Source organism: Myotis myotis, unplaced genomic scaffold, assembly GCF_014108235.1.
Source record: "Myotis myotis isolate mMyoMyo1 unplaced genomic scaffold, mMyoMyo1.p scaffold_m19_p_59, whole genome shotgun sequence".
NCBI lineage: Eukaryota > Metazoa > Chordata > Mammalia > Chiroptera > Vespertilionidae > Myotis > Myotis myotis.
Window position 1 is genome coordinate 112,832 of NW_023416367.1, and position 132,833 is coordinate 245,664.

The following is a 132,833-nucleotide window of genomic DNA, read 5'->3' on the forward strand; positions in this document are numbered from 1 at the left end:
AAGATGGGTAGTGAGTGGAAGGCACACTCCCCACTGGGAATGACCTGAAGTGTCCTGGGGGTCAGGAGCTGCTGTGAGCCCAGACAGCTGGGGCTTTGAGTCACTGTGTGTGACCTGACCGCCCTTGTCCACAGGACTTACGCTGTCCCTGGGCAGTGTCACTGATGTGAGAACATGATGCACACAGTAGGTGCCTGGGCCCCTGGTGACCTCTCCACTCTTACCACATGGTTCAGCTGGGCCCCGGGCAGATGAAGAGGGCCAGGGCTGTCACTCATTCCTCTATCCCACATCCATTTTCAGAGTGGATGGAGGAGCTGAAGAGGCTGGACCTGGCAGAGCTGTACCAGGGGGAGCCTGTGGGCCCCCAGGGAGCAGGGAGGATGAGGGTGGTGGTCCAGTGCAGGTCTGGCAGCAAGGTCCTGCCAAGATTGTCAAGGAGCCGAGATCTGTTTCATGCTGGGCTTCCCTACTGAACTGGACCTTGGAACCCCTCTGATCCCCTTAGGGCCATCCACACTGTGCCCTCTGAGCCCTTCCTCCAAGCCACCTAGCACAGGCTCGGGGCACCTACATCTCACACACGTGCACAGGTCCAGCCCAGTGTCCCCACTGGGTGCCCCTCACCCCCTACGGGGCCAGGGAAGTTCGCTGGGAGCCTGGAGGTCTGCCTCCTCCCCTCCTCCTGGGTCACATGGCCACTTATGCACCAGCCACAAGGATGGGTACATCATGGGCCGCAAGTCATCACCTCCACCAAGAGGGAGATTCGGGTGCCCAGGGAGGAGGGGACAGCCCACTGGGCGGAGGTGGGGGCATGGGCCTCACAGATTCCTGTCCCAGGTCCCTGAGCCCAGTCACCTGACACTCCCAGCCTCTGGGCATTTTCTTGTCCTTGTCAGGCAGCGTCCTCTGCTGGCCCAGCTTCCCAGCGACAGCGGTGTGCTCTGCTGTGGGGTGATTTGTGGAGCACAGCCCTGTTCCACCACTGCCGCTCCTCAAGAAGCACCTGTCTGCTGGGTTGGATCCTTCTGTGAGCGACAGGCAGCTCTGATCAGTCTGGGTCAGGCAGTCAAGGGGCCTGAGGTGATGGGTACTGGGAAAAGGAGGCAGGAAACCATCCCTGGTAGCTTTCTGACCAGCCACCAAGGGATCCAGGGCACAGGCAGTTCTCCCAGCCGAGTCTCATTGTTCCCATCTTCAAGGTGCAGAGTCTGAGGTCAGGGCCTGGGCATGAAGCCCGATCCCCGGGGCTCCCGCCTGCTTTCCTTGCTTCTCTCAGCTGCCCACACGGCTGAGGAAGGTGTGTCTGAGTCTCTCCTGTGCTTCCTGCACTGGGCTCAGTGCTTTATTCTGCTTGGTGCTCAGCATGACCCTGCAAAGTGGTCCCCTGGCCCTCGCTTACCACTGGCACAGAGGACCTACGGCACTCACTGTCACCTGCTGGAGACTAGTGCCAGGAGTGGGCCCCGTGCTCTGTGCCCCATCACACTGCCACATGCTGGGGACGGAGCGGTCACTGAGCAGCTTCGTCTGTCTCTGGGCTTTCAGATGAGCAGGGCTGGAGAATTCCCGAGGGCAAAGCCCAGGGTCGGCATAGTTATCTGTTCTGCCAGACACTGCTGCTGCAGTAAAGACCAGGCAGGTGAAGAAAGGCACCGATGCCTGGCCGGTGTGGCTCAGTGGTTGAGCATCGACCTATGAACCAGGAGGTCATGCACAGTTTGATTCCCAGCCAGGGCACAAGCCTGGGTGCAGGAGACAGCCAATCAATGATTCTCTCTCATCATTGATGTCTCTATCTCTCTCTCCCTCTCCCTTTCTCCCTGAAATCAATAAAAATATTTTAGAAAAAAGAAAGGCACCCGAGGGAGTGGGTGAAACATGTAAAGAAACTGGCTCTATGACACTCTGCCTCCGTCTGCCTCCTTCCCTGCACCACCCCCGCCCCGCCGGCTCCGTCTGCCGCCTGCTGGGCTGGGAGCTGCAGCTGTGGGAAGGGCTGGAGTGCAACCTCAGAAGGCCTGACTGATGGACCTTCTCCGTCTTCATCTGTCCCTGCAGATGTCCCACGAGGTGGTCACAGAGCAAGAACTGGCCCATGTGGACCCCACCTCCTGCCTCCTTTCCTGCCCCCAGAGGGTGAGTGGCTGGGAGCAGCAGGTGGCTTCTTGCAGAGCAGAGCTGGGAGTAGCCACCTGGCTGTGGCTGAGCTCCACCACTTGTGGCTACAGCAGGCTAGAATGAGCCCTCCCAGGGGAGGACTGTCAGCCCTAGGGGGAATTTTGGAGAATTGTGGGACCTTTTTGTCTTCAAGTGGAGTCATTCCTAGGTAGGTATTTACATAGAAACATATTATTTTATTATAAACTAGAGGCCCGGTGCACGAAATTCGTGCACGGGGGGAGGGGGGTTGTCCCTCAGCCCAGCCTGCACCCTCTCCAATCTGGGACCCCTCGGGGTATGTCTGACTGCCAGTTTAGGGTTCTGGCCTAAACCGGCAGTTGGATATCCCTTTCAAATCCGGGACTGCTGGCTCCCAACCGCTCACCTGCCTGACTGCCTGATCACCCCTAACCACTCCCCTGCCAGCCTGATCACCCCTAACCACTCCCCTGCCAGCCTGATTGGCGCCTAACTGCTTCCCTGCAAGCCCGATTGCCCCCAACTGCCCTGCTTGCCCCTAACTGCCTCCCCTACAAGCTTGGTCCCCCCCCCCCAACTTCCCTCCCCTACAGGCTTGGTCCCCCCCCCCACTGTCCTCCTCTGCAGGCCTGCCCCCCCCCAACTGCCCTCCTCTGCAGGCTTGGACCACCCCAACTGCCCTCCTCTGCAGACCTGGCCCCCCCAACTGCCCTCCTCTGCAGGTCTGGTCCCCCCCAACTGCTCTCCTCTGCAGGCCTGGTCCCCGCCAACTGCCCTCCTCTGCAGGCCTGGTCCCCCCAACTGCCCTCCCTTGTTGGGCCATCTTGTGTGAGGGCCTGATGGTCAATTTGCATATTACCTCTTTACTATATAGGATTGCTTTTCTTTTTATTTCTTCTATGTTATAGTGAGGCTATTATATTTATTTTTTAAATTATAGAGACAATAATTATATTATCTATGACTTTCAATTTAGGATAGAAATTCATAGATTCATGCATCCACCTCCTCCACAATTTCAATGTAGGAAATTAAAATACTCTTAATTGGGCATTGGGCCTGATAGGGCCAAGAACCAAGGCTCTAATCCCAGAGCAGAACCCAGTTCTGCTCAGCTGGGCCCCGCTGACTGTTGGTGCCTCGCCCCCCTCCAGCCTCCTTTTGGCTGATCGTCTGACAAACCCACCCCACTCTGGGAGAGGTGGCAGAACCATGAGAGAGGGGCTCCTGCTTTCACCCCCTCGTCCCTTGTGCTGCCTGAGCCCCTAAGCTGAGATCCCCGCTGTCATGACTGCAGGCTGGCTCAGTGGCTACCCTGGCATTCCTGGGGCTGCTTAAAGGGTCCCCCTCATAGGTTCCCTTTAGCTGGTGGTTCCAGGTGGTTTGTGGAGCTACTTCCCCATCCCAACCAGCAGAGGGCCGCACACACTACAAGTGGCAGCTGTGGCTTCTCTGGGGATGTGTGGCTTGGCCTCTCCGCCCCTCATCTCCATCCCAGCCCAGAGAAGGGCACTGGGCACCTTTCCTAGCCCTGGCTGGAGCCACTGGGTGAGCTTGGGAGGAAAGGTTCCAGGACCACTTTTCTTGGCTCCTGAGGACCAGCAGAGCTGCACCAAGGCTGCCCGAGTGCTGGACCTGGGCCGGCACCAGGGGCTGTCCTCCACTTGAGGTATTTTTCAGGTAACAGGACAAGTGTGGACGGGAGAAGCACCGTGTTGACCTCTCCTAAATGGGACGGATTTGCAGCCAAGAACACTTCTTTCTGGGAGGAAGCACTGCTTATCCGAGGCGTCCCCCCGGCCTCTTAGCCAGGGAAATGTGTGTAACAAGTTCCCTGAGCTGCACATGCAATTTTATTTCTGCACATTTCTTTCTTTCTTTTTTTAAATGGAGAAATTTTATTGGACGAGGGGATTTGTGGGAGGCATAGGCGCTGGGCCAAGGTGGCACCCTGTTGGGTGTGGTGACCACCAGTGAAGCCACTGGCATGGACATAGATGCAGCCAGGAACAGCACTGACCTGGCCTTGGGCCTCGCCCGGAAGACCTCAGCATGGCTCTGGCAGGGGTCTTCTGGACGGAGACCAGACGTGGACCGGACGGAGCTCCTTGGGCACACTGTACCCGCCACTGTCCAGCCTGGTCACTGTAGATAACAAAGGCGATGGTCACCAGGGGTGACAGCCCAGATTCCAGGTGATAGAGAGGCTCCTATCAGGGACAGCCGCCTTTTTCCAGTTCTATTGGGTCCACCTGGAATCTCTGGGCCAGGGCCTCTTCCACCCAGACCTGTGCTGGCCGCCAGCTGTGCTGGTAGAAGACTAGTCTCTACAGAAACTCCTCTGAACCAGATGCCCTGCCCACCTGAGCCTGGCCTCGGTGTGCTGGTTGGGCTGGTTCCAGGTGGGATTAAGCCGGGCAACCCTGGTACAACATAGTGGTCAGTGCACATCGAGGCTGTCCCTCCTCCCACTGCATCCACCTCCTCCCCAAAGTTCTCCTTCATCTTGTCATAGACGGGGCCCACCCTACTGTGTTCTTCACTAATACTCAGTATCTGGCCACAGCTTGTGCTGCTCCAGGTAGATGAGTCCGCACTGCTCAGCTGGGTCGGCCACGGCTTCCCAGGGGCTGGGGAGCTCATGGTCTCTGTGAATGACCTCTGGTGAATTGGCATCTGGGGGTCATACTCGCCAACCATGTCTACCAGGATATCACAAGAAGCCAGGTTTTTGGGTCCTGGGTTGGCACAATCTTTGCATCCTGGTATTTCGGCAGGAGATATAGCAAGGGGGTGCCAGGGCCTCATCACAGTGGAAAGGGTGCTGTGTGTTTGGGTTCCAGGGATGCCATGAGGTGCTTCGGGTCACTTGGAGGGCAGATGGACGGGTCATGGAGGGGTGGCAATGGCAACAGTAGAGGAAAGAGATCGCACAAGAAGTGGTGGCCCAATGCAGCAGGGGACAATTTCTTTTAAGAAACAGTATTTCTAAATTTAAGTCATGAAACCATAAATATCCTAGAAGAAACCATAGGCAGCAAAATCTCAGACATCTCTCGTAGCAGTATATTTAGGGATACATCTCCTAGGGCCATGGTTGGCAAGCTGAGGCTCGCGAGCCACATGCGGCTCTTTGGCCCCTTGAGTGTGGCTCTTCCACAAAATACCACGTGCAGGCGCGCACATACAGTGCAATTGAAGCTTTGTGGCCCATGCGCAGAAGTCGGTATTTTGTGGAAGAGCCGGTATTTTGTGGAAGAGCCACACTCAAGGGGCCAAAGAGCCGCCTGTGGCTCACGAGCCACGGTTTGCCAAGCTGCAGTTTGCCGACCACTGTGGACCTAGGGCAAAGGAAACTAAGGAGAAAAAAAACAAATGAGTCTATATAAAAATAAAAAGCTTCTGCACAGCAAAAGAAACCATCAACAAAACGAAAAGGGAGCCCACTGTATGGGAGAACATACTTGGCAATGATACATCTGATAAAGGGTTAATATCCAAATACATAAAGAACTCATTCAACTGAACAGAAGGAAGACAAATAATCCAATTAAAATATGGGCAAAGGACCTAAATAGACACTTCTCCAAAGTGGACATACAGATGGCCAAGAGACATGTGAAAAAATGCTCAAAGTCACTGATCATCAGAGATGCAAATTAAAATGACAATGAGGTACCACCTGGTGCAGCCATTATGGAAAACAGTATGGAATTTCCTCAAAAAATTAAATATGGAACTGCCACTTGACCCAGTGATCCCACTTCTAGGAATATATCCTAAGAAACCTGAAACACCAATCAGAAAGAATATATGCACCCCTATGTTTATAGAAGTACAATTTACAATAGCTAAGATCTGGAAACAGCCCAAGTGCCCATCAAGAGATGAGTGAATAAAAAAGCTGTGGCACATGGAATACTATGCAGCAGTAAAAAATAATCTCTTACCCTTTAAGACAGCATGGAGGGACCTGGAGAGTATCATGGTAAGTGAAATAAGTGAGGCAGAAAAAGACAAGTATCACATGATCTCACTCATATGTGGAATCTAAAGAACAAAATAAACTGATGAACGGAGTGGATGAGAGACAAGGAAGCACGGAACAGATGCACAATCTCAGAGGGAAGGCGGGGGAAGGTGAGTGGTGGGTGGTTACCAATCAAGGACCTTGTGCATATATGCATGGCCCGTGGACACAGACGAGGCCATGCATATATGAGGCAGTGAGGGCCTGGGGCCGGGGGAGAGGGGCAGGCTAGAGGGGTCAACGGGGGAGTAAAGGGGGGCATATGTAATACTTTCAACAGTAAAGAATTATTAAAAAAACAAAACAAAAAAAGAAGTATTTCTGTGCACATAATACATGATTGGCTGTAGAGGACCTCATTCCAGGTCATTAGGAAGACAGTAAATGTGATAGCCCAGATGTCCTTGAACTTGGTGCATTAATACATATGAGAAGTTATACTTGTGTTTTAAAAATGTGATCGTGCCCTAGTTGGTTTGGCTCAGTAGATAGAACATTGGCCTTTGGACTGAAGGGTCCTGGGTTTGATTCCGGTCAAGAGCACATGCCTGGGTTGGGGGCTCAATCCTCAGTAGGAGGCAACTGATCAATGATTCTCTCATCATTGATGTTGCTATCTGTCCCTCTCCCTATCTCTCTGAAATTAAAAAAAAAAGTGATTGTACTCTGGCTGGTTTCTCAGTGGTTAGAGCATCGGCCCTCGGACTGAAGGATTGCAGGTTTGCTTCCAGTCAAGGGCACATACCTCGGTTTCAGGCTCCATCCCTGGCCTGGTCTGGGCGAATGCAGGAGGCAACCAATTGATGTGTCTCTCTCACATCGATGTTTCTCTCTCTCTCTCCTCCTCTCTCCACTCTCTCTAAAAAATCAATGGGAAAAATATCCTCAGGTGAGGATTAACAACCAAAAAGAACATTAAAACACACACACAAAAACCCATGATCATTACTTTGGTAGGAACTGCTCTGTGTGGTACTCAGCCCTGGCCTGTCCTTGTTCTGATGTCACTGTCCCTTGTTGGTGGTGCCAGCTGGGATATATGGAGACTTAGAATGAGAGTCTCTGCATTTGAAACGACAGACGAACTTTTGACACAGCTCACTGGTGGCATTTTCTGTGGATATACAAGGGACACACCTGGAACATCTGAAGACAAATAAGGGGCAACAGGCCATGTGCTCCGAGCGCTCAGTCATTTTTCACATCTGCATTTCAGGTTTGGAGCCCAAGGCCTTTCCTTCATCCTGGGTTGACTTTGGGCCAGCCCAGGCAAGGACCAGGTATTCCTGGTCCTTTAAACACTAGATTCTTATCATGGGTAGAGGGTAGCATTTCATCAGGAAAGACCCTACGTCCCGCTTTTTGGAAAGGTGCTGTAATATGTTCAGTATCTGAATCTACAAAAATCAACTCTTAGAATTTCCTCCTGGGGCAGGGAATGCACAAAGGGCCCGAGGACAAAGAACCTGGAAAAATAACTCCCATTTTCAGATTTTGTGATCCCTAGGAACCCCCGTGGGCATTTGGTGGTGTCACAGGTAAAAGTGAGTCTGTCTAAAGGGAGGAAAGGGCTGGCTGTACACATTCCTGATTGTGGTTGTGGTAACAATCTACTTCTTAATCTATTCACATTGCAATTGTTATAGCTGTTTCATGAACCTTGTTATTATACATCTGACCTAGAGATGGATCTGCTTCTCTCACAATGAATAAGCCTGGTTCCTGGGTGTGGCTGATGATCAGACCCTGATCAAGGTCAGCTCTCCAGGGTAATCAATGTCCCATAGGCCTTTGGAGTAGCCTATTGGTGGTTCCCCAGACAAACCACTAATTCTCACGCCATCATCACTGTTTCTTTTGTAATAAATAAGATAAAATGAAGCAGGAATAAACAAAATTTAATGTTCTTTTTTGGTTAATACTTAAATATTAAGAAAGCTGTTGAACCGGGTTCTCTACATTATATTTACAGTGATTCAGATTTTACCTTCCCAAGAGCAGTTGCTCAGAAGGAAGAAAAGGCAACCCGTGGAGTCTCTGAGGCTCACTCCGCCTTTTCAGGTGGGGGTTCCCTGGCAGAGCAAAGAACTGAAGTGCAAAAGCAAGCATCCTTCCCCACCTGCTCCCATTTTTGCCTTTACTTAAAGCATTTTGAATAACAAATGCAAAAATTAGGTCTGGATATAAAAAACTCGACGACCATCCCAATCCAGGATTGTTTCACTAGGAGATCTGGCAGAGAAAGGACGTACCCCTTGTCACTAGGACACGGTGACAGAGGCAAAGGTCATATGTAAACCATTTATGATTGCTGAGCAAAGGCATGGTGAGTATAAATTCATCTGTAAAATGAGGGGAACTGACCAGGTGGCCTGTCATGTCCCACATGACCTGAGCTCAGACCGTCCACGCTGGGAGGACTAAGGTGGACGCAGGAAGGAAGGCCTGTCTTACTGTGGCACCAACCTTCCATGTCCTTACCATACTTGTGGGATAAATTCATGTTCAACAGTGTGAAATTTCTGGATGCTGTGAAATTGGCAAATGACAACCTTAAACAAACAAGCCAAGGTTATCCTGTGTGAGATAGACAATTTGAGAGCGAGTCTTGCAAGCTACTTTCCAAGTCCTGGTTTGCGTCCACGACAGTTTCTCCCAGGTCAGCTGGATGAGGGCATTTCTTGTCTCATGGAGGCTCAAGAAGTTATGATTCAAGGGTTTGAAACCCTAATGTTACAGGCAAAGCCTCATTTTTACGGAATACAAAACACTCTGTTTCTTCCACTTCTAACAGCTCGCTGAGAGAAGCCACCACTAAATCATGGTCCTGCAGCATCTCCGGGTAGCGGGACACGGCTCGCTCAATCCTCGCTGAGCGCCGTACGGGAGTGATCAGCTTCATGTCCTGCACTTCCGGCATCCCACTTATTCTGAGAGACAAGAGAGGTATTCACAACTTTATCGCTTCTTTTAAAATTCCACTTTGTCTTTATTTTTTTCTTATTCTATTAATAAGACACAATAGATATTTCAATGTATGTTGATAGTTCTGTCTAGAGCAGCTTTCGTCCTAACATGGCCCTTTTCTGATTGTCAGAACGAACTGGGTGGACTCCATCTGCTCTCAGATCATGAACAGAGACTGATGTTACATTAATGTTTCAAAAAATGACACTGATAACCTGACACAATTCCTTAAATTACTATGGATTCTGCCTTAAACTTACACTTGTTAAAAAGCCAACTGGTACTCTGAGCAGTCTGTAACCAGTACACACCCAGCCGCCCCCCCTGCTTTTATGGGGCTGCTCGCTGCCCCTCCGCACAGCTGCAGAGGCTGCCCCTGTTGGCACTTTGTGCCCCTCCCCCCCCCCCGAATCCGTGCCAGGCTGGCAGGAAAGGAAGGTGGGGTCTACAAGTGCAAGGCCAGTGAGGGAGAAGAGGAAGGAGAAACCCACCCCAAACCCTCCTGACTCCAGCAGCACCTCCGTCGCCGTCGCCGTAGGCCAGTTCTCTCGGTCCGTTCCAACCCTCCCCTCACCCTCAGCTCCTTCCCTCAATGCCAAGAATGAATTACACCACCTTATCTATCTCTGAGGCAGAAGATGTGCAAACACTGACAGTACTTGGATCTGTGGAGTAGAACTGGGCCTGTGAGCACGAAGCCTGCTTCAGAGAGTGCTTACCTGGGGATGGGGGCGACCTGTAATTTGATACCAGGGTGCCGATCCTGTTCTGCCACGGTTATTTGGGGTGTTGCTGGAACCTGTTCTCTCTCTTTTGGAGAAAGACAAGACTTTCGTCCAGATTCCATGTCCCTGGCCAGCTCTTCTATGGGTAGTATAGTAGTTTCAGCAACCAAAGATTCAGAGGTAATTCCTGTGTACACAAGGTCAAGAAGGAAAGCAAGATTTAGCAATTTAGTACTTAGCTAAAATCAATACAATGAAATCATTGTAACCTATATGATGACTTCCTTATGGACCCAGATACGAAAAAAGAGAAACTGCTCTGAAGTGGGACTTACAGCCAGTTTTGCTGCTAAACTCTGCAGCAGTGCCCAGCTACCTCAGGCTGTCTCTTGATCTCTCTTCTGCCCCCCATTCGAGGATGGGTAACTCTGAACAGAGCCCCACCCCAGTCTCTTATTCACTCTCCAGAGAGCTCTCCCAGGGACTAATCACTGGCCTTTTACCCTACCCTATACCACGCCTTGGGTCAATTTTCTTGACTCATTAGGGTTAACTCCCCTCCTTACTCAGGATGACCATATGGCTCTTGCCTTGGAAAGTGGGTGAAAAATGTCTGTGTTAACTCAATTTGCACGATAGCCCAACCTTAACAACCAAAATGAAAAGGAAGGAAATTAGACTGAGATAGGCAGAAATTGTGACTGGAGGCTGAGACCCTAAGAAAGGTCAATAAGGGTGAACAAGTAATAAGACATGAATTCCTGTCTCCTCTTTTCATCTCTTGGAAGAATATTGTCATATATTATAAACAAACATTTGAATTTTAGCCTCATTTCCAGTAAGAGTGCCACTGAGTATATCTACTCTGTAGCCTCATTCTCCAAAGTGATGCGTTAGTAGCTGTAATTTCACGTGACTTGTTCCCCAAAGTTAAATCTATTCTTAAGGAAAAAGATTTGTCACCTTCTAATTTCATAAAAATAATCCATTTTATCTCCTGAAGGATACTGGTTGAGAGGGCCAGACCACAGAAACCAAGGGCGAGAGGCATTTCAGAGGACTTCTTTTTCTCCTAGGTGACCCTCAATGACTTGTACTTGTAGGGCTAAAGGGAGTGAATTTAAATACAAAACACAGTACCGTCTCTGGCTCTGTTTTGGTCTTGCAAAATATTAAGAACAACTTCCCGCAACTCTTGTATTGGCTGGAAGGAAGGATGAAAAGACATGAGCAATATTAAAACATTCATGAAAAAATGATCTAAGAAACTCTGTGTAACATCAAATGAACTTCTTTTTATAATAAAAATTATTTCTTTTATCTCTTGTCTAAATATAAATAACATTTAAAAAATTTCAGACTTATAGCTTCATGGGAAAAATAAACAAAGAAAATGTCGGTTAAATGGTGGCATGCTTGACTTTAATGGAGAGATGGGTTGATGGAAAGTTGTCTATAAGAAAATTTATCTAAAACAAATTAATTTTTTTATTGACTTATATGATCCCATTGAAGATGTGTTCCCATACACAGATTCTGGCCCAAAGATATAAAGATAGCCATACAAAAAATGTGGCATATATTCTTAGAATTGTCTTAGTTAATTTTGGTTTTTATTATAAAAGTCATATACCTCATTACAAAAAAATGTTAACAATAGGTCAAACCTGAAAAAGGAAATCACCCATAGTCTCATCACCCAATTACAACCTTTAGTTATCAGCACTTTGGACAATTTTCTCTCAGCCTTTCTATTCTTTCATCTTTTACTTGGTAATATAACCTAAAAGCACTACAAAAAGGTAGTTTTTTAAAAAATTAGCTGAGAAAGCCTTCCTTTTCCAAAGTAGGCAAGCCACGCCCTAAGGCAGAACATCACAAATGAACTGCACATTCTCAAAGGAGGCTGGTCTTCTGACCTGGACTCTGTATCAAATAAATAACAGGTATGACCTGATACTGAGCATAAAAGCAAAGCTATCCATACATTTTTATAAAATCTAAAATGTTTTAGGCTTAAAAATATGTAAATAAATGTACAGATTACATTGCAAAGAGCCTGAATTACATAAAACATTCATCAGGTGTCTTCCATGTTTTTACAGGCTTCTAGGTAAAGATGATGAATTGGCAATATATTTATTTTTAAACCCCCTTGAAACTGATAAAAGGAAAGGGATTAAAAGGAGGCAATAACCATAAAAAATAGGAAAGGAGAAACAGCAACAAGATTTCGAAGCTGGAACGTAGAAGGAAGAAATGGCCAACTGGAGCAACTTGAAAGAGCCGACTTTGAAGCTGGCAGTTTGGCCAAGAAACAAACTGACCCAGCCTCAGGGCCTCGGAAAGGCACAGGAACGGGTGGGCAGGGTCAGGAAGACTATTGAACATGTCTCCCAGTCTACTTTGCACTCTGAGTTCCATGCAGCCTGGTGACTGTGCCCCACTCCTTACAGAACACAGCGAGGGCCTTCTCCAGGTCCACGGGCAACATCCTACAAGACTGAAAGTGGGGTGCCTACTGAGAGGAAGGGATAAAGGAAAGTTTCCTGCTGAAGCTTGAGAATCCCACTCTTCTCCTCACTGTTCCTGGCTCCCAGAAGGAAACTGGAAAAGTCTTCTCTAGAGAAGATGATTTGTCTAAGAGGAAGGACCCAAAACTACTGATAATGAGGGTCTTCAGCCAACTGATTCAGCTAGATCACCTATGGTAAAGCCCCAGCCCTGTGCCCATGCCTTTCAATAAGCCTTTTCAAACTCACCTCTTATATGCCAACAGCCCAGTTTCACTAGCATCTGAGTAGAGCTTTTAATGAGCAATAGAAAACAAAGCAAAATGAATGAGAAAGAGAGAGAGAGAGAGAGAGAGAGAGAGAGAGAGAGAGAGAGAGAGAGAAAGAGAGAGAGAGAGGAGAGAGGAGAGGAGAGGAGAGAAAGCACTGAGAAGAAACAGACAATGCAGGAAGAAGTAAACTTGACATGGTTTCTAGGAACGGAGGCGTAAGGACATAAAGGGAATCTGACGGTGAAGGTGAGAGGAGCTGCCACTGTAGTCCATGAGGACTGGGGTGAAGCTACCTGCCGAGACTGGGACAGATCAGAAGAGTCTGGGAGAAAGGGCTCAAAGAAAAAGAAATAAATAGTGTCTGATGTTTTGAAAGTATAAAGAAATTTAGACAATTAGAGAGAAGTGTGGGAATTAATTAAACAATAAACACTCAGAAAACCAAACAATTTTAGGAAAAGTAGAAAGTAGTGCTTGAAAGGCAAAGTAATCATAGTATATAGTACATGGCTCAATGTACTCATATAATTTTAACACGTTCATAACAATGTGAATATGGAATAGTGACCACAATTTCCATAACTCTAATGGAAGGAAGCATGAAGGATAACACAGGTATGCCAGGGTCATAGAAATATGTGTGTGTTGGGGGTCTGCGCAGGTGTATATGAAAGAGGTTAAATCCTATTCCTCTGTATTTGGAAGTCCACAATCATGTCTAAAACTAAAAAATCAGGCAATAGCAATGTAAGCATGTTATCTGATATTATACAGGTAAATATAATCAGTTTGTTCTGGGAAGTTGGAAATGGGAGGCGAGGAGAGCAGAGGCCTTATTTAAAGAACCTTATCAAACTATTTGACTGTTTAAACTATATGCATGTACAACTCTGATTTTGAACAATCATGAAAAAGGTATGTAGAATATATGATGACACAGAAAGCAACATGCAAGTGAAAAGCTATCAAACTATTTGATATTTTTATTAAAAATTATACAGAGATAGTAGTTTTACAATTAAAAGGAATTTCATATAATAGCTCTGAGTTATTGATTTATAGATATTGATGTGTTGGGATTAGTATACGTGTAGGTTCTTCATGGTAAGGTATGACTTTATACGTATTGAAAATTAATGTAATTTTATAACCTGCTATGCTACTATCCATAAGTGCATATTTATATAAGTACTACGTGAGACAAAGAAAAGTGACCATTAGTTTATACAGCATAAATATTTTAAAAAATATATTTTTATTGACTTAAGAGAGGAAGGGAGAGGAGAGATAGAAACATCAATGATGAGAATCATTGATCCCTCCTCCACCTGGGCATAGAACCATGATCATTTGGTTTATAGGTTGACACTCAAACACTGAGCCTCGCCATATTTTAATAAAATGTTCATAAAGGACATATTGAACTTCGCATTCTATGTATAACTTTATGAAGTGAATTAGAAGTTACATTACATATATAATCTATACTAAGAATAGCCTAGGTGGTCGTACACCCTCACATATCACGCCCTAACATGGTCACAAGATGGCCGTCACAAGATGGCTGTGCGCACAGCAGAGGCAGGGCCCGGTGGAGGAGGTGGGTCGCAGCAGGGGAGGGATGTTGTGGACGATCAGGTTGGCAGGGGAGGGCAGTTGGGAGTGATCAGGCCGGCAGGAAAAGGCAGTTGGGGGCGATCAGGCTGGCAGGGGAGCAGTTAGGCATCAATCAGGCAAGCAGGAGAGCCGTTAGGGGGCGATCAGGCTGGCAGGCAGGAACGATTAGGGGCAATCAGGCAGGCAGGCAGGCGAGCGGTTAGGAGCCAGCGGTCCCGTATTGCGAGAGGGATGTCTGATTGCCGGTTTAGGCCCGATCCCGGTGAGATTGGGGATTGGGCCTAAACCGGCAGTCAGACATCCCCCGAGGGGTCCCAGATTGGAGAGGGTGCAGGCTGGGCTGAGGGACACTCCCCTCCATGTATGAATTTCATGCACTGGGCCTCTAGTCTACATATTTAAAAAGCCGGCCTAACGCTGAAACAACCTGAGTGACTGGTTGCTATGATGCCCACGGTGGCCAGGGAACCAGCCCGATCAGGGAGTGGGGTCAGTTGGCTAACCTCCTACGGCCCCTCCCCTTGGCCAGCCCACCCCTGATCGGACTCTCCCACCCTGATCAAGGGCAGGGCCAGCTGCGCAAACACACCCCCTGTCCCCTGGCCAGCTTCACCCCCAGCCCGCCCCACCATGATAGTCCTGCAGCCCCTCCCCCCAGCCTGCCCCGCCCCTGATCACAACCCTCACCCCAATAGGGGGCGGGGCCAGCTGGCCAATCTCCTGCAGCCCCTCCCCGTGGCCAGCCCTGCCCCCTATGGGTCCCCACCACCCTGTTTGACCTGCAGCCCCTCTCGCTGATCGCCCTCCCTACCCCAATAGGGGGCGGGGCCAGCCGGCCAATCTCCTGCAGCCCTTCCCCTGCCCAGCCCCACTCCAGATCTGCCCCCCCCCCACCCCGATCAGGGGCAGGGCTGGTGGACCTACCACCCATGGCCTCTTCCCTAGGCTGCAGGCCCCTGATGAGCACCCCCCACCCATTTGGGGGTGGGGCCGCCTGGCCCACTGCCCACAGCCCCTCCCCATGGCTGGCCCTGCCCCCAATCAGCCCCCCAACCCCAATAGGGGGTGGGGCCCACTGGCCAATCAACCGCAGCCTCTCCCCCCAGCCAGCCTTGCCCTGATTGGGCCCGATCGGGGAGGGCTGGCTGGCCAACCTCCCGCCATCTTCTCTTCCTGGCAGGACCAGCCCTGATTGGGGTTGCGCTGGCTGGACCCCATCTGTGCACGAATTTGTGCAATATAAATTGCCATATTGCAAATGATAGAACTCATACTAGTATGAGAGAATTTTCAGGAAATCACCCACTCAAGACAGATACTCACTGTTGCCCCATTTCTAATGGCCTCTTCGTATAGTCCAATAACATCAAAGGTGCCTTTACTTGCCAAGAACTTTGCTTTGCAGATCCAGAATTTAGCAAATTTTTCAGCCTCAGGAATACTGGACAATATGGTAAATACCTCATTAGAAAGTACACCCTAGGAAAAAAAATACCCAGAGGAAATTATTACCATCTCACTGTTACTCATGTGTCCTATTATTAACATAGCAGTTATGCAGAAACCAGTCTGATCAATAATTATTTTTAACTTTAAAAACATTCAATTTTACCAAGGTACAGTTTACACGTAATGAAATACACTCATTTAAACAGTACATTTCAATGAGTTTTGACATTGATTATTAAATTTTAAGAGTTACATGAGACCAAACAGGAAAATGTTTATCATAGCTGAAGTAAGGAATATGTTCTACATTTTTATGTGGTGTAAAACCAAACCAAACCAAAACAAACCGACAATCAACATCCACAACCATGTGAACACTGAATAGTGACCATAATTTCCATATGACTCTAACGAGGCATAAAGGATGGTGGCATAGGTGTGCCAGGGTTATAGGGGTGTGTATGTGTGTGTTTTGGGGGATCTGTACAGGTGTATATGAAAGAGGGTGAAGTTCCACAAAAAGGAACTTTAAAGTGGCCTCACTGGTTTGGTGCCCCCCTGGCTTGTACCCAGAGCAGGGCACGGCAATGGACCAGGAGGAACGTGCGCCCGGTACCAGTGTACTCAGCCAGGCAGCACCTCCTACTCCTTGTGAGATAGGGGAGGGGAGGTGAGAGACACAGAGGTCAGCTCATAGTCAAGAATTACCAACACTACATGAGGAGGCATAAAATTCTGGAGAATATGTCTATTATGCAGTAATTTCAATATTGCGCAAGAGAACTTCTAGAAGAAAAAACAGAGAGAACAAAGCTGAACACACACTCAAAGCAGTTGTAGACGAAAATCTCCAAGAACTGACCAAGGAAAAAAGTGTTCAGACTGAAAGGTCCTTACTTAGAAAACTATACCTAGAAAACAAACGATAAAAAGAAACCCTAAGCACCTCTAGAGAGGAGAACCAGGATTATCTACAGAGGAGCGTGGATTAGATTGACACAAACTTTAATAAATCAACAACCCCAGATGCAAGAAACAAAATAAAACAGTAACTTCAAATTTTCCAGGGAAAACAATTTGAATTTAGGAATTTTCCCCAGCCAAACTATGATTTCAGCATGTGAGTGAAATAATGACATCTTCACAAGCATAAGGACTCAGAAAGCTCACCATTCAAAAATCATGAAGTAACTAGTGAATAAACGTGAGAATTCAAGTAGAAGACTTGAAACAAAAGAAACTATAAAAAATATGACCTGTAACTTGCACACCATGTTTGAACCTACATCTACCACTATCTTTTGTGATTTTAACTTACATGTCTTCTTTACGGAAAAAGGTAAATTAAATCAAACACAGAAATGAGGGGGGAAAAAAGAATTCATATAAATTGAATTATAAAATAAAATGACAGATGTAAATTTAAGCAGATGAGTAATTACAATAAATGTGTGTGGGCTAAATGTGCTTTTTAAAAGCAGAGAATTCCAGATTAATTAAAAAAATTCAACTGTAAGTATTCACATGAGATATACTTCTAGAAATACAGGGATGGAAAAAGATTTACCCTATAACATCTAACATAAACAAAAAGCAGGTGTGGCAAGATTAACATAAGACAGAAGGGAAATGAAAGCAAGTCATGAGTCTTTATGTACCTAACAAGAGAACTGGAAAATATGGCGAAGGGAGGAGACTAGACTTCGGGTGGCGACACAAAATGGAGTGCATAGATGTCCTGTTATAAAGTTGTACACGTGAAGTTTATATAATGTTATTAACCAATGTTATCCCAATAAATCTAATTTAAAACTTAGGCAGTAAAAGTTTAACAGAAATACGAAGAGAAATCATCAAAGTACCAGTGAGAGCCTTTGGCATATTTCTTTTGGAAAGCAACAAATGAACTAACAAATACAAATAACTGTGCTATTAATATTTTCTAAGTTTGTTCTAATGAATACCCATGTAGAATTTTCCATTCTACAGAGAATACATTTTCTTTTCAAACACTTTTGGAACACTTACCAAGACTGATCAGACATTAAGGCCAGAAAGAAAATGTCAACAAATTCTATGCAGTATATTAAAAATTAAAGTAGCCAAGAAAAAAATGGACACATCTAGAAGTTAAAGGATACTTTTGAAGATAACTCTGGAGTTAGAGACCTGTTAAAGATGGAAGCCTCAAACTTTTTAGAAATGAGCAACAAGAACACAAGGTCACTACAAGATGGTGTCTTAGCTCCAAACCCTTCCTTTCTCCTCTGCTTTGTGACCCTGGGGCTGGAATTCTGTAAATACCTTCTGCTGACAATAGCTCCTTGCTGGGCTCTGCCTATGTGGGGCATGAGGGAAACTGCAGGGCGGGAGAGGAGAGGGGACCCCTTCTTCCTCTTTTTATTTTCATTTTAATTCTTTATTGTTTAAAGTATTACATGAGTCTCCTTTTTCCCCCTATTGACCTGTCCCCCGCAGCCCCCACCCCCAAGCACAAGCCCTCACTCCTGTCTGTGTCCATTGGTTTTGCATGCATACAAGTCCTTTGGTTGATCTCTAACCCTCTCCCCGCTCCTTCTCCCCTCCCCCTCCTCCTCCCCCTCCTTCCCTCATAGGTTGTACAATCTGTTCGATGCTTCTATATCTCTGGTTGTATTTTTGTTTGCCTTCATCACACAACAATGGTCCTTTACCCTGGCAGCAGCAACTGGTTCTACCTCCCCTTTTCCTGGTATTCACAAACCCTGCCCACACCAATGGGGAAGCAGCCTTTTCTCAAGGTCTGAGCCCAGCCTTGCAGGGCCTCGTCCAGCTCGGTGGCACCAACCTCTGCTGGGCAGCTAGAGTCCCAGTCCCACCAGGGTTTGTCTCTCCTAGCTTTTAGGTCTGTACCCCCAACATGATGTTCTCCTGGGCCCAGCGATATGGCTGCAGCACCCATATCCCTCTGATGATCCCTTCACCATTTTGGTGCACACATGCTCACAAAGTGCTGTCATGCCCAACAGCCAGCACCTGCACCTCGTAGTATGTGTCAGAGTCACAAGTGCCTGGGACTTTTTGTCCCCCAGGGGCAGCCATTTTTCAGTGCAGTGCCCTGATCAGGACTGACTCTGAGATGCATGGCTCACACTGTCCCTAGAGCTTCCTGTGGGACTGTGCCAGTCACCCTCCGTGGACTTTGCTTGGCCTCCTTCCCTTTCTGGTCCCACATCCCACTCCCTTTTATTTTCCTGGGAGCCTCTTCCTAATAAATTACTTTCACACAAATTCTTAGTGTTTGCTTCTCGGGAACTCATGTAAGACACCGTGAAACCAATCCTAACACCACGCTCTATTACAATACCTGGTGTGGTTTCCGTTTTTCTGACTCGACTCTGACTGATGAAGGACATTACCTACCAAACCTGAAGGACATGACCAAAGCTAAATTCAGAGACAAATGTAGCATTAACTGGTCTGAGCTTTCAATTAAAAGACTAGAAAAAGAACAATAAACATAAAAATAGATGTAGATATTGATATGAGAAAAATAATCAATACAACTCAAAAGATGGCCTTTTAAAAAGATTAATAGAGAACGCTTTAACAAGTTTGATTTAAATAAAAGGCACGAAATTAGTAAAATTGGCCCAAGAAATACAAGCCCTAAGTAGACTAACGACCACAGACAAAACTGAAAAAAAAAACCCACACAAAACTATCCCCCACAGCAAGTAACTAAATTTCTGTTTAGACAGGTTACCTCCCCAACACTTTAAGAAAAATGTCTCTGGGTCAAAGTTTTGGGGATTACCCTCCTCACGCACCCCTTCGATGAGCTGCAGACACTCGGTCAGAGTGCTGTTAATTTTATTGGACAGTTCAAGCTGTGCGTTCCTTTCTTCCTCTTCTTTTTCCATGCTCTTCCAGAACGAAACATTCATTTCCTCTATTATTTTTCTTTTTGTTTTAAGTTCCATTGGAGGCCGCTTATACATTTTCCCCTTAGATTTCTGCCATTCTTCCAGCTGTTTCCTGTTATGCAATTAGAGGGGAGGAATGGTTTCAGGTTTTTGGGTACATGGTCAAGCTTCAAAGTATATGCTATGCATGGATTTGAGTACTATCCCTGAACACCTTCAAGTACAAAATCAGGAGACTGGAATTACAAGCAAGTTACAAATGGGTAATGGCAGCAGTGGGCAATTGCCCCTCCTCGGAAGGCGGTGGCATTACTAGGATTAGAGGTGGCTAGCATCTCAGTCTTCAAATCCCTTGATGTCAAGATTATACATGATTTTTCTCTGAAAACTTTCATTTTACTTGTGCGCTAACTGAGATTTGACTTTCATCTCTGAGCTCACTAACTCAGCACTCCATTTCTCTTACCGCAAGCTTGATATTTGCCACTGATCAGACTCAACATACCCGCACTGTGGCCTCAACAGGGTGTTGGCCACTCCAAGTGACCCACATCGCCCGGTTCCTTAGTCTGCTCCTGACCACACATGACCCCCTTTGCTCTAAAAAAGACCGATAATTTCAGGACTCTTTTTCAAAAGATGGCGACAAGTCCTAATCCTTGCTCTCCCACACTTTTCACAATCTCCACTCCTGCTTCTGAGCAGCCGATAGACTGCTGCTGGGGGAGAAGCCAAGACAGGTGGGCCATGTGTGGATGTAGACTTGCTAGCTTCTGTAAATGACAACTAGTTCACGACTCACAAATGTACATTTCAGTCCAGATCTCTCCCTACAGCACCAGCCTTTGTAAAACCCACATCCTGGCTGGTATCTTTTGTCTGATGTCTGGCAGGCATTTCAAATTTAATATTGTCCAAAACAATGCTCGATTTTCATCTCTAGATCTGTCCCTACATCTATAACAGTGTGCCTATCCACCCAGTTGGGAGGGCTGAAAACTAGGAGTTGTCTTTGAGCAGTACTTTCTTTTCCCACACCCCCACACCATCTATGGACGGTACTGCTCCCACCTCCACCAGCACCCTCCTAGACCACTTCACTGCCACTTTCCGCCTGAAATGCTGCAGCTGCCTCCTAACTCATCTCCTTCCTTGATTCGATTTTAACCCTTAACAAATTTATCCTGTGAACACATATCTAGATTGATCTTTAAAATGTAAGTCAGGCTGAGTCATCACCAGGAATAAAATTCAAAATTTTTCCTATGGCGAATGACAGTGTAACTTGAGTTCTGCCAGCCTCTCCAAGATTATGGCGCACCACTCTCCCTCCCATCCCTACCCTCTAGAACAGTGGTTCCCGACGTGGGGCACATGCCCCACAAGGGGGCAATTTGATTTTTTAAGGGGGGGGCAATTTGAGAGTGAGTTGTTAACAGTAAATTGTTTGCATTTCTTATGGTTCTAGGGGCCTCATATATAGTATATAAATATATATTGTGACATATTTATGCATTTCAGTTCTCTACTATGTTTTGAAACTTTATTTGCTATTTTTCATATCACTTCATATTATTATTTTTTTTTAACAATTTCTTAGTGATTTCTTCCTCATTACTTCAAATTCCTTTCATTCTTTTATTTTTCTCTTTCATGGATGCCATGTTCTTTGGAAGCTTGTTTAGACCAAATTAATGGCCTTTTAGGCTTCCTCCATGTGAATAAGAGCTCACTTTTTGAATAATAACAATTATATGTCACAGTGAGGGGCACCAGGTTTTAGAGATGCTTAGGTGAGGCATGGACAAAAAAAGGTTGGGAACCACTGCTCTAGAAGCTCTGGTGTCCTTTTAGTCTTTTGACCCAAGCTCATCCCTGCCTCAGGGGTCTGGCATAATCAGCCTTCAGTCCTTCCTGACTAGGAAATTATCTGTAATTATCCTGTCGTATTTAACCAACTAGAGGCCTAGTGCACAAAATTTGTGCACTTGGGGGTTCCCTCAGCCCAGCCTGCGTCCTCTTGCATTCTGGGAGCCCTCGGGGAATATCTGACTGCCGGCGTAGGTCCACTCCCCCGGCCGGCAGACGGACATCCTTAGTGCTGCTGCAGAGGTGGGAAAGGCTCCCGCCACTGCTGCTGTGCTCACCAGCTGCGAGCCCAGCTCAGTGCTTCTGGCTGAGGGGCACTCTCCCTGTGGGAGCGCACTGACCACCAGGGGGCAGCTCCTGCATCGAGCATCTGCCCCCTGGTGGTCAGTGTGCATCATAGCAACTGGTCATTCTGCTGTTCAGTCAATTTGCATATCAGCCTTTTATTATATAGGATTGTTCACTTCCTGTCTTCTCCACTAGACTGCAAGCTCTAGGAAGGCAAAAATCCTGACTGTCCTAGCACAGTACCTAAAACACACAAGTGTTCAATAACATGCAGTAAAATCCTCCTTTTTAAGAGTTCAGTTCTGTGTTTTAACAAATGCAGTCATGTAACTGTAACTATGAAAGCCTTACTGACTTTCTAAAACTTTGCCTGCTCAGACTCATAGTTTTCCATTCCTTCTTCCTTGATAGCTTTTCTGGACTTAACCCCTGGTCTGCTTGACAAAAGACTAGCATTTCCCCACCTCCTCCCGGCCCTCTTCCCTTGCTACTTAACCTAAAGGGACTTCCTGAGTGAGGCATGTATACCTGCAACCACAATTCTTTACTCAACCATCCTGCTTCAAGCACACAGAAAGTTAGAGAATATTTACTATATTTGCTTCAAATATTCTTTTTTCAGAGTTGAAGCTAAGAATAACCCAGGAGCCACTATTTATGGCCTATTTTCTGACCAAGTACTCCTGATGGTCAATTTGCCTAATCATCTTACATTGCAATTTTGGAATTAAAGCAACATACCTTTGATCCTCTGCTGTGATCTTCTTCTTAACATCCGGGTTAGTCTGGGTCCCATTTGGGACTCCTCTTCCATTTATGGCTGTGCCACCAGCTTGAGTTTTGGGAGCTGTCTTGTTTAGAAAGGGATTCTGGGGAAGAGCCCCTTTCAACTTGGAGTCCAGGGTCTGTGCTTTCTGTTGACAGCTGCTGCTGTGTTTATTCCCCTTGGCTGTACTTGCTCTTATGCTTGGGGTATTGGGAATGACTGAAGGGAAGCTGCCAACAGCCAGGGTAGGCCTTTGGCTCACAGCCTTGGATTTCTGCTGCACACATGACGTCTGAGGTCTAGAACAAGGTTGAGTGGGTTTCTGGTCTTGCTTAAGGCAGTCAGGTCCTCCTTGAAGCAGACTGGGGCATGTCCTGGGTCTGGTATGTACTGTTTTTTGTTCAGTAGCAGCATGTGACTGTAACTTGGCTGCACCTGGTCTTTCATATTTACCCCTATTAATATTTATATCCTTCAGGTCCTTGATCCCTGGTTTCTTTGCTGCTTGAGTCCTACTAAGGGTCTGAACAGAGTGAGAGGGAGCTGTCTTTGGGGTTTTTACTCCTAGTTTTGCAAGAGCTGTTCCTCTAGGGAGCTGTTGTGACTTTCCTGGTGGAATCCTGGTTTGTGCTTCTCCAACAAATTGTTTATTAGCTCTGTCTTTCAGAATAGCACAATTCAATGAACTTTTACCCAAGGCTTGTTTAGGGGCCAAAGTGCTCTTGGTTTGATTATAAGAGCTAGTCTTTGGCTCACTTTTGGTCCATAATTGAGGATGTGGTGTCTTCTCAGAGTCCAGTACAGTTTGGGACAAGTTCTCTTTGTTCACCTCTTTTAGAAAGTTGTGTGAGGACTCACCCTCACCACGGTCACTGTCCACAGAGTCTGTAAGTGCAGTATTTCCTCGATCTGTCACCTGCTGCTTTGCAGCTTTCAGTTCCTGTAGATGAAGTGACCCCACAGTTTTCCTCGACAGCTTTCCAGAGGATGATCCAGCTTCGTGCTGTTGCTGACAGTTGCTGGAAGGCTGACAGTTTGGGAGAGAAGAAACACATCCTGAAGTCAGCCTTTTGCCTAGAAGTTTTGGTGGCTCCAACTTTGGCTTCTGGGAACCTGGGATAATGGCAGGTCTGGGCTGATGTTTAATGCTGATGGGTCTTGTAGCTTTGACAGGCAAAGCAACATGGTTGGCAACATCCTTTTTGGGTCTAATAGTCTAAAAAGACAAAGAAAAATATCAAAAAAGAAAATTTATAACAATAACTAACTTTAAAAAAAATTATTTTATTTAGAATTTCACTAAGGAAGTTGAAACCTGCAAAAATAAAGGCTCACTAATAGAGGATTTTAATAACCCTACCTAATAAAGAGGGAATATGCTAATTGATCCTCACGCCATCACAAAGATGGTGACGCCCACAGCCAATTAAAATACCAACGGCATACTTCAGAGATCTAGAACGAACTCTCCAAAAATTCATCTGGAATAAAAAAAGACCCCGAATAGCTGCAGCAATCCTGAAAAAGAACAAAGCAGGTGGGATCTCAATACCAGATATCAAGTTGTATTACAAAGCCACTGTTCTCAAAACTGCCTGGTACTGGCACAAGAATAGGCATATAGATCAATGGAATAGAATAGAGAGCCCAGAAATCGGCCCGAACAAATATGCTCAATTAATATTTGACAAAGGAGGCAAGAACATACAATGGAGCCAAGATAGTCTCTTCAATAAATGGTGTTGGGAAAATTGGACAGATATATGCAAGAAAATGAAACTAGACCACCAACTTACACCATACACAAAAATAAACTCAAAATGGATAAAGGACTTAAATGTACGACAGGAAACCATAAAAATTCTAGAAGAATCCAAAGGCAACAAAATCTCAGACATATGCCGAAGCAATTTCTTCACTGATACAGCTCCTAGGGCACTTGAAACGAAAGAGAAAATGAACAAATGGGACTACATCAAAGTAAAAAGCTTCTGCACAGCAAAAGAAACCATCAACAAAACAACGAGAAAACCCACTGTGTGGGAAAACATATTTGCCAATGTCATATCTGATAAGGGCCTAATCTCCAAAATTTATAGGGAACTCATACAACTTAACAAAAGGAAGATAAACAATCCAATCAAAAAATGGGCAAAGGACCTAAATAGACACCTTTCAAAAGAGGACATTCAGAAAGCCAAGAGACATATGAAAACATGCTCAAAGTCACTAATCATCCGAGAGATGCAAATCAAAACAACAATGAGGTACCATCTCACACCTGTCAGACTGGCTATCATCAACAAATCAACAAACGACAAGTGCTGGAGAGGATGTGGAGAAAAAGGAACACTTGTGCACTGCTGGTGGGAATGCAGACTGGTGCAGCCACTATGGAAGACAGTATGGAGTTTCCTTAAAAAACTGAAAATGGAACTCCCATTTGACCCTGTGATCCCACTTCTAGGAATATATCCCAAGAAACCAGAAACAACAATCAGAAAGGATATATGCACCCCTATGTTCATAGCAGCACAATTCACCATAGCTAAGATCTGGAAACAGCCTAAGTGCCCATCAGTAGATGAATGGATTAGAAAACTGTGGTACATCTACACGATGGAATACTATGCTGCTCTAAAAAGGAAGGAACTCTTACCATTTACAACGTCATGGATGGAACTGGAGAGCATTATGCTAAGTGAAATAAGCCAGTCAATGAAGGAAAAATACCACATGGTCTCACTCATTCATGGATAATAGAGACCATTATAAACTTTTGAACAATAATAGATACAGAGGCAGAGCTGCCTCAAACAGATTGTCAAACTGCAGCGGGAAGGCCGGGGAGGGTTGAGGGGCAGGAGGTAGGGGGGTAAGAGATCAACCAAAGGACTTGTATGCATGCATATAAGCATAACCAATAGACATAAGACACTGGGGGGTAGCGGAGGCCAGGGGATTGTCAAGGGTGGGGGGGGGGGGAAGGAGACATATGTAATACTTTCTGTAATACTTTAAGCAATAAAAAAAAAAGAATATAAAAAAAAAGAAAAGAAAAAAAAAAAAAGGAGGGAATATGCTAATTGACTGACACGCCCTCAAAGATGGCGGGCACCCACAGCCAATAAGGAGGGAATATGCTAATTGACTGACACGCCCTCAAAGATGGCGGCGCCCAGTCCCCTCAGCCCTGCCGGAGTGGCAGGTGCAGCAAGGCTGGGCCGGCCCTTAGGCGGGCCCGGCTGCTCCATGTGCCTGCCTCCAGAGACCCCCAGTACCCTCAGCCCCCCAGCTGCCCAGGGCTGGGCCAGGGCACAGGCAAGCCTTGAATGGCAGCTGCCCAGATGCCCAGGGCTGCCTGAGGCTCAGGTAACCAGGACTGGCCGAGGCTTGTGCTGCTGGCAGCGGCAGCAGCAGAGGTATAATGGGGCGTTGCCTTTCCCTGATTGCAGGGTTGCCTCCCGCCCCTGAGGGCTCCCGGACTGTGAGAGGGGGCAGGCCGGGCTGAGAACCACCCCCTCCCCACCCCCCCCACCCCCGCCCTCACCTCCAGTGTATGAATTTTCATGCACGGGGCCTCTAGTGAGTTCCTATAAAAATGTATCAGCATCTTTTAGCTTGATAGAATTAAGCAGAGATGCAGTGAACATACAAAACTTGCTGTTTTAAAAAACATGCCTCAAACAAACAAGTACTTGCTCAATGCCAATTAGGTCCCAGTGAAGTGTTCATTTGAGGGACCCTGGAAAGGTATACACACAGTATACTTATGTTATGGTACCACCCAAGTTCTTCCTAGTCCTTTGTACGGCCTCACTAATATTTTAAAGACAACACTGCCTTTGTAAAGGCCACACTGTCACTCAAGAACCTTTGTCTCATCACTCCCAAGGACAGACAGTAGATGCAGGGAGGCCTGAGAAACTTTGAACAGCTCTCCATAAGCATCTAACATCACAGAAGTTAGTCATATTTGTGAACTCAGGATGGATTTTAAGGTTAGATTCTATGTTATTAATAAGTAAATGTTTTAGTCATGTGACTTAATTTTGGATAAGAAAGGCAGGACTAGATTACAGAGAACTTTGAAAAATAGGGAGGGAAGTTAGAATTGAGATGGTAAAGAACAGGAGCATCAGTTCTTAGCAATTACACAGGAAGGTTAATTTGGCAGACATTTATAAAGTACAGGTTTCCAGGGGAAAATATGCTAGAGCTACCACTCTCTCTGTTTCATTCAATAATATTGTCAAGAGTTCCTGTGTAAACTTTGTGCGTATGTAAGAAGTCTGAAACCAGAGCCACTTGGCATTAAGGGCGAGGCACTGTCCACTCATAGCATTGTATGGGTATGTGCGGTGTTGCTGAGGTGGGGGCAGAAATAGATGGTACACCCACATGTCTATAGCTGGGTTACTCCTTGAGACGCAACATTCCTAGCCACCTTTGATCTTTCCATTATCACTAACTGCTGAGGCATGGAGGTTGGTATCAAAGTGTGCTGTTCTTTTTTTGTACATTAAAAAAAACTTAGTTGTTCTTTTTGTACATTAAAAAAACCTGAGATATAATTTTCATCCCTGTAAAATTTAAAGTGTACAATTCAGTGGGTTTTAGGTATTCAGAAGGCTGTACAACCATCGCCACTAATTCCAGAACATTTTCAACACTACATAAAGAAATCCATACTTGCTAGAAGTTACTCCCTATTTCCCTCTCTCCTCAGACCCTGGCAACCACTAATCTATTTTGTTTCTATAGAGTTGCCTATACTGGACATTTCGTATAAATGGAATCACACAGTATGATGTTAAGTGGCCTTTTGTGTCTGGCTTCTTTCACTTAGCATTATGCTTTCAAGATTCACCCATGTTGTAGCATGTATCAGTATTTTATTTTTTAATTAATAAACTTTAATTTTTAGAGTAGTTTTAGATTCAAATCCAAATCGACTGAAAAGTACAGAGAGTATTATAGACTCCTTATACTCATACATGCACTACATAACTTTTTATGGTTTTATGCTGTTAAACCTGAAGTATGTTGGGGTCTTTTTCCATTATATCCACAATCTAGATGAATAGAACTGATGAGGGAGCATATTCTTGTTAAACAGCATTCCAAAGTGGTTGAAACCAATAGCTCTCAGCTCCGTCATTTAACAGCTGTCCTGTGACTCAGTTCCCTCATCTGTAAAATGGGGCTACTAAGAGTACCTATCTCATACGGCTATAAGACCTACAAGTGAGACACATAGTAGGTGTTCAAAAATGTTAGCTATGAAGAGACCAAAGTGCACTTAAAGTCTTTTTTTTGTTAACAAACTGAATTACAATATGTTGTACTTTTCAAAAAACAATTCTGTCTTGTCCCTTATACACTGTTCCCATACTTATGAGAAATATTTGTGTAAAACATTTTCTTTAGGTTGCTAACATCTTTATTATTTTTTATTACTAATCACTCAAAATGGATTTTTTTAAAAAGACTAATTTCTACTTACAGATTTAGAAGATGGAGGATTTGGGCAATTATTCTTGGCTTTAAGATAAGGCCTATAAAAGAAAAAATAAGATTAATTCTTAGTACAGAAGGATCAACAAGGCTTGGAAAATAGAGTGATTAAAAATGAAATTTTAAATCAGTAAAATGTCTGTATATGGTAAAAGAATTAAAAATTATATTCAATGAAGTCTCCTTATCCTCCCTTTCTTAATCCCATTATTCTACTCCTCAGAAAACACAATTGCTCTTACTCACTACCTGTGATCCCTTCAGAGATGTCCTTCCTACATATACACATAATATTCCAACAATTTTAAGGCACTGTGCCAGGTACTGGAGATATAATGCCTAACAAGTTTAAAAAACTTGTTTTAACTATCTCCAAATAGTGAGTTACCAGGGGAAAAAGCGATACAATTAAAGAAAGAAACAGGCACATATGAAATCTAACTAGCGAGACAGAAAATGCGAAAAAGGATAGGAAAGTAGAGGAGAATTTAGGACTTAATCTCCATGGATCAAAAGCAATTGCCAAGCTAACAGGGATTTCAATCATGACTTGATTTTGTTTCTCCCATCGTGAATATAAGCCTGGGAGGGCCGGACTGCTCTGTTTTGTTTAGTACCATGTCTTCAGAACCAAGAGAGATACATTACACAGGTATTAAATAAATATGTTGAATAAATGCAGTAAGTTTATTTAAACAAAGAAATAAAGTTGAATAAAGACCCAAAGTAAAAATAAAATAAAATGTGAAAGCTAAATTTGCAAAAATTTGTTTTGTAAAAAAAAAAAGGTTTAGCAACCCAAGTGAACAGAAAATTGATCAATGCTCAGAAGAGCTAAGATGTTGACAAAAGATAAAAGTAAATTGGTCATATCACGTCCATTTCAAGAGTAAGTGCTGCCAGCCGACGTGGCTCAGTGATTAAGCATCAACTTATGAACCAGGAGGTCATAGTTCGATTCCTGGTCAGAGCACATGCCCGGGTTGTGGGCTCGATCCCCAGTGTGGAGTGTGCAGGAGGCAGCCCATCAATGATTCTCTCTCATCATTGATGTTTCTCTCTCTCCCCCTCTCCCTTCCTCTCTGAAAGCAATAAAAATATATTAAAAACAAAAGAGTAAGTGCTAAGGCAGCGATTTTCAATCAGTGTGCCACAGCCAACACAATAGCTATCTGGTGTGAATGAATCAAAATTACACCCTTTTTTGGTCAGATCAGCAAAAATATATTTTTCTTGGTGCGGCAGAATTTTGGGAATTAGTCTCTGTATGCCATGAGATGAAAATGGTTAAAGTCGCTGAGCTAAGTAAGAGAATGACCAAAGAGCATGTGCAGCTATGGAGGACGGGACCAGGATCATTCAGCTCCTTGACCAAACACTGCCTTTGCAAGAATTACTTTCCCAGGAAAGAGCAGGGATGGAGGGAGCTCCCAGCAAGGGAGGTGATACTGTAGATCCTCCCTCCTTCCTTTGGAGACTCACAGTAATAACGCCCAAGTCTTCGCCAATGTACCGGACACTGCCCAGAGGTTTCTGTCATGCTCGCACTGAAAGGCCCTCTTTGAGCTACCGTAGGGCGCCCATGCAGTCAGAGCAGAGCACAAGTAGAAGGGCTTTGCACTGCTGCTGGCAACCAGGGAACGCGAGTCCCCTCACTGTGGGAGACACACTCACTTGCTGTTCTGGCACCGCAGTTTTCCCTTGGCTGCCAGGTACTCCTGGAGCTGTCTCTGCCGCTCTTCTGCAAAACAGGCAAGCAAACAACAGAACTTCAGTGCGGGAGTTTAACCAGTTCATTTTATATTCTTCTCCCTTTTTTTTGGTTGTTAATCCTCACCCAAGGATATTTTTTCCTTTGTTTTTCAGAGTGGAAGGGAAGGAGGGAGGGAGGGGGAAAGAGAGTGGGGGGGGGGGCGGCCAAGAAAGAGAGAAAGTGAGAAATATCCATGTGAGAGAGAGAGACATCAAATGGTTGCCTCCCCCACACCCCCCCAACCAGGAATCAAACCTGCAACCCAGGCACATGCCCTTGGCTGGGAACTGAACCGGAGACCTAAGGTGCCCTGGCAGATGCTCTAACCACAGAGTCACACGGGCCATAGACCACGCCTCCAAGTGAATACCAACGTTAACCATGTCATTTATACGTCAGGCCCTACAGTCTGAAATTTAAAGAGGGTAAACGATATGCCCAGCTGCCCAGCTCACGAGTGGCCAAGCCAGGGTCCGAGCCAGTGTCATCCACCCCAGAGCCGTGCTCACCGGCACTGTCCTAGGCTACCACACAGGCCTGGCGGGAGGACATTCCCCTACTGGCCCACTGAGCTGCGCGCCAGGCCTGCTCTTACTGTATTTTTCCCAACAGGGATGATGATTTTTGCCTACAAACCCTTCCTGGTTTCCTTTGGGACTAAGGACAAACAGGCCAGGTTAGGGGGTTCATGGCAAACATGCCTATGGTGATTTTCTGAGCAAGGCATCTGCGAGGGGTGAGAGTCAACGTTTCTGTTTTTAAATTTCCATGTAGTAGTGGAGATAAAAAAACAACAATTACAACACAAGGCAAAACCTGGGTGCCACGAGAGAGGGTTAAAAGAAAGAATCAAGGGAGCTCAGAGGCAGGGACTGAGGGAAATAGGTGGTTGGGAAAGGCTAATATTCAATAATGGCAAACAAAACAAAACAAAACAAAACAAAACACAACACGTGGCCCTCTGGCTCGGAGGCGGCCGTGCAGAGCAGGGGCGGTGGGGCCTGACAGGCCGGCGGGCCCAGGTCTGGGACGTCCAGCAGGCGAGCAAACCCGCCGCCGCTGAGCCACAACACGGGGACGGAGGCGCCCAATTCGGGCGCCGGGTCGTTTCGCAAAGCGCCCCGGACGCGTCAGGCCGGCAGCTGTCATCGCCGACACCGGCGGACACCGTGCCAACGCCGGCCCTCCCGGGAGGTGGGGCCCGGGCCCGCGCCCTCGAGGCGCTGCGGCCGCACCAGTGCAGGCTCGGGCCGGCGGGGGCCACTCTGGGTCGGGGGTGGGGGTCGGGGGCGCCTGGCTCCTCTGGGACGCGCCACCCGGCCAACCAGCCAGGGGTCGGGGACGTCCCCGCTTTGCTGCTGCAGGACCTGCTGGGATAGTACCTGCGGGGTCATCGGACTCCCCGCGCGCGGACGTCCCCCAGGTCCCCAAACGCCAGGTGGGGACATCGAGGCAGGCGAGGGGGCTGGCGGCAGGCGAGGGGGCTGGCAGCCTCCGCGGTACCGCCCGCCGCCCCGAGCACTCACCCGCAGCGGCGGAGACCCCCGATCGCACCATAATGGTCCCTCCGCGACAGTTGCTCTTCAAGGGCCGCGCCCGCAGTCGAGGACCCGCTCGGCGCCCGCGCCCGCTCTCATTGGCTCCCCAGGGTTTGAAACCCGCCAATAGGAAGCGGGGGAGGGCGGGACAAAAGGAAATAGTAGCTTTGCAAGGCGCTCGGCACAGTGCTTTTTGATTGGAGGAGCGGGTGATGATGAGAGAGCTTCTGGCCTCTGCAGCGCAAGCGAACTTCCCTGGACTTCCCTCCTCCTGTCAGACCCCGAAGAATAGGATAAACCCCAAAACAGATGCAGAAAAAGCATCTGACAAAATTCAATAGCTGTTCACGATAAAAACTCCCAACAAGCCGAGTATAGAAGGAATGTACCTCAATATAATAAGCTCTAAAATGACAAGCCTATAGCTAACATCTACTCAATGATGAAAAGTTAAAAGCTTTTCCTCTAAGGTCAGGAACAAGTCAAAGATGTCTGTTCTCATCGTTTTTATTCGACATAGTACTGGAAGTCCTCCAGAGCATTTAGGCATAAGAAAAAGGAAACCAAATAGTAAAGGGGAAAGTAAAATAGTCTCTATTTGCAGATGACATGATATATATAAGAAACTAAAGACACCAAAAACAAACAAAAATACAAAACCCAAGAAACTATTAGTTTCAGTAAATTCGCAGGATAGAAAACCAATATACGAAAATCTGTTGCATTTCTATAAACCATCAGAAAGAGAAATTAAGAAAACAACTCCATTTACAATTCCATAAAAAAAGAATAAAATAGTTCGGAATGAATTTAACCAAGGAAGTGAAACATCTGTACATAGAAACCTATAAATAAATGGAAAGATAATCTGTGTTCATAGATTGGAAGAATTAGTATTATTAAAATGTCCATACTACCCTAAGCAATCCACAGATTCAATGCAACCCCTATCAAAATTCCAATGCCATTTTTCACGGAAATAGAACAATCAATCCTAAAATTTGTATGTAATCACAAAAGACTCCAAATTTCCAAAGAACTCTTGATAAAGAGCAAAGCTGGAGTCATTATACTTCCTGATTTCAGACTATATTACAAAATGATTGCAATCAAAACACTGTGGTATTGGTATAAAAGACACATAGATCAATGAAACAAGACAGAAAATGCAGATACTAGTAAACCCATGCATATATGGCTAATTAATTTTTGACACAGGAGTCAAGACTATACAATGGAGAAAGGATAGTCTCTTCAATCAGTGGCGTTGGGAATACTGAACAGCCCCATGCAAAAGAATGAAACTGTATCCCATCTCAAACCATACATAAAAATCAACTCAAATGGATTCAAGACTTAAATTTAAGACTGGAAGCTGTAAAACTCCTCAAAGAAAACAGAGGGTAAGCTCCTTGACATTGGTCTTGGCAATGATTTTTTTTTGGATTTAACACTAAGACAGCTTCAACAAGCAAATATAAACAAGCGAGACCACATCAAACGAAAAAGTTTCTTCACAGCTAAAGAAATCATTAACAAAATAAAAAGGCAATCAGTGGAACGGGAGAAAATCTTTTCAAGCCATCTATTCGATAAAGGGTTGATAACCAAAATATATAGAGAACTCACACATTTCAATAGCAAAACAACAAACAAAAAAGAAAACAATCCAATTAAAAAAATGGGCAGAGAAGCTGAATAGACATTTTTCAAAAAAAGCCATTCATATGACCAACAGGTACATGAAAAGGTACTCAACATCACTAACCATCAGGGAAATGCAAATCAAAACTACAATGAGATATCACCTCATACCTGTTAGAATGGCCGTCAGAAAAAAGACAAGAGAAAACAAGTGTTGGTGACGATTTGGAGAAAAGGGAACCCTCCTGTACTATTAGCGGAAATGTAAATTGGTATAGCTACTATAGAACACAGTATGGAGGCTCCTAAAAAAGTTAATAATAGAACTAGTATATAGCTTAGGATTTACATTTCCAGGTATTACATCCAAAGGAAATGAAAACAGGATGTTGAAGAGATACCTGCATGGTGATGTTTATTGCAGCATTATTTACAATAGTCAAGCTATGGAAACAACTGAAGCATTCATCAGTGGATAAATGGATAAGTAAATTAAAAATATATAATAGCCCTAACCGGTTTGGATCAATGGATAGAGCATCGGCCTGTGGACCCGAGGGTCCCAGGTTCGATTCCGGCCAAGGGCATGTACCTTGGTTGAGGGCACATGCCCAGAAGGGAGTGTGCAGGAGGCAGCTGATCGATGTTTCTCTCTCATCGATGTTTCTAGCTCTCTATCACTCTCCTTTCCTCTCTGTAAAAAATCAATAAAATATATTAAAAATATATAATAAAATATGTATATACATGGAATATTATTCAGACATGAGAAAGAAAGAAATCTTGATGTTTGCTACAATATGGATGGACCTTTAGGACATTATGCTAAGTGAAATAAGTCAGACAGAGAAAGATAAATACTGCATGGTGTCACTTATATGTGAAATCTAAATAAAAGTCAAACTCATAAAAGTCTTTGTATAAATTGGTATTTTTTTTTATGCAATCATGCATTCCTTGAAAAATATATAATCAAAAACTCTTATAAATTATTCAATCACTCAGAGGCAAGATTGTTAACATTTTGATGTATACCTTTCTATAATCATTTAAATATAAATTGTAAATATTTTAAATAAAGACAGGGTTACACTGTAAAATCTTTGTAATCCATTCTTTGTACTCAACAATATAGTGTGAACAAAATAAAAATATGCTCATGAAGTTACACATGCTATAAAACTGAGGAGAGGAAAGTCAGTGATTATAAAAAAATCAGAATTCGGAACAATCTAAAAAGATCTGGGATCAAATTAACAAGATTAAGTTTAACAGAGAATACATTAAAGTTTGAACTTAGGTTGAGAATTGGTCTAGGTCTTAACTGCCTACAAATGTTATATGTCACCACACACAAAAATCACCTCAAATGGATTAAATACTTAAATTTAAGACTTTCAAAAAGATAATGTTGCTTCCTAAACAAAACCATGGTGTCTAAATAGGAAGGACAAAATCCTATTCTGGTTTCTACTGGTCTGACCAAATCTTGAATACTATATTTAATTCTAGCCTACAAATTGTATAAAAGATATTGACAACATTGGTCAAGACTCAAGAGGACAATTTTGACAAGTGATTTTAGTCATAAAATCAGCATACAATCAAGGAATAGATATAGATACACAAGCATATTTATATATACTACAATAATTATTACTATCCCAACTATTTTCATCACCCCCAAAAGTTTGAGTGTAGGTATTTTTAAATGTCTGGGGGTGACTTAGTGGGAAGAGGGCTAGGGAAATATCTTTTGGCTTTTTGTTTCTATACCTTGGACTTAAAGGTGAAGATTTGTCTTTTCTCTCATCAACTTGAAAATTGACTTATATAAACAATCCAATCAAAAAATGGGCAAAGGACCTAAATAGACACTTTTCAAAAGAGGACATTCAGAAAGCCGAGAGACATATGAAAACATGCTCAAAGTCACTAATCATCCGAGAAATGCAAATCAAAACAACAATGAGGTATCATCTCACACTTGTCAGAATGGCTATTATCAACAAACGACAAGTGCTGGCGAGGATGCGAAGAAAAGGGAACACTCTTGGACTGCTGGTGGGAATGCAGACTGGTGTAGCCACTATGGAAGACAGTATGGAGTTTCCTCAAAAAGTTAAAAATCGAACTCCCATTTGACCCCGTGATCCCACTTCTAGGAATATATCCCAAGAAACCAGAAACACCAATCAGAAAGGATATATGCATTCCTATGTTCATAGCAGCACAATTTACCATACTGAAGATCTGGAAACAGCCTAAGTGCCCATCAGCAGATGAATGGATTAGAAAACTGTGGTACATCTACACAACAGAATACTATGCTGCTGTAAAAAAAAGGAATTCTTACCATTTGCAACAGCATGGATGGAACTACAGAGCATTATGCCAAGTGAAATAAGCCAGTCAATAAAAGAAAAATACCACATGATCTCACTCATTTATGGATAATAAAGACCATTATAAACTGATGAACAAAAATAGATACAGAGGCAGAGAAGCATCGAACAAATTGTCAACTATAGCAGGAAGGCTGGGGAGGGTTGGGGGGCGGGAACGGGGGGTAAGAGATCAACTGAAGGACTTGCATGCATGCATATAAGCATAACCAATGGACATAAGACTCGGGGGTAGGGGTGGCCAGGGGAATGTCAAGGGCGGGGGGAAAGGAGACATATGTACTACTCTTTGTAATACTTTAAGCAATAAAACAAAATTGAAAAAAAGAAAATTGACTTATAAAGACCATCATAAAATAAATAGGGTCTAACAAATTTAGTGCCAAGACTGTTGAACCCCATCATGGTGACCTTCTTATTTAGGCAGGGGAGATGGCAATAGCATGAACAAACAACAGTGTTCACCATATGCTTCTCTTTTCTTCTTTCTCTGATGTCACTTTTAAGATTTTACCTACTGTACACCTTCTGTCTTCCAAATCTATATCTAGTTCTAACTTCTCCTGGGTTCCAGACATATTATCATTTGTCCATTCCACATGTACATTTGGGCATACCGCCAGTAGCTCAAATTGCATGCCTAAAATCGTACTCATCATACTGCATCCTGGTAGTGAGCAGAACTCCATATTTCTACCAAAAGTACTGATTGATACAGTCACTCACCTACTTCCCAGTAATAGGAAACTGAGAGTCATCTAGAACTACTCCTTTCCCATTATTTCCCACATCTAATTCCAACTTCCCTTGATTTTAACTTTTTTTCAACTCAATATATATTTTATATCCATGCTTTCTAAATGCATTGGTTAGTTATTAATGTGGCTCTGTATGTGTGTTTGTGTGGATAGATGAACACATGTGTTATAAATTTGTAATGTGAATTTTAAATAAACCTGAGAATATCATTCTTAATGCCAGTTATGCTGCTGGCTAGCTAATAAAGGGGGGAGAAAAAAAACAAACTCATGGTTTGGTTTGTAATGTAGCACTATAGTTATTTATGTGAACTTCTATCTTTTGTTCCTAATGACCATCTATATATATGAAATCCTAAATGACCATTATGACGGAACGACCGGAAAGACTGGAACAACCGGTCAACCAGTCACTATGATGCGCACTGACCACCAGGGGGAAGATACTCAAGGCAGGAGCTGCCCCCTGGTGGTCAGTGTGCTCCCACAGGGGAAGTGCTGCTCAGTCAGAAGCCGCGCTCACGTCTGGCGAGTGCAGCTGCGGCGGGATTCTCTCCTGGAACCAGGCAGCACTACAGAGCAGTCGGACATCCCCCAAAGGGTCCCGGATTGCGAGAGGGTGCCGGCTGGGCTGAGGGACATTCCTCCCCCCTCCAGTGCATGAATTTTATGCACCGGGCCTCTAGTGTAGTAAAATAATGAGTAAGACAATAATTACATGTCAGATTTACTTTTTTGTAATTTTTGTTCAATTGTGATTGATAATGTATCAGTCCTTGTTGTTGATAGTAATGTGACACTGTGGTTTTAGCCCAACTTTTAGAACCTAGAAGTAACATTACTTATGTTTCAGAAAGTTTAGATAACAGTTGTCCCATGGTTGCCAAAGTTAAGTTCATTCCATTTTAGCTATCAGGAATTGATAGAAGGTGAAATATAATGGCACATGAATGACAAAGCAAGTTTAAAGGTAGAGGAGTGAAAGATTTTGGCCAATTATCAGCTCAAACAAAGAAAATAATTAAAACACAAATTTATTATCATAATTGCAAGGATCCCAGAATACAGAGCCTCATGGCAATGGAAAGAGCACAACTTGGACCAAAGTGCGTTAGTGTAACTACATCAAACTCACTTAGCCTGGAGAACACTGTCTGTTGTTGAGGATACCTGGTCACCCTCACAAATCAAAAAGACTTGGCATAAATATAATAATATAATAATATGTTATAATTATCTTAAATAACATTTATAAATATTTATGTATCTATCTAATAATAGACAAACATGGTAATTGACCATACCTTCACTACACCTCCCATTAGCTAATCAGTGCAATATGCAAATTAATCACCAACAAAGATGGCGGCTAATTTGCATACTGCAGGCAGATCCTGCTGGGCTGCCCCTCCTGGTGGCAACGTGATCCTGAGCCACCAGCCTGCCCCAGCGTAGGATCCAGGCCTGCCGAGTGCGGCCTGGGGCACAGGGGGTGGGAGGCGGTGCTGGCCGGGCGGGTGGCAACACGATCCCGCCTGCCCCAGTACAGGATCCAGGCCTGCAGTGTGCAGGGTGGGGCGGGCGGCGCAACTTCTGACTCCAAGAAGTGGCCTGGGGGCTGGGAGGCAGCTCCTCTGACCACAGTGCTGGAGTCCAGCTGCTCCACCAGGAGAGGAGCAGAGAAAGGCCAGAGCCTCCCTCAAGGTGACCCGAAACCCCCACCCACACCAGGCAGGCCGCTGGGCCTGTGTGCAAAGGACAAACCTCCAAGCCCAGCCAGTGGCCCTGTGGCAGCCATGGCACTCCTGGGTGCAGGCCCCAGTGGGACACGGGATGGCAGCGGGACACCATGAGTCCTGGGCTCCTCGCCTGCCTTCCGAAGCCTCCTCCTGCTTCAGGGCCTCGCCCTCCGTGGCCTCCTCCTCCCTAGCACCCAGAGCAGTGGACCCACTGAGGGCGCTTCCCGCTGGCCGAGGGGGTGAATGGAGTGGCAGGGACTCCCGGGTGAAGGGTCGCCTTTGGGAGGAGTCCCGACACCTCCACACCCCGCTCCTGGAGCGCTGCCCAGGCCCTGAGCACAGCGTGGAGCTGCGCATGCCTGGAGGGCGTGGGCGTAGGCGGGCACACGTGTGCCTGATGCAGTGGGACTCGCTGGGGAGCCGACTGCTTTCCCAGGTGGGCCTCAGGCCCAGCGCCCAATGCGGAAGGGCCGCAGTGTGGCCACCAGGCCCTGAAAGCCACACAAAGACAACCTGCTGCTGGAGGGCAGGCATGCGGTGCTCCGGGAAGATGCCGGAGGTAGGGAAGGAAGGTCATGGAAGGGAACAATTGCAAGTGGAGATCCCGAAGGTTCTGAAAGCAGAGGACCAGCTCCTTGCAGACCTGAACTCCGTGTGGGCATCTTTCTCTGCTCTGTGGAAGCGGTGCGAGACACAGGAGGAGGTGATGGACGGGGGCTGCGCCCAAGGAAGACTCGGAGGAAGCAACGTGTGGACAGGGCCAGGCAGAGCAGGCAGGCCTGTGCGAAGCCCGCTGGAGTGCAGTCAGACCCCAAGGCGACCACCAAGCCAGGTCCCAGGTAGAAGCAAGCAGATGCCACTCCACTCGCTGGAGAAGACCATTGAGCAGAAAACTAAAGAAACCGATTTTACATCATTTCCCAGGTGGAGAACAGTTGGCATGTAAGCCCCTGACCAGTGCCCAGTCTCTCCTCTGTCTATCTCACTCTTAGGTACCATGTTCTTTGTTCTCTCTTTTTTTTTCCTCTTTTTTAAAAAAATATATTTCTTTATTGATTTCAGAGAGAAAGGGAGAAGGGGAGAGAGAGAGAGAAACATCAATGATGAGAATCATTGATTGGCTGCCTCCAGCAGGTCTCCTATTGGGGAATGAGCCCGCAACCCAGGCATGTGCCCTTGGCCAGAATTGAACCTGGGACCCTTCAGTCCACAGGCCAACACTCTATCCACTGAGCCAAACCAGCTAGGGCTCTTTGTTCTCTCTTAACTGCAACTCATTTTTAAACTAGATTACTTTTAAAAGAAGACTAAATAAAGTTTCCCTTAAGCTATTTAGGCGGTGCTGGGGTTGCTGGGGCTGCTGGGGGCCGGATTAGAGACACAAAAACGCAGGGGAGCCTGGCACCCAGCAGCCCCAAGCCCTGCTGAGGCGGTGTTGGGGATGCTGGGGGCTTGATTGGAGACACAAACCAGCAGACCCGGCACCCAGCAACCCCAAGGCCCACTACCTTGGTGCTGGGGCTGCTGGGGGCAGGATCAGAGACACGAACCCTGCGAGCCCTGCATAGGACGGGTGCTCCCCTCCAGGCGAAGTGCTTTCCTCTGACCCTGCTCTCCCTGGGGTCTGGCGCAGAGGGCGTTCTCCTTGGGAACCCGGAAATTCACCTCTGGGGCGACTGCGCAGCAGCCATGCCTGGCGAGCCAAGGAGAGGGTGACCTACCCATGCGGATGTGTACGCTGGCGGAGGCCATGCAGCTGCCATAGTTGAAGTCGTCCTTGATGTAGGAGTGGGGGTAGTGGGGATCAGAGTTGGCCAGGTTGGCAATGGAACCCCAGCTCCCCACCAAATGACTAGAGCACACGGTCCTCAGTCACTTCCTGAGCAGCAGTCAGCCCCAACTGGATATCAAACCCGAAACCTAAGTAAGTGCCCTGGCAGAATGGAACCCAAACCTTTGCTGTAGCAGAGGAGCTCTGACCCACAGCAGGGGCCAGGGCAGCTGGCGAGTGCAGCGGTGGTGGTGGGACTAAGGAGCAGCAAGCAGAGCGGTAGGAAGCAGCAAGCAGGTGGGCAGTAAGGAGGGAGGGGTCCCGTATTGGGAGAGGGCACAGGCCAGGCTAAGGCACCCCCCACCCCAGTGCACGAATTTCATGCACCAGGCCTCTAGTACATAAATAATAACTTAACATTCCATCCTTTGCTTTATTCTTAAGGCTCAGCTTCAAGAAGCATTTTACTGAAATGATCTCATTGATTGTCATAAAATACTGTTGAGGCAGAAATGACATTCCCTCCATTTTGAAGATGATCAAAATGAAGTCCCAGAAACTTTTGGTATTTGATTAAGTATCCATCAGCAACTTAATAGCAGAAGGCAAGCAGATGGAATGAAATCCTGGGTCTATGGCTTCTCATTCCAAGTGCCATTGTGGGCCTTTCTTAGTTTTCTTGTGCCTTAGTTAACCTGTATGTAATACAGGATGTTTCTTAAATAGGGTGTTCCTTAAATAACAAGCAATATCATATATTAGTGTTGGTTCACTAGACCTTATTCCCTCTCTTGCAAAGAGAGTAAACATTCATTTAGAATTACAAAGGCTTAGCACAAGTGACTAAGAGTAAAGGATTTGACTACTTCATGTACACGGTACATATGGGCTGTCAGCATTTCACAAGTAAGTAGACTTCAGAGTTAAGGGTAGTTTTCCAGTATCTGCAAGTCAATGATAGAGGGATGCCCACTTGCCATGTGCACCTGGTATTCTTGCTTTGTGGCAATAAACAGCTTTGGATGGGCAACTGACTCGAAGTAGTCCTTATTGCCCTGAGTTTCCCAGAAGAAGAGGAGGTTGGTCTCATCTGTGATGGTTTTGGGTGTCTCAGGCAACTCCTAGGATAAGGAGAACAGAGTTGTTAGAGAATAAGATGCTAGAACAAGAATCAAAGTTCACTCCCTTTGGCATGTAGCCTTAGTGAGAAACATAGCATTTTAGGATTCTGACTCTGTAATATTATGTAGGTTCTTCATTCATTTATTCATTCAGCAAGCATTTATTACATGCCTATTAGATGTATGGCCTCATCTATTCATAATAGTTGATCTCCTTAGTTAACTGGAGAGAAATCCAAATTAGTCATGAAGATTGCCAATGACACCAGTGTCTCCCTGTATCCTGGCAGGTGGGTCAAACGTCATTCTTGTCCTGCCTCCAACACAAGCATAAGACATTTTGCATCAAATATAAGCACTAGCAGTTCTAAGACCTCTAAAAATGTTGACCTCTAAGCGTGTAAATCATACTTTTGGGAAAACAATGTATAATGTAAAAATGTTTATGTCTGTATTTGAATAAACAATTGAAGGTTGAAAAAATAACACACACACACACACACACACATACACACACCACTACACAGGTATATTAGCAGCTGAATCCTTTCTATAAAATTGTTGATGATTGTGATCTCTTTAAACTGTATCTTTCTTGTGGTTATGAATAGAATTTAACAATACTTTCATGAAAAATTAAAATTCAAATTCTAACTTGAGATACTTCTGTACTCTTTTTAATCTAAAGCAGTGGTTCTCAACCTTCTTAATGCCACGACCCTTTAATACAGTTCCTCATGTTGTGGTGACCCCCCAACCATAAAATTATTTTTGTTGCTACTTCATAACTGTAATTTTGCTACTGTTATGAATCGTAATGTAAATATCTGATATGCAGGATGTATTTTCATTGTTACAAATTGAACATAATTAAAGCATAGTGATTAATCACAAAAACAATATGTAATTATATATGTGTTTTCCGATGGTCTTAGGCGACCCCTGTGAAGGGGTCGTTCGACCCCCAGAGGGGTCCCGACCCACAGGTTGAGAACTGCTGATCTAAAGGAACTAAATATTCTTTTTGAGGTTTTCTTGGGGTTTTTAATGTCAATAAAGATTTTATTTCCCAAACCTATTCCTTTCCTAATTTTTCTCATCTCAATAAGTGGAGTTTCTCCTCTTGCTCTTTTTGATTCTGTCTTCAAAATGTAATGAGATTCTGTCTACTGCTTTCCACCTGTCTCAGCACTTCCCACCCCATGACTATTGTTATTGCCTCCTATTTGGGCTGTCTGCTTCCTCTGTTGCCTTCCTTCTGATCTATTCTCCATTTTAGATAATATAAATGAATTCCCTTTAATGGCTTTTTATTGTACCTCAGATGAAATCCAAATGCAAGGCTCCACCAATACCAGCCTCTGCCTTTCTTCCCTCTTCCTCTTGGTGCCCAGCTCCTAGAGTGTCCTGATCTTTGAAGCTAGCCTTTAAGCTCTTAAAGATCTAGGGCCTGAGATCAGTCAGCCCCCTCTGTTTACAATGCCCTTCTCCCCACCTTATATGATGGCATGCTCCCGCCCTCCCATCAGCAGCCCTCATCTTACAGGGAGCTCTATTCTTGCCTCTCTATCTAAAGAGAACTCCCACTTTTCTTTATCTCAGTACCTTGTCCATTTGCTTTACAGCATCTTGCACGTTGTGCTGGTTGCTTGGTTTGTTTATTGACTGTGTCCCCCAGGAGACTAAGTTCTACAAGGTTAGGGACTTTGGTGTACCACTGTCTACACCGCTATTGGCACTATGCTTGACAGACAGAAGGCTGTCAGCAAATAATGCTTACTGAATGACTTCATGAATGAAGCTACTGACACCATTTTCCTTTAACTTGATCCAGGTAGAGAAACACATGCACCACATAAATTCGTGTGTGTGTGTGGGGCGGGGGGGGGGGGGGGGGGCGGGGGTTTGGATTATACATTTACTGAATAAGAGTCACCTACTTATCAGTGGAGAAAACTCTAAGACTAAAGTAGGCATCTGTGTATTTGTCGGGGAAGGTGGTAGTGGATGGGATGATGGATAATGTGGGCACCAATGAAGAGAGAGAGGCACTAGAGTCAGAAGGCCAGGGTTTGCCTGTTGGCTCCAGCTTTCTGCCTTGTGCCTGCTGGCACATGATTAATCCTCTCTGATCTCAGTTGACTTGTTTGAGTTTCTTGGAGGCAGGCCCATCATCTTAATATCTAAATAATGTAAGCCAGATAGTAGATGTCAGTAAGGATCAAAGGTGGCTTGAATAAATGGATGTCCTGGGATGGGAGGTGAACAGGATCAGGCAGAGAAAGAAAAAAGAAGGAAGAAGGCAATTTATCTCTTATACACTCTTGCATCTTCATTTTACTCTCCCACAGATTCTGCCTAGAATTGCCTCTGGGGATGGGTGAGAAGCAGGATGGGGTCAGATGAGCAGGTGGGGACTGTGGTAGGAAGAGAAGAGGACTGTGCACCCTGCTAGGAGTGTCTGCCTTTTGGAGTCATTGACAAATGTATGAGAAGGTAAGTAGAGACAGAGGACAACTGACCTTTAACAATACGGATTCGCCTTCATTTTGCGCACTCAGAAACAGTCGCGTGTCTGAGATTCTCAGAGTCACAGGACGTTTAAGGTCATCTGATTTATAAGCACCCATGTCAAATTTCACTGTGGAGAGAAAAACCAAAAAGAAAGTAAACCTATGGTATTTGTATAGAATCAAGTGTTTATGTAGATACTCTGTATGTGCCTGTGTGTGCCTGTGTGTGTGCATTAGGTCCCTGACTATGGTGTAAGTGCCAGAAATGGAATCTGGCACACTGTTGTGTCCTTTACAATGTCTGCCATATTTACTAGGCAGATTGATACTTGGTTAATATCCTTAGAATCTTCTAAGCTTAATGAATGCTTGGGGGCTGAGTATTTATTAAATCTCTTATAATTACATTAGTGGGATAAGACACTGTAATGTGAGGTTATGAGTTCATAGTGAACTAAGATGGAGGGGTTTAGGGAGGCTGATACCCATGTTGCTAGTGTTAATGACAAGTAGTTAAATTTTTCTTAAGAACAAAGCCTAATAAGAGTTGTAAAATTATATATGCCTAGGAACCCAGGAGTCCCACTTTTGGGATATGCTCTTTTAAAGAAATAACCTCATAGGAAAAAATGTACATAAACAAAGATATTTGCAACAGAATTACTTAGAGCAAACCCGACTCTCTCTCTCTCTCTCTCTCTCTCTCTCTCTCTCTCTCTATATATATATATATATATATATATATATATATATATATATACACACACACACACACACACACACATGGTCAATATATAGGAAAATTGGTGAAAATAGAACACAAATGATTTGTAACTGTCGTAGAGTGGGAAGCATGCTCGCTGAAGTCCAATCAGAGAGAGCCCTGCTGGTTACTGCAGAGGATCTTCTGTGGATCTTGGGAAATAATTTTGTATATGATGACATATCCTGAAGCTAACCATGTACACCATGGAAATGGTGTGATAAAACTTCTTAGACACTAAGTTTCATCCTTCAGAACATATTTGCATCTTATTGGATGTTTTGCCTCCAATTAGGTTATATGATTGAGATAATGGTTCTTTCTAATTTGGTGTTATTTGTAAGTTTGCTTGGCAGGCTTTCTAATGAGGCGTGATGGCTCCTCATTGGTTCTGGGTAAATCGGGCTGAGTCATTTAACATTGTTGAGACTCAGCTTCCTCATCTTTAAAAGGAGGATAAGACTGAGAGAACCAAAGGAGAGACTCCATCAGAAAGCTGCACACTGCCCTTAGTGCTCTCAAGGACAGCACACCTGCTTGGGAGGCTCCCAGGTTTGGTTGAGGCTCTTGTCTTTGCCAGGGGTTTTAACTGGGGTGATATGCATCCTTCTGTTCTAGAAAAATTGAGCAAAGCCAGGAGTCTAGAGAGGTGTATTCTTTGAAAGTAGAAAGCTTGAAAGAAATACAGAAATAAGAGGAGGGAGGATGACCGAGTTGTCTGTTTACCTGCTTGGTCCATATTATTTAACGCGGCAGCCATGAGGAAGCGACCCGATGTGTCTCGAATGATACTTTGATGAAGGTCGTCATTCAGGATGAAATGCCTTTTTATGACCCTCATGAAGGGGTACTTCACGTTGCCCTGGAAGCTGTACGGTACTGACTTGGGCTGGAGGATTTCTACAATCATTAGCACAAGCTGAGATTAGTGTCCGGGTGCAAACACATGACATGTCTGCTCTAATACAAGCACAGAAATGAGGAAACAGAGAAGTAGAATCACCCAGCAGTAGCAGAGTGGACTCTAGGATCATTTCTTTTTAAACTTTGATGCCTCACTATTTTTTTAAAAAGAGATTATTGCTGCAATGTCCTCATTTTTGGTTGTTTTGGAGATTTCTAAGTAACCAGGAAAATTCTAGCATCCCCATCTATATTTTCAATCGAATGCACTCTGCGTAAAGAAATACGTTAAGAATTTTGTATGTTACTGAGGGAGCAGGTCTAAATGTCTGTCCCCCTCTGAGCTGTGATGTAAATCAGAAGCTTCACAAATTTTCATGGCTCTGCATAATTCTACTTCTTGGAGTCTCTTCTAAGGGTGTAAATGGTAATAGAAATGATGGATTATTGATATGGATGTTTGTTGTTGCGTTATTTATATTGGTGAAACATTGCACTCTAAAATGTCCTTGATATATTGCTACATGAAAAAAACACCTACATATAAAATTGTGTACAGTGTGATCCTAACATGGTCATGTGTATGTAAGTATATAGAAACGACTTATCGTAATACTGGCAGTGGTAAACTCTTAGTGGTAGTATGAGTAATTTTTATTTCTTTCTTACATTTTCTTCTACTTCTTCATTTTCTAGGTGAACATGTACTAGTGTTTAGCTGTTACCTTAAACATATTTGGTTTTTGTTTTGCATAGAGGGTTGTAGAATAGAGGCATGGGAGAAAAATCATGGTTTTTATGATTAGAACCAAATTTGGTTTAAGGCTTTCCCATTTACACATTGTGTGACTTTGGGCAGATGACTATCTCACTGAGCCTAGTTTCCTCATCTGTAAAAGGAGAGTGTAGAGTTATTGCGAAGTGTAGAGATAATGCAGCCATTAATAAAGTGGTATTGTTGGTAGCATTAATAAAGGCAGTAGCATCAGTAGTAATAGTAAGAATAACAACAACATCAATAGCTGATATTTACTGGGTATTTTCTACGTGCCAGGCATTCTTCTAGTCAAGAAGCTTGCAAGTATTGATGCATTTAATCCTCACAATGAGTAGGGGCTCTGATGATCTCCATTTACAGCAGAGGAAACTGGAGCACAGAGGGGTTAAGTTATTTGGCCAAGGAGGCATAGTTAGCATGTGGAGGAACACAGCTTGTAAGCTGATACCCACTAACAGTGAATAAATGCTTTCTGCCAAAGGCTTGAAAGTCACATGACCTTTATAATATGGCCATGAAATGAGCATGTGAGCAAATATTTTAGACACAGGCCACTGCTGCTTCCTGCCTGCTGGAGAAGGATATCATTTAATCTTCCTTCCTTATAGTTTCCAGACTAGTGCCTGGTTGCCTTCATGTTACTCTGACTTTAGGTTTTATTTGCCCCCATACTCTATTGTCCCTACATTTGCTTAAAAATGGAAAACAAGGATATTATTGAACTTGATTCCCTACCTTCTTCTGGATCATTGGCAATGGTTTCTAGGTCATCATCGGTAATGAACTGATTGAAACTCAACCGTCTCTTCTTCAGAATCTTCCCATTGGCCGCCACCACCACCACACTCTCCTTGTAGGTAAGCTGGGATGTCTTAGAGGTCTCAGAGGTACTCAGAGACAGGAATTGGCCCATGCAGTTCTTGGGAAGTGGGTCATAGCTTGCATCATAGAAGGATTTCTGTGAGAAAGGGAAGTAGAACCTAAGAGGCTGCCCATGGCCATAGAATGAGAGTCCTTTCAGCAGGAGTTTTATTCCACAGACTCAACGAGAAGGAGCTGCATTTTGGCCTTGGCTAACCCATGTCTCATCAGTCTTCCCCTCTCCCTCCCGCCTCCCTTCCTCTCAGGATTTCCCTGAAAGGATGTGACCTCTTGGCCAGTTATTGTCATCCATCGCCCAACTAAAAAAATGAGATGTAATGAAACAGGTTTACAAATGTGACCTTTGTGAGTGGTGGCCCTCCATTTAGGTCTCTCTCAGGAAGTCAGACTTTTACTGGTAGGGCACAAAGAGTCTAGAAATAGTCCTCTGAGAACAGCTTTTAGAACCCGTACCTAATACACACAGACGGTCTCCAAGCAAAATCACGCAGGTGATGTGTGGCCTGCTTTCTCCACCTCAGCTTCATGGGCTGTTACATTGCAGGACTCTCACTAATTTCTGGAGCTGGAGTCAGAGAGGATGACCCCAACATATCTCTTTAGGAGACAGATCCCAAAGGAGCTATCTCAGGATGGCATAACATTCTGACGAAACCTGGCCAAGAGTTTCCAGTTCTTGGGGTTCTAGATATAGTTCTGCTCTGCTCTGGTAAATTCTAGTGCCCATGAAGAAGGCCATCAACTCTCAGTGCACAGAGGCAGATACATGTCTCTGGACCTCTTGTGAGGGTACGACAGAAGCATCTAGGATTTGAGACATTGTGGTTCTCTTCTGGTGGAGAAAACACTAGTGTCAGAATAGCAATCCCGTAAGAATCAGTCATTGGCTTACCTGATTCAGAGAGAGTTGGTCAATTTCGGAACTGTATTCTTCATTTTCACTGTCAAACAAGATGATAAGAATGTAATTGTTTGTTATATCATTACAGTCACTGGGCAACGTATGTTAATGACTACATTATCTTTGGGTAACACACACATGCGCACGCGCGCACAAACACACACACACACACACACACACACACACACACACACACACAGCCACTACTGTCATCTTAGAAAATGAAAGACTTCTATAACAGACATCCATACAGTGATTCATCCCTCACTAATTTGCAATTACTGTAGTAATCATCAGGGCAGGCTTTGAACTTTACCTGGGTTTTATCCACAAAAACAGAGCTTGACTAACAAATTGAAGAGTTGTAATTAAATTTTAGAGAAAAATATTAAGCTCCTTAAGAGAAAAGAAATACTTTGGAAGCACCTCACTTTAATTTTAGCCAAATAGGTGTTACACACTGCTTTAATGTATTCACTAAAGTGGATCTAGTCATTTATACTTGGCAACACATCCAAACAGCATCTGGATGGCCTAGTGTGTGTTAGTGCATATTAACAGGTAATGGGAGCACCATGCTAGCTGAAGGCTCTATAATTTTACCTTTTTACTCATTTATGTTTCTCCTATGTCTGGATGAGGTTGGACTGTGTGTAAGCACTCATGTGCTCAGACTGCTGTGGAGCCATTTCCCCTTCCAGATTGAGATCAAGAAGTTTTCTGAGAATGGTTTCCCTCTCTGACAGTCTATTAAAGCCTATCACTGTCAGACATGTGACCCTAGCTGAGACTGTGTCTGAGTAGATGTTGAAATTCACTAGGACTCAGCAGGCCTTAAAAATAATTTTTCTATCATAGCTGTCTCCCTGTCAATGTCATCTCAGCTTAACATGCTGGATGCTTAGTTGCCCTGGGTCTTTGCTGAAGCTGCCATGACTTTGGAGCTAGGACACATCTCTTCAGTGTCTGCCAGTCCAGCCCCATGCTAGTCACTGTAACCCCTAGCTGAATTCTAACGTGCCTTGATCCCCTCATCGAATCACAAGAGAATCTATTTCCTACCTGTAGCAGCTCTTCAGGTCTTCAAAGAGGTCAGGGACCTGAGCCATCTTGACTTCTGAAAAAGAGAACACCAGGAGCTGTCAGCCCAGCCAGCTCCTGAGCCAGATGCCTTCATAGGGAACCACCTCCGCTGTGTGCTTCTTGAGAAACATAATGCATGACTTAGCCCACACTCAGCATTTCCCCCATTCTTCTTTTGACTCCCTTAAATGATTTGCATTGCATCTGCCTCCTCTACTAGACTGTAAATTTCTTTTAGAATCTTAGTATTCCTTATGTGTCCAACTCAATGCATGTACATAGGCATTCAGTGGACTTTGGATAAGTTAAAAACACACATACACCACAAGAATGAGGCATTTATCTTACACAGATGCAAGAGAGAGACAGAGTTTGTGGGAGCAGAGTTTCCTAGAGGGAAGGCTTGCCCTTAAATGAAACCAGTTCCTCTGTCTTTCAGTTCTCCACTGGGAGACAGAATCATTTTCTAAAATCTGACTGTGATTCTAACTCACACTTCAAATCAGGAAAGGACAAGAAAGGAAGGAAAAAGCTTTAGCATCACAGAAGGCAGTTTGAGAGATGACAGTCAAGGATACAAAGAAAAAAATATTTTAAAAGCCAAAGATGTGATAAGGACAATACCTTAGCTACTCAGGCGTCAGTGCAGTGACTCCCTCTCTGGCTGGAGACTTAGTCTGAGTCCCGTGCCTTTGCCTTTGTCTTCTGTGGAGTAGGCGTGGCCATGGGTACGTCACAGGGAATTCACACGGAAGAATTTTGCCTTGTATGCTTTTATGTTCGTTCACCCTCACAATGGCAGACTATAAACTTGATAATGCTTTTTGCAGAGATTTCCAGAGTTTATGACTTGCTTTGTGTATTTATTGCTCTACTCTAAACAAGTATAAACACATAGTCTTAGAAAAAAAAGGAAGAAAACATAGGATACTTAAGAAGTTTCTAAAAATCAATGATGGGAGGGGAAAGAGAACTCCTAAAATCAGAATTATAGGTGGCTAGAGTTGGAGGGGAGCTTCGAAGCTGTGGTTTGTGTTTTGGCTTCATTTGTTTATTGCTCCCTGTGGCTGAGTATGAATGGATGGGGTAGTTGACAGCCCCTGGCAGCTGAGTGGTGGTCCTTAAGGGAAGAAGACCCACTTTTTTCTGAAGGAGTTTGGTTGAATAGGCATAAATCACTCAGAGTATGGGGTGACAATCTGTTGCTTAGGGCAGGTCAGAGGAGACAAAAGTGACATTCAACCACCAAAGTCTTCATCCTCTTACTCCTCTGAATACCATCAACCCATTTCCTACAGAAGTGACAGCTTCAGGAGACGCTGGGCTCTGGCATGTTACAGCCTCCACCAGAGCCCAAAGAGTGGTCTGGTCTTTTCCAGGACAAACCCCAGGAGTGTGAGGACAGCTGCAGACTCAGGGAGGTGTGGGCAAATCCCCAGCCAGAGCCCAGCGGCAAGATTCAAGAATAGAGGTTGGGGAAAGGAAGGGACTCATGTCTGACACTGATCAGACTTTCTCAGTATTCTGAGACTAGCCCAGTTCTGGTGGTGCAACACCATAGCCTTAGCAGATACATGTTTTAGGTTTCCTGGTTGGAATTGAAGACACATACAATTTTAAATAAAGGAAATGGATGGAAGAAGAAGGAAGAGGAAGAAAAACAAGGTAAAGAGAGAAAGGTGAGGCATGGCAACATGGTATAAAAACACACTCAAGCACAGAACTGGGAGGAAGTGGCTTGTGTGAGTTGGGGAAAGCATTCTTTCTGGTTCTGTGCATTAAGGAACTGGTTAGGTGATCATGGTCTATCCTAGGTGCAAAATGTCTGGTTCTGATTCCTTTGCCCAGTCCAGTTCCTCCTGATGATAGACTTGGTGTTTCAATAGCCATAAACAAGAGTTACAGAAATAGCTGGCATCTTGAATGTAGGCAGTATAAGTGTAGGACTAGATTGGGGCAGAGGTTGGGTGTCTCAGTATGATCATTATAAAAATGGTGTTGGTAGCCAGCTATCTATGTCTGTGGTTCCCTTTTAGGCAAATCAGAAATGTTAACCCTAGTCACCCTTTTGCCTCCCGGAGATCTTGTGAGGACTATTACTAAGAAGCGATTGCAGAGCACATTGTGACTGTGGGCTGTTATGGAGATGCAGCGAAACAAAAATAATAACAATGCTAATGATGGCTCTGTCACTGGGAATCTGTATAGTCATCATTGTAACTAACGCCTTGGTTGACCAAAGGAAAAATAGTTCTCATGAAAATATTGGTTTAAAATCTTCAACCAGGAGGACATTTTTAGATGAAGACCTCCATTGAAACCGTGAAGATATTTAGTTTCTGGGAGGTATATGCAACACCTCTTTGGTAATCCAGGAAAATACCGTTGGTTCCATCATCAGTGGCAACGCCCATCCTGGCCAATGGCATTCTCTGTTGAAGAGAATTCCTCAATGTGGTTGTTGAATTTCTCAAGGAGAGTTTGAATATTTTTTTTCTGGACAGACAACTCAGGTTGGGGTCTCATCTAACTTTTTCCTTCATGTGACCTTGGAAACCAGTTTTCAAACGACAAGCTATGCGGTGAGGTCCCTGCGTGGTTTTGGGGAGCTACTGTTCTGTGAGTGTGAACAAAGGCTGACTTGTAAGGAAGCCTCTGCACCAGGCCATCTCTTTCCAGGGGACAGAGAGAGCTCCACTGGAGCCATAGTATGTTTGGGGCTGTCCTGTGACAGGAACTTTGGGTAGCTTCATGCATCTACCTCCTGACTCTGAGGAGACCTCAAAAACCCTTCTTTAGTCATTGTCACCTAAATTTTTCAGAAAAAATTTCTATGCACTTATTCTGTGCCAGGGGTTTTGCTAAGGTCAGTATTTTTCTTTCTTGATTCACAAAATTTGATATTCAAGATGAGATGATATATTTGGTAGTTGAGTGGATATGCTTTATAAGCTTGAAGGCCGTGTGTCCAAAGAGTATGGCAATGCTTTTTCTTTGAAAACTGCTTTACCATTCACAAAGAGCTCTCAGCTGCATGCTCTCACTGGTTCCTTACTTCATCTATGAGAAGTAATGATTATTGTCCTCTTTTATAGCTGGGGACCCCTGAAGGGGTGAAGTGGCCAACCTATGGCCATAACATTGGCAGAGCTAGCAATGGAACCCAAGTTTTTAAATTCCAAGTCAAATCTTCTCTTTCCAATGAATATAGATGCTCAAGTCTCTTATCACCACCAATGCCAAGTGACAGGACTGAAATAGATAATCTCTAAAAGTATTTCCTGCCTCAAAACCCTATCGCTCAGTGATTCTAGGATACTTTGTAAAAAAAAAAAAAAAAAAAAAAAAAAAAAAAAAAAAAAAAAAGAAGAAGAAGAGAGAGAGATAAAAAAGAAATGGTTTAAAATATTCCCCCTTTCATTCCTCCTTCAAAGAAATCTCATGTTTTTCTTTAAAATAATATTTTTATTAATTTCAGAGAAGAAGGGAGAGGGAAAGAGAGATGGAAACATCAATGATGAGAGAGGGTCATTCATTGATTGGCTGCATGCTCCTCATTGAAGATCAAGCCCACAACCCAGCCATGTGTCCTTGACTGGAATTGAACTTGGGACTCTTCAGTCCACAGGCTAATGCTCTATCCATTGAGCAAAAGCAGCTAGGCCGCAGCCGTGGGCAAACTACGGCCCGCGGGTTGGATCCGGCTGGTTTGAAATGAATAAAACTATTGAAAAAAAAGACCGTACCCTTTTATGTAATGATGTTTACTTTGAATTTATATTAGTTCACACAAACACTCCATCCATGCTTTTGTTCCGGCCCTCCGGTCCAGTTTAAGAACCCATTGTGGCCCTCGAGTCAAAAAGTTTGCCCACCCCTGAGCTAGGGTCTCATGTTTCTCTGTGACATACAGGAAAGGGTGAATGTGACCAGTATAATTGAGTACATGGTCAGTGGTAGCTGAATGGGGACTTTAGTCGTGCTCTTGCCATTGTATCATGAAGACAGAAAACATCTGTAAGCATCTTTGGAACCAACTTTAAAATCATTGCATGTAGTTAAACCTCATAGGAGTGCTTAAATGAGGAGAGAAATGCAGCTCTGTGACTCTTCAGGAATGCAAAGTTTGTTTGTTTGTTTGTTTGTTTGTTTTAAGTGGTAGAAAGCCTCTGTAGAGGAATCAAGTGTGCAGGAACCAAAACATGCAGAGACAACTGAGCCTTTGTCTCAACTCATGCCCTACTTAATTATAATCCACTTTAAAATTCCATGACAGCCAGTGGGAAGACGGAAAGGACCTAATATGTACTATAGACTTCCATGTTCCCTGTAGTAGAATACATCATCTCATTTAATCCTCTAGTCAGACCTGTGAGGGAAGTATGCTTATTACATTGTACACAAGAGGAAGTCAAGGCTCAGGGACATTAAGCAATCTGCCCAAGGTTACAAGGTGACCAACTGCTGAAATGGGATTCAGACACAGAGCCCAGGCTCAATGAACCCCAGGCTCAATGAAACATGCGGCCTTCTCCCTTTCTTAGTGTGACTTCTTCCTTTCCTTAGCTTTTTAAAAGTTCTTTCTATTTTTTTGCTTTGTCTTTTTAGTCTATTGAAGGACCTAAAATGCTAAGTTGGAGAAGGAGGCACCTCAGATACTGTCTGGATTAAACTCTTACTTTATAGAGGAGGAACCAGGCTCAGAGAGAGAAGTATCAAGGTCCCAAGGTCACACTGAGAAGTCCATATAAGAGTGAGAGCAAATATGGAAACTCACTCCTTCTTGATTTCTAGTTTGAAATATCCTACTACTACCTACTGATACTAGCTCTTCATTAAAGAGGGGTAAGGTGAAGAAATCATCTCACCCATAAGTAAAAAGAGTTAAAAAGAGTGAAACTCCATTCAGTGGGCAAAACTAGCCATGATAGTTGCTGTCCTGGAAGATGACAGTGAAGACATCCCTGAATGAGCAGATAAGCACACACTGAAATCAATGGAATGAGGGCATCTAAGAGAGGAGCTCCTAGGCTGGGAGTGGGTGGTTCATTGGGGAGGGAAGAGGGAACATTTGAGGCTGAGCAAAGGCCATAGGGTCAATTTAATAAGCATAGGGTACAAGACTGGAGTCCAGAAAGGTGAGGGCTATAGGGGTGACGGAATGAGGCTGGAGAGGAAGGGTCATATGGGCAGGACCCGGTGCAGACCCACTAAGGTCTTTACCTATTTAACATTGGGTGGACTTTGGGTAAGTGCTCTGGGAACTCAAAGAGCAGAGGGATGCTATGGCTTGGAGTAGGTAGAGGACTCAAGTTGGCAGAACTCGTGCTGAGCCAGCAAATCCCTGTGTAGCTGTGATCCCCTCTCTTTGCCTTAGTTCATTTGTTCCCTAATTTTTGTGGTCTCTTCAAATTTTTTATTATTCCACATTCCCCTTCTCTCTTCTCTCTCTTTAAAAAAAAATATTTTATTGATTTTTTTACAGAGAGGAAGGGAGAGGGATAGAGAGTTAGACACATGGAACATGGATGAGAGAGAAACATTGATCAGCTGCCTCCTTTCACACCCCCTACTGGGGATGTGCCCGCAACCAAGGTACATGCCCTTGACCAGAATCGAACCCGGGACCCTTCAGTCTGCAGGCCGACGCTCTATCCACTGAGCCAAACCAGTCAGGCTCTCTTCTCTTGAGATGATGGTTAAGAAGGGTGTGCCCCTCTTTGCCTGGCCCCTTGGCTCTGTGGCCTCCATTTCATCTTTCACAGGTGCTTTGTGAAAATCATGAAGGGATTAGCTAAAGAACATATATGCATAACCCATGGACACAGACAATAGTGCGGTGAAAACCAAGGGAGCAGGAGGCAGGGGCTGGAGGAGGTGGGCAAATGGAGGGGAAAATGGGGACAATTGCAATAGTGTCAACAACTAACACTTAAATAAATAAAAAAAGAAAGAAACACACACATACAGAATATCACAGTTCACTAGGGAGCCTCCTGTGTGTCAGCAGGCATGTCTGTGCCCGTCTCTCACTTTTATTTTTGCTGGCTAGTTGTGACTGTCTAATCAGAAGTTCATGTTAAAGAAAGTCCCTTTTCCTTTTGAGTCATTTTCCTCATTGGAGTCATAGTTATCCCTGGTCTGAACTTGTTTCTCAATTAAAAAAAAAAACTTGTATTACTTTTTTGCATTCTAAAACATGTTTATTAAATACTGCTAGGGAAATATAAAAAAAAAAACATAAAGAAGAGAAGAAAACCCACAACCAATGGAATAACTATAGGTATGCCCTATTACTATTTTAGTGTTATTTCCATTCATTTTTCTTTTTTCACAGCATCTATAGATTTGTTTTTATGCAAATGGCATACTCAGAGCAATAAATATTTGCTTCCCTGAAATCTAGGGAACATACGTGGTAGATTGTACTCATGGAATATCCATCTGCTCACTTGTGGTGTTACTTAATAAATGTTGGTTTTCATTTCCTGTCTCTCTGGCCATCAATTAGGGACATGTGGTTTGTTCTGACCAGTGCACTGTGAGCAGGAAGTAGTACGTTCTGGGTTGTACTTCCAGGCTGATGCAATCAAGGCCCAGCGCGTGCCCCTGTCATCTTCAATTTCCTCTGATGCGGCAACTTTGGAAGTCACCTATTCGAGATGGTGTGGCTGCAAGTGGTTGAGGTGTGGCTCCAATTGGGTGAGACTTGAACAACCTGCCTTAGACTTGGCATCAGTGGGAAATAAAACTGTGCTAAGTCGCTGAGATTTCTGGGTTTATTTGTTTCTGCGGGATACCTTGACCTATTCTGCTACTATGAATGACTTCCCTTCTCTATCACAGATTGCAAGGTGACATGCACTTTACGTCAAATCCCTTTTTCACATAATTGATTGGATGAATTTTCCAATAAAGCAAATCAAGAACTTAATCAGTTGCTTTCATTTTGGCCAAATTCCAATTCCAGATAAAAAGATATATTAGCTATGAAGATAAACTGTCCAATAGTTAAGTTGGTACTATTGAGATAACATCCCAGATACAAATCACATGGTAATTACATTGAAAGCCTAACATATGGTACTTTGCAGTTTTCAAAGCATTTTTTATAACCGTCAATATAAGAATTCAATGTGATATGAGGCTGACTTATTATGTCAGTAGCAAAGGTCCTATGCCCAGAACACAGTTCTCCCCTTTTCCAGACTCCTGGTTGTTGGGAAGGATGAGCTTCAGTTAGAGCAATTGTGCCACAGGGCGGGGAGTGGCAGATCTGGCAGGTGTGGCATACAGTGTGGTTGGAGAGGCAAGAGGCTTGGATCTGACTCTGACCCTAACCAGTTGAGTGACCTACAACAATTCCTACATATCTTCAGGATTTCCTCATCTATAAAGGGAGGGGTTTAGACTGAATTTAGTTGTGACGACTAGGGTTCCTCCAACCCTGGATGTCCATTCCATATTTCATGACTACTTTAACATGGCCATGGTCTGCTTCATGGCACCTCTGTGCTCTTGAACTGTTATGCTTGGCTACGTAGGGCCACCCTGGACTCATTCCTTACTGTCTTTTTGTAGAATCTTTCTCTGTCACATGTATAGCTGAGTTATTTAGATACACGCTTTTTTCATTACTTCAAGGGCAAATTTGATTGTCCTGCTGAGTATAAAATAGAAATAAGTCCTTTTTCTAGTACAGACATGGAGGACAGTTGCTGATAAGTTGGAAGGAAATGGGGTCATTTACCCCTCTGTTAAGTGGTGATGACTCAGGCTTGTTTTCTAGAAAGCTTTGTTTAAACAAAGAATCATCTGGGCCCTTGATTACCCTCAGGGAAGTTTAAGTTTTTGAGTCTGAAAGGCTGGACAAGTTTTGGAGCATTTGGTTTTAAAAAACAACTTCCAAGGAAAAAGTATGATCTTTCTTTTTTCTGCATTCTGCCCTTTGGGGTCTTAGTGCGGTTCCCAGTTGGTCACTATACTCCCTGCAGGGTTTTTCAAAGGCACCGTGGCTCCCCTGGGAGAGAAAGAGCAGCCTGAGAGAGCCTGGACAGGCGAGTAGGACCGGGGGCGACTGGGGGGGGGGGGGGCGGTGGGTGGGGTGGGGGAGGAGACAGCAGAAGTTCCCACAGCGCACAGTCCCAGGAAACCTGCTTCCCAGCAAGGCGTCGTAGCAGAAGCCAGGGGGAAAGAGGTGGGAAAGAGCTGTGCTGCCCTTAATCGGCTTCTACCCTGCGGGCAGACCTGTGCAGATGCCTACCCTACTCACAGAGTGAGAGAAGTGCTGTAACAGAGGCAGAAGCACAGAGGGGAAGAGGGTGCCTGGGGCTGACAGCGAGAATTAAGGAGCCTTCATGGAGGCTGTGTTAGCTGCGTCTTGAGGAGTTAGATTTGGAGAGTGGACATGGATATTCCAGGTGAGGACAGAGGGTGGATGAAGACATAACATTCCACGTCTCTGTTTCCTACTCTGTGGGGCTGTGGGCAAGTTACTTAACTTTTAGAGCTCCGGTTGCCTCAGCTGTAAAACTGGACTAGTAATTCTTACTTCATGGGGTTTGGGGAGGATGAAATGAGACTGTGCTTGTGAACTTTTTCAGGTTAGAGTCAGTCTCCTTTCTCTTCTCCCCTGATGTCCAACATTCTCCATCTCTACCCTTTGTTGGGGCTGTTCCCCCTTTGGGACTTATTCCTCCTCCTTCATCCATGGAATTTAGACCTTTCTTTACTACCCAGGCCCCTCCTTGGTGTGGAGTGGAAAGCACAGACTTGCAGCAGATAATGCCAGGTGTGACTAGCCAGAAATCAGGTTGTAATCAAAGGAATTCTAAGTAGAATGTGAGCTTGTCTATAATGAATACGGTAGGCTGGAATATTATCAAGCGTTCTCAGTTCCTTCGTTCATTCATTCATTCATTCATTTGTTCGTTCACAGAAGATGGGGATGTTTGATCCAGAAACATGTTTGGAGCTGAGGACTGAGTGGTGATGAAGATGAACATAGTTTCCAATTGCACAGAGCATTTCAGCTCACGCATGAGCCATGTCTTGCACATGTAATCACTGTGGTGGTGTTTATTAAGAAAGGGGTGGGGTGAGATGCTGTGGAGATGCATGGGGGCGGTGAAGAGGAATCTAATCTAGCCTGAAGGTCATAGAAAATCTCTCTGACAGAGCAGCATAATGGACAGGAAGGAGAGGGTTTAGCCAGATGAAGGCGCAGACCGACATAGGGAAAGAGATTCATGCCTCAGGCCATAGGAACAGCGAGTGCCCGGCAGAGAAACTGGGAAAGGGCCAGTGTGGCAGAAGCCGAGTGAGGGGCAAAGTGGCACAAGATGAGGCTGAGGAGGTAGGCAGGGCCAGGGCTCAGGCAGCCTTGTAAATGTGTTAAGGACTCTGAATTGATCCTGGAGGCAGTTTTGAGATGTTTTAAACAGGAGAGGGGAAACATCAGATTTGTGATTTTAAAGGATCTGTATGGTTTCCTAAGGGGAGAAGGCTATTGAATCATCCAGAGCTGAGGCTGGTGGGGATGTGGTGGAAGCAGTGGAGAGGGGAGGAGAGGAGGGGTGTACCTGAGCTGTCAGAAGGTGGAATCAGCATGACATGTGACTAGTCAGACGTAGGTGTGAGGACCATAGATGGCTCAAAGCCAAGTCCCCGCTTATGGTTGATATAGTTGAGTTACACTGTTCTGGAAGGAGCAGTGAGGGATACCAAAGCTCCATTTCTGAGAAGTGGTGTAGACGTGGAGAAAATGAGGCAAGTGGTAAGAGTTGCATGCCTGGGTTTACAGCTCAGAGAGACAGTGGCCAAGCTAGAGATGCGGAGTCCTTAGCAGCAGAAGTCAGGGGTGTGTGAGCGGTGAGGCACCCCTAGTCAGAGGGGAGCACACAGACGGACAGGTCAGGGCGAGGGGGAAGCAGAGCTGGGAGGGAGGGGAACGTGGAGTGTGGTAGCCTGGGAGTGAAGGGAGCTGAGGCTCTGGCCCACCCACCTGGAGATACAGTCAATGGACCACACTCACTGCTCCTTCTACTTCCTCTCACCTTGTTCTGTACTTTCTTCTCAATCACCAGTGCCCTATTCTGCTCCAACTCTTTCCTAATTTACCCGAAACTAGTCTGATAAAGTATTTGATGCAAAATTTCTAGGGCCGAATTGGTGCAACTTTCAGGCTTTTATGTCTTTAATTTTTTTGTTAATCCTCACCGGAGGACATTTTCCCATTGATTTTTACAGAGTGTGGAAGGGATAGGGAGAGACACAGAGAGAAACATCTATGTGAGAGAGACACATAGATTGGTTGCCTCCCACACACGCCCTGACCTGGGCTGGGGATCGAGCCTGCAACAGAGGTACGTGCCCTTGACCAGAATCAAACCCATGACTTTTCAGTCTGACGGCCGATGCTCTATCCACTGGAGCCAAACTGGCTAGGGCTTTTATGTCTTTTAAAACAAGAGCTTGGGAAAAGTCAGGCCTGACCTTAGACCTGGGAACTTTGCTTTTGTAAGGGTCACTGACCCACTGAGAAAAGTCAGTACATGGGCATGAAGGTGTAAAGTAACTCAAATTTAAAAAAATTAAGATCAGGCATCATAATACTTTACTCAATACTTGAATAAATATCCCTAAACCCAGTTCAGACTAGATGTAAAGAAGGGGAGAGATGACAATATTGGGAGATAGTCAGAGTAAGGAGGAAAGATTGGAGAGGCAGGTTGGGTGGACTGATGGCGATGGGCCCTCACGTCCCTTTGGGAGCAATGAGGGGGCCCGATGTGTCCTGCAGAACCCTGATGTGGAAGGTGCTGACAGTGATGAGCTCAGTAGGTTAGCACAGGGAGTGTGTGGGGCTGGGAGGTCACTGTTCCTCCCAGTGAACCTGGTGAGGAGAGCCTGGGCTGAGGGAGGAAGTGACATGCCAGGTGGTGGTGGGACAATGCATCTGCGAGGTGCATAGGGAAGGGGAAGCTGACACTAGGGGTCCTGGCTGTGCCTGGCAGCAGAGAGAGGGCTAGAGGATGACATCAAGACTTGGAGTCCGGATACCAGAAATAGAGAAGCCTAAAGGAGGAAATTGTTTGGGGATGAAAGTGATGATTTAGGCTCTAGACAGTTTGAGTCATCACAGAGGGTAGGCTTAACTGAGTAGATAAGCATTTCCCAGGTTTCCCCACATGAGTTAGTTCCTCTATCTGCGGGCCCTGGGAATTCCTACAGAAGGGAACCAGTGGACTTGCAGGGTTTGGAAAGAGGAGTTCGTAGAAATAAAGTGAAAAGAAGGGAAGTGATGTTCATTGTCTCATAGGTTTAGGGAGGAAACAGCATCTTCTGACTGTCAACCAGATTTCCTCAGAGGTAGGCCCAAAGGTCATGGGTTGCACTTCAGACACACTTCCGATGTCTAAAACCAGATGGGGAAAGAGTGGATTAATTTATAAATTGTTGTTTGGGAACCAAGAAACCATTTGGAAAAATAAAAAATGAAAAGGTTACATTCTCTTCTTTGTACCAAATTAAATTCCAAATAAATTAAGGCTTAACATAAAAAAGTGAAATGATAAAATTATCAGAAGGCTGGCTGGCGGCTGGTGTGGCCATGGAGACTGTATCATGTCCTTTCACTTCAGGGAGAGTGCCCGGAAGTGGGGGCCCAGAGTGCTTAAGACAGAAGTGCTAATGAATGGGGAGAAGTTATTTTGTTGAGGAAAACTACAGCAAATTTCATACCTTGTATAAAAAGCTTAAGACATGTATTAAAACTCTAGAAATTCTGTCTAAACATGTTAGGAACTGGACCCAAAAGTCTTGAATAACTGCAACAAGGTTTGGCAATGTACTACAGGCAGTCATTTTAGGAAATGCAGAACTTCCCAAACTGTCTCTTGATTCCTACGTGTGCGGCAACTTACTTCTACGCCAGAGGCAGACGGATAAGAACAAATCGGAAGAGTCAAGAAAATTGTCCCGACAGACGGCACTGCTGCCCACAGCCAGGTTTCCCAAACATGGCTACGGAAGGACTTCTCTGTGCGATCTTCTACCTTTATCTACGGCTCAGGTAGAAATCCTACATCGCCTGTTTTCAAGGATGGAAGGAGACTTGACTTGGGGTGGTGAACACACAATACAATATACAGGTGATGCATTATAGCATTGTACACCTGAAACCTATATAATTTTATTAACTAATGTCACCCCAACAAATTCAATAAAATAAAACATAAAAATAAATAAAATAAAACCTGAGCCGGGGCGGTGCTGAGGTTCAGGCCAAGCGTCTGAGAAGTAGAATGCAGCAGCCAGAGAGAAGAAGGCTGTAATAGACCCTCATGAGCACCCACCGCGACAAAACAAAGTGACTCTCAGCTCCAGCCGCACTATTTGCTAATTGAAAATCTTATCTTGAATCACACTGAGACTGATCCACTCTGGTAGCTTTTTTGTTCAGGTTTTGTGACATGAGAATCTTTTCATGAGCGTTTCTTGGCCAGTGACACATTCTGAGGTGCTAGCCCCGGGAGAGTATCCCAGAAACACACTGCTTAACGTGCGGAAGGGTTAAACTGGAGATTAAATTATACTGACAATCTTAGGGCACTTTTTTTTTGGTTAATCCTCACCCAAGGATATTTTTTCCATTGATTTTTAGAGAGACAGGAAGGGAGGGGGAAGAGTGAGAGGAAGAAGAAGTGAGAGAGATATGAGAGAGACACATCGATTGGTTGCCTCCCGCACTCACCCCAACCAGGACTGGGGATTGAACCTGCAATCCAGGTACATGTCCTTGATCAAGAATCAAACCTGTGACCCTTTGGTGCAAGGGCTGATGCTCTAACCACTGATCCATACCAGCCAGCGCATAGGGCACTTTTTAAGTCATGGAATTTTAATTTGCATTACAGTGGAGTTGTGTCATAACCAGGGGTAGCTTCTAATGTCAGTACGTAAAATGAAATGGGATATTGAAGTTATCCTCGAGAGACCTTTAGAAAGGTGCCATCTGCCACAGCCAGCTTCCCCCCAGTGTTGAGAGAATGACTGTTTCTTTGGTTGAAGACCAATTAAAGTTGTTGGTGTTTGTTCAGGGCTATTTTGTATAAAAAACACACCAATAAACCTTAGCCCGTTTGACTAGAGCATCGGCCCCCGGACTGAAGGGTCTTGGGTCCTAAATAATCAAGTGTCATCAACCAAAAATAATAGATAGCAAAGCATTAGAGATATTTCTTAAATATTTTTGTTACCAGCTATTTTGAGCTAAATAGAAACAAAGAACAAGAATAAAAAGAAAATAAAGGCAAAGATTTAATAATCCTTGGAATAAAGTTCCTTAGGGATGAATTCCTAAAAATGGAATTCATGGTCCAAAGGTTTATGGTGCTTCATTGCCACGCTGCCCTCTAGGACGGCTGTGTCCCTGGCACTGCCACCAGCATTCCCACACTTTCTCCAGTGCTGGCTAGTTTTGCTTTTTAAAATGTTTATTAATTTCTTGTTAATAACTTTTACCTTTTTAAAATTGAAGGTATTCAACTTTTTACTGTTAGCTTTTAAGAGCTCTTCATAAAATAATGTAAGCCCCTAGCCAGTTTGGCTTGATGGCTAGAGCATCAGCCTGAGGACTGAAGGGTCCCAGGTTCGATTCCAGTCAAGGGCACATGTCGGGGTTGCTGACTCTATCTTCAGTGAGGGGCGTGCAGGAGGCAGCCAATCAATGATTCTCTCTCATCATTGATGTTTCTATCTCTCTCTCTCCCTCTCCTTTCCTCTCTGAAATCAATAAAAGAAATATATTTAAAAAATGTAAAATCATTGACACAGATGAAGTAATAAATGTGATTTTTCCATCTTGGTCTGCATTTCAGCACCTGATCAGCGTATGTATTATGATTCTATTTTATAAAACACAAAAACCTGGCTAGGTATACCAATATATCAACAACAGAAATAGTTTGGTAGTGGGATCACAGATGTTTTTAATTTTCCCTTCATGCTTTTTTTGATGAAAACACTTCTATAACAAGCATGTGTTACTTTTGTTATAATAAGAAAAACATTCAAAAGTATTTCAAAGCATTTCTGTTTTTGGGAATATTCTGTTCTGGGCTCCCGAGGGGGGTACTCCTCTTCAATGGACAACAGGTAGTTCACCCCTATACCAGCCCTTCCTGCCTGTCCTCTCCATGCCCAGCATTACCTAACATTCTGGGAAATTGCCCTGCCCAGCCCTCACCCCTGTAATTAAGCCAGGCCTTAGAACCCTTGGCTTTATTGCCATCTACTTGCATTGTCATAATGCAATCTCCGGTTAAGGTCTAATTTGGCATTTCCTGTCCTAGCTGTTCAGTTTCATCAAACAGAAACTTGAGAAAATTCCTAGTAGGTGCCTGTGCCTCCTACCTGGCAGCACTTTGGAGCTGTCTTCCTAGTCCAACCTCGCCTTCAGGGTAGGACGGAGTGCCACATTCTTGCAAAGATGGGAACGTCCGCTTTGTTTAATTGTTTGTTACCCCATATCCCGCGTGGTTCAGGGTTCAGGATCTGGAAGAGGAGCCGCACACAAATGAAAGAGAAGAGACAAGAGATAATTTGGAAATATTGGGGGACCAGGCGGGCAAGTCCAACTCAAGAGGAAGGACTTCCACTGGTGCTCAGGCCTCGCCAACCTTTTATTGGTTTGGGATCCACCATAGCCCGTAGGCAGGCAATTCCCAGTAATAATAGGCAGGCTAGCCCATCAGCAAGGATTTACATAATAGTAAATGGGGAAGTTGCTTCAGCTACCATTGTCTGGATTAACAGTGGGTGCACAGCCCTGACCTTTGCAAGGGCTTCAAGGATCACCAGCCTTCTGGGTTCCTTGTCCACACCTCTCTGCTAGTGAAGACATTAGGCAGCTTCCCACATACTTTGTGAAGCTGTGCAGTTCTGTTACTAACAGGTTCTCCCTTCTACTGAACCAAAATCCATGAGCTCGTCTGTGAGTCCCATCTGCTTGCACATGACGTGCCCTCGAAGGTGACAGAAGTTCTGACCCTACAGGAGAGCCCTCTGAAGGGGATGCCATCTCTCATGTGCCTCCTGAGTCTTCCCTAAGTGCTGGTCTCACAGCTTCTCTCTCAGAGCCTCCTGAGCTGGTTACTGTCTCAGTGCAGGTCCCGAGCGCCAGGCCCTCCTGAACAGGGCTGCACCCTGAGCACCCCGCGGGGAGGACAGGTGCGCTGTCCTTTCTGCTCCTTGTGGAGCTGGTCTTAGCCACTCTCCAGTGGAACAGAGGTGAACCAAATTTTTATTCTTTTAAATCCTCAGCTACTCTGTCTCCAGAGGTGAGGCCTGGACCAACCATGTGGTTAAGGATCGGTTGAGGATGACTGGGGAAGACTATGATGAAGCTGCAGCTTTGGTCAGTTTGTGAGACAGAGTTTGCATCTGTGGGGCCCCGAGTGGTTAATGCATCCGTAGGGCGCCAGTTGTGTCATTTCTCATCAGAGTAAGAAAAACCTGGGCATCGGAGTGAGAAGGATTGAAGTTTCCTTCTTAAATGGCGGCGGGGGGTGGGGGGGTGGGGGGGGGCAGCTATAGTTTCCTATAAAAAAAATCAAACAAATGTAAATTTCCTTGTAAACATAAGACTCAAAAATATTAAAGTTCCCGAGAAACCAAGATGGCGGCATAGGTTAACGCTGGAGATGGCTGCCTCAAACAACCAATTCAAGGGTACACCTAAAAGACGGAACGGACATCATCCAGAACCACAGGAAGGCTGGCTGAGTGGAAATTCTACAACTAGGAGGAAAGAGAATATCATACCCAGACTCAGAGGAGGCGCAGTGCTGAAGTGAAATACTCAGGTTCGAGTGCGCGCGGAGCGGGCTGGCGGCGAAGGGCGCGGTTGTTGTTTTCAATCGGGAGGGAGTTTCAGACTGAGCTCCAGATCCGGGCAAGTCTCTAGGGACCCAGACTCAAACGGGAGAAGCGGGACTGTCTGGCTTCGGTCGGAACTCGAAGGCAGCTTTCTCTCCAAGGTTTGCAGCGGTTGCTGGGACTCTGTGAGGCAGAGCCCCTAGGGACGGAACTGAGAGCAGCCATAACTGCTCGATCTGCCCGCCCTGTAGATCCCCGGGGACCTGCCCCGCCCAAGCCCTGTGCAGAGCCATTTGCCGGATAGCCTCAGGCAAACACTAGATTAGCACCGTCCTAGAGATCCAGCACAGAAGCTCTCCCACTGCAGACACAGCTGACTCTCATAGCCAGTTAGCCTGGAGGTCAAATCACCCCCAGTATTGCCGACAACAATCAAGGCTTAACTACAACAAGACTGCGCACAAAGACCACTAGGGGGTGCACCAAGAAAAGATAAAAAAATGCGGAGACAAAGAAACAGGACGCAAATGTCAGAAATGGAAGATATAGAGCTCAAAACCACACTTTTAAGGTCTCTCAAGAACTGTCTAGAAGCTGCCGATAAACTTAGTAAGGCCCTCGAAAAGACTGGTGAGACCGCCGATAAATGTAGTGAGATCCTCAAGAAATCTAATGAGACTCTCGATATTGTGATAAAGAACCAACTAGAAATTAAGCATACACTGACAGAAATAAAGAATATTGTACAGACATCCAACAGCAGACCAGAGGAGTGCAAGGATCAAGTCAAAGATTCGAAATGCGAAGAAGCAAAAAACACCCAACCAGAAAAGCAAAATGAAAAAAGAATCCGAAAATACGAAGATAGTGTAAGGAGCCTCTGGGACAGCTTCAAGCGTACCAACATCAGAATTATAGGGGTGCCAGAAGATGAGAGAGAGCAAGATATTGAAAACCTATTTGAAGAAATAATGACAGAAAACTTCCCCCACCTGGTGAAAGAAATAGACTTACAGGTCCAGGAAGCGCAGAGAACCCCAAACAAAAGGAATCCAAAGAGGACCACACCAAGACACATCATAATTAAAATGCCAAGAGCAAAAGACAAAGAGAAAATCCTAAAAGCAGCAAGAGAAAGAAACTCAGTTACCTACAAGGGAATACCCATACGACTGTCAGCTGATTTCTCAACAGAAACTTTGCAGGCCAGAAGGGAATGGCAAGATATATTCAAAGTGATGAATACCAAGAACCTACAACCAAGATTACTTTATCCAGCAAAGCTATCATTCAGAATTGAAGGTCAGATAAAGAGCTTCACAGATAAGGAAAAGCTAAAGGAGTTCACCACCACCAAACCAGTATCATATGAAATGCTGAAAGGTATCCTTTAAGAAGAGGAGGAAGAAGAAAAAGGTAAAGATACAAATTATGAACAACAAACATGCATCTATCAGCAAGTGAATCTAAGAATCAAGTGAACAAATAATCTGGTGATCATAATAGAATCAGGGACATAGAAAGGGAATGGACTGACTATTCTTGGGGGGAAAGGGGTGTGGGAGATTCGGGAAGAGACTGGACAAAAATCGTGCACCTATGGATGAGGACAGTGGGTGGGGAGTGAGGGCGGAGGGTGGGGCGGGAACTGGGAGGAGGGGAGTTATGGGGGGAAAAAAGAGGAACAACTGTAATAATCTGAACAATAAAGATTTAATTAAAAAAAAATTAAAGTTCCCTTTCTTTGTGTCTGATGTAGTCCTTAAAATATTTGGCATTTGCACCCCTCATAGAATTGAAACAACTGATGTATGTAATTTTGATCATCCGTAAACTTTGGCAAATTGGTTATTCCTGTGTTCCCATTTTACAGATAATTAATCCCCTGGGAAGTTAAGTGAGCTGCCCCTGGCTGAATCAGCATTTCACCAGGTGATAGGGCAGAAGCAGGACCATGTCACCCTCTCACCCATCCCTTGCCCTGCCTGCTGTGCCCCGTCTCGGTGTTGGCATATGTCCCTTCACTAGGCACAGTTTCACCCAGTGGAACTACCAGTTTGTAAGTAATTCCATTTAGCAAAAGCCTGAGCAATCAACAAGTATTTTCTCTATGCCTATGCCTGGCACCATTATGGGTGCCAACGAAAATGCCAGTGCAACTTCAGACTCTGTACCTCATTACACACCCATAAGAATGTCTAAAATGAACAAGCCTGCCCAGCCGGCCTGGCTCAGTGGTTGAGTGTTGACCTATGAACCAGGACGTTCTGGTTTGATTCCCGGTCAGAGCATATGTCCGGGGGTTGCAGGCTCCATCCCCGGTGTGGGGCATGTAGGAGGCAGCCGATCAATGGTTCTCTCTCATCATTGATGTTTCTCTCTCTCTCCCTCTCCCTTCCTCTCTGAGATCAATAAAAATATATTTTATTTTATTTTATTTATTTATTTTTTTAATGCTTGGTCATATTTTATTTCCTTTCAATATAAATAATGTGGAGTGAAAAACTGAGCCCTAGCCGGTTTGGCTCAGTGGATAGAGCGTCGGCCTGCGGACTGAAGGGTCCCGGTTTCGATTCCGGTCAAAGGCACATGCCCAGATTGCCGGCTTGATCCCCGGTGGGGGGCATGCAGTAAGCAGCTGATCAATGATTCTCATCATTGATGTTTCCCCATCTCTCCCTTTCTCTCTGAAATCAATAAAAAAATACAATTATTTAAAAAAACCCTGAAAGAATGGTAGGAAATGTTTTGGAACTTCTCTAATCTACACAAGACATAAAAAACCCCCTCAATCTACCACTTTTATTTATTTTCTTTTTTTTACTGGTCTCAAGACGCTAAGGGGGGAAAAATAGATGCTAAGGGCTTAAAAAGCAAATCGCGGTTGGTTTGCAATGTCCTATTCCCCACCTGGATCACACAGCCTCTCCCAATTATAACCACATGCAACGAGTTGTCCAAACTGCTTTGGCTGTACTGGCTTTTGGTCACATAGGCCACTATGGTATCTGGTTGCTTTAATCTTTGAAGATTGCAACCCTCTGATTCCTAAATTCACTCCCCTCAGAATCCTACTCTGCAGGTAGCGTGGAAAGAACATGATGGAGAATTCTAGAAACGGATGTCAGTCCTGTCCCTGCTGCACCACTAACCGATCCTCAGCTCCAGGAGCCTTTGTGGACGTGCGTTTCCTCACGTGTGGCTGGAGCAGTCCCGGCTCCCTTCCACCCTCCAGGCAGCCCCCTGTGGGACTGTCTGCATTAGCTTCACAACCCTGCCGGCTGCAGGCCACCGCCCTGGGGCTGGCCATTCTCCAATCAAAGTTGTTTTCCCCCGTTTACTTAATGCATTCTTAAATTAAATGTACTGGGGTGATACTGGTCCAATAGGATCACATAGGTTTCAAGTGTACATTCCTACGATACGTGATCTGCATGTTGCATGGCGTGCCCACCACCCAGAGTCAAATCATCTTCCCGTCACCTTCCATTTGGCCTACAATCAAGCTTTAATTTTTTTTTTTTTAAAAATCTCGTTTTCTACTTTGCCGATTGCACTCAACCAGTGAGAACCCAACCAACTACTCGTTGGAAAGCCAATGACCCACTCCCCCTCTTACATCACTTCCTCTTACGCCCCAGGATGGCTCTTCTGCCTGCCGCCCCACAGCTCACCCTTCCTGCTCCCCGGGCCTCCGGGTAACTGTCCTCACAGCCCAGGGGCCGCCGACCCGCATGGCTTGGCCTCGGGGCCTCTCGTCCCCTGGGCACGGCCACGCCCGGTCCCGAAGGGCCCAGGCTCCCCAGGTATTCCTGTCACCCCACGGGCCCAGTGTCTCCCGGTCCGTGTCGGAGGCCAGGATTACGGCTAAGTTTGTCTCTTGCCCGGGGAGGACATCACAGTTTCTTGCCAAAAAGAACAGCGAGACGTGAAGAAGAGAGAAAAGCGGGGAAGGGCCTAGGGTGACCGGGAGGCTAGAAGGGCCTGAAGGGGAAACGGGCGAGAGCGGGGGCTGCGGGGCAGGGAGGGACCGCTCCCACCGGGCGGGGCGGCGAGACAACAGGTCAGGCCAAAGTTCGGCCCAACTTGGAGAGAAATGGGGTCCGGAAGGAGAAAGCCTGCCAGCCGGTGGGTGGGCACCTCCGTCCCTCTGTCGCTCTCCCCGCCCGGAGCGGGGGGTGCCCCGAGGGTCCCGAGGAGGGCGCCCCCCGCCCGCCCCAGGCCCACCCCAGGGACCCGCCCGGGCTCCCGGCCCGGCCCCTCCGACCCCGGCCCGGCCCGGCCTTACGTGACGTCCTGGTTGAAGTTGGCGAAGAGCAGCTGGTCGGCGCCAGCCTCGCCGCTCTGACTGGCCCGGTTCATGGTGGGCGCGCGGCGGGCGGGTGGTCCCGGCCGGAGGCTCGCGCGCGGGACGGGGTCGCGTGCGCTCAGGGTCGGCGCCGGCCCCGCTCGCCGCCGGAGTCGCCGCCGTTCGCCGCCCCGGGATCAATCGCCGCCTCCAATAAAAATATATTTTAAAAAATAAAAATAGATAAGCCTGACCATGGGAGAACCAGAACTCATGCACTGCTGGTGGGAGTGCAAAACAGCACAAGCACTTGGGGAGACAAAAAAGTTAAACTTACATCAACCAGATGACCCGCCCTTCTGCTCCTAGGTCTTTATTTACCCAAAAGAAATAAAAGCAGGTGTTTATACAGGAACACTCTTGGCAACTTTATTTGCCATTTCAGAAAACGGAAACAACTCTATGGCAGAAACAGGTGAACGGGCGACCAAACCCTGGCCCATTGCTAAGGTGGAATGCTGCTCAGCAGTAACCTGGAGTGGACCAAGGCTACAGGCAGCAAGGTGGATGACCTTAAAGTAACTATGCTGAAAGAAGCAGGCACCACGGCGTACACACTCACGTACAATCTCATGGGTATACAACTCTAGAGAACGCAAACTAGCCTGTGGGTACAGAAAACACCAGCAGTTGTCTGGTGTTGTGGGTAGTGCTGGGAGGAGAGGCGTGCAGACGTGAGGACACTTTCAGGGGTCATGGATACATTCATTATTTTGATTGTGGTGATAGTTTCAATGGTGTACACTGGTCAAAACGATCAAATTATGCACTTTCAATGTGTGCATTTTAAAAATGTAAGCTATACCTCAATAAATCTGTTGAAACAAGACCCTCCAGGCCTCACAGCTGTGTGGGTGCAAAGGGTCTGCAGTAGCCATGTAATTCCAATTTCCTTGCTTCCTGTGCCCTCCTGAACAGGAGTTCAAGCTCACCTGCTTATCTCAGAGTCCTCGGAGGCTCGCTCACACGTCAGTCAGCTTGACAGGGGGCTCGTGAGGGCACAGCACGGGCCATGCGGCCGGGAGCAGCAAAGGCTCTGGTCCACGCCGGGGCCCATCTCTCCCGGAGGGGCTGTCCTCTGAGGACTGCGTGTGCAGGCGCCAGGCTTCTGTTCTGCATTAGGGCAGAAGAGGGAGGAACACGTCCTACCCCCTCCCTGTGTGTCGTGGGCACTTTTACCTCACACCTGACAGACTCTCTGGTGATAACTCCTCCAAGTCCCTTTCTCTGTCACTTCCTGTGCTGAGCAGAGAAACCGGCTCAAGAAAGATGCCCTCGTGTTGCCTCTGGCTGTTCCCCTGCAGGTTCTCCTGCTGCCACACGAAGATCAGCTCACGCCAGTGAGTGACATCCCCCTGCCTGCTCCACCTGCTCCCCGGATCTGTTGGACTTATGAGTCCAAGCCCCGGCTTCCGCCAGTTACTCCTTCCCTTTTCCCCACCCCCACCCCGGGAAGCTTGGTCTGGCTGGCAAGCCCCAGAAGGGGAGACCTAGTTCCCTCCACCTCTTCCTAGGCTCCAAATCCGGGGAGGCAGGAAGGGCAGAAGAGGGAGGGGAAGGGGAGGAGTGAAGGGACAGACAAGCTCTCCTGCCCAGGGCGGAGGGTCAGCTGAGCAGGGGCAGGAGAGAGACTCTTAGATGTGGATTGGTGCTCTCACTCCTGCCCACACCTCCAGTTCCCACCGTGAAGATTGTCAAGGTTCAGACAAGTCTGAGTAAGAGCACATTGAACATCTGCACACTCATCTTCCTAACACAAGGTTTTGTCACACTTGCTTTACACACACAGACACAGAGAGACACGCACGCGCACACACACACATACACACACACACACACACACACACACACGCAGGCTAATGTTTCTTTCCTCTTTAAATGCTACTTTTTAGAGTAAAGATGGTGTGACGGTGAGACCGAGTTTTGATTTTTAATGTAAGTTCGAAGCTTTGATTGTGACTGGGTGGACTAACCTGAAATGAGTTTAAATCTCTGAAATGAGTTTAAATCACAGAAATAAGATTGTTGATACTTTATTCTTTTCCTTTTTAAAATCTAGTTTTGAAAAATTGTAGTTTTATTATTTTGTGTTTAAAAAAAAATCAAAGTTCTCCATGTAAAGAGTCAGAAAGGTCTAAGATTTGTTAGCAGAATTATGTGTCCCATTTGGTATTCAGTCCTTATTTGGTAATGACATGCTTGAGTTAGTACTTCTTTAACTTTAAGCTTTGGTCTCTAACAATGATCTTCCCACTGGAATGTGAATGAGGATTTAGGTTCATTGCACTGCTCCAACCTCCATTACACACGTCTACCTTTCCCACTTCCTGGTCCTCCTAATACAGCTATAACTTAATTTTCTTAGATTAATAATTAATATATTATTATGAAGGTATACATGCTATTCAGAGCTGAGTCATTTAGTAAAATCACTACTTTTCCTTTCCAGCTAACATTTTATTTTCCCTTAAGTTAATAATTGTCTTCTTTCATTTGCTTAGTTTTTCTGTACTTATCATTATATAAAATTAGGCACAGGGCCTTGGAAGGGAAGCTTGCAAACGAAGGGTCCTAAAATTGAAGCTGGGTTACCTTTATAATAAATCCACCTCTGACTATCATTGATTCAGCTCTAAACTCCCACTAATTGTTTAAATGTCCCCTTCAGGCATTCAAATGTATATGGAAGCTTCTCTTACCTTAGGAAAAGGATATTTCCTAGCGCTTTCTGAGCTGCTCCAGCTTGGACGGCTTGGACAGCTTCGCTGGGCTCCCTCACCTTCAGGGCTCCTCCCATCTCCCTCCTGTCTTCGACCCCCTCCTTGTTTCTATGTATTCATCTACCTTGGTTTACACCCTTTAGTGGATTCTTGGGGAAAGATGCTTAAGAAGGAAAGATTGTTTCAGGGATGTGCATGCCTGAGAATGTCTTGATTCTACATTGACGTTTGGTTGATAGTTTGGCTGGATATAGAATTTTAGGTGGGAATTAATTTCCCCTCATGGTTTTGGGGTGTAGCTCCATTTTCTTCTAACTCCCAATATTGCCACTGAGAAGTCTGATGCCATTCAAACACCCAGTTATTTCCACGTGATTGTTGTTTTCTGTCCAGGGTATTGTAGGATTATCTCTTTATCCCCAGTGTTCTGAAATTTCATGGAGTGGATATTTCTTATTTATTATGGTAGACACTCAATGGACCATTTCAAACTGGAAACTCATGTCCTTCAAGTTCTGAAAACTTTATTAATTGATTATTTGAAAAAGTGCCTTTCCTCTGTCCCCCCCCCCCCCCCATCTTTTTCTCTGGATCCTTAGTTTTTTAGCGTCCAAGTCTCCTGGAACTGTCCTCGAATATTTTTATTGCTTCTATCCTGTTTTCTAAGTCCTTTTCAGTTTGCGTTACTTTTGAGAGGGATTTGCTTAACTTTATCTCCCATTTCTTTTATTAAGTTTTCATTTCTCTTATCATATTTTCTTGTTCTTTGGGATATTCTCCTCCACCCCTGTAGCATTTTGTTCTTATTTCATGGTTCTATTCTCTTATTACTCTGAGGGCATTCCTAATAGTGTTTCTATTTTTTAAGTTTCCTTCTCTTTGCAAATCTCTTTCTTCCCCGGATTTGTTTTTGTTTTGTTTTGATTTCCGTCTGACTAGAAACTTTCTGCAGATGCTCAGTGATCCCAGCTTTTCTGCTTCTATGTGAGAGTGTGTAACTCAAAAGCTGAGCGGAGAGTCTGAGAATATGGGTGAGGCCTATTGGCTGTGAGGGTTGGCATTCGACCACCTGGCAGGGCCATTGGGTCGGAAAACCCCACTCTCACTGTTGGCCTCATTCCTGGGGTAGGGGGCTCTCTTAGTGCCACATGAAGGAGGGTGGTGGTGGTGGGGCCTCTCGGGACCGAGTGGCTTCCATGAGTCATCCCCTTCAGTACTTCCCCCACCTTCACATGTGCCTGCAGGTGCCAGCCCAAAGACCCTCACTGTGCACCTTTACAGAATAAAGCTGCTGTCTTCTGCTAGTGTGGGAACTGTGGTCTGGGGTATGACTATTTGTTTTCCCCTGTTAATGTCACTTTATTTTTACCCAGATGTTTCGTTGTTATCCTGTTGTTTTTGAGTCAGCACAAATGAGAATGTCCTCACAGCCCTGCCAGCACTTTTTTTTGCAAGAAAACTCTATACCACTTTATTTCACCCTTTATCCAAAAATGTAAAATGTGCTTAAAATGTGTAGTAGTCCTGAGCTTCAGATGCTAACCTCCAACCTCAAAGTCAAGTAGGGAGAGAGGGTCAGGACAGTTCAGAGTTCCACTCCTGGAGAAAAGGGAAGCCCCCGGCATGGTAGAGGATTAGAACATCAGGACTCTATGGAGACGGGGACCCCCTTTCTCCTAGCACCAGCCCAAGACCCCACCCCACCCCTCCCCTCCTCTTCAATGAAGAAGACATTTAACATTCTTGATACTTGTACAGCGACGTGGTACATGGTATATATGGCAGGCAGCTAGCCGACCAAGGAGGGCTAGGGCCTGCCCCTGTTCCTTGGCAGGCAGAATGGGGCACCATTCAGCTTCCTCGTTCTCCTCGCTCCCCTCTTCTTCGCTCTCTTCTTCCTCGGAAACACTGCTCACAGTAACAGTCTGGGGCTGGCCACCCAGGGAGCCGCGCAGGACCAGAGCCTGACTGCAGGCGGAAGGTTCCGGGCGGCTGCAGCTGGTGGTCACCGACACTGAGCATGGGGTTGGTGGGACAACCTGAGGTTGGCCACGGGGACCACAATCTCAAGGTTACGGGCCACAACTTCTACCACATGGCTCTCCTCCTTGGCCCCTTCGTGAGGCAGAGCATGGTCCAAGCCAGCACGTGCTCCGCATGGTCCTCTTCCTCTGTCTCGAAGGTGAGTGAGCAGGTGTGGCCGGAAAGCTCGCAGCCAAAGAAAAAGCTGTTCATAGTGACCGGGGAAGGAGGGGATGAGGCCCCCAGCCCCCCAACACCTCCGGCCCGGGCTTGCCTTTCTGGACCCCAAAATGCTAACGCGGCAGGAGCCTCCCTGCCAGCACTTTAAAAAAGCGGCTTTATTGAGGGAAAACTGTCATATAACAAATGGCACATATTCGAATTGTGCAGTGCATACGTTTTGAAACATCGTGAAACCATCACCACAATCAAGGGAGTGAACTCCTCATCCCCTCATAAGGTTCCTCTGGCCTCTGCACCTCCTCCTCCCTCCTCATTCCCAAGCAACGCTGACCTGTTTCCTGCCACTACATTAACCTACGTTTCCTACAGTTTTATATAAATGGCGCCAAGCAATGTGTGCCTTTCTTTGGCCTCTAACTCTATCAGCTCCCAAACAGCTTCCTGTTTCACCCCCAGGCCCACCCGCCAAGGCCCCAGCTGGCTTGTCCACTGCTCCCCCAGGAATCCGCTGCCACTTGTCCAGCTGCTTTCCAGGTCGCCCCCCGCTGCCACCATCGCCCCTTCTTTCTTTTTTTTTGCTTAGAAAACTCCTGTGTGGGGCTGGGAATGCTTGAATTTCTTCTGTGAAAAAGAACGCAGAGAGGTGCCAGCAGGGCATTTCCTGACTGATCAAAAACCTCGCCTCCGCCACTGCTGCTGTCTCCTCTCCTGTCCTTACATTCTCAGGAGTATGTGCCCTTAAAGACCCCTTTCGTGTTATTTGAATGGGGCTTGGGGAGAGGAATAGAATCAGGGGGGAGCGTTTGCATCCGCCACCTTCCTGTGGACCTGAGGCTGCTCTTACGTGATGGGCACCAAGTTCTGCACTGGCTGGAGAGGGCAGAGAGGTCTGGGGCTGGAGGAAAATACAGTCATCACTGGTCTGTGATTCACTAAGCGCAGGCTGCCCAGTGTACTGGTTACATTTGGTTTTCACCAAAATGTCGTCCGCCCGCCCCCCCCCCCCCCCCCTGTTGTCCGTCAGCAGCTGCGTTGGGGTAACTTCTCAGGAGGAGACTGTGCCAGCCCACAGGGCAGGGAGACGTCTTGCACAGATAAGAGACGCTGCAGATCAGTTCAGGACTTGGGATGGTCAGTGGCGATCTCTCAGGAGTCGGTTAGAGATGGGGCTTTCTGTCTGGGAGGAGGAGAGGGAGAGGGGAGGGAGCTGAAGAGGAGCCTGAGTCAAGGCCTGCAGCCCAAGGAGAGACCTTCAGGAGGCTCCACTGAGGAGGAGCAGCCTGAGTTCTGCAAGGATGACTTTTCGGTGATCAGGTAGAATGTTCCTTCCTCACACAGGGAGGCAAGTGGCTGACAAGTGAGAGGTGGGGGGAGGTGACCTGGGACAGGCTTGGGGAACAAGCTCAGGTAGGGACTACAGCGTTCTTATGGGTGAGTCCTTTCATCCCTGATCTTGGGATCCCTGATCTTTCACCCTGGACATGGAATCGCAGGCCTCCTGAGAGTGAAGAGTTGGTGGAAGGGTGTGTGGGCGCCACCCTCAGCGGCCTCTGTTGAGGTCATGCGGAAGATGAGAGAGTCTTAGCTGACTGAATGAACCTTATTATAGCATTTACTTCCTTCTCTTTCGGTGAAAGGTCACCCCCTTTTCTTTTTTCTTGCAAAGGAAGTTCCACAAATATTTCATTCCCAGCCTTAGAAATAGCCAGCAGTCAAGGCGATTGCAAACTCCCCGTGCTGGGGAATTTCCAAGGAAGTGAGGCAGGTTCTGGTGGAGACAGCGAGGTCGGAGCAGTTACTCAGTAGCAGCAGCAGGGCCAGAATTTCCCCGCACGTGTCTCAGGCTCTCATTTGCCAGCTCAGTCCTGAAGTATTTCTACCGCCAGAAAAAAAAAAAAAAATAGCTGTGGGTGAAGAATTCATTTTCCAGACTGGAGCTTCCGCCAGCCGCTTGCTGGGAGGCCTGACTTTCCCTGCTCTGCCATGGCAGATGCAAATATCCCTCAGGTCATTGCCAGGAAAGGGAAGCACGCGGGTGTCTATGCTGGAGTTCCATCCACTTAGGGCGATAGACTGGGATGAGTGTCAAGTGTGTAGACATTCTCCAGACTGTTTGAATCCCAACATGTACTCTCGAGGAGTTGGCCAGGAATGTGAATGGCCCCTCCCTCCCCTCTTCTGGGCAGATAATCTGGAGCTCACTTTCTATGGATGGAGGGGCGGTGGTCAAAGGTGGGGAATGCTGCTGTGCTGGAGCCTCCGGGAGTAACGTGTCAGAGTCTCACATCATTCATCCCTGTGAATAGCAGTGGTGTCATGTCTGGGGGAACACAATTTCCTCACCGGCCCAAGATGTTTCTGTCATAGAGAGGCATTTGTGGGGGGACCAATATGTTACGAGCAGACACTTGGTTTTAAAAACATAAACATTTTACGTTGGAGAGAGAGCATTGTGAATTAGGGCAGGATATGAAGAACCAGTACAAAGAAATGGAAAAGTTCGGGGTATTGAGTACATCTGCTTTTAGGGGGTGCAGGGGACAGGGCTAAACAAGAGGGACAAGTGGTTCCACCTTGCCCAGCCCCACGCCCAGCTGTTCTTTACTGAGGCGATTAGGCAGGAACTTTCTCTTCCCCCCACAACGTGGAACCCACCTGCTTTCCCTTCTGCTACGGTGGATGAGGTGGCCCTGAGGACGACCCTGGTCTTGGGCTCTGGCCTTATTTCCCTCTGCCTGCTCAGGCCTCTTCTCTCACTGACACCACCAACTCCTCCCTCTCTTCCGGCTTATCGCCATCAACTGTGGACATGCCCACATGTCTGCCGTGATGAAGAGACCCTCCCCTGACACCACCCTGCTTCTGTGTTCCGTCCCAGAGACTTGTACGTTTACTTGCTGTCTCCATGCCGGCATCACCCAATTCTCTCTACAGTCTGTAGCCACCATTGCCCTGAGCCCCTCAGGTCAAGGCTGCCATTGACCTCCATCTAGTGGCCATTTCGATGTCCTCATCTCTCCCTATCAGCAGCACAGGAGGCAGGTGATGGTCCCTCCTTTAAGTAGGGGGGTAAGAGATCAACTAAAGGACTTGTATGCATGCATATAAGCATAACCAGTGGACATAAGACATTGGGGGATAGGGGAGGCTAGGGGACTGTCTAGGGCGGGGGGATAAAATGGACACATATGTAATACCCTTTGTAATACTTTAAGCAATAAAAAAAAAAAAAAGAAGAGCTTCCTTGCTTTGGTTTCTGTGGTGCCCGCACCCCTGGTTCTCCTCCTGCTTTCCCTCTGCCCTCTTATCACTTTCTCTCCTATTACCCTCATCCAAGATACTATTATCTCTGGGGAAGTCCATTACCATAGCCTCTTAACTGATCTTTCAGCTTCCACTCTTTTCTGTTGTTGTTGTTAATTCTCACTGGAGGGTATTTTTTTCCATTGATTTTAGAGAGAGTGGAAGGGACAGGGGGAGGGGTAGAGAGGAGAGAGAGAAACATCCATGTGAGAGAGCCTCATCAATTGGTTGCTTCTTGCACATGCCCTAACCCGGGGTGGGGGACCTGCAACCCAGGTAGGTACCCTTGACTGGAATGAAACCTGTGACCCTTCAGTTCATGGGCCAATGCTTTAACCACTGGGCAATGCCAGCCAGGGTTCTTGACACCATCTCCCCCTGTCCCCAGGGTCCATTCTTCATACAACAGCAGCAGTGGTAAAACATGAGATCATCCTTCCTTGATTAAGAACCTCCAATGGCTTTGTATGACACACTCAGTCCAAATCCTTATACAGAGACCTGGCCCTTGCCTCTCTGTCCTCCTCTGCAGCCCATTCTCCTTTGCTCACTCTGCTACAGCCACTTGGTCTTCTTGCCTTGCCTCATTCATTCAAGCCTACTTCCAATCTAGGGCCTTTATGTCAACAGCCTCTTGGCATGCTGTTCCCCAGATCTTTGCAAGATTGGCACCTTCTGTCAAGCCACATTCTCACAGGGCCTTCCTTCTCTGACCACCTCACCCAAAAGAGTACCTTTCATTGCACCCACCCAGTTATTCTCTAGCCTATTGCCCTATTAGTTACTTTCCTACCACTGATGAGGAACTGAATCACAGGTGCTGGAGCTGATCACCTGACCCCACCCCAACCAACATTATTACAGAGGCATTATTACCAAGGTCAGAGGTCAGAATGAGACCAGGCCTCCCACTTCTACCCCTATTCCATGCAACAGGGCTCATTTTGGTGTTGTCACTGCAGTCACCTGACACCCTGACATCAGCTGAGTTACTCCTGGCTTTCATCCAGGCAGGGAACACAGCAGTCACATAAGCATGGGAAGGAGGCTGGAGTGACCTTGCCCTTCTCCTACTCTCCAGAATAGATGGGAACAGCAGACTTCCCACACATCCCCAGTCCTAGGAAGTTTATTTTTATTTTTTCTCTCTCTCTTTTTTTTAATTAAATCTTTATTGTTCAGATTATTACATTTGTTCCTCTTTTTCCCCCACATAACTCCCCTCCTCCCAGTTCCTGCCCCACCCTCCGCCCTCACTCCCCACCCACTGTCCTCATCCATAGGTGCACGATTTTTGTCCAGTCTCTTCCCGCATCTCCCACACCCCTTTCCCCCCCAAGAATAGTCAGTCCATTCCCTTTCTATGTCCCTGATTCTATTATAATCAACAGTTCATTCTGTTCATCAGATTATTTATTCACTTGATTCTTAGATTCACTTGTTGATAGATGCATATTTGTTGTTCATAGTTTGTATCTTTACCTTTTTCTTCCTCTTCCTCTTCTTAAAGGATACCTTTCAGCATTTCATATAATCCTGGTTTGGTGGTGATGAACTCCTTTAGCTTTTCCTTATCTGTGAAGCTCTTTATCTGACCTTCAATTCTGAATGATAGCTTTGCTGGATAAAGTAATCTTGGTTGTAGGTTCTTGGTATTCATCACTTTGAATATTTCTTGCCACTCCCTTCTGGCCTGCAAAGTTTCTGTTGAGAAATCAGCTGACAGTCGTATGGGTATTCCCTTGTAGGTAACTGAGTTTCTTTCTCTTGCTGTTTTTAAGATTCTCTCTTTATCTTTTGCTCTTGGCATTTTAATTATGATGTGTCTTGGTGTGGTCCTCTTTGGATTCCTTTTGTTTGGGGTTCTCCACGCTTCTTGGACCTGTAAGTCCATTTCTTTCACCAGGTGGGGGAAGTTTTCTGTCATTATTTCTTCAAATAGGTTTTCAATATCTTGCTCTCTCTCATCTTCTGGCACCCCTATAATTCTGATGTTGGTACGCTTGAAGCTGTCCCAGAGGCTCCTTACACTATCCTCACATTTTTGGATTCTTTTGTCATTTTGCTTTTCCGGTTGGGTGTTTTTTGCTTCCTCGCATTTCAAATCATTGACTTGATTCTTGCGCTCCTCTGGTCTGCTGTCGGGAGTCTGTATAATATTCGTTATTTCAGTCCGTGTATGCTTAATTTCTAGTTGGTTCCCCAATATACCATTGAGGGTCTCATTAGTTTTCTTGTAGATCTCATTAAGTTTATCGGCGGCTTCTAAACAGTTCTTGAGAGACCTTAAAAGTGTGGTTCTGAACTCTATATCTTCCATTGACAATTTTGTCCTGTTTCTTTGTCTCCGCATTTTGCTATGCTTCCTTGGTGCACCCCCTAGTGGTCTTTGTTCGCAGTCTTATAATTAAACCTTGATTGTTGTAGCTAATACCAGGGAGGGTTTGACCTCCAGGCCAGGTGGCTATGAGAATCAGCTGTGTCTTCAGTGAGAGAACTTCTGTCCTCTAGGGAGGTGCTAATCTAGCCTTTGCCTGAGGCTATCCGGCAAATGCCTGTGTGCAGGGCTTGGGCGGGGCGGGTCGCACAGGATCAACAGGGTGGGCCGGAGAGAGCAGTTATGGCGGCTCTCAGTCCTGTCCCCAGGGGTTCTGCCTCTCTGAGTCCCAGCACCCACTGCAAAGCTCAGAGAGAAAGCTGCACTCGCTCTGATCAAAGCCAGACAGTCCCGCTTCTCCCGTTTGAGTCTGGGTCGCTAAAGACTCGCCCGGATCTGGAGCTCAGAGTCTGCGACTCCCTCCCAATTGAAAACGCCAACCGCGCCCTCCGCCGCCAGCCCGCTCCGCGAACTCCGCACCTCAGAATTTGACTTCAGCACTGCGCCTCCTCTGAGTGTCCGTATGCGTTTCTCTTTCCTCCTAGTTGTAGGACTTCCACTCAGCCAGCGTTCCTGTGGTTCTGGGTGATGTCCCTTCCGTCTTTTAGTTTCACTTTTGAAGTAGTTGTTCAAAGCAGCAAACTCCAGCGTTAACCTATGCCGCCATCTTGGTTCTCTCCTCCCTAGGAAGTTTATTGCCCTGGGATGTCAGAGGCCCTGGGGCACCTGACAAAGGGACTCTGGCAGCTCTGTTGGTTTCCATTTCTTCCAACAAAACTGAAAGAGCCCTGGCCTAGCCAGTTTGACTCAGCGGATAGAGCCTTGGCCCACAGACTGAAAGGTCCCAGGTTCGATTCTGGTCAAGGGCACATACCTCGGTTGTAGGCCTCGGTTATAGGCCACGGTTGGGGCATTTGTGGGAGGCAACCAATCAATGTGTCTCTCTCACATCAATGTTTCTCTCTCTGTCTCTCCCCCTCCCTTCCACTCTCTCTAAAAATCAATGGAAAAATATCCTCGGGTGAGGATGACAACAGCAACCACCTGAAAGAGGACCTAAATAAGTTGTTGGTTAATAAATCATTAAATAATGATTTAAATTGATGATTAAATGGATGATGGATGACTATGTGATTCTGACAAGTAACTCATAAAGATTTCAAAGGGTTGAGTGACGCTGCTGCAATGAAATTCCTCTCATTCCCATTACTCATGGTTTATACGTACACGTTCTCCTAGCACTTACATTTGAAAAACCAAAAGAAGAATAGGATCAATGTTGAGCCCTCATTCTCATTACAAGTAATATATAAATATACAAACTACTTTTTAAAAGCTCTGTCTCATCAAGGTATATTGCTAATGAAAATCAACATATGTAATAGAGCATATTTATGTCTTTGTTACTTTGATCAATTGTGTACTAACAATAATTGTAATGATGACACAATGTGGAAGAATTAAAAAAATCTAACATCCTATTGTTACATAAAATATAATAAATTAAATTTTGATTGAGTACACTTTTATTGTCGCAAATAAGTATCCTAGGATGATCAGTAAAATGTTTTTAAGTACAATACATACTATATTAGTATAAAATTTCATGGGGGAAATATCAGTTCAAGGAGAAAAAAGGAATGCTGTAAATTTTCTGACCATTAAAGAATTTGCTCATGTATTTTTAGGTGGTTGACAGTAGGAAACAATCACTACACTGCTAGCATTCTACTGGATGCATTTATGAAAGGGATGTAACAGTTTATATTTAAATGTCAAATTTACAATATTCTAGGGATGATAACATTTGCAATTAACTATTTAAAGTTATGATGACAAATGTTAGATTCTACCCTAAAACATATATGTTGGTGGAGAGGTGAGGCCACAGTTTTAAAAATTGCTTGTAAATGGTGTGTAAGCTACAATATGGGAAAAACATCACCCGCAAGGATTAGGGCCCTGGAAGGGCCTTCAGGGCAGGAACTGGACTTGCTGCTCCGACAGAGAGGCAGGTGGATGGGCATTAGGAGGACATTGTCTACTTGGGACAAGGGTCCCCCGCACCCCTCATGGCTGGAGGGTGCCGAGGCTCAGCTCCATGCTTGACATCTCCTCCAGGTGTTCCTGATATGCTTCATTTGAAAGCCAAGCCATATTGTGTGTAATGCTCCTATCTGTATCTGCATTCCATATACTGTATTTTTCAGTGTATAAGACACTATTTTTTTCTAAAATCGTTAGACTGAAAATTGCAGGGCATCTTATACATGGAAGTCAGCCAAGGAGGGGTCCTCGTGGGTGCGTAGCTGCCCGTATCTTGTCAAACAGGCTTCCTCCAATCATGAGCCTTATTGTTACTGATGTCAGCTGATGCTCTAATTGGAGGTGGAGGTGGAGGTGGAGAGTGTGCAGATGCAACAAGGACCAGAGCGTTCTGAGCCCATAAAGATGTCAAAAAATAAAAAAAATAAATACCAGTAAGCGATTGTCTTACTCTGCAAAATTCAAACTGAATGTAATGAGCTATGCAAAAGAGCATGGAAATAGAGCTGCAGAGAGTCAATTTGGACCTCCTCCCACTGAGTGTATGATCAGACAGTGGAGAAAACAGGAAGAACAACTCCTTAAGATGCCAAGAAAAAAGAAGAAGGCCTTAAGAGGAAAACCAGCAAATGGGCAAACTTGGAGCAGAGGCTTAAGACTTGGATTATGGAGCAGCGCCAGAGTGGCTTATGTGTGTCAACCAAGCTTATTCAGTGTCAGGCAAGAATGTTTGCAAGCGAAATGAACATTGTTGATTTTACAGCAAAGGCAAAATGGCGCTTCAATTTCATGAGGAGAGAAGGGTTGGCCATGAGAACATGAACAAAGTTAAAGTGATATGTTGCATAATAGCCTAGTACTGGTATGTGAACATTACCCGTGGTGATTACTAAATAAAAATGTGTTCTGTTTTATGTTTAAAATATTGATTTTTTAAATTTTGGGTTGGAAAACTTGGGGACATCTTACATATGGAAAAATACGGTATCCTCCTGCTCCAAGGACTCACGCAAACCCAACATTCACAGGCAAATTACATGGCTCGGGCGGCCTCTCTTGTGGCTGGGCTCCTCCCCAAGCTGAGGGGCAGCGTATCAGGATGCTCAGGTGCTGGCCGGGAGTCCTCAACCCTCACTTCCTGATCCTGGTGGTGGGTGAAGGATTTCATACCTATTTTTGCCTCTGCGGGCTGATGGGATAGGCTTGCAGGGGATAGAGGGAGGGACGTGGAGAAAGAGAAACAGTGACCCCCTCAAACAGCCTGTGGGACCTGGCTCAGGACCTGGAAGGGAGTGGTCGGATACCAGGCACAGCTCACACGTTAGCCAGTCTCCTTTAGCAAGTGTCAGTAGACACTTGGGATATTTCCCAATTTTGCTATTACAAGTGATGTGCAATGAATAATGTTAATCATGTGTCATTTCACAAGGGTGTATGTCCATCTGCAGGATAAGTCCCCAGAAGTGAAATTGCTGGGCCGAAGGGGATATGCATTTGTAATTTTTGTAGTTATCATAAAATTTTCCTCTGAGGGAGTTGTACCTGTTTATATTCCCACATGTAGTGCTTAACAGTGGAGATCTTCCCACAGTTTTGCCAACAGGGTGTGTTGTTAAACTTTTGGTATTTGTAATCTGATAGAGCATTGGCAGTCAAAGTGCTATTACTTTGTCTGTTATAAGTAGTGCTGAGCTCCTTTGACTCTGTCCAAGATTTAATAGTATTTCCTTTTTTTGTGTGTTAATCCTCACCCAAGGATGTTTTTCCATTAATTTTTTTGGAGAGTGGAAGAGAGAGGGAAAGACAGAAACATCGATGTGAGAGAGACGCATCGATTGGTTGCCTCCTGCACGAGCCCTGACCAGGGCCTGGGCCGGGGAGGAGCCTGAAACCAAGATATGTGCCCTTGACCAGAATTGAACCTGGACCCCTCAGTCCACAGGCCAATGCTCTATCCACTGAGTCAAACCAACTACGGCTAATAGTAGTTCCTTTTTTGTTGACAGCCTGTTAACATATTTTTGTTGGATTTTTGCCTATTGTTTCGTTCTTGTTTCTTCTAATGTTTAGAAGGAACTCTATATACCAAGAAAATTCTTCCTTTGTCTGAGATATGAGTTACAAAAGTATCTTTTTGTGTTTTGGCGTTGCTTCTGGTGACTCCTGCAATCCTGGCATCATTCATTCTTACATCCCCATGCCACACTGGTCCATGTCTTCTTCTTTCTTTTCTGTTTCTAGATGGGGGATTGCTGCTTGTCCTTGAGGCCTGACTCGTATGTCGCCCGGTGACCATCATCCTTCACAGCAGACCTGTCACTCCCCTGATACTATATCACCTTTCCTTGTCGTGTTGCCTTCCTTTGCTTGTGTATCTCTCCTGTCTAACTAGGAATGCCTCACCTTTCTTGTTTCTGTGATCCCAGCCCCTAGTACATAGCATTTGCTTTATAAATGTTTGTTGAGTCAATGAACAGAGAAATTATCAGCAGCTGTTTCCTCAACCGTCAGTCCTATAATGCTACAGCTGATCCTGTTTTCAGATGAGCCTTTTGCACCGAATATCCTTTTGTTGAAAAACAGAAAAGCAGGGTCTGTGTGGGATGTGGCTCTGCTGGGCAGGGATGTTTCCAGGTACTTGGTGGCACTCTGTGAGGAGCGGGCTGCCAGCTCCCCGGCCAGGCTCCCGTGCCCCCATTTATCTTCCCTCTTCTGTGTCAGATCCAAGAAAAGTCAATCACCACATGAGAACAATTTTATTTTTCAGTGAAATTTATTTCAGAATTATTGAAACAGTATCTTACTTCTCATTCACAAATATTCCTATAAAAATAATCTGAGCTTATTCAGCCTGGTGAAAGGGCTCGATATAAAGACAGCACACTCATCCAAATCACATGGGCTCCTTAGATATTGCAGACTGGGACGGCTGCTTCCTGGCCCCCTTGAGCGAAATTAAATAGATGAACCCATAATAAATAAATAAACAGATAGTTTAAGTGGTTGCTTATTGGAAGCTGGGCGCAAAGGACAGGGGGACTCTGTAAACCGAATGTGCAGTGGTTTCTGCCTGGCTGGCTTTGTATGAGCAGAGAGGCGAGAGGGTTGGCTCTGGGAGGAGGGGGCTGCTTCTCCCTAATTAATGTGGGGAAAGCAGCTGGGCATTGTCTAGACCACAGTGAAGTGCAGCCCCCTGCCATGTTCAAACCCTTCTGTACCCTTTCTGCAGCCCTCGGATGACAGCACAGGTACAGGCCTCTTCAGTGAGTCAGGATTTCCATGGTGAAGTCAGTTATATCCTGGCCACCTTTAGTACTTCCCAGGAAGACGGGCGTCTGGTCCGCTTGCGAGGTGCTGATGTACCAGTTGGGGTACATGGCAGACTCAAATTCTACCTTGTCCCTGATTTCTTTCTTGTGGAAGATAAATCGCCTGTCTATCTTCTTCTTTGACAGACCGTGGGGGTCAAATGTCTGCAGTGAAACAGAAGGAAGAATTTCTGAGAGGGAAGGAACAGAGAGACTCTGGGGAGACTGTTCTCTGGGTCAGCGAGAGAGGAAACCGAAGAGCCAGGACTAGAGCCAGACTCCCGAGGGATCTCTGTGACCCCAACTTTCTATGTGGTGTCTGACAGAACTCTTATCCTTTTCTAGAACTGAGTGTCAGATGGCAGGGAGCATAATATAGGTGGGCATTTTTTAAAAGTGAAAATTAGGTTAAGGCTTCCGGGAGTGCCTCGTTTCCAGGGATTTTTGCCGTGTTGTGTGTGTGTGTGTGTGTGTGTGTGTGTGTGTGTGTGTGTGTGTGTTTAAAATAAATTTTTGAATGGCCTTGGCTAAAACGACTTCAACTTGGAAATGAAGCTTTAGCTAAGAAATCTGGAAGGTGGGAAGAATTGTGATGTTGGGAGTAGAGTGGAGATGACAACAGGTGACAACTCTCTTGAATCGATTAATTTCCCAAAGTGTCGTGTATCAAATGGAGCAGCCCTAGCACTGCATCCTCTGTTGGGTGTTGACTGGGCATAATATCAGTAGTGAAATGATTTAATTTTCTGCGGTGGAAGTGAAAGTTGCATGCATTTAACAATTGCATATTTACAGTTCTGCAAATTGTCAAGTAGATCTGCCCCCAGGTTTTCTGGGTGATGGTGGCGGCAGGGGGTTGGGAGGAGAGAAGGTGGTTGTCTTGGAAGTCAGTGATGGCTAGGGGTGCTTCAGAGGAGTTGAGAAGGGCCTTTGGCTGCTGGTGCTCACTCACCTCCAGCTGCAGGGTGGGCTTCTTGTCCTTGACCACGCAAGACAGGTACAGGTTCTTTTCCTTGATACCCAAGGCCACGGGTATCTTGTCGATATTCTCGTCTCCTGGCACGAAGCTCATGCAGAACACCACTGGAGGAAGAAGAGGGGCCTTGTGCTCAGGGATGCACAGCAGGGTAAGGTTGGCCCAATCACTGGACCCCAAGCCCAAGACTCGTCTAATTTAGGCTCTTCTGTAAGAACCTCCCTATGGATTCTCACTGGTTATAGCAGGGTCAGTTGGTTATTCCAGTTTTTCCCAGAGAAGGTCTGGGGACTTCTCAGAGCCTATTACAGTGGCAGGGAAGAGTTAGGGAGTCTAATTTTTAAAAATTGAAGGAAGGAAGGAAGCCATCTTGTCATGTGGTGATGGGCCCATCTCACGAGCAGAACGATTTGATCAATGTGAAAGGCAAGCAAAGAGGTTAAGCTGGCCTCCTGAAAGAAACCAGGCACACATCTATTCCAAGATGTAGAGCAACAGGTGGGAAGAACTTGGGCAAGGTGAGGCTTAGCTGGGACAAGTGGCTGCAAAGACAGACACTCATGTTAAGCTTCCTTAGTCACAATGGTTTCACTTGGAGGCCCTAAGGTCATGCTCACAACCCAGTTCTAAAGAAACAGGATTGTTCTGGCCTGGCTGAGAGCAGGATGCTTCCCCCCAGGGGTGCCTCTCTCCAAGGTCAGCAGCCCTGGAAGGGAACACACTGCTCCTTTCAGCACCTCCCGTGGCCACACCCCTGCACATAGGGCTCAGCCATGGTGGCAGGGTGCCAGGCAGATCCCACAGCTAATGGGCTCCCTAGACTTGGAAGATTTTCCAGTTATAGCAGAGAGATAAACATTTCTGCTTGTCAGTGAAATTTCCCTATAAGGGCCCATCTGGTGTTGGGTAGGAAGGCTGTTAGGAGCACAGGGGCAGGGATGGAAATGGGAGCGGACACATTATCTCTTCACCATTCTACTTTCAACCTCAACCACAGGAAACAAGAACCCACAGGCAGTTAGGTCATGTCCATCCAATGTCCCCTTTCTAATGCAAGCACTGATATCGTACTGTTGTTAGATGACTTGGCCGGACCATGATCCTAGGTGTACTTGAGCAGTCTAATTTCTTAGAGTTACATCTCTTGCCAGAAAATGAATATGCTAAGGGAGTCAATCTGGTGTCATTGCTGGGACCCCCCCCCCCCAAAAAAAAAAACCCTTATGTTTTTATAACATGTTGTTTTCACTGATGTTGATAATTTGCCTTAATATTCCACTTCGTTGAAAGTGTGGATGACCAGCAAGCTGCCAGGGTGCCAAAAGAGGAATCAAGATTTCCTACTTACCTTGTTGGTTCACATCCTGTCCATTCAGGTGAAGAGCCTGCAGCTCATGTGGTCCAGACAGCACCAGGGATTTTTGGTTTATGTCCCGGAGCCTGCAGTGCAGCGATTGTAGGGATGCATCACACTCATAACTGCCATCCCACATGCAGTCGATGGATTCTGAAATGTGGAGCACATGTATTGTTTAGGTACAAAGCGAGCAGGGCAGGCCTGATGAGAGGCATTGGGCTTGTTGGAGGACACACACAGCTCAAGAAATTGTAACACAGTGGGGAGGAAGTTAGGACGGGAAAGAACATCGGATGTGGCACCTTAAGACATGGGCTCAAGCTTCAGCACTGCTGCTTGCTATGGATGAGCAATAGAGCGACTTAAGTAAAATGGCGATCCAATAATACTGGGCCAACAAGGGCATGAAACGCGCAGGAGATAATGTAAGAGGAAGCACTCTGAGAATGACGGGCTGATTTGCTAATGTGAGTAGTTATTAAGGTCTTATTTTGAGGATAGTTTCAACTAAGAGATGATCAATTTGGTATCTAGGCTTCTCTGTCTTCCTCCCACCGATGGGCCTAATATTGTAAAGGGCAGTGATGAAGGAATGTTCGAAGAGTTTATCTGAACCAAGAATTTGAGGACATGCCCGGAAGCAAGATCTCAACAGACTGAGAAAGTGTTCCAGGAGAATGACAGTTTGGCAGGTCCGTCTGTACACATTAGAATCAAAGGGCCTTCGAAGGTTTCCCTTTTATGGTAATTTAATTTTTTCCTAAGGTATTGGTAAGACGGAGAAATGTCCTCTCAGTGCATCTGTTTCTCTTCTTTTTCTAAATCCCATTTCAGTTTTCTACAATCCTTCTTAAGGTGCCCTGGCTTTCTACCATAGAAGCACACTCCTTCCCCTGTTAAGAAGGCCTTTGGTGAGGTCTGGCCTGATTGCTGAGCTGCTGGAGCTATATATTCACAATTTTAGTAGCTTTATTCCCCCCCCCCTTTTTTTGGATAGTTTTAGATAATTGATCATCCAAATTACTATTTTCATATGTTCTAATAGTTAAATCAAGTTCCTTTGTTAATCCATTAGAGCCCTGGAGAGGATCAGGGAAACCTCTAGTTAGATTCTTTAATTCTGTTCTAGTCCAAGGAATGTATACCATTGCTAGTTTCCCCTGCCTGCACTGGCTTTCCCTAAAGGGAGCTGCCAGTATTTCTGGTTTCCCCAGTTTATTCTAGTCTTGCTTTCCATTCTCAGTTTCCTCTAGGCCACTAGGGAGTGGAGGTGGAGGAGATGTAGGGGCAAGAGAAGGGGGAGAGAGAAAGGAGGGCAAGTCCATGCAAGAAAGCAGAGGATAGAGTGGGGCAGCTTGAGACAAATGCCATATGATTTCATTTATATGTGGAATCTAAAAAACAAAATAAATGAACAAACAGAAACATAGATACAGAGAACAAGCTGATGGTTGCCAGATGGGGAGGAGGTTGGGGTGATGGATGAAAAAAGTTAAGGGATTAAGACATACAAATTGCCAGATATAAAAACAGTCACAGGATGTAAAGTACAGCATAGGGGATTGGTCAATAATATTATAACTATGTATGGTGTCAGATGGGTACTAGACTTATGGTGGATCACCACATAAGGTATTTAAATGTCTAATCACTATGCTGTACACCTGAAACTAAAATAACTTTTTATGCCAGTTATAGTTGAAAAATAAATTTTAGCCCTAGCTGGTTTGGCTCAGTGGATAGAACATTGGCCTGTAGACCGAAGGGTCCCATGTTCAATTCTGATCAAGAGCAAATGTCCAGGTTATGAACTCGATCCCTAGTTGGGAGGGGCGGGGAGGGGTGCCGGAGGTAGCTGATCAATGATTCTTTCTCATCATTGATGTTTCTATCTCTCTCTCCCTCTCCCTTCCTCTCTGAAATCAATAAAAATATATTTAAAAAAAATAAAAAAAAATAACCAAAGCAGTCTTTCATTTTCCTCCAGTCCCTGGGTTACCGCACCTTTATCTTATAGTGCTACCGCAAGGGTTTTCTAATAACAGCTCAAATAAAGTCAGACCTACGACCTCAAGCAAAAGGAGGCTCAAGATTCTAAGAGGAAACTCACCCAAGATCACCTGACGCGAAGCAGGAACCGGTGGGGCTCAGTGGGCCCCTGCTGGTACCTAGCTCCGGGTCCAGGGTTGCAGGGGGTTCTGGGTGGGCTTATTTAGAATCCTGCTGGCTATGCCAAACACATGTTGACAAGAGAACATCCAGTTCTGTAGAAAGCTTTATAAGAGTTTATCTGAGCCCAGATGTTGAGGACATGCCTGAAGCACAATGTCAACAAATTGAAAAAATGCACTGGAGAATAGCAGTTTTTGGTTGTTGTTAATCCTCAGCAGAAGATATTTTTCTCATTGATTTTAAGAAAGCGTGGAAGGGAGGGGGGAGAGGAAGAGAGGAGAGAGATCAATGTGAGAGAGACACATGGATCGGTTGCTTCCTGCACATCCTCCCAACTGAGGTTGGGGATCGAACCTGCAACCCAGGTACATGCCCTTGACTGGGAATTGAACCCACAACCTTCTGGTCTGCATGCTGATACTCTAACTACTGAGCCACAATGGCCAGGGCAGGAGTAGTTTTGCAGCTTATTTTATGCAGTAGAATCAAAGGAGATAACGCAGGGAAGATTACATTGGTGGTAGATGTAGGGGGCAGGAGAAAGCAGAACAGGGATATCTTTGGGATTAGATAAAAACAAAATGGAGAGACACACACTTCCTTTACCTTGGTGGCTAAGGGACAGTTAATTACTATTTGCAGCACATAGAGACATAGAGATGGTTTGTGGGAACAAGAGGACAATAAGGGGGTCTGTGGTCTCCTGCTTTGGTGTCTATAGTTGTGCCCCTCGGGCATAAGGAAAGAAAATCACTCTGACATTTCAAAAGTGTGCTCTCCTGAGAAGCGTAAGAACAATGGACAGGGTTCCTTAAGGCAAAGAGTGACATTTGCTAAGGAAGCTACTAGCTTGGGACTTCATGGCCCACATGACTGCCCAGTTAGCAATTTGTAACCAGACCATCCTGGGCGGTTCCTCTGGGTCACCAAGCTTTCCAGGCCTGCATGTGGCCTCCTGAGCTTCTTGGGTCTGCTATGTCGCCTTTTTCATTCACTAGGGTTTCAGCTCCAGGGGAGTTTAATTGATCGTTCTGTTATGGACACAGAGAAGGAAGTGAGCAGAGATCTATCTGCCCTGAGTGCTCAGAAGTACCTTCTTTAAAGATGAAGAAGAAGAGGCTCCGTAGGTCGTCATCCTGGAAGTCCTGTGGGCAGACCGTGGGCACTTTCCTCAGCTTCTCCACGGCAACGATGACCGACACGGCCCGCCTGAAGCTGGAGTTGTAGAGCTGGTGGGAGACTTTCAGCTGGATGCCCCCATCTCCCAGAGGGCTGAGGTCCAGGTCTTGGAAGGAGCACTGTGGGAAGACCAGGGAAGGGAGCTTGTTGAGGTGGCCGGGCCCGAGAACCGAGTTGTCATCAGAGGGGTGGGAGGACCCTGAGGTATAACCGAGCTTCTATGGAAAGACTCGCATCTCTCTAAAGTCCAGAGAGGTTAGGTGGCCTACCCAAGGGCACGTGGCAGGTTAGAGGCCAGAATGTGGGCTTTTTGATGCCAATTGTGGCATTCTTTTTGAATAAATCCAGTTCGTACCTTGTGTATCTTTTGTACAGCTGCTCCACTAACCATAAGTTTCTACCTTTTTACACGTTATACCTTTTTGCATCCCTAATACTCTAACACTATGCATTTAAATTTTTATGTCAGTGGTGATTATAATATTTTCTATACATCTATGCTCATTCAGCAAATTTTTAATTATTATTTTCCAGAATGCTGTTTCATAAGCATTCTGCAAATACATGAAAAGTGGTTGCTATTTGTAAAGTGTGTTACCACTTTGCTGTTATTGGAGAAACTGTGTAACTGTAATAAGATTTACCGAGGTTGTCCTAAGGTTTAAAAGCTTGAGAGACAGTGGAGAGACCTTTAATGGCACAGAGGAATGCTGACTGTGCGACCTGTGACTGACAGTCAGGTGGCTGGGAGAGGCAAAGGGCCAGAGGGAGAAGCCACGCCCCACTCTGGGCTGGACTGAACCAGTTATACTGGTTTCCAAACATTTCAGGTGAGACCCAAAACAGTGAAATGACTTGTCTAAGATCAAACAGCAAGTGAGTGATTTTCTTTCAACTCCCAATTCATCATTTTGGTTACATCATCTACATCTTGTCATTAACTCTATGCCAGGGAGCAAAAAACTCTTCCACCTCAAAGCGGGGCAGACATGTTAACTATCAAGGTTATCTCCTCTGGGTCTCAGAACTTGGCTCCAGGGAGTATGCAGGCTGAGGCCCTCTCCTAAAAGGAGAATCAAATTTATGTTGACCCCCTTGAAACCTTGGCTGTCTTTCTGACATCACACAGCAAACCTATCACCACTGCCGTGCCCCTGGCCCTCTGTAAGCATGGTGCCATCACCAAGCCTTAGTGAGTGAGGGTGTGGTGTGAGAGCCACGCAGTGGCCAGGTCAGCATGGCCTGCACCGGTCTCACTGGAAGACGTGACAATCATCCTATCACAAAATACCACAGGGTCAAGGTGTCCCAGACTCTTTTCCTTGAGCCTTTCCCAGCTCAAAGCCCCTCCATGGGTTGGATCTAAGCTCCTGGTCTTACCTTAGTCTGTTGTGGACCATCAGCCTCAAAGAACAGGTCATTCTCATTGTCACTGTAATAAAGTCAGAGACACTGCTCAATTATGTCTCCCAGACAAGTTTATTCTTCCTTCCTGCAAACAGTCATTCCTGTTCATAGGGAACTACAAGCAGCATGTCCCTTACGGCTGCTGGAAGCTGGTAAGTCCCGTGGGGATATGCATGGGACTCCCAGGTGGCAGGACAGGCGTGGGTGCTCCCTGAGGGATCCTGGGGCCTAATGTCCAGGCCCTAAAATATGAGCCACTGAAGCCGGACTTCACCCTGTGCCGCCCGCCTGGCATCTTCTCTGCCCTCCTGCCGTCTGCAGGAAGCCCAGCAACAGCACCGGGGTGCCCGTGGGTCCCAAGGCCGGGCTTGTTGGGGGAAATCAGCATTTAAACCAGGCTAACTGAAACCCTGCTTGCCACTGAAGGGTGTAGAGTGGGGACAAAGCTGGTCTCCACACACAGACAACACTGCACTCTTGAATGAGGAGCCCTGCACCCCACTGGTCTCAGTCTCCCCACTGACCTGTAGTAAGCCATCACTTCATTGGCGAGTTCAGGCACTGCTGCCATGGCTGCTTCAGAAACCTGTGTGAAGAGGGGAAAAATGAGAGGCACGTGCCATGCACCGCCTGCAGGTGAGTTTCCCTCAGCACTTAGTACATGAACAGCAGGCAAGGAAACAATCTTCGAATGAATGAACAGATGTATGAAAGAACCTCCCTTTGGGCCCAGAAGGAAACATTTGCTAAGCCAAACCCGAATCAGGAGCGCATCTGTTGGGAGCAGGGGCTTTGACCCTGACCTCTCAGGGGTCAGCTGCTATAAGCAGTGGTCATTTCCAGAACACTTCACAAATCATAGCATAACCGTACACCTGGCATTTGTGCAAATAAATCCAGCCCTCAGGCATTGAGGGAGAGAAGGAGGGAAGGAGAAAGACAGAAGCAGAGAGACAGAGAGACCCCTTAGGACCTGATCATAAAAGAGTTGGTTGAAGTCATACCCGAGCAATGAAGACTGGTGAACAGAACAGAATTCTGGACTAGCCTGTGTCGCCTCGGAGAGGAATGCTGCCTGCCAAATTCTCTCTCAGTTTTATGGCCTTCAAAAGCAGAAGTGAAGAGAAATTTCCGAGCTGAGAAATTTCCCCTTTGGTTAACTGGTGTCACAACCAAGTTTAAAAAAGAGGATGATGGTAACTTCTGGGAGAAGGCAAACTGAACGAATTCTTTAGTACATGGAAGGGCAAGTGGCCATGACCTGAGACACATAAGCACACGTGTCCTCATGCAAATAAACATTGTCTTCTACAACCATTATGCAGACCATGTCACTATTATTGCGGGACTTTCCTAGGTTAGAGAATGTATTAATTGGAATTTTGGTAGGTATTGCGATGAATCTATAGATTGCTTTGGTAGAATGAATATGTTAACAACATTAATTCTTCCAATCCATGAACATAGGATATCTTTCCATTTCTTTGTGTCTTTTTCAATTCCTCTCATCAATGTCTCATAGTTTTCAGGGTACACATCTTTCCCTTTCTTGGCTAAATTTACTCCTGTTTTATTATTTTTGGTGCTATTGTTAGTGGGATTGCTTTCTTTACTTCTCTTTCATATATTTTGTTGTTAGGATACAGAAATGCACCAGACCCCAGTGCAGTGCCTGCCTCGGGACAGCCCTCACATTTTAGAATATGAATGAGTAGCTGGCTCACAATCGGTGCATGGAGTCTAGGAACAGGGCCTTCCCGACCCACTTTGGCCCATTGCACGCATCACAGCACTGAATTGAAACCTTGCACACTCATGTGGTACTGCAGGAGGCTGTGAATCTTTTGAAGCTGGGTCTACCACACTGCCTGGTATGTGAACTCAGACAGTGAATGTGTGCTGCCTGAGTGCATGAGTGGGAAATTTGACAGTGTTTTCTCTCAAATAAGCGTGTGCCTACGATGTGCCAGCTGCTGTGCTTGCTCTGCACTGTCCAAGGGAGAGGGCCTCTGACTTGCAGGCAGGAGAGCCAGGGATTCTACTGCGGGGCAAGGGCAGCCCAGTGGGCATACTTGCTAAGCAGCCTTTGGTTCCTTTTTTAAAAATAACTATTGTTGAGAGTATTACAGATGTGCCCCATTCCCTCCCACCCCCCCCCACCCCCCCACCCACTATTTGCCCCCTTCCACGCAGCTCCTGCTCTACCCCAGGCCTTCTCTGCACTATTGTCTGTGTTATGCATATAGGCATATAAATTCTTTGGTTAATCTCTTCCCATCTCCTCCCCTGTTCTCTCTGAGATTCATCAGTCTGTTCCAGGCTTCCATGTCTCTGGTTCTATTTTGTTTGTCAGGTTAGTTTGGTCATTAGATTCCACATGTAAGTGAGAACATGTAATATTTGTCTTTCTCTGACTGGCTTATTTCGCTTAGCATAATACTTGCCAGGTCTCTCCATGCTGTCTCAAAGTGTAAGATTTCCTTCTTTTTTAGAGCTGCTTAGTATTCCATTATGTAAATGTACCACAGCTTTTTATCCACTCATCTACTGATGGGCACTTGGGCTGTTTTCAGGTCTTAGCTATTGTACCAAGCAGCCTTTTGACTCTTAGCTTGGCTCCTAATGCCTTTATATCAGGAAGGCAGACACACAAATTCCATCTTTGGTAAGTTACATATTTCACGGGAATCTAAAAGTTGCATATTCAATGCATCAATTTCTTGTGAGTTTCATAAGCAGTAGCCTGTTCCCAACTCTGAGCCCTCATGAAATTGGGTGTCTGGCTCTGCAGACACCCCAGAGGCCTCATCTAGGGATCCTGGTGAATTCTTGTTTTGCCTCCATAGTATCTACTCTACAAAGTCTCACTGAGGGAACCACCCCCTCCCTCAGAGTCTTTGTGTTGGAGTCAGCAGGATCTGTTGGTCTGGAAGCTCTGTGGGCTCTCCTGACAGAGAACATGAGATTCTCTCAATCTGTAGATGTGATTAGAAGCTGAATGAAGGATTAGAGCCAGTGACAGGAAGTGAGGTATGCTAGGGACTGGAGCACCATGTTTGGGCTTTCGATAGAGGTAGGAAGCTCGAATCTACTTCTCCATCTCCTGGTGTCGAGGATATATGAGTCTCATTCTTCCTGCTCCAGGGGAATTTTGGAGTTATGGGGCAATGACCCTTGACGTTGTTATATACAGTAGTCTCTACGTCTCATCCCGGCCTTGTAGCCTGCATGCAAAACCTGGCAGCCTCCTGTCCCTCTCAGGAAGTGAAACATCTTATGTCACGCAAGCAGCTTGCATAATACACGTATTAAACACTGCCTCTCCAAGTGCAGGTCATAGCACTTCCTTCTCATCCCCAGGGCAGAGAGCATCTCACTACAGAGACAGTTGCCCTGGGTGAGGGCTGGGAGAGCGACGATAATGTAGAAGGTGATGCAAACCCCAGGAAACAAACCCAGCAGAAGTTGGGGGGGGGGGTGGTGGGAGGGGGTGGCGCGGCGGGCAGTGTCAGGAGCTCCATCTTTGGGGGAATTCTTCAGCTCTTGCATCTCTCAAGCCCTTGTCAGATGCAAGTTATCCTCTACTCTGGCAGCCCCTTCCTCCAATAGAGAAGAGTGACATTTGTCCAGAGTAGCAAGTGCCATGTTACCATCTTATGTCGGATCTTAGGCTCCTACCCTCTCTTATTAAGATTGACCACACCTGCCCTAACCGGTTGGCTTAGAGGATAGAGCATCGGCCTGCGGACTGAAGCGTCCCAGGTTCGATTCCTGTCAAGGGCATGTACCTTTGTTGCAGGCACATACCCAGTGGGGAGTGTGCAGGAGGCAGCTGATCGATGTTTCTCTCTCATCGATGTTTCTGACTCTCTATCCCTCTCTCTTCCTCTCTGTAAAAAACTAATAAAATATATTTTAAAAAAAATTAAAATAAAAAGATTGACCATACCCAAATGGTCTCCAATCATTATGAACAAAAAGACAAGCAAAAAGATCATGGCTAGTTTCTTACATTATCCTAGGTCAGTGGAATAAGGTCTGCTCTTTGCCATGGGCCAGTCCTTTAGTGTTCATTCTCTTGCTCAGAACAGAACTAAGCCAGAATGGTCCCCGCCATTTCTCCAAATCCCATCTCATCCTTGGCACTGATATCCTTACATTGTTCTTGAGAGCCTGCCTGGCCTTCCATAATTTCTATGGGTCTTGTTCGCATCTGAAAATGTCCTGTTATAGCCATATCTGTCTCCATGGCTACCTCTCTCCTTTGCTTTCTGCTTCGAGGATTATTCAGGATTGCACAGTCTGATTTTTAGTTCGAGATCTCTGCTCTTCATCTTATAGCATCATCTCCTTGGGCCTGCATCCTCTTGCACCCTGGTCCTCTCCCTCAGTCTAGAACAAGGAGGGCTTAGCTGCATGAGCAGGCAGCTGGGTCTGATGGGATGCATGAACTCCAGTGGCTTCTCCACCTCTGGGAGGCCAGTGAAACCTTGACCTTCCTTTGGATCCAGCAACAAAGGCCCTGGGGTGGGTGAGGTGGATGCCAGGACCCTTCTACTCTGTGTCTTTTCTCACATGAGACATTGTAAGAGTCGGCCACAAACACAGGGTTCTGGTACACTTGCATCAAGAGTCTGGAAATGTGATCCATAAAGGGCCATAGAAAAAAGGCTGCCACACAGGACCAAGTTTTCAAAATAGGTCTTCACAGTGAGTGGTGTTTGATAAGGTAGTTCCAGAACTGATTTGTCAAAGTTAGCCAATGCTGTGCACAAGCTCAAAATTACATATTAGACCTAGTAGTCATTTAAACAATAGAAAAGGGGCAGAGAGTAAATATTTTAGGCTCTGCAGCCCATACAGTCTCTGCTGCAACTGTTTAGGTCAGCCCTTGTTGTGAGAAAGCAGCCACAGGTGACACATGGGTGGATGGCCTTAGCTGGGTTTGTCCTGCAGGTTGTGGCATGCAGGCCTCCTACCACACCCTTGTATTATACATTTTTCTTGGATACAAACTTAAAAACAATACTAAGAAAACAAACCCACCTGTCCTTTACTGAGCACCTACTAAGTGCCAGGCACTTTTGTCTCAAGGTCTTATTTAGTCTTCACAGTAAACGTTAAGGTACATAGAATCGACCCATTTCACCTATGGGGAAACTGAGGCTGGCAGAAGTGACTTATCTAAGACCATACAGCCAGTAAATACTGGAACCATGATTCAAACACAAGTTAGTTGAACCCAAACCAGATGGTTCTAAAAATCACTTTTAATTGTTTGAACATTTATTGGCCCCTTCTTGTGCTGTCCACGCTGCCCTTTCTCAAGCATCTGATTATATTTTATACGCCATCTGGTTGTCAGTTGTATGAATCTCAGCAGCTCTATCCCTACATGCTTCCACGTGGCCCTTCCACCCTCCCTCCTGACGCTCGACCAGGCTGTGATGTGTGTGTGAACTTTCTTCTTTCTCCTTCTCTCAGGGCCGCACTGGGACTTTCTAAACAGGGTTTTCAGTTCTCTCTCTTCCCTTTTCTGAGTCTCTTCCTTATTCCTCTTTCCTTTTTCACCTGCTACTGGCAGCTCTGTCGCTTGATTTCCTTTGTCTTTTCCTTTTCTCTGAAGGCTTTGTTATAGCACTGTCCAAAAAATCCCTTTAGGGTTCTGCCCCTGGAATTGTGTTTGTTTTTATGATGCTAAAAAATTCTTCTCTCCTAAAATCTATGATAAAATGCTTCTCTCCTAAACTGCCTGTTGTGTCTGATTCTACTAGCGGGTTGTTACATCATCAAAGGTGATTTGGCCATTTCCTTCCAGGGTGCGGCTAATTTCACTTCTCCAGTCACTTCCTCCTTATTGGCTGGAACTGGGTCTTCTATTTTCTGGGAGAAGAAGTTCTCACAATGCCCCTCGGATTTGCTGGGCATATTGTCAAACTCTCCATAGCCATCTCTGCAAACTACTGAGCAATGTGGAATGAGGAAGCATCAGTGTCATACAAGTTCAGCCCAAACTTCAGTACAATGAAAAGATATTCCAGAATGCACCAGCGTCTGACCTGGGTTCCGTTCTATCCCTGACATTAGAGATTTGGAAAATCTTCCAACACTTAATAATGAATCTATGAGGCCGACAGACACACAGGACCTGTTTCAAAATAGGTTTTTCCAAGGAGGGACGCTGGGTATGGTAGTTGCAGAGCTCTCTGTCAAAGTTAACCAGCGTTGTGTGCAAGCAGAAAGTTATATGTTAGAACCAACAGTGGTTTAAAAATATCCTTCTTAGGCCCCGGCCAGGTGGCTCAGTTGGTTGGAACATCACCTTGTACACCAAAAGGTTGCAGGTTTGATTTCCCTCTTCCTGAAAGTCTGCCCTGCCTGGGCATCTGGAAGGTATAGGACTGAGCAGAGGGAGGTATAAAGAAATGGATGTGGGGCTCCGGTATCAAGATATGACATGAAGGGGAGTGACTCTGGGTGCATCGGGAGGAGCAGGAGGGCCCTGAGTGCCCGGGTGGCTCAGCCTGGCTGCTCCAGGTGGCTGATGTCACCTGCCTCCAGCTGGGGGCCTGTCCACGTCTGTGGCTGTGGGATGCTTGTGGACTGGAGAGCTTGTGGTTCACAGCTGTGCTTGGAAAGGCTCCCTGTTTCTTTTCTTTTTTTTAAAATATATTTTATTGATTTTTTACAGAGAAGAAGGGAGAGGGATAGAGAGTTAGAAACATCGATGAGAGAGAAACACCGATCAGCTGCCTCCTGCACACTCCCTACTGGTATGTGCCCGCAACCAAGGTACATGCCCTCGACAGGAATCGAACCTGGGACCCTTGAGTCCACAGGCTGACGCTCTGTCCACTGAGCCTAACCGGCTAGGGCAGGCTCCCCGTTTCTGTGGGTTGGGTAGAAGCCATGGCCTCATCATGCCCCAGTGCAGTGCCACGGGGCAGTTCAGACGGGTCTTCTTCTCTGAGGCCCCGTACCAGCCGGCACTTCTCACCTCTCGGCCTCTCCCTCTTGCTCACCATGCCCAGCACACAGGCCTCCTGTCTGATACAGAACTTGAACATGCCAATCTCGGCCCTGACAGCGGGACAGTGGTTTATCATTGTTGAGTGAACACTGATCAAATGATCCCTCCCTCCAAGTTCCTGCTTCCTGACTCTTGCTGGCTCCCATCTGAGGTTTCACTGCCTGTTCCCCAAAGAATGCGGGCCCTGGAAGGTTAGTCACTCAGTTCAGCACCTTTGGGTGGGTGGCTCATGAACCTGGGTCCTGCCTGGTGGGCCGTGCTGCTCTGGCTAACTGGCAAGCTTCCCTGCCTTCTCTCACTTCCGCGTGGGGGTTCCTGAAATTGCTTATTCAGCCTAGAGAATGACCTTGGCCCCAGGGGTTAAGGCAACTGAGGCCTCCAGCTCCCATCTCCTGTCCTGAGCTCCCGAGGTCAGGTTGTAGCTGAGGGACAAGTCTTGTCCTAGGGAAGCAGCAGATCTATCTGGCAGGTAACAGACTCCCACAAAGGTGCCCAACTTCTGGCTCCGTTTTTCCTACCCACACTGTGTGTCCAGGCGGAGAGAGGGCAGAGTGCTGCCTTGTGCCCCTGGGAACCCCCAGACTGAAATGTCAGCATCAGCAGGGGCCACATCCGCCAGAGGACTTTGCTCAGCCAGTCCTGACACGAGGAGCCGAGCCTGTCTGTCATTTTACAAGTGGCTTCATTGATAAGGGGACTTGGCTTAGAGCTGACTAATTGTTGAACCATTTAGCACTTAAGTTCTGTAGACAGCTGGCCTCAGGGATCAGCTGGCCTTAATTTCCTAGGAGATACTTTTTTTTAATATGTTTTTATTATTGATTTTAGAGAAAGAGAAAGGGAGAGGGAGCGATAGAAGCATCAGCATTAATCGGCTGCCTCCTGCACACCCCTGCTGGGGATCGACCCCGGAACCCAGGCATGTGCCTTGACCAGAAATTGAATCCATAGAATAGAACCAGTGACCTCTTGGTGCACGGGTTGGTGCTCAACTACTGAACCACACTGGCTGGCCTCTTAGGAGACACTTTTCAAGAATCAGGGTTAGCGTAGGATTCACTTCATACTCACCTTGTCCTGGGAAAGAGAACGTAGCTCCTACTTCCTTCAAGTTCTAGTCAGGAAGAGAGCAATCCTACAGGTGGGCAATGAGCTAGTCATGTCAGCACAGGAAGAGGACCTTTCACCTGAATTTGCTCCAAGCAACATGCCTCCTTGCTGGTCCACAGGAAGATGCTCTGATGTTACTATGGACACATCTGACCCTCCTCACTGCTCTGCAGGCTCCTAGAGGTTGTGAGGCCTCCTTCCTGTGACACCTTGCTGTGGTAATCACTGGGCACACAGACCCGGTTACCACTGGATGCAGGATTCTGATAGGCACTCAGTGGGTGAGTCAGAAAGACAGAGTTGGGGATCAGATGGAGCTCTGTCCCCCTAGCCCCAGATGCCACTCAACTGGCCTGATGTCCTTATGTTTAAACTGAGGACAGCAGACCTATCTCTCAGGCTTGTTGGGAACAAGGCCCCGTATATGAAAGCATCTACCAGAGAAGGACTGGGGTTGATATGAAGGACATATTGGTTGGCCAACCTCCCTCCTTCTTATTTCACTGCATTTCCCTCGAATCTGCTGGGTGGGAGTGAGCATGTGTAGTGGAAAATGGGGCCCAGTTGCCCTGGGGCTGCAGTGAGGTGGGAACTCTGTCCCTGTGTATCACTATCCCTTTGTCTCATTGGTTCCCTGATCTGTGTATCCACACAGAGACCCTCCATGGGTTCAACATAGGGGCTTCCTGAGTTTCCCAGCTTCCTTAACAATTTAGCATCATCTATTCCACAGAATAATTTCAGTTCAGTTAGGAAGTCAATGATAAGTTAAACATAGATACTTCTCTTCAGGGAGCTTATCTTGACCACAAGGAATTCCTATTAGGGGGTGAGAAGAGGCCAGTGCCTCTTGGGAAGGCTCCACTTGGTCAATCGTGCACACAGACATCCTCTTCTTGACCACAGCTTTCCTGCATCCTCCCTTCTATTCTCTCAAAGCACCAGTTCTTCTCTCTTCCTAGGGCCTCCTGCCCACAGACCCTTCCTCTCTACCTCCCCTCTGCGTTGGCCTTCTTGTCCATTCTGTTTGGTCCCATGCTCCATTCTTCAGCCATTTCTTGCTGGTCTTGTCACGTTCTCTTCCCAGCTCTCACTAGACAACACCCAGGCCAGGTGGTGGCGATGGCCTGCTTCCTCTGCATCTCGGTGGGGGTTGTGAAGGGCTGTTGGGGAAACCCAGCCTCGCAGATGACTGCCACCTCGATGCACTGCCACCCTCTGGGCTCTCACACTGACCCACAGCACGACAGAGCTTTCCTAGTCTGCTGTCCACCGCAGTGATTTCCAATGTTCACCACTGACCTCAGCTCCTGGCCCCAACTGTCCCTCACACTCCTCCCAGGAAAATAGCCCCGTCATATGAGAGGGCCTCAGCATTTCTCACTATGCTGCCACTGCATCCCGGCCACCCCACCCAGCTGTTCTGCTGTTGCTGGAGGGTAGAGGCTCCTCATCCTCGCTGGGCTCTTTCATTCACCCAAGCCCTGAACCTCCTGACCTGCCACTGCATAATAAAGAATCAATCTGGCCATTGTCAATGATTCTGGCAGGGAGCTTCTGAAGCCCCTGGAATTTCCTCAGCGACAGATACATGATCTGACGCTGGTAGGGTCCCTAGATAGTTTCAGGATGGTGGCCGGTCTCCAGAAAGATCAGCCACATGGTTAGAGGGTTGGGGCTTTGAGTCACAGGATACCAGCCCTTACTCCTGCAACCTGAGAGGGAAGGGGACTGGAGACTGAGTTTGATCCCATGGCCAATGATTTAATCAATCAGACTCACATAATGACATCCCCTAGAGTTCTGGACCCTGGAGTTTCAAGGAGCTTTCTGGTTGGTGCTGGATGGTATCACCTCCTTATGTATCTTGTCATGTGGCTGGTCCTCCTGATTTGTATCAATAATAATAATAATAATAAATAATAATAATAATAATAATAATAATAATAATAATAGCACTTTGATGAGTTCTGTGAAACTTTCTAATGAATTACCAAATTTGAGAGGGTCATGAGAACCTCTAAATTTATGGCCAGTCAATTGAAAGTGAGGATGGCCTAGAACCCCTGAAGTGCGACTGGCATCTGAGGCAGGATAGTCTTTGGCCATGCCTTTAACTTGTGGGGTTTGCACTAACTCAGGGTGGTTATGGCTACAGTTGAACTGAAGTGTACCCAGTGGGAGTGAAATGAAATACCATCTTCTCAAGGATTTTGCTGTTTTGATCTCTCTCTCTCTCTCTCTCTCTCTCTCTCTCTCTCTCTCTCTCTCTCTCTCTCTCTCTCTCTCTCTCTCCCTATCTCTATCTCCCTCTCTTCTGCTGGCTCCTTCTCCCCAGATCTAGTCATATCTTGCCTATCTAAACCAAAACAAGGAAGACAACACCTTTCTCTACCTACTTATTGTTTCTCTGGGAAGAGTGCCTTCACTTGTTTCTCCCGCCACTTGTCATCCCTCAATAGTTTTGCTTCCTCCCAACACTTCATTGAAACTTTTCCACTGGTCATTTTCAGCCGTATTTGTTGTTATTGTTTTGTTTTGTTTTTAAACCTTGGCTTCTCAGCAACATTTCATACTATTGACCACTTTCTGTTCTTCTTACTCTACAAGCCCCTCTGGTGCCACTTTCTGCAGTACTCCACTGGTTTTCTTATGGCCACTCCTTCTCAGTTTCCTCTACAGTCCCTGTACTCCCCTTAGCTATTCCAGATGGCGCCTATGTTCACTCCTGCCCTTCTCTTTGATTCCTAGCCCATGGAAGTCTCACCATCCTGGCATGAGTCATCTCAAAACTTTCTTCTCACTCACCACTCTGCCCCACAGCTAATCAGCCACCCCATTCAGCTCCTTCTCCCTCCCAACACCTCATGTCTCTGCTCTCTGCCTCTGCTGCTCCCTAATGCAGAAGGCAGCCCAGGCTCCTCCTCATACTCCCCCTGTTCCCCATCCTTCAGCCTCATGCAAGCCTCTGTGGTAGAGCCACAGCCTACCTACCTGGCCTGTGGCAGGTGGCAGTGACTTTCTGTTGAATGAATGAACGAATGAATATTATGTCTTTGCTTAAAACCCTTACATAGTTTCCCATGGCCCTTGGAGTCCAAGCTCTTGGGCACAGTTCCAAGCCCTCCTGACCCACCCCTTGCATGCTCCTCTCTTTGGCCTTGAATGTGTCACACTCACCTTCCCTCTTTCTGTAACACCCACCCCTTTCTTGGGTCTGGTGACTATTACTCATCCCTTACATCTTAGCTTTCATGGACCTTTTCCTGTTCCACCTGCTGTATGTTTCTAGTTACTTCCAGGAAGAAATATCTCCCTGCCCCAAAAAACAGAGATATTCTCCTACATTTTGTCCTAAAGTTTTGCCTTTCTATCTGTGCCTTTAATTGCCTGGCTAGCAGTATCTCAGTATCTCCCTCATCCACATTCTTGGCGAGACTTGCCATAGCCAGACGTTTAAAGTTTTGACAATCTATTTGGTGTCAAATATATCTGATTGTGATTAATTTCTATTTCTCTCATTTTTAATGAGGTTGAACATCTTTTCAGATGGTTCTACTCTTCTATGAAACTCTTTCCTGCTGGATTTTTTTCTTTTTAAATTATATTTTTATTGATTTCAGAGAAGAAGGACGAGGGAGAGAAAGATAGAAACATTAGTGATGAGAATCATTGATCGGCTGCCTCCTTCACGCCCCTTACTGGGGATCAAGCCCACAACCTGGGCATGTGCCCTGACTGAGAATGGAACCATAATCTCCTGGTTCATAAGTTGATGCTCAACCACTGAGAGATACTGACTAGGCTGGGTTTTTTCTTATGTATTTGCAGGATTTCTTTATAGATATCCTGAATAGCAATGCTTTGTGAAATATATATGTCACAAATGTTATATCCCAGCTTGTGGATTATCTTTTTTAGTTTTTAATGGAATCTTTTAATGAAAAAAAATTAATTTTAAAAATGAAGTCAACTTGATCAGTTTTCCATTTGTGGTTTATGCCTTTGGTATCTTGTTTAAGAAATATCTCCCTGCCCCCCAAAACAGAGATATTCTCCTACATTTTGTCCTAAAGTTTTGCCTTTCTATCTGTGCCTTTAATTGCCTGGCTTTTCTGTTGGAGAGCAAGTACACGAGGTCAGGGGCATCAGTCTTGTTTCTTTTTGTCTGTTTGTTGTTTCTTAATTCCCAACCGAGGATATTTTTGCATTGATCTTTAGAGAGACTGGAAGGGAGGAGGAGAGACAGAGAGAGAGAAACATTGATGTGAGAGAGGCACATTGATTGGTTGCCTCCCACACGCACCCTGAGCAGGGCTGAGGGATAGAGCCTGCAACTGAGGTACATGTCCTCGATTGGAATGAAACCCATGACCCTTCAGTTCTCGGGCGTATGCTCTATCCACTGAGTCAAACTGGCTAGTGTGCATCAGTTTTGTTCCATGTTGACCCCAGACCCTGTGTGGTGATGGGCACCCAGTCAAGGGTCAGTGACTTACTGACTAAGTGAATGGCTGAGTGATTGAAAGAAGAAACAAAGTGAAATGGAATTCAGAGGAAGCAAGAACATCTGTGAAAGGTGAAGGAGGAGATAAAGTAGGACTGTGGTTCTCAATCTTGGGTCTACCCTGGAACCCTCTGGGATGCATTAACACATGCTGTGGGGGCTCCAGTCCAAGAAGTTCTCCATGACTGGCCTGAGGCATGGTCTGAGCATCAGGCAACCCCAGTGTAGGGTCAGGGCTGACAGCCACTGGGTTTGGAGGTAAAATAATGCAGTGGTCAAGGATCAACAAACTTGGGCTTGAACTTCAGCCTTGTCACTGACCAGCTGTGTGCTCTTGGCTCTTTGCTGGCCTATGAAATGGGTATGATAACACTGGCCAGCCTCCGTGTCTATGGGAGTTAGAGAAGATAAATGTGTTCCTGGAATAAAGGGTGTTCTTCATACCTTGTAGTATTTTGATTTTTGTTTTTTCCTTTTTTGAGGAGGAGGTGGCATTGAGCCAGACCTTGATGACTGGTTCAGACATAAACGTATAGTGATTGAGAGAGAAGCACAGGTCAGGTGGAGGGAATACAATGGTTAAAGGGGCAGTGAGAGAACAGGCCTGCTAGCACTGTAGAGAAGGCAAGAAAGAGGCTGGGGGTGGGGGGAGGAAGGTGGCCAGCCAGGTGCAACCCAGCTTCTCAGGGTTCCCATGGACACTGTCCTCCCAAATGTCCAGCCAAGGCATACGTGAGCAAGGGTTCTGGTCTTTCTCTCTCCCTCATTCCAGAAAAGACCAATGTCTGGTGTTTAGGAAGAGAGTAAAGGAAGGGGAAGTGAGGGTCAGCGGAGCAGAATTCAAGAAAGGAAGTCCATGCAGGCTGGCAGAGGATGAGGCTTTAGGTCTCCATAGGAGAGGCTTGGAAGTGGGGAGAAGTCCACCTTAGGCCAGGTAGGATGCATTTCGTGAAAAATGATTGGTAGGACGGGGACCGTTTAGTCAGCTTTCTGAAGTGCCAAGCCTTTTCGATGGTTTTTAAAAGCCACAGAGAGGGGTTTTAAATCTGGCTTTCAATTTCCTAGGTTATCAATATAGCAATAATTGGAACAATAATTAAGTTCACAAGGGGTTGGCTAACAATCCTTATTATGGAAAACTCAAGTGAGCAGCCTGGATGTACTCTTGGTACTGGAGGTGGCTTAGGATGAGCTCCAGGTTCATATCTTTGACTGCTCACCTGGCATGGTCACCTGGCGGTCCCATAGGCATCTTCAGCTTAACATGTCCTGAGTAGATGGATGGTTTCCCTGCCCCACCTGTCTCCCCCTCAGACCCCACTTCTCGCTAAATGGTCCCAGGTGCTTAAGTAAAAATCTTAGCCTTGGTCCTGGATTCCTTCCTGTGTCTATCCTGTCACAGCCCTCAACCCATTTACCCAACATATCTCTGCCTTTGTGTTGCCAGCTCACTCCATCCCCCCACCCCCCAGGTCCACCGCCTGCTGCCTAACACTCTACATTACCTTCATGAGATCCTAAATGTAACCCATACAACTGGTGGAGGCATGCGTGCACATTATCCTTCCTTAATCATTTTGTATTTATGTGTGAAAACACACTCTCTTCACTTGCCAACTAACAGAATTTATTTGTTGATAAAGTCAGCTGATAGCATTGGTACTAAGATAATTGTTTTTGAACATGAAACTTTCATCATTCTCACTCTCATATATGGAGCTATTCTTGGGGAAAGGTAGTTTGGTTTCCAAAACAAACAGAAATTTGGGCTGCGGCCACAGAGCCTGATTCATGGGATTATATTTTTAGAAGGACCTCAGCACTGCCATTAAAGAGCTTTGACAGCTGCCTTGGGGAGTGTCTGCCCTTTTGGGGGGTCACCGAGGTGCGAACGCTTGGCCTCAGCATCCTTGTTTCTACATCATGAGCAATAATAAGGTTCACAAGGGCTTGGCCGATAATCTAGAATGCAACACATTGCATTTACCGAGGGGGCCATATTTACAGCGACTATGTGTAGTCAAGTTCAAATTAGGATTAGAGTTCCAACAAATACGTAACATATGTGAGAAATATTGGATTGAATATTTCTAGAAAAATCCAAATTTGTGATTGCCATTGACATATCTTTCTGGGGACAAGAGTTAACAACCTCTATTTACATTTTAAAATAAGCTTTACCATGTTTTAGATGAACTGTTGGTTGGATAAGCTGATAGGGCTATCATTTGGGGGATGGTAGGCTGTTGCCCTTAGTGGTTTGATTTATTTCAAAGCCATACCTATTTTTCTTATGAACTATTCTGTATTCTTAAAAGCAAACAGTTGGGCTCTATTTTGCTGGGAAATACTGAGTCATTTACCTGAAATGGGTGGGCCGGAGAGGTAATCTGTCTAGAAGTGGGCACGGCCGACCATACCTTTGTCCTAATTGGCAGCTCACAGATGGAGAGAAGGGGAAGAGAGAAGAAAGGATTCAAAAGTCAGTGCTGAGCTCTGTGTGAACTTGGTCTAAGTCCTGGGGAGGTTGGCCCAGGGAACCCCAGGGGGTGGGTGTGCATTTACTGATCCTACTGCCTGAAGGGCACTGGGATGAGCACTGGAAACATTAAGTAGAATAAGAATAGGTCTCAGATCTCAAGAGGTTCATTGAATAATTATGAAAGGGTGTGACAGACAAAAATATTGAATAATTATGAGAGGGTGTGACAAATGCTCTGATGGAGGTTTATGCACAAGCCCACAGGAGGGCCAGGAAGTTGAGTCTGGGAGTGGAGGACACTCTCAGGAGCAGCTGCTTCTTGCACTGTCTTTTTTTTTGGATCGGCAAGGCAAATCTAATTCTATAGAAGGGTGCAGTTGCCGGCTTGGAAATCATGGGCAAAGCACATGGAATGGGAAGTGTGTTCAGGTTTTATTCCTTACGCAGGTCTTCCCTGCCCCTCACTCTGACCCTGACTTGATTGGTCAGAGTTCAGAGCTCAGGTTCTCATTATTGCACGATTGGCTAATTCAGAGGAAAGGGAGGGTAAGGCAGAGTAGTATCTAGGAGAAGGAGATTTTTCTGCTGGTATGTTACTGGGGTTTGTTTGGCTAATGCAGTCTCAATTAACCTTTGGATAAGGCCTCTCATACATGGAGTAATGCAACATCCTATTACTGTCATGACCCCAATTACACAATAAAGGAGGTTAAGACTGAAGCCATTGTTCCTTTCCATTTCCCAAACCACTGCTCCATTAGACTAGCAAAGGGGCCATCTACTCCCGAGTTCTCTGCTAATTCATGGGCCAGGGGTGTTAAACCTTGGAGGGCTTTGGTTATGGTGCCATCAGGCGCCATATTGCTAGGGATGAAAGTGCAGCATCGACCTCCTATTGTTACATATACTCTTCCCTTTCCTGCTGAAATCATATCTAGGGCTCATCGGTTCTCCCAGGTCATTCTGCTGTTCACATCTAATTGCTCAGCTGTTCCCTGGATAGATCTCTAGTGTAATTGACAAACTCTGCTCATTATAATAAATACTAGAGGCCCAGTGCATGAAATTCATGCATGGGGGGAGGGGGCGTGGGGGGGTGGGGGGAGGGGACTCTCTCATCCCAACCTGCACCCTCTTGCAATCTGGGACATCTGGCTCCTAACTGCTCACCTGCCTGCCTGCCTGCATGCCCTAATCACTCTGCCTACTGGTCTGATCCCCCTAACTGCTCTCCCCTGCCGGCCTGCTTGCCCCTATTAACTTTTTAAAAAAATCTTATCCCCTTCACACACAATTGTATTAGACTTCCTTATTGGCTTCTCCTTCTCACACAATTTTTCTCTCTCCTTTATGTAACACTTTTTCCTACTGACTCATTATTTATAAACTTTTCTTTCTTCCTTATTTCCTACTTCTGTTCCATCATCCTTCTTCCCATCTTTCTCCTACCCTCCCTACCTCCCCACATTCCTTCTTTCCTTTGTCTTTACCTCTGCCCTCCCTTCCCTTTTCCTTCCTTCCCACCTTAATTTTTTTCTTCACTTCCTCCCTCGGACCTGCTTTGCTCCCTCCCCATTTCTTCCTTCTTCCCATTCTCCTTTTAAGCTCTACCGGCTCCCCTTTAAAACTTTTCTTCCCTCCCACTTTCTCTCTCATCCTACCTTTCCCATACATTCTTCTCTACTTCCACTGTTTTAATATCTATCTACCTGCCTAATTATTCACTGTCATTTATCTTTTTTCTTTTCTGACTCCTACTTTTAAAATCTGTCCCCAGTACACAACTATACTTGATTTTCATTATAGCTCCTATAGTTCACTCATACATCCTCTTTCCTTCTTTACTCTGCTCTCTGCTGACTCCTTTATAGAGTTCTTTCCTCCCTCCTTCCCTTCTTAAAGCTTCTGTTCCAGGTGGGAGTTAACCCCCAGCCCAGGTCTCAGCCCCAGTCAGGTGTTCACTGCCCCCTTCTCCAGCCTCTCTGCTGCAATCCTGCTCCCATTCCCTGCCCAGACGCCCAGCCCAGTGAGGGTGGCCAAGGCCCGCATGGCCCGGGTGCTGCTGCTGCTGCTGCGAAGCAGGAGCGCCTCCACCCAGAAGGCCTTGGACTGTCCACCATCTGTCCTAGACCTGTGGGCGCCTACCTGCCAATGGCCCCTGCAGGGGGCCACCGCCTTCCTCCTGTGTCTAGGTGGGGCTCCTCCCTCGCCCCTCGCCGGCACACCTGCTCTCCCCCCTCCCCATGGTCACCACCCCCTCCTGCATGCAGACCCACATTCCCTTCCCTTTTCCATTCCTGCATCTTTTTCTTGTTCCCTTTCTGTATTTCGGTTTCTCCTCTTGGCCTGTGCATGCAGGCCTGCCTTCCTCTCCCTCTCCTTTTTTATCCCCTCCTATCGTATCCTATCTTACCCCGGGCCTTGCAGCTGCCTGAGCAGAGGACGGGGATGCAGCCTGCTGATCTGATCATGACGTGACACTGTAACAGATAATTTGCATTCTATTATTAGTATAGATAGTTTATCTAATCTACATTCTTTTTTTAAAAAAATGTATTTTTTGACTTTTTACAGAGAGAAAGGGAGAGGGATAGAGAGTTAGAAACATTGATGAGAGAGAAACATCAATTCAGCTGCCTCCTGCACACCCCCCACTGGGGATGTGCCCGAAACCAAGGCACACACCCCCGACTGGAATTGAACCTGGGACCCCTCAGTCCGCAGGCCGAGGCTTTATCCACTGAGCCAAACCAGCCAGGGCATAATCTACATTCTTATTAACAGTTGACCACCAGAAGACTACAGACTCAAATCCTGCTGCTATCTGATTCCTAGCTTTAAGTTCATTAGGAACTCCTCCTGGAACCCCAACGGGATCTGTGTGAATCTGGGGATCAAAGGAGCCCCCTGGACTCTCTCTCCTCTTTCTAGTCTATCTGTCCATTGAAAGAGGTTTATGATAGGCCAATTGTATCAGCATGCAAGTTCCACTCCATTTGCTGGGCAAGGATGTGAGGAAGGGTCCCCCAAACTACCACCAGACATTAGCACAGTGTATCAGCTGCTTCTGAGGAAACTCGGCCATTTACACATCTTGATAAATGTCCCATAAACTCCAAGTACTGTTCCCCTCTTGAGAGGCAGGAGGTATAGCTTACGTAGGAGGACAGGGGCCAAATCATTTTGGGGGTCCTTGCTCTTTACCTCTGTTGGATGGAAACAACAGGGAGAGAGTCTTACAGGAAGCATTTCCCCAGGTGGTTTCCTCCTGGTACAAGGCAAGCACACAGTCCATCCCATTACTGTCTGAGGTCCATCCAAATGGAAATGGGACTGCTTGGGCCTCTAGCCTTCCTGCCACGCAAGTGTAACAGTCGCTTTTATTTAGAGCCCATACAGAATATTTAATCCATTCCACCCAGGCATTCGTTCCCTTATACCCTACTTCTATTTGCATGGTGGTGGCAGTGGCCTAGGAAATCTTGTCCTGTGACATCTACTCCTAAATCTAGTCCTAGCCAATATTTTGGCTGAAAGCCTGAAATATCCAAGTTATCTATAACCAATAACCTAACTAGGTAAGCATGAACCAGCTTGCACACATTTCCCCAGCCCACATCGTAAGCCCCTGCAATTTTCCAGAACCCTAAGGCAACTAGAACCCACTACATGATGGTTATTAAGACAGGTCATAGTTTTTAGTGTTAATTTCAAGGGGATATGTCCTGATATGGCTGTCCAGGTTGAGGTATGTCAGCCCTTAACCCATGTGTGATGGGTCCAACCTCACTCTGCAGTCTGAACAGCAGCCTCAGTGGTAAGCAAGACAAGGTAGGGTCCTTCCCAGGAGGGTTCCAACTTGCTTCCCTTCCAAGGCTTGATTAGAACAAACATAGTCTCCCAGTTGATGACAATGAACCAGAAACTCAAGAGGAGGGCCTTGGGGCAGGACGCCTTCTAACCTGAGACATTAAAGTAGAAAAAAACTTTAACTCCACTTTTCCTGGGTGTGGCCAGGAAATGACACTAATTGGATTTCTGCCATCAGTCTCCCTGAGTAGGTTGATGTAAGCTATTTGCCCTCTGGTTAGGGAGGCAAAATGCAAATCATTTACTCCTAAGTGTCCTTGGTTTAGGAAGAAAGTATTTACTCTGTTTAACCATCTGTTTCCCTGTTGTACTTAACCAGGCTTCTGGCATTTGTCATTGATATAACTTCCTTTTAACATTTCTCTCTCTACAAATCTATAACTTTCACAAACATTCTTACAACTTTAAGTCACCTTTTTTCCCCTTCAAAATGCCTGTCCATGCCTGATTATTACCAAAACCATACAATTTCCTTCCAATTAGAGAAACCTTAATTTTCCAATGATAACTAAAAAGTAAACAGCCAGTATTTCTTAGATTGACATTTATGAGCACTCTTACTTTTAAAAAACACACCTTCAATCAAAGACATTACATTAATATTTCCAAATCTACTTTCTAGATTTTCTGTAACAAAAGCTAAAATCAGGTGAACTTAAAACTTGTTGAAATATTTAGATGTTTATCACTTAACCCAGCAATGCTCCAAAGCTTTAAAATTACCAATTAGGCACAGGAGGCTGGAGAAAAAGTGGAAGCAGGGGTGGGGAGAGGGTGGGGAGGGAGAAGGCCCCGCAGCCTCTTCTAGGACTGCAGTTTCCAGGCATCCAGCTACTTGGATATAAAACTGCCACTTTTTTTTTTTTTTTTTTTTTTTTAGAGAACACATGCTAAGGATTGGGTGATAATGAGTTCAGCTTCTGAAAGTTTCAGGTTGTGGTTTTGTAGTAAAGAAATTGTTCTTTGGGAAGGGGTGTGAGAATGTTGGCCTTGGGATCTAACGGCTCAGTGAGGGGTCCTTTCCTTTTTCTCTCTGTGACCCATATGCTCCCCGTCTTTTAGGACGTCCACAATGTTGTGGCCTCCATTTCTGGCTCTTAGGCCCAGCCTTTCCCGGGCTACTTGTTCTACAGTTGTGAGCATTATGTTAGCTTCCTGTTTCTGCCTCTTCTCATCTCTACGTACACAGACCTTCTCAGTCTCTTTTAACAGTTCTTCTACACTTCCATCCTTCCAGTTCTGCCGGGAGCCGGTCCATCCTTGCTGTTTCAAGGGACCTGGCATATATGGCATACTGTTCTTAATATGTTTGCTCACCTTCTTGGCACTATGTGTTTTAACCAAGGTCACCTCTCTGAGAAAGGTTGTTTCCCCAGGTAGGGATTTTCCCCTGAAGTTAGGGAGGGAATAAAATTCCTTAACTAAGTGCCAGGCGGGTAATTAATCACTTTAACTATGAACAATCATGCTTAAGCTACATAATCTTTACTCCCTGGAATGGAGATAAGAAACGCCCTAACCTTTGGAATAGAGATTGATAGGATTGGAATCAACTGGTATAAATACAGATGTAAAAAGACAACAGAACACAGAACCTAGACACAGAACCTACACAGAACCTAGAGACAGAACCTACACAGAACCTAGAGACAGAAGAACTTCACTGGAGAGAACATGGCAAAAGATCCTGGACAGAACCTAGAGACAGAACCTAGCGAGAGAGCATGGCAAAAGATCCTGGACAGAAACTGGCCAAAGAACCTAGAGACAGAACCTGGCTACAGATCCTGGATAGAACATGGCAAGAGAACCTGACTAGGACCTGGTGACTGAACCTGGCTGGAGAACCTGGACAGGACCTGGCTGGAGAACCTAGCAAGAGAACATGGACACAGAACCTGGCTGGAGATCCTAACCAGATCTTCGCTGGAGATCCTGACCAGAACTTGGCTAGAGATCCTGGCTAGGCTGCTGATCAACTGAATGCTGGCTCTGTGTCATTCCTTCTTCGCCGACTCCGTCCACACCTTTGGAGACCCCAGGACCTGCTGGGGTTGGACCCCAGCACAGTTCTCCGACTTTTGTAGTTCTCTTGAGATGTCCGGCCAACTATTGGTTACAAAATGTAATCTTAATAACCCTTGGCCCAACAGGTCCTTGGGGTCTAGCCCAGAGTACGTTCCTATTTGATCTTTTAGTCTTGGTAAAATTTGGAAGGCCCTTCTTCTTTGCCTTGTTTAATATTAAAGGCTTTATTTAGATTCTGAGACCAGGGAACTGCTTCCCTAATCCCTTTAATTATTAGTTTTCTGAGATCTCTCATATGTTCCCTGTGGGCCTCATTGGTATGGTCCCACTGGGGCTCCTGGTTTGGAAATTTGACATCTGCTGGAAGCACTCCAGGGCCAGCCAGGTGCTCTCTTTCCCAGGTAGCCATAGCCAATCTTCAAATCATTCCCCTTTCTTCTCCTGAGAATAGTATTCTCAAGATAGACATGAACTCAGTCCACGTATACACCTGCGGTCCTAAAAATGGGTCTAGCTGGTCAGCTAAGCCATGTGGGACTTCCAGCAGAGGCTTTAACTCTTTTTTGTTTGTTTGTTTAGGTTTCCTCACCTCTGAACTGGGGAGTGGAGCATATACAAAGCCTATTCCCCCTCTTCCCAAAGGGTACCTCTCTTAAGGGATATAGTCCATTGGGAGGAGGTAGAGATGATGGGAAGGGAGGCTGTGAATGTCTTTTTTACACTGCTCCAACTCCTTTCGCAACCTAGGAAAGGTGGTTTCTGGTGGCACAGAGGTCTCAGGGCCTCTTGGAACCTTATCAGTGAAAGGGCGAGGACTACGCCCTCCACCTTGCCCCAGGGTAAGGGCTATGCCCTCCATCTTACCTTGGCCATGTGCTCAGCAAGGCTTCTTCCCGGAAGCCAAGCTGCTGCTGGCCACGCCCAGGATTTCTCTGGACTGGCCAATGATAGTCAAGGGAAGTGCACGCCATCACTATGACCACATCCTGTGTAATGAGACACCGACTCGCGCCTGGCCAATCGGCAGGGCCCACAGTCCTTTCTCCTCCCCTTACCCCAACCCCTTATAAAATCTCTCTCCACACAGAGTTTTCTCTCTCTCGGCCACTGGGCTACCGTTGCATCGGTGAGTGTGGTCGGGGAGCTGAACTAGTTCGAAATGAAGCACTCTTTGCTTTTGCATCGGACTCTCTGGCTCCCTGTGGGTTCTTGGGAATCTTGAAATCTGGGCACAACAATCAGGACAGCCCTCCTCCTGAGGGGGAGGTTGGGATTGCAAATCGGTTATCTTGGATGTTTCCTCAGATTGTCCCCAGGTCACATAGGGAGGGGGAAGTCAAGACACGGGATCCCATTTCTCTGTCTGTCCTTGTTCTCTTTTAGGCTTCTCTGCCTTTACAGGGAGAAGGATGACTGGCCCCCTCCTCCAACAGGGAGCATAGTCAATCTCCTCTTGAGTGGCTGGACTTTTATAATTAACACTAGAGGCCCGCTGCACAAAAATTTGTGCACTCGGGAGGGAAGGGGGTGTCCCTCAGCCCAGCCTGTGCCCTCTCATAGTCTGGGACCCCTCGGGAGATAAAGTCCTGCTGACTTAGGCCTGCTCCCGGGTGGCAGAGGACAGGCCCAATCCCCAGGTGCAGTGCCTGGTCGGGCTCAGAGCAGGGCCGATTGGGGAGTTGGGGCGCCGCCCCCTGTCATGCAGAGAGCAGGGTGGATTGGGAGGTTGCGATGCCACCCTCAGTCACGCTCAGGGTAGGGCCGATTGGGGGGTTGGGGCACCGCCCCCTGTCACACTCAAGGCAGGGTCGATGGGGAGGTTGCGGCGCCACCCCCTGTCATGCACAGAGCAGGGTCGATCAGGGGGTTGGGGAGCTCCCCCCTGTCACGCACAGAGCAGGGCCCATCAGGGGGTTGGGGAGCTCCCCCCTGTCACACACAGAGCAGGGCGGATCAGGGGATTGGGGCACCGCACCCTGTCACACTCAGGGTAGGGCCGATGGGGAGGTTATGGCTCTACCCCATCACACACAGAGCAGGGCCCGTGGGGGGCAGCTGGGGCGTCGCCCTCTATCACCCACAGAGCAGGGCCGATCATGGGGTTGGGGCGCCACCACTGCCACACTCAGGGCAGGGCCGATGGGGAGGTTATGGCTTAACCCCGCCACACACAGAGCAGGGCCCGTCGGGGCGGGGGGGGAGGGTTGGGGCGCTGCACCCTGTCACACACAGAGCAGGGCCGATAGGGAGGTTGTGGCCCCGCCCCCTGTCACACACAGAGCTACAGGGCGATCAGGGGGTTTGGGTACTGCCCCCTGTCATGCTGATCCCGGTGCCGGGAGGCCTCGCGGCTCTGCTGATCCCGGTGCTGGGAGGCATATTACCCTTTTACTATATAGAATAGAGGCCTGGTGCACGTGTGGGGGCTGGCTGGTTTGCCCTGAAGGATATCCTGGATCAGTGTGGGGGTCCCCACTGGGGTGCCTGGCCAGCCTGGGTGAGGGGATGATGGCTGTTTGCAGATGGTCACACACCCTTCAGGGTGGGGGTCCCCACTGGGGTGCCTGGCCAGTCTGGGTGAGGGGCTGAGGGCTGTTTTCAGGCTGGCGGGTGACAGAAGCTCCCAACCGCTTCTTTTTTTCTTTTCTTTTTTTTTATTCTGGGCCAGCTTTAGCTCTGAGGCTCCAGCTCTTAGGCCTCCGCTGCTGAAAGCAGGTATCTGGTTTGTTTCGGTTCCATAATCGAAACAATGTATAACTCCAGCTCTGAGATCCCGGCTCGCTGAAAGCAGGTTTCTGGGGTTTTGTTTAGCTTCTATATTTGTAACTATGTTTCAAACTACAGGCTCAGAGGCCGGCAAGGCAGGCGGGGAACGTTGGTTTCCTCCGTCACTGAAGCAAGCAAGCCTCATGTTAGTTTCAAGCTGCCTGGCTGCCGGCCGCCATCTTGGCTGGCAGTTAATTTGCATATCGCCCTGATTAGCCAACGGGAAGGGTAGCGGTCATACGCCAATTACCATGTTTCTCTTTTATTAGATAGGATACTTATAATTATCACTGACAAGCTTTATCATAAACCCTTCATTTTAGTTACATCTATTTATTATACCTTAACAACTTTGAAATTTTAAAGCCAATTATTATTACCCAAAGCATTTTCTTGACAAAAAGAAATTATTATTATTATTATTTTTTAAACAGGGATAACTTGCAGGCTTATTCTTCTTTACAAAATGGGAGTCTCCCTTCCCCCCCTCCCCGCCCCTTGTGCCACCCGCCTGACTATTTCTGCAGTGGCACATAGGTTCTGAGTGGCACAAAGCCCACACAGCACAGAGATAGAGGATTCCCTATGTTCACAAAACGGCAAAGAGCAAACTGAGCTAGCAGAGAACATCAGTAACCAAAATTACATTACAGACACACAGACAAAAAGTCTTCCAAAATTCAAACTTTGAATTTCTGGCCACTAATGCCTAAAGTTCCTGCAATCCCTGCCACGTGTTCAGACTGCCCACAAGCAGTTGGGCCCCCAACAGAGTGGGACATGCCCCATCTTTAAACAGATTGAGCCAAACAATAAAGAGACCCACAACACCAACAGAAACACTGTTATATACAATATTTACAGGCACTCACAACTCACAGACACCAAAGAATGCCCTGCATTGAAAAAAAACAAAACAAAACCCACCAAAGCAGAACAATGTCTCCTGTCCCTGGTTTGGGGGCTGCTACTCCCTAGAACCCCTGCATTCTCCCAATGGACTATTTTGGGGGAATGTATTCCCTAGGCCTAGAATTTTGTTTCTCATCCTCAGAAAGTTCCTTGTGTCTGTTCGTGCTCAGCCTCCTATACGGGAGGTTTCTTGTGCTCACCGAGATCTGCTTCATCTCTCTCTGGCCACTTCCCTCATGGGAGAATGGAACTGTAGATCAGAACTCCACACCTGCTTCCCGTCTGGGATGCATCTCACTCACACGCACAACCTCTGGGATGTCCCGACCACCAAGGCCCTACTTACTTCCCTTGGAAGATTTTCCGTATCTTGGTCTATGCATAGAGTGGCCTGGTGTCTGTGGGTTCCTTTCCTGGGCTCTTCCCCCTCCTGTGTTGCTGATCGACCTTCGATCTGGAGTCTGTTGCTGGCTTGGCTTGGAGTGTCGTAGGTCTCTCTCTCTCAGAGGCCACCATAACAAGATGGTGGGGTGCACCTCCCCTAGGGAGGGGGTCCAAATGACTCTCGCAAGTGGTGAAATCCCAGATGAGCCCCCAAATTGTTAGAAATGCTGGTCACCGGTGTTGTGGGAATGAGATAAACACGCGAAACTGGATTGGCAAGGCAAATCTACTTCTGCAGAAGGGTGCAGTTGCCGGCTTGGAAAACATGGGCAAAGCACCTGCATGATCTTAAAGGAGAGGCAGCACACAGGAGGGATGGGGGGTGTCGGGCACAAGGTCTCTGCAGGGAAATAATGAGAGATGAGACGGGACAGTGGGTACCTGTTACTACAGTGACACAATCAGATTCATATTTTAGCAGGTTCATTTTTGCACTATAGCAGGGAAAGCGTTGGAGTTGGGGCAGCAGCTCGAAGCAGGGAGACAGAGAGTCTAGGGCAGGGGTGGGCAAACTTTTTGACTCGAGGGCCACAATGGGTTCTTAAACTGGACCGGAGGGCTGGAACAAAAGCATGGATGGAGTGTTTGTGTGAACTAATATAAATTCAAAGTAAACATCATTACATAAAAGGGTACGGTCTTTTTTTTTTTTAGTTTTATTCATTTCAAAGCGGGCCGTAGTTTGCCCACGGCTGGTCTAGGGAAATGACGAGGCCCTGAAATATCAAGGCAGCGGTGGTGAGGGGGGAGGGGAAGGGACTGAGCTGAGATATTTCCAAAGCCGAAGCAGAGCAGACTTAGTGAGCAACTGGACATGAATGCAGGTTGAGGAAGAAATATTGAGGTTAAACGAGATTTCTAGGTTGACTCACTGCAATGGCATAATTTAACCCCCGCCCCCAGGAAACCAGGGAACGATCAGCTGTTCATTTGCTTGCTTTGGGGGGAGTTACCACAATGAAGCTGGGTGTGTGAATTTGGCATGCCTTTGGGATATACAGGTAAATCCCTCTGGAGAGTGGGATAAGGAAATAAAAGAACAATTTGGCTGGTGATGATGCACAGTTACTGGTGGTCATTGTTTCCCAGGACTTAGAGAGAGTAGCTTAATGGAAAGCCCCCTGCCCTTGCAGGGGCTGGCTGAGGAGCTAGGGGAATAAAAGCTCTCACGGGCTTTCTTGACTCACCTATGACTCTGTAGCCACAGGTGAGGGAACATTGCATTCCCCACACATACTGGGTGGGATGGGCAAGTCTGAGTCCTGTCAGGAGACAGATTGGCCGATGTGCAAACATATAGACTGCTGTCCAATCACATTCGTTTTTTCTGTCCAGGAGCCCTTGACTGAAACGAAAGAGGACTTGAGGCTGCCCGTGAGTCAGGCCAGCACAGATGGCAGGTTTCAGGCAGGGTCCCGTCCAGGGCCTGGATCTTCTTTGCAGCTGGATCTGACCCCAGCTGGTAAAGGGTAACCTCCCCGCACTGCTGCAGGAACGCAAACACGAAAGCACACACAGGCAGGCAAATCCATCACTTCCCCTTTGACTTTGGGACCGTGACGTTGGGCTGCCTTGGCTATGGCATGTGGGGAAATAGCTTGTACTTAGTACATAAAGATAAAGGGCTTGAGGGGCCCATGCATCTGGTGACCATGCCCAGCCCACAGATGTTCACAGATGCCTGCTCTTCTACGCCAGGGCCTCTGGGAAAGCTTGGGTACTTATTCACCTGTGACATCCTCCAGCTAATGAAGGTCCCCCATCCTCTCCACCCTCCCTCTGCCTCCAGCCCATGGAGCCCCGGACCAGGCAAGGAGCAGTGACCGAATGGACCACTAGAGAGAGTTAGCCAACTGGCATTTCCCTTGGGGCACGAAAGGGCTCTTTGTGTCACCTGATCCCATTCTTGTTTTCTGGCCTTGACCCCAAAGCTGGACATACCCTGGAGGAGGGGAGGCTGCATGGAGATTCAGGAAGGAGACGTGCCATGGGGGCCCAAACACCCGCCCCACCAGAGGAACGCCCGGTTTGACTAACGGCCTGTGTTAGATCCTTGTTGTACTGACTCAGCTCTGTTTAATTCCATAAAAAACTCCTTCCTATGACAGCAGGAGCCTGGGGCTCCTCACTTTCAATTTGTGCAAATTAGACAAGACGGGTGAGGAATGTGGACTAATGGTCCAGGAAGAGGGATCAAGGCAGACAATCCCGCAGCCCTTGGGTGAGGGAGAGGCTGCACTTTGCTCTACATCTTCTCTGCTCTGGAAATGTGAGCCAGGCACCAGGGCTAGGGCTGGTTCCCCCGTTACGGGTGATACTCTGGCCTCTGGCAAGCGCTTCCCAGGACCAGCAGGCTCATTCCTTAGAGTCATAGCCTGTAGCCCACCTGCCAGGAACCACGGGAAGGCATGGCAGGGGCAATGAGGTCGACTGCCTGAACCACCCACCTGGGGGAGTGCGGTTCCTATTGAGGGACAGAGAGGACACACCTGAGCCCATGCCCACTTGCACGCCAAGGATTGCCAAACACAGGCTGTATCAGGAACACCAGTGACATTTCCCAGTCAGAATTGCAAGAACAATAGAAGTGGGGCCCTAGCCAGCTTGGCTCAGTGGGTAGTGTTGGCACATAGACTGAAGGAACCCAGGTTTGAATCTGGTCAAGGGCACGTACCTGGGTTGCAGGCTCAATCCCTGGCCTTGGTAAGGGCTCCTGTAGGAGGCAACCCATTGATGTGTCTCTCTCAAATCGATGTTTCTCTCTGTCTCTCCCCCTCCCTTCCACTCTCTCCAAAAATCAATGGAAAAATATCCTCGGGTGAAGATGAACAACAACAATAAAATAATAATAATAATACAAGTGGGAATCCAAGAAGGGATCTGGTAGGGAGGGACATGAATAGTAGAGCACTTAGGAAGGGAAGATTGAAGAAAGAAAGCCACCACTGAGCCTCTTGGTTAGTTACTGGAGAAAAGGTCAGGGTTGGGCTCCTCCACTACCTGAGCCCGAGTTCTGGGGCTGAAGTCTCTGCCTCTGATGGTTTCTTGGGGTCAGAAGCATTTGGGTCTTACTTCCTTAGTTGAGCTGCAGTGGAAACATGTAGGTTGGGTGGGGACCTGAACAGCTGCCACCAGCCAGCTGGAAATAGTCTACACCGTGAGTTACATTCCCGGCAGGGCTGCTGTTCATCCACAGAGAAGGTGGCTGTGGCAAGTTATTTTTTACATTGCTAAGATTAGAACGTTAGCAGTTGATGCACACACAGAAACACTTTATTGATTCGGTTTACTGAGGTATTTCTGGAGCTAGGCTTGTAGCTAGTTTTGAATGTTAGAAAACAAAAGAATTATCTGATTATTTGGAGAGGCCTTTTAACCACAAAATGGGGCTCCTACTACCTGCCTCACAGAAAACATTGAAAATGCTGTGGTGATCACCGAGCTCACTTTTTTCTTTTTAAACTTTGCAGCTTGTGTCCTGAGTAGTGATTTCCCTGCCCTCTGTGCAAGGCACAGACACAGGAATCAGCCTGTGTCCATTGGTAAGAATGTGGATTTGGGCCATTTCCCAGGCAGTGAACACATTTTATGGATGACAAACTCAGAGAAGCATAACAGAGCTTTCCTTCTTTTTCTGTAACTCCCCTTAAACTAGGACTAAAGCCCTCATTTTTAGTTTCTTTTGAAACAGTGTGGAAATGTAACCCACCCTAGCATTCTTTTGACATTGGTTCTGTAAATGCTGACTCTGACTAATATGTAGTTTGTAGATAAAAAGCACGTTTGCCCATCGACCCGCAGAAGGAGGGTAGGGGAGGGTGGGGGAATGGGGAGAGATCAACCAAAGGACTTGTATGCATGCATATAAGCATAACCAATGGACACAGACTCTGGGGGGGGGAGGGGGTGAGGGCATGAGAGGGGGTGGGGGGAGAATGGGGGAGGGTAAGGACACATGTAATACCTTAATAAAGAAAAAAGTGCACGTTTGTATAATAATCCTAGGAACTTCAGAAGATACAGACTTTGAACCTCAGTCATCCCAGTTTCAGAAGATTTGCTGACCTTCAACCATAGAACCAGGGTGATGTAGATGATGAGGACCAGGATGATGCACACCAGACCATCACTTGACCAGCCTTGAGATCCTTGTCTGAATGGACTGTGCTGGTCTGCACGTAGATAACTTTTCAATTCCCGCCCATGATCTCTTCGTTCTACATTCTCTCTCCCTCCTTATAAAAAACTTTGCCTGCACTGAGATGTGGGGATGGGCTTTGGACAAGAGCCCCCCCCCCCCCCATCTTCTCGGTGACTGGCACTTGAATAAACCTCTTTCCTTTTCCATTAGCACCTGTCTTATGAATTTGGTTTTTGTGGCAACAGGTAGCTGACCCTTAGTTTCTGTTACACTTTCAGGTACACTCAGGTAGTTCAATAATCCCACAGTCATTTTACATTTAAATTCAGCTAAGCTCAGTGTTCTCTCCATCCTCCTCTTGCTCCCATAGGGGCACCCAGATGTGACGGGGTATTCACAGCATAGAGCTGCTGGTGGGAAGAGGGAAATTCTGTGGTGGCCCTTCAGAACTGCAGAGCTGAGTCTGGCCCCATCTGGTCTCTGGTCATTGGCCTCACTCCTCACAGTTTCCATTGCAGGATGCTCTACGTCCTTCATGACTCAATCACAGGCTGTCAGGCCCACAGGCCTATCTTGCTGTTGAAATGGAATGATTGCAGCTTTCGGATGCTCCAAGCTTTCCTGGGCACACTGGAAACTGCATGCGTCTGTGTGCTTTGTCCAGACCTTTCTTGCTATGTTTGTGTCATTTCTAGCTTTTTTTTTTTTTTACTGTTTTCAAATTCCTTGGCCTCCCTTGGATGTCTAAAGTGACCTGGGTTTTGTCATCTACCCACCGCAGGGCTCATCCTGGAGGCAGGAGTTGAAGGACAGGCTGTTCCTGGGCCTCTGCTTCCTCCCGAGCTGCTTCTCTCCACCCTAGGGCGGCCTGCTCTCGCCTGGCCGAAAGACTGGTCTGGCTCTTTACATAAAGTTGCAGCAATAAGTGGGTACAGGTTGGAACTCACGTGGAATCAAAGTTCCCCTTGGAAATCCCTTGGTAGCTGTCACACTGACACTAACATCTGACCTACTTACATTCCAAAACTAGTTTTTCCTGGGACAGTTTGGGAGACTGGACAGAGAGGGTTTGTAGAGAGCAGATGAGAAAGTGCAAAGGAAAATAAGTGGGTGTGTGTAGAACACAACCTTTAACGAAATTCTCAAATTTTACCTGCCACCAAGGCTCCCCTGAGCCCCACTCCCAGATTTGGGCTCATCACCCTTCTGTCAGCCATTTCTCCCTAAGAAGAAGGAACAAGATGACAAGTCCTTCATCCTAACACGGCTGTTAAAAGGTGAGTTGGATGCTGTCTGGGCTCTAGTACGATGAATGAGCAGGGCCTGTGCGAGTGAAGGAAGCAGCTTGCCAGCTGAAAAATGACTGCTGTGCTGGCAAGTGTCTGCATTCAGAACCCTAAGTCGGAGAACCAAGATGGCGGCATAGGTTAACGCCGGAGTTTGCTGCTTTGAACAACTACTTCAAAAGTGAATCCAAAAAACGGAAGGGACATCACCCAGAACCACAGGAACGCTGGCTGAGTGGAAGTCCTACAACTAGGAGGAAAGAGAAATGCATACGGACACTCAGAGGAGGCGCAGTGCTGAAGTCAAATTCTGAGGTGCGGAGTGCGCGGAGTGGGCTGGCGGCGGAGGGCGCGGTTGGCGTTTTCAATCGGGAGGGAGTCGCAGAATCTGAGCTCCAGATCCGGGCGAGTCTTTAGGGACCCAGACTCAAATGGGAGAAGCGGGACTGTCTGGCTTCGGTCAGAGCGAGTGCAGCTTTCTCTCTGAGCTTTGCAGGGGGTGCTGGGACTCAGAGAGGCAGAGCCCCTGGGGACAGGACTGAGAGCCGCCATAACTGCTCTCTCCGGCCCACCCTGTTGATCCTGTTCGACCCGCCCCGCCCAAGCCCTGCACACAGGCATTTGCCGGATAGCCTCAGGCAAAGGCTAGATTAGCACCTCCCTAGAGGACAGAAGTTCTCTCACTGCTGACACAGCTGATTCTCATAGCCACTTGGCCTGGAGGTCAAACCCTCCCTGGAATTAGCTACAACAATCAAGGTTTAATTATAAGACTGCGAACAAAGACCACTAGGGGGTGCACCAAGGAAGCATAACAAAATTCGGAGACAAAGAAACAGGACAAAATTGTCAATGGAAGATATAGAGTTCAGAACCACACTTTTAAGGTCTCTCAAGAACTGTTTAGAAGCCGCCGATAAACTTAATGAGATCTACAAGAAAACTAATGAGACCCTCGATCTTATATTGGGGAACCAACTAGAAATTAAGCATACACGGACTGAAATAACGAATATTATACAGACTCCCGACAGCAGACCAGAGGAGCGCAAGAATCAAGTCAATGATTTGAAATGCGAGGAAGCAAAAAACACCCAACTGGAAAAGCAAAATGAAAATAGAATCCAAAAATGCGAGGATAGTGTAAGGAGCCTCTGGGACAGCTTCAAGTGTACCAACATCAGAATTATAGGGGTGCCAGAAGATGAGAGAGAGCAAGATATTGAAAACCTACTTGAAGAAATAATGACAGAAAACTTCCCCCACCTGGTGAAAGAAATGGACTTACAGGTCCAAGAAGCGTGGAGAACCCCAAACAAAAGGAATCCAAAGAGGACCACACCAAGACACATCATAATTAAAATGCCAAGAGCAAAAGACAAAGAGAAAATCCTAAAAGCAGCAATAGAAAGAAACTCAGTTACCTACAAGGGAATACCCATACGACTGTCAGCTGATTTCTCAACAGAAACTTTGCAGGCCAGAAGGGAGTGGCAAGAAATATTCAAAGTGATGAATACCAAGAACCTACAACCAAGATTACTTTATCCAGCAAAGCTATCATTCAGAATTGAAGGTCAGATAAAGAGCTTCACAGATAAGGAAAAGCTAAAGGAGTTCATCACCACCAAACCAGGATTATATGAAATGCTGAAAGGTATCCTTTAAGAAGAGGAAGAGGAAGAAAAAGGTAAAGATACAAATTATGAACAACAAATATGCATCTATCAACAAGTGAATCTAAGAATCAAGTGAATAAATAATCTGATGAACAGAATGAACTGTTGATTATAATAGAATCAGGGACATAGAAAGGGAATGGACTGACTATTCCTGGGAGGGAAAGGGGTGTGGGAGATGCGGGAAGAGACTGGACAAAAATCGTGCACCTATGGATGAGGACAGTGGGTGGGGAGTGAGGGCGGAGGGTGGGGCGGGAACTGGGAGGAGGGGAGTTATGGGGGGAAAAAAAAGAGGAACAAATATAATAATCTGAACAATAAAGATTTAATTAAAAAAAAAAAATTAAAAAAAAAAAAAAAAAAGAACCCTAAGTCGGAAACACCTTCTAAAGTGAGTTTGCCAAGAAGGTGTTCTTCTGAAATGTAGTCTTTTCTTCAGGAGATTGGCATGTTCTGGAGGCTTTAACAAACGAATTCTACATTTACTGAGAGCTGTCATTCCGAAAGCCCCAGGAGTCACCTCACCTGTAGCCAGAGACCTTCTCTCGCCACCCAGTGGCCATGAGCTCACATGTCAGGGGAGCACCTGGGCGTCACTAGTCCAGTGTCTGTCATAGTCTTCAGCAAAGAAAAGCTTAACTAAGTAAAGAAATAGGGGGGAAACCCCCAAAGTGTTGTAAGAGAGATTTGGTGTGTGTTTGGGTTTCAGCTCCAAGTCGAGTGATTGATTGCTCCTATGTGTTGGGCATTATTGTAAAACTGAAAATACACTTTAGATGTGCACAGCCTGTGGAGATCAAAGGCAGCTGATACGAATCTGCTATCGTCATATTTTTTTGGTAAGATGCAGGAGGCCTATATGGTAGCATTCTAGAGTGCTCAGAGCACCATTCCTGAAGGAAGTGCTAAGTGGTCGCGCTCAGGTGGACTTGGTACATGACACCGAGACAGATGAGTGAGTTCGTGAGCGCTGGGGAGGAGGGAGCAGAAAGGTAGCTCTTCTATCCAGGAAAGAAGTTAATGGCAAAAATGACATAAATATTTATTTAATTCTAGAGACCAGAAACCACAGCATTAAGTGTTCCCAATGAATTTGACATTTTCCACATTTGGGAGGTTTCTAAGCAGCTTTTGACCACGGTTCTGCACACTGTCAGAGGAACAACAGAGGGTGGAGGACGGCTCTTCCAGGCTTCCTCCTGTGGCCTGGGTCACCGCACACATGGAGTTAGAAAGCTTGGCTTGGGATCCTGTCTGCCTCTGGTGTGATGGAACTCAGTTCCATCATCTTTTCCTCCTCCTTCTTCTTCTAAGTTTTTTTTTTTTAAATTCAAACAACTCGGAATTGGTAGAAGAAAACATCCATAGCCTCCCCTGCCCCCCTTCACTTCTCCTCCCTCCTAAATGAACTTCTTGATTCCACATGGTATTGCAGTTGGTTGGTGTCCTTCCAGGTTAAAGCTTTCCTTTGCATGTGCACAGAAATACACAGACACTATTTTTTCCTAAATAAGGTCATACTTAGCCATATTATTTTAAAAAATTAACTTTATTTATATACAATATAACACCCTTTTGGGGTAACATTGGTTAATAAAATTATGTACGTTTCTAGTGTACTATATTATGATACATCATCTCCATATTGCATTGTGTGCCCACTACCCATATTCTAGTCTCCCTCCGTCACCATATAGTTGACCCCCTTGACCCTCTTCAACCTTCCCCCACCCCCCTTCCCCTCTGGTAACCACCATACTGCTTTCTGTTTTGACTTGTTTGTTTGTCCAATTGTTGCTTCCTATCAATAAAACATCCACTTTTAAATGTACATCTTGATGCGACTTGACAAATGAAAAACTTGTGAAGCTAATACCTCAACCAAGTCACAGAATATTTCCATGACCCCCTTAACTTCCCTAATGCCCTGTTGTAGCCAACTCCCCGCTCTCCCCGCAACCAGGATCTACTTTCTGTAACTACAGCTTCAACTGCCCCTTCTAGAATTTTATATAAATGGACCATACTGCCTGTAGTCTTTGTGTCTGGCTCCCTTTGCTCAGCATAACGTTCCTGAGAGCTGTCTGTGTAGTTAATTCCGTTCGACTGCCAGGCAGTTTTCCATTGTATAAAATGTACCATAATCTGTCTATCTGTTCGACTGCTGACGGACATTTGATCTGTTTCCAGTTTCTGACAATGAGGAACAGAGCTTATTCTCGTACAAGCCTTTGTGTGGACTTGTGCTTTCATGTCTCTTGGTTGAGGAGCACAGAGCAGAGTTGCTGAGTCACATGGTGAGTCTGTGTTTAACTTTGTAAGAGTCGCTCTTTGTAAGAGTTCTCTGTGAAGGTGATCCGTTCTGTATTCCCTCCAGCAATGGCTGAGAGTTCCAGTTGCTCTGTGTCTTGACCCCTCCTTTTTGCTTTATTTAATGTTAGACACCTGAGTATGTGGAGGCATCTCATGGTGGTTCTAACTTTCTCCTGATGACCAACACCTTTGAGCGTTTTTCATATCCTTATTAACCCTTCACATATCTTTTTTTTATGAAGTTTCTATTCAGATCTTTTTCCCATTTAAACAACTTGCCGGTTTGTCTTATGATTGTGTTGAAATATATGAGATAATAGAAAATAAACTATATATTGGTTTCTGTCTTTAGTTCCTGACATAGAGCTTCTGTAATTTCCTGGTGACAGGAGCATCTTTGTCTTAATGAGGTGACGCTGGCTAACCCTTGGATGTGGGCTGCTCACAGGAAAGACCAGGCCATGATTAGAAGCTTGGAGTTTTCACCCCCCTGCCTCCCCCAAATCTCTTGAGGGAAAGAGCCTGAAAATGGAGTTAATGTATCTGAGATGAAACCTCTATAAAACCCCAAAGTATGATGTTCAAAAAGCTTCTAGGCTGGCAGATATACACACTGGGAGGGCATATTCACCCCAACTCCACAGGACAGAAGCTCCCACACTCAGGACACTCCTGAACCTAGCCTTGTGTATCTCTTCATTTGGCTGTTCATCTGTGTCCTTTATCCTATTTTTTTTTTTTTTTTTTTTTGCCAAGCCTCACCTGAGGATATTTTTCCATTGATTTTTTTTTTTAAAAAAGAGAACGGAAGGGAGGAGGAGAGAGAGCAAAACATCAATGTGAAAGAGACACATCGACTAGTTGCCACCTGCATGCACCCCGACTGGGGCCAGGGCTTGAGCCTGCAACTGAGATATCTGCCCTTGACTGGAATCAAATCTGTGACCTTTCAGTCTGCAGGCCGACACTCTAACCACTGAGCAAACTAGCTAGTCCTACCCTATCTTTTTTTTTTTTAAAATATATTTTTAATGATTTCAGAGAGGAAGGAAGAGGGAGAGAGAGATAGAAACATCAATGATGAGAGAGAATCATTGATCGGCTGCCTCCTGCATGCCCCGACTAGGGATCGAGCCAGCAACCCAGGCATGTGCCCTTGATCGGAATTGAACCTGGGACCCTTCAGTCTGCAAGCCAATGCTCTATCCACTGAGCCAAACCAGCGAGGGCTAGCCCATCTTTTAATAAACTGGTGTTTCCCTGAGTTTTGTGAGTTGTTCTAGCAAATTAATCAGACCCCACGCACGGGTATCAGAACCTCTGATCTGTAGCTGGTCAGTCAGAAGCACAGGTGGTAACCTGAGCTTGCAACTGGGTCTGAAGTGGGGGTGGGGAGGCAGTCTGGTGGGGCTGAGCCCTTACCTGGGCCCTCTGCCGCTACCTCCAGGTAGTTAGAGCTAGAATTGGGTTAAATTGTAAGACATCCAGCTGGTGTGGCAGAGAATTGCTTGTTGGGTGTGGGGGAACCATCCTGACCTTATAATTGGGTCTTTGAATCATTACAGAAGAGTTTCATATTTATTTTTCATTCTTTTTTTTTATTGCTTAAAGTATTACAAAGGGTATTACATATGTGTCCTTTTTTCCCCCCTGCCCTTGACAGTCCCCTAGCCTCCCCTACCCCCCAGTGTCTTATGTACATTGGTTATGCTTATATGCATGCATACAAGTCCTTCGGTTGATCTCTTACCCCCCTCCCTCCTGCCCCCCAACCCTCCCTGACCTTCCCTTTGCAGTTTGACAATCTGTTTGAGGCAGCTCTGCCTCTGTATCTATTATTGTTCAAAAGTTTATAATGGTCTCTATTATCCATGAATGAGTGAGATCATGTGGTATTTTTCCTTCATTGACTGGCTTATTTCACTTAGTATAATGCTCTCCAGTTCCATCCATGCTGTTGCAAATGGTAAGAATTCCTTCTTTTTTACAGTAGCATAGTATTCCATCATGTAGATGTACCACAGTTTTCTAATCCATTCATCTACTGATGGGCACTTAGATTGTTTCCAGGTCTTAGCTATGGTGTATTGTGCTGCTATGAACATAGGGGTGCATATATCCTTTCTGATTGGTGCTTCTGTTTTCTTGGGATATATTCCTAGAAGTGGGATCACGGGGTCAAATGGGAGTTCCATTTTTAGTTTTTTGAGGTAGCTCCATACTGTTCTCCACAGTGGCTGCACCAGTCTGCATTCCCACCAGCAGTGCAGAAGGGTTCCTTTTTCTCCACATCCTCTCCAACACTTGTCGTTTGTTGATTTGTTGATGATAGCCAGTCTGACAGGTGTAAGATGGTACCTCATTGTTGTTTTGATTTGCATCTCTCGGATGATTAGTGACTTTGAGCATGTTTTCAATATCTCTTGGCTTTCTGAATGTCCTCTTTTGAGAGGTGTCTATTTAGATCCTTTGTCCATTTTTTGATTGAATTGTATATCTTCCTTTTTCATTCTTTATCCATTTTGTGTACAAGCCCTTTGTCAGCTCTAATGATCCTCATAGGAGTGGTCAGGTAAGATAATGAGCAGCAGAGGGCTTTGCAATTGGGGTGCATGATTTCAATGCTATGCATTCCGGGCACAAGGCCCTCCCTGATGTGGTCACAGAAGCTGTCCCTTCCTCCCGCCTTCCACAGGCCAGCTCCTCTGTGCTGTCGGCCATTGTCACCCAGAGGCCCTTCTGTTTGTCTTTTCTTGCCACACCACTCAACTCTGTGACACGTAATCAACCACAACAAGTGTTTTTGGTTGTGACACTGGCCTGGGAAGCCGAGGCGTGTGCGAAGTGGTTTTCCTGATTTTGCAACAACTGTGCGTTTTGTGAGTCTTTTTACTGGATCATCTGTGAAACGGATTCATGGAACCCAAGCATCTGGCCAAATACGCGGAGACCCTCTCCTTGCTTCCTGCCCTTGAATTCTCATAAATATAATATTTGTCTGTTCCCTTCTCTGAAAAGCAATTTAAAGCAAATTGAGAAAATTTGGAAAGGTAACATCGAAGGAAAAATTGCCATAACTTCAAGATCCTCCTTGTCTTCTCGAGTAAAGTATGGCTTCTGGCCTATCAAAAGTCTCTTTTTTGCCTTGGTTTGCATGTTTGTGAGAGCTGGTCTTTAGGTGTTTGTGTCTGGTCTGTAAACCCTCAGAGGGACGACTTCAGAGGAAGCCTTGGGGCCTATTCACCTGTCCAGAGCTGTCCTTGCATCTACAATAGACAGTCACGAATGACAGTCACACACCTACCGAAGGGGTGGCCCAGCAGATCTGAGCGTGTCCACATGGAGACCACACCTGCCCTTCTCTTAACTTCTTTTTTTTAAAAAAAATATACTTTTATTGATTTCAGAGAGGAAGAGAGAGGTAGAGAGAGATAGAAACATCAACGAGGAGAATCACTGATCAGCTGCCTCCTGCACGCCCCCTACTGGGAATTGAACCTGCAACCCGGGCATGCGCCTCTGACTGGAATCAAACCCAGGACCCTTCAGTCTGCAGGCCAACACTCTATCCACTGAGCCAAACCAGCTAGGGCTTTCTTAACTTCTTTATTTGGTTCTTAATTTTACAATTTGATAAAAAAACAAACAAACAAACAAAAAACCCCAAAACAAAACACCTGTTACTGGCTAGTTACTCTTCTTGCTTAGGTATAAGCCCTCCCAGAAGTGCCATGGAAATGCAGACTTGCATTTCTCGCGGTCTAGTCAGCGTCACACCATTCCTCCTGATGCCATGCTCTCCAGGCGTGCCCAAGCCCATCTCTGTCTTGTTCTGCTTTCCCTGCTCTTTGCCTTGGGCGGATGGCTCATCCCAGTCAGAGGAAGGGACAGGACTGCACCACCTGCCTCACTCTGCTCCTCGGTGCCTGCTTCGCCCCAGGCCCTGCACCTGCCCAGGGTTCAGGTGCCCTCATTCCCTGACTCAGCTCAGCTTCTTAACTTGTCTCCGGCTCAGCCCTTCTCTGCCCACATGGAGCTTTCACACTGCTATGAAAGGGAACCTCCTACCAGGACCACCTTGGGGCAGTCTCTCCTGCCTGGAGGGCAGCTCCTCGGCCTCACCTCCAGTCCAGCCTGCGCTGAGGCCATGCCTAGGACAAGCAGCGTCTCCTCAGCCCCTGGCCTGGCTTTTGCTACTTTCTCTGCTGGAAAAGCCCTCTTCTCCGCACCCCTTGCTTGGCACTCCTGAGACTGTGAGCACCATGCGGGTACAATCATGACAGTGACTCCCCAGGTGGCTCCCGCACCAGCTTCGTGCCTGGCACACACTACGTAGAGTTGAATGAGCTGTGAGCTGCCCGCGGAGATCCAGGTGGCCCAGTGCGTACGTGGTCATGAGCACTCTCCCCTCCAGCAGGTCGGGTTCAGGGAGGGTCTTTGCAGGTCTTTGCCCAGTTGTCAGACACCCAGCAGCCACAGAGCCTCAGCACAGCCATGGTGACTGTCTCCATCACTTTCTGAGCTGCTGATCTCGGGGGTCCTGGAGCTTTTCTCTTCTTTCTGCTCCTCCCACACCCAGGGAAGCCCAAGCCTGGGCCGCAGGCAGTAGGCACAGCCTGTGTCTGCCTGGCTCCTGCTAGTCAGAGCCTGGCTGCTGGTCCCAATTCCTCCCTGCCCCCCGCCCCCCACCCTAAGCTGATTTCCCAGGTTAATGACCAGACTCAGGTTTCCAGTAAATGACCAGCGGTCCTAGTTATTCAGGTAATATAAGGCTATTGCAGAGAATTGGGAAAATGTGGAACAATAGAAGAAAAGCATTATTAACCGCACCTTTCAAAAGCAACCACTGCTGCCCTAGCCAGTTTGGCTCAGTGGATAGAGCGTTGGCCTGCGGACCGAAGGGTCCCAGGTTTGATTCTGGTCAGGGGTACATGCCTGCAAACATGCCCGGGTTGCGGGTTCCATCCCCAGTGGGGGGTGTGCAGGAGGCAGCCAACCGGTGATTCTCTCTCATCATGGATGTTTCTATCGCTCCCTTCCTCTCTGAAATCAATAAAGATATATTAAAAACAACAGCACAAATGTATTATTCCACCTCCATGCAGTAAAAAGTATACTTGTACAATGTTTTTTTGTTTTGTTTTGTTTTTTACAAAAGCAATCACGCTAACATGTTTTTTTCCTGCGGTGTTACAAAGTGCCCCTCAGTGCCGTTTCACTTTCTGCATCTTCAGTTGCCCACGCTCAACTGCGGTTCGAAAATATTAAATGGAAAATTTCAGAACTAACTCATACGTTTGAAACGGCATGCCATTCTGAGTAGTGTGAGGAAATCCTGCTCCGTCCCACCCAGGATGTGGCTCATCCCTTGGTCCCGCTTCTCCATGCTGCACACGCTCACCGCCCGTTAGTCACTTACACTCGTCTCCATGAGCACATGGACATCCCCGAATGCAGTGCTTGCGTTCATCACCCGTTTTACTTAGAAAGGGCCCTAAAGCCATTTACATAACTTTCATTACAGTGTATTGTTGTAACTGTTCTAGTTCATCATTGGTTAGTGCTGTCCTTAATTTATGAATTAATTTCGCCATAGGTATGCATTATAGGAGGAAGCAGTATAGATAGGGTTCAGTACTATGGTGGTTTCAGGTGTCCACTGGGGGTCCTGGAAAGTCCTGATCCGCAGATAAGGGGGCATACCATACCTCTTCCTTATAGCCATTTTTTTTTATAGGAATTTCCAGACCATAGTCATGTCTGAGTTTCTTAAGTGAAAAGAATATTCAAAAAAAGGGGAAAAAAGACTCTTCATTGAGCTGTAGAAACCAGGGCAAACATGTCTACATAGCCAGGGAGTCACAGGGAGCCTTCAGTATTCTTTCGTTTAACAAATATTATTGGGCACCTACTGTGTGCCCCTGGGTGGCAATATGGACGAGGTGCCTGCTCACACAAAGCTGTGTTTTCATAGTAGAGAAAGCAAGGGGCCGGCTCAGTTACCATAACAAATGATGAAAATGTTCAGAGTGAAGTGTTCAATGAGGACAATGAACTAGGTGATGTGGGGCTGGCGGCAGGTCTGCAATCTGGAGAGGTCGGTTAGGGAAGGTGACGATAGGGTGCCTGTGAGAAGGAGCCAGGGAAGGTCTGGGAGGAGCCTCCTCTCTGGCAGAGGACCCTCCAGGTCTGAAGGGACAAAGGAGGCCCGTGCAGCACAGCGTGTGAGTCAGAGCAGGAGTGGGGTGCACAAGGTGGAGCCTATCAACCTCGGTGAGGAATTTGGATTTTGTTTTAAGGGAGACAGGAAACCATTGGAGGGTGTTTTTGTTTTTTAACTGAAGAAAGCTGCACAATGCCTGCTTTCTTC

The 132,833-nt window shown here is 46.2% G+C and overlaps 3 protein-coding genes and 2 pseudogenes across 6 annotated transcripts; all 5 read right to left on the reverse strand.

Moving 5' to 3' along the window:
• Window positions 1–4,043: 4,043 nt before the first annotated feature.
• On the reverse strand, window positions 4,044–5,190 carry LOC118657541 (annotated as a pseudogene).
• A 2,862-nt stretch (window positions 5,191–8,052) lies between these two features.
• Window positions 8,053–31,452, reverse strand: CKAP2L (cytoskeleton associated protein 2 like). 2 transcript variants are annotated; one of them, XM_036311636.1, is made up of 9 exons: window positions 31,343–31,452; window positions 29,738–29,804; window positions 28,053–28,104; window positions 22,522–23,762; window positions 19,528–19,735; window positions 15,593–15,748; window positions 11,008–11,071; window positions 9,862–10,054; window positions 8,053–9,105 (listed from the first exon to the last, which is right to left on the reverse strand). In XM_036311636.1, the coding sequence occupies exons 1-9, from the start codon at window positions 31,371–31,373 to the stop codon at window positions 8,880–8,882; spliced, it is 2,238 nt and encodes a 745-aa protein (XP_036167529.1). In that variant the 5' UTR covers window positions 31,374–31,452; the 3' UTR covers window positions 8,053–8,879. The 2 variants fall into 2 exon arrangements, with proteins under 2 accessions (XP_036167529.1, XP_036167530.1); XM_036311637.1 differs by having other exon boundaries at window positions 9,044–9,180; window positions 31,343–31,451.
• Window positions 31,453–40,084: 8,632 nt separating this feature from the next.
• Window positions 40,085–49,326, reverse strand: IL1A (interleukin 1 alpha). Of its 3 annotated transcripts, none has more exons than XM_036311656.1 (7): window positions 49,240–49,326; window positions 48,595–48,649; window positions 47,524–47,572; window positions 46,485–46,707; window positions 44,795–44,968; window positions 43,315–43,433; window positions 40,085–40,792 (listed from the first exon to the last, which is right to left on the reverse strand). In XM_036311656.1, the coding sequence occupies exons 2-7, from the start codon at window positions 48,639–48,641 to the stop codon at window positions 40,595–40,597; spliced, it is 810 nt and encodes a 269-aa protein (XP_036167549.1). In that variant the 5' UTR covers window positions 48,642–48,649; window positions 49,240–49,326; the 3' UTR covers window positions 40,085–40,594. The 3 variants fall into 3 exon arrangements, with proteins under 3 accessions (XP_036167549.1, XP_036167550.1, XP_036167551.1); XM_036311657.1 differs by having other exon boundaries at window positions 48,595–48,734; window positions 49,240–49,274; XM_036311658.1 differs by lacking the exon at window positions 48,595–48,649 and having other exon boundaries at window positions 49,240–49,315.
• A 20,478-nt stretch (window positions 49,327–69,804) lies between these two features.
• Window positions 69,805–74,322, reverse strand: LOC118657555 (annotated as a pseudogene).
• A 9,925-nt stretch (window positions 74,323–84,247) lies between these two features.
• IL1B (interleukin 1 beta) lies at window positions 84,248–92,993 on the reverse strand. Its single transcript, XM_036311659.1, has 7 exons — window positions 92,897–92,993; window positions 92,417–92,478; window positions 91,866–91,917; window positions 90,400–90,604; window positions 87,126–87,284; window positions 85,754–85,884; window positions 84,248–84,966 (listed from the first exon to the last, which is right to left on the reverse strand). Exons 2-7 carry the CDS (start codon window positions 92,461–92,463, stop codon window positions 84,754–84,756), a joined length of 807 nt encoding a protein of 268 aa, XP_036167552.1. The 5' UTR covers window positions 92,464–92,478; window positions 92,897–92,993; the 3' UTR covers window positions 84,248–84,753.
• Window positions 92,994–132,833: the final 39,840 nt, after the last annotated feature.

Coding starts and splice junctions, on each gene's coding strand:
- CKAP2L (XM_036311636.1), bottom strand. CDS start 31,373: ATGGTGCGATCGGGGGTCTCCGCCGCTGCGG. Junction 19,736..22,521: donor ATCACAGCAGAGGATCAAAG/GTATGTTGCTTT, acceptor ATTGCATAACAG/GAAACAGCTGGAAGAATGGC. Junction 10,055..11,007: donor CCAAAACAGAGCCAGAGACG/GTACTGTGTTTT, acceptor TTGTGTACACAG/GAATTACCTCTGAATCTTTG.
- IL1A (XM_036311656.1), bottom strand. CDS start 48,641: ATGGCTCAGGTCCCTGACCTCTTTGAAGACCTGAAGAGCTGCTACAG. Junction 47,573..48,594: donor GACCTGAAGAGCTGCTACAG/GTAGGAAATAGA, acceptor CTTGTTTGACAG/TGAAAATGAAGAATACAGTT. Junction 46,708..47,523: donor ACCAACTCTCTCTGAATCAG/GTAAGCCAATGA, acceptor CCTTTCTCACAG/AAATCCTTCTATGATGCAAG.
- IL1B (XM_036311659.1), bottom strand. CDS start 92,463: ATGGCAGCAGTGCCTGAACTCGCCAATGAAGTGATGGCTTACTACAG. Junction 85,885..87,125: donor ACAGGATGTGAACCAACAAG/GTAAGTAGGAAA, acceptor TTCTTCCTCCAG/TGGTGTTCTGCATGAGCTTC. Junction 84,967..85,753: donor AGCCCACCCTGCAGCTGGAG/GTGAGTGAGCAC, acceptor GTTTCACTGCAG/ACATTTGACCCCCACGGTCT.